The 106,184-nt window shown below is 38.1% G+C and overlaps 1 protein-coding gene and 1 long non-coding RNA gene across 4 annotated transcripts; both read right to left on the bottom strand.

Annotated features, from left to right (window-relative positions):
• Nucleotides 1-16,224: 16,224 nt before the first annotated feature.
• plekhg4 (pleckstrin homology domain containing, family G (with RhoGef domain) member 4) lies at nt 16,225-105,396 on the bottom strand. Of its 3 annotated transcripts, none has more exons than XM_056461752.1 (24): nt 105,231-105,396; nt 83,060-83,257; nt 73,545-77,217; nt 70,137-70,313; nt 69,935-70,058; nt 68,004-68,097; nt 62,675-62,761; nt 61,970-62,086; nt 61,070-61,168; nt 58,621-58,769; nt 49,652-49,790; nt 47,481-47,603; nt 47,034-47,225; nt 28,453-29,366; nt 25,183-25,432; nt 24,309-24,398; nt 23,641-23,865; nt 23,377-23,547; nt 21,914-22,094; nt 20,621-20,737; nt 20,038-20,286; nt 19,769-19,965; nt 17,300-17,347; nt 16,225-17,131 (listed from the first exon to the last, which is right to left on the bottom strand). In XM_056461752.1, exons 1-23 carry the CDS (start codon nt 105,231-105,233, stop codon nt 17,309-17,311), a joined length of 7,608 nt encoding a protein of 2,535 aa, XP_056317727.1. In that variant the 5' UTR covers nt 105,234-105,396; the 3' UTR covers nt 16,225-17,131; nt 17,300-17,308. The 3 variants fall into 3 exon arrangements, with proteins under 3 accessions (XP_056317727.1, XP_056317729.1, XP_056317728.1); XM_056461754.1 differs by having other exon boundaries at nt 76,275-77,217; XM_056461753.1 differs by lacking the exon at nt 17,300-17,347.
• Nucleotides 51,438-53,169, bottom strand: LOC130232074 (uncharacterized). The gene is made up of 4 exons (XR_008838086.1): nt 52,935-53,169; nt 52,387-52,479; nt 52,198-52,292; nt 51,438-51,817 (listed from the first exon to the last, which is right to left on the bottom strand). It is a non-coding gene; the product is annotated as an uncharacterized LOC130232074 (long non-coding RNA).
• Nucleotides 105,397-106,184: the final 788 nt, after the last annotated feature.

Raw genomic sequence — 106,184 nt, 5'->3', positions numbered from 1 at the left:
CACACACACACACACACAAACGCATATATGCAACCCAATCCAATAAATACGACTACTATAAATAAAACAGGTTTAAACAAAACCTTTATTTATGTTTATGCACAACTCAAAAATAAACAAATATGAAGCATCACATGTTGAGCAAGTCAATGAATAAAGAAAGAACATTTATTTAAATTCTGGTAAATAAACTTTTTTTTTCTAAAAAGCAACACAATTTTAAATAAACAAATATTTTACTATTATACAAAATTACATAGTTGCTTGAAATTTTTCAAAATAAAGTATGCGGTAGTAACTTTTGCTAGTTTTAAAGAAAAAAAAAAAGGGCAAAACAACGTATATTTATGGTAACCACGCTTGTAATTGCAAAAAAATGTTTAATTGCATTTTCAACAGAAAACTGATTTCTAGTGATGGTTATAATTTTTTAAACACTAAAATATTATTGAAGAGAGACAGCTGGAGAGCCACGTATTTTGGGTCGAAGAGCCACAGGTTCCCTACCACTGCCCTAAATACTCAGTCGGTTTCCATTTTACATATTGAGTTTCTCCCTCTTCATCAGGATAATCAGATTTGGCTGTAATAGCATTAAGGATTGATGCAGTTGGCATGTGCCCCAGTAAATGCAGTTTTTCTTTATATAGAAGTGTATTAATTAAGAGTGGTCATCCCAGAATAAAGACATTATTCTCTATGCTTGAACAGATGAAGTTATGGAGTTAGTTTCCAAAGAAATGTATTGAGATTAACTAAAGACTTGATATCTTTCATGAAGCATGTGGAGAAACAGGGAAAAACACCTCAGATAAGTACATTGTAAATAAGCTAGGATGTAAAAATGACATCGTGTGTAAGCAAATGATTAATACGCCATTCCAATACATCTTATTTTTCAGAAGTGAAGTCACTGTGTATGCTTTATTCCTACTGTACTGGGTGAAGATTATTTATGCATTGGTTATTAAGTGAGGATTATTTATGCATTGTAAATCCCTTATAAATGACACCTTAAGGTTGTTATATTCTTTACAGAAATGAAAGGAAAAACAGTGATTCAGCACAAAAAATAATAATTTCAAGATACAAAAATGAAGTGGTACAATTGATTGAGATGAAATAATAAATCTTTGCAATCTTATCTAATAATAAAATGAATGTGCAGTTTACACAGTCTAAATACTAAATAAGTGTCTAAATAAGTGTCAAAATACATGTTTTGTACATACAACCAATTTGAAAGAAAAACAGCAATAGCCTATCATTAAAAATGTAACAAGATAAACTGAACTATATTTACTCTATGATGATTACTAATTTACTATATGCCTGAAAAATAAGACGTATAAATTCATGCAAAATGGAATATGAACATACAAAAGTTAGTCAAATTGAGAATCAAAGTTGCTGTTTTATATACTCAAAAGATAGCGTTACATGGACCCAAACCTTTTACAGAATTATTATTATTATTGTTCTAGTCTTCAGTGCTTCACGGAAATCGCGCACTGTACCTTTAAGATGAATGAATATGGCGCCGGCGGTGGCGTTGCTGTGGTTACCATAGTCCGTGGCATTCTAAAAAAGAATGTGTTCGATAAGCGTCCGATGACAAAGAGAAACCGCATTAAGTGTTTGGCCATCGCTGACATTGGAGGTATGAAAAGATTTGTCTAAAAGTATAATTTTAGGTTATTATATATGGTTGTTTTGGCGAGATTTTGCTGAAGGAGATTTGAGTATTTCTCTGTCATGTCGTTTCAGACTATTATATTAGTTTTTCCACGTATTTTTTTGGTTAGACTGTATGTAGATTGTACTGAATGTTGGTTGGAATTGGAGATTGCTAATATGTATATGTATGTATATATGTATGTATGTATATATATCAAGTTTGTGTAATGTCATCTTCTTTAGTAGCCTACTACTGCCATTTGAGAATGCCATTTCTTATGTTGTCAGGTTTGTAGACCAATAGAGGCAATATTTTTGTTTGTTTGTGTGCTTCATTTGTATATTGCTATCTTGTTTAACATTTGCAGATTGTGATTTGCTATATCGTGATATAAATTGATCTGTTATAATGTATTTGTATGCTGTCAGTTTTAATACATACCGCATATTACTGTAAGTGTATTGGCGGATAGGCTGTCTGGCTGTTGTATTATTTGTTTGTAATTTATGCTGTCGGCCTGTTTAACATTTGTAGCTCTTTATTGTTATTTACCGTTTACAGTTTTACTGATTATTGTAACACGTTTATCTATTCTAAGTTTGTAGATTGTCATCTTGTAGAGTATTTATTTATACCTGCAAATTATTTTTGTTAGTGTTAGAACAGAACCAGACTGGAGACAATGGTAGATGAAACTTTCAAAGAATGGTATTAAGATTAATTAATGACTTGATATCTTTCTATTGTGTTTTCAAGATTGGAACGGACCACATGGAAAAATAAGGGAATCGCACACCTTAAAAATAACAGGAAATTGATGGTCAGGAATTTATTTATTTTTTAAATCTTTCCAAGATGAAGCGAGTGGTGGTACAGAGAGTTAGATAGGCCTTGTCTATGTCAGGTTTGTCTTTTTTCAGGTAATAGAGAGAGGGCACGCAGAAGGGTGAGACTCACAAGAGCATCCATGGACATTTATCTAAAACAGGACAGGGGGGGGCTCTGTTGGTGCTGTATTTGTTGTTTACAGGTTGGTGTAGAGCAGAAGAAGGAGACTCCCAAGAGGAACGGTGGAGATATACTTGAAAACCTGGAGCTCAGCACACAGGTACGACTGCTTGAACAGACTAAACAATGGAGTTAGTTTCCAAAGAAATGTTTTGAGATTAATTAAAGACTTGATATCTTTCTCTTTGGCAGATTGGCATGAAGCATGCGATGAAACAGGGAAACACACCTCAGTAATGACAAGTACTGCACATCGTAACTTTAATCTTTACACCACTAAGTGATGGTTGGGTATTTTCCTCAGGTAGACAGATTCCTTTCAAGAGGAAGGGGTGGAGGTGGGCTTGAATGGATGGATGGATGGATGTTTTGTCTGTGGCAGGTGGTTCTTTTTCAGGTAATGGACAACCAACATGCAAAATAAGGAAACTCTTATTAAGGAAATTGCTGAAGATCGGTCAGCAAATGTCAGCTCTGTTAGTCTTGTTTTTGCCGATTAGGCTGGGGCATGGAAGTAGCAGTGACTGGAAATTGATGGTCTGGTTAGGTATTTCCTGGATTGATGGATGGACAGATAAACAGATGCCTTGCCAAGAGTAAGGGGGTGGAGGTGGGCTTAGATTGTTAGCTAGATGTGTTGTTTGCAGCAGGTGTTTCTTTTTCTTTTCTTTTTTCTTTAAGCTGGAGCATGGGAATCACACCTCAGCAGTGGCTGGAAACTTAAGCTCAGGTTAGGCATTTCCTGAATGGATGGATAAAAAGATGTCCTTCCAAGAGGAAGGGGGTGGAGGTGGGCTTAGATAGATGGATGTTTTGTCTGTGGCAGGTGTTTCTTTTTTAACTAATGGACACACAACATGCAAATGAAGGATACTCAAGAGAGCATCAGTGGAGATTTATCTGAAGAACACTTGAGAACACTTTGTTTATTGCTGAAGATCGGTCAGCAAATAGAGCTCTGTTAGTCTTGTTTTTGTCTTTTGCAGATTAGGCTGGGGCATGTGGACAAATGGGAATCACACTTCAGCGATAACTGAAAACGGATGGTCAGATTAGTTATTACATGGACAGATGGATGATTGGATGGATGGATTGATGGATAGATAAATACTGTAGATGTCCTTCCAAGAGGAAGGGGGTGGTGGTGGGCTTAGATATTTAGATAGATGTCTTGTCTATGGTAGGTCCCTTACAAAAAATAACTGCAGTAAACTGAAGTAAAACTGCAGTATAACTGCTGTACAACAGCAGTATATAGAAGTATAACTGCAGTAAAATACAATAGTAAAATTGCCATACAATGAAATATAAACAATTCAAATACAGTACAGTAAAATTCAACAGCGGTATAAGTTGCAGTAAACTGGAGTAAAAACAAGTAAACTCCGTCTTTACTGCACATGTGCTGCTGTAGTCTTTCAATGCCAATGATGTGGTAAGAACTGTACTGCACTTGTGTTACAAGGGTTTTTTCTTCAACATCTTCCAAGAATATTTAGTACTGTTTTCAGGGATGATTTTTGGATTCAAGTAATTTTCGAATTAGATTTTTAAGAGTTTATTTGCAAAAACTAATAATAAAAAATACAATACAACTGAAGCACTTCTACAATACAGCTGCAGTGCAACTATTACTTTTCCTGCTCGGTGAACAATGGTTTCCAAATGAGGTTTAAGCACTTAAGTTGTATGCTGAAGTACTTCCACAATATATTGTATTGCACTACAGTATTGTATAACTACAGAAATGCATATACAATACATAACAAAACTAAAATGCACTTTTAAAACTTGTGTATCTAGTGCAATAAATTGTTTAATATGTATTGCAGTAGCAGTACTGCATTATAGTAGTTGTACTATAGTAGTTGTACTGCAATATAGTAGTTGTAGTTATAGTAGTAGTTATAGTAGCCTCCTAAGCCTGATAAAGGTTTTATAATAGAGTTTTCTGAATTTGTTTCTCATATTATCACATCTTATGATCGTTTATTAACTTTAGGGAATTTTAATATTCACATTTGCTGTCCTGGAAAGCCTTTGGTAGCTGAGTTTATCCATGTTTTGGATTCTTTTGGATTTACTCAGCATATTGTCGGTGCTACACATGCACAAGGCCACACTTTGGACCTTATAATGTTCTATGGGTTATCCATAAAAAATATAGTCATTGAAGATGCTTCCTTCTCCTAAAGGAGACTTTCAACATAATAGGTTCTAGTATTCAAGCAATTATTAATTCCTGCTTATAGTTTCAGGCACTGTCCCTGCCTTTTTAAAGCATACAGTTGTCCAGCCATTGCTTAAAAAACCCAATGCCGATATTAATAGCTTACATAACTTCCGCCCTATCTCTAAACTTCCATTTCTGTCGAAAGTTCTAGAAAGAGCTGTCTTATCACAGCTACAACCTTTTTTAAAATCTTCCCATAAACTTGAACCTTTACAGTCAGGTTTTACTATGCATCACAGTACTGAAACAGCTGTTGAATGACTTACTACTGTCTGTAGATTCTGGCAATAATGTAGTTTTGGTTTTACTGGATCTGAGCTCTGCTTTTGATACAGTTGATCTTCTGTCACGTCTGGAACATTGGGTGGGCATAAAGGCTTCAGTGCTTCATTGGTTTCAATCATATCTGATATCCAGGTCTTTTTGAGTGTCTGTTGGTCAATTTATGTCAACATCTGTCCCTCTTCTGTCTGGTGTCCCCCAGGGTTCTATTCTGGGTCCATTGCTCTTTAATTTATATATGCTTCCTCCTGGTAATATTATAAGTAAACATAACATCTCTTTTCATTTTTATGCAGATGACTCTCATCTAAGTAAAAAGGAGTCTAGGAGTTATCTTTGATTCTGAGCTTTGTCTAGAAAAACAAATTAGCTTAGTGGTTAGGAATGGTTACTATCTGCTGAGGATCATCTCCAGACTCAAATCCATTCTTTCCTTTCAAGATCTGGAAAAAGTTATACATGCTTTTATCACATCTCGCCAAGCCTATTGTAATTCCTTATATATTGGTCTTCCTCAATCTTCATTGGCACGGTTGCAGTTGGTTCAAAATGCGGCAGCTAGACTTTTAACAGGCACCAAAAAACATGCTCATATTTCACCAGTTTAGCATCCCTTCATTGGCTTCCTATTAATTTTAGAATGCAGTTAATAGGACTGTAGGTAATAGTCAACTCCTTGGTACCTTAGGTCGTGAAATAAAATTTTACTGCAAATTCCTCGGTCACGATTTAAACTGAAAGGAGATAGAGCCTTTGCAGTCACTGCTCCACGTTTGTTTAACCAGCTGCCACCAGACATTACGAGTGCTTCTTCTCTCTCTATTTTTAAATCCAGACTTAAGACACATATTTATTAATGTAACACGAGGAGTGACACAGACAACTGAAGTTTAGGATCCACTTGCAGGTTTATTCGAAGTCAGGGAATCAATGGTCAACACAGGTGCAAACAGATGTATAAAGGCAATCCAGAATCGTGGTCAAATGTAACAGGCGAGAGGTCAGAAGGCAGGCGGCAGACAATGAGAAAAGTAAACAAAGCAAAGATCAAAACACGGAGAAACAAGACTTGGAGAAACGTGTTGTAATGTCACTTTACAGATAACAAGACTCGGCCATGTGAATGAGTGTGTGTGCTGCTTAAATGGTGTTTGTAATCAGTCCTTGACAATCCTCAGGTGGTGCAAGTGTAATCAGTAGAGACTTGGAGCAGGTGTGAGTATGTGTGTGGCATGACTGAATATGTAGTCCATTAATGGCGGAATTGTAGTTCATGTGTGTGAGATCCAGCGATCTGGGAGTTATGATCACTGGTGACTGTGACAGAGCCCCCCCTCTAAGGAGTGGCTTCCAGACACTCCTAATACTGTTCAGGCGGGAGGTGGAGCGGAGGTGGAACAGGGGGAGGGATGGAGGGCCAGGACCATGCAGCGGAGGCGTACCTGAAGCGAGGGGCTGCAGAGGGCCTGGAGGGCGGAGCTGTGGAGGGCCTGGAGCGTGGAGCTTCGGAGGGCCTGGGGCATGGAGCTGTGGAGGGCCTGGAGCATGGAGCTGTGGAGGGCCTGGAGCCTTACTTTCAGCAGACATCGGCGGGTCATATGAACCTGGTGGATCACACGGCTTTGGCAGCTCTGTGAAGTCCTGCGGTCTTGGCAGCCATTCGTGGAACTCAGTATGCGGTTTTGGCCATTCGTGGGACTCAAGGGGATCTGGCGCCCGCCATTCGGGAAGCTCAGGTGGCAGCGGCCATTCAGGAAGCGCAGGCGGCAGTGGCCATTCAGGAAGCGCAGGCGGCGATAGCCATTCAGGAAGCGCTGGCGGCGGCCAGTCAGGAAGCGCAGGCGGCGGCCAGTCAGGAAGCGCAGGCGGCGGCCATTCAGGAAGCGCAGGCGGCGGCCATTCAGGACGCGCAGGTGGCGGCAGCCATTCAGAAAGCGCAGGTGGCGGCGGCCATTCAGAAAGCTCAGGCGGCGGCGGCAATTCAGAAAGCTCAGGCGGCGGCGTCAGTGGCCATTCAGGAAACTCAGGCGTCAGCAGCAATTCAGGAAGCTCAGGCGGCCATTCAGGAAGCGCAGGCGGCGGCGGCCATTCAGGAAGCGCAGGCGGCGGTGGCCATTCAGGAAGCGCAGGCGGCGGCCATTCAGGAAGCGCAGGTGGCGGCAGCCATTCAGAAAGCGCAGGTGGCGGCGGCCATTCAGAAAGCGCAGGTGCCATTCGGCCATTCAGAAAGCCCAGGCGGCGGCCATTCAGAAAGCTCAGGCGGTGGCGGGCATTCAGAAAGCTCAGGCGGCGGCGTCAGCGGCCATTCAGGAAACTCAGGCGTCGGCGGCCATTCAGGAAGGGCAGGCGGCAGCGGCCATTCAGGAAGGGCAGGCGGCAGCGGCCATTCAGGAAGCGCAGGCGGCAGCGGCCATTCAGGAAGCGCAGGCGGCAGCGGCCATTCAGGAAGCGCAGGCGGCAGCGGCCATTCAGGAAGCGCAGGTGGCAGCGGCCATTCAGGAAGCGCAGGCGGCGGCCATTCAAGAAGCGCAGACGGCGGCGGCCATTCAGGAAGCGCAGTCGGCGGCGGCCATTCAGGAAGCGCAGGCAGCGGCGGCCATTCAGGAAGCGCAGGCGGCAGCGGCCATTCAGGAAGCGCAGGCGGCAGCGGCCATTCAGGAAGCTCAGGCGGCGGCGTCAGCGGCCATTCAGGAAACTCAGGCGTCAGCGGCCATTCAGGAAACTCAGGCGTCGGTGGCCATTCAGGAAGCTCAGGCGGCGGCAGCCATTCAGGAAGCTCAGGCGGCGGTGGCGGCCATTCAGGAAGCTCAGGCGGCGGCAGCCATTCAGGAAGCTCAGGCGGCGGCAGCCATTCAGAAAACTCAGGCGGCGGCGGCAGCAGCTCTGGCAGCAGTGGCGGCTGTAGCTCTGGCAGTTCTGGCAGCACTGGCGGCAGTGGCTCTGGCAGCTCTGTCGGCAGTGGCTCTGACTGCTCTGGCAGTACTGGCGGCAGTGGCTCTGGCAGTGGTTCTGGCAGCTCTGGCAGTACTGGCGGCAGTGGCTCTGGCAGCTCTGGTGGCAGCAGTGGCTCTGGCAGCTCTGGCGGTGACTGAGGATCTGGCAGCTCTGGAGGTGACTGAGGATCTGGCAGCTCTGGAGGATTTGGCAGCTCTGGCAGTGACTGAAGATCTGGCAGCTTTGGAGGATCTGGCAGCTCTGGCAGTGACTGAAGATCTGGCAGCTCTGGCAGTGACTGAGGATCTGGCAGCTTTGGAGGATCTGGCAGCTTTGGAGGATCTGGCAGCTCTGGAAATGACTGAGGATCTGGCAGCTCTGGCAGTACTGGCAGCAGTGGCTCTGGTAGCAGTGGCTCTGGCAGCGGTTTGGCAGCTCTGACGGCAGTGGCTCAGGCAGTGGCACTGGCAGTAGTGGCTCTGGCGATGGTCTTTCAGGAACTTGGACTGGAACTATGGCAGGAACAGACTCGGAACAGGAAGCCATTTTGTGAGCCGGAGAACTGGAAGCGGCCATCTTGTGAGCTGGAGGACTGGAAGCGGCCATCTTGTGAGCTAGAGGACTGGAAGTGGCCATCTTGTGAGCTGGGGAATGTACTGTAGACTGCAGAGATGGTGAGGCCAGCATTAATGTTTCAGTGGGGTGTACAGCGAGTCCTGTTGTCCTCTGGTCTTGCTGTACACTGCCAGAGGTCAGAAGGCAGGCGGCAGACAATGAGAAGAGTAAACAAAGCAAAGATCAAAACACGGAGAAACAAGACTTGGAGAAACGCGTTGTAATGTCACTTTACAGATAACAAGACTCGGCCATGTGAATGAGTGTGTGTGCTGCTTAAATGGTGTTTGTAATCAGTCCTTGACGATCCTCAGGTGGTGCAAGTGTAATCAGTAGAGACTTGGAGCAGGTGTGAGTATGTGTGTGGCATGACTGAATATGTAGTCCATTAATGGCGGAGTTGTAGTCCATGTGTGTTTGTGTGTGAGATCCAGCGATCTGGGAGTCATAATCGCTGGTGATCATGAGAATTATATTGCCTTCCCAGGCTTTTAATCTTTAGTGTGCATTGTTGCTGTTACACTATTATTCTTCTTATTGTTATTTTACGGTTTTAGAATGTGTGCTATGGTTTTGTTCAGCACTTTACTCAGTGTCAAACTGAAGTTAAATGTGCTTTATAAATAAACTTTACTTACTTACTTGTATCACTTCAGTACTATTGCAGTAGTTGTACTGCATAGTAGTATCACTTCAGTACTATTGCAGTAGTTGTACTGTAGTAGAAATTCAGTTGAATAGCAATAGTTGTACTGCATTTGTACTGTAGTAGTACTTCAGTTGTATTGCAGTAGATGCAATGCAGTTAGTTGTATTGTAGTGCTTCAGTTGTATTGCAGTAATACTGCAATATATTTAAATAACACAGTTTTTTCATGTCCAAAAAACTGCACTTTCCAGAAGTTAACTAAAACTGCAGTATTCCTTTAAAAACTGCAGTATTCTTTAAAAAAAACTGCTGTAATTTTTTGTAAGGGGTGTGTCTTTTGCAAGTTATTTACACACAAAAGGCAGAAGAAGGAAACTCATAAGAGCATCGGTGGAGATTTATCTGAAGAACACTGGAAAAAGGCTTATGCATTGCTGAAGCTCAGCAAGCATGTAGAACTTTGTTAGTCCGGCCTTTGTCTTTTACAGACTGGAGTGAAGTATGTGGATAAAAAAAGGAATCACATGCCTTAGCAATGACTGGAAACAGATGATCAATAATTTCCTTCAAAGGCAGAAGGATGCATAGATTGATGTGGAGGTGGGCTCAGATTGTTATCTCTTGTTTGCAGCAGGTGTGTCGTTTTCAAGTAATTGACAACAGACAAAAGAAGGAGACTCACAAAAGCATCGGTGGAGATTTATTGAAAAAGCACTGGAAAACACTTTGTTTATTGCTGGAGATCAGCCAGCAAGTAGACCTTTGCTTGTTTGTTTTTGATTAAGCTGGGGCATGTGCAGACATGAGAATCACACCTTAGCAGTGGCTGGAAACATATGCTCAAGTTAGGTATGGATTGTTAGATATATTGTTAGAGGCCCTTTCCTGGATGGATGGATGGATGTTCTTCCAAAAGAAAGAGGGTGGAGGTGGGCTTAGATAGATGTCTGATAAGATAGCACCTGCTTTCCAAGGGGAAACTAGGTGACAATATGAACATATGGGCTAGTCCTATCCAGGGGGAGTGCTACATATGACAAGATGGCTAGCGGGTAGGGAAGACACGGGTCCGCCTGAGAAGGGGGAGATCTCTGTGGCTGAATGACGCATATGGGATCGTCAATGAAGATCACGCATATCTTACGCACCAATTCCCAGTAAACAGGTAGACCTAGTGGGCATACCAGACATTGTACTGGGCCAGGCACCCTGCCGAGTCGGGTGCTTGGGGCCTCAGAGGAACTTTCTGCGGTTCACCAGATGGGAAACTCACTAAACAATAAGCGCACAGAGCTCCGTGTTTGGTAGCATGGCACAGCTAGTGTATTTGACACTAAGCTCAGTTTCCTCCTGATTGGCCAGGGTTTAACCAGCAATTGGGAGAAAACGGGCTCCACACAAAGATTACAAAATCTCATGAATGTGTTACGTGTGGCCCAGCCAGCAGCTCTACAAATATCTGTAGGATAGGCGCCGCGTGCTAATGCCCAAAAGAAGGCAACACTTCTTGTTTAGTGCGCTCTCACTACCAGGGGACATGGCTCGCCCTTGCACTGACTTGGCATCAATTATCCAATGGACCAACCTCTGTTTTAATTTGGTACTTTCCTTCTGCTGACCACCATAGCAGATAAAGGGTTGCTCAGAATAACATGTAATAAGAGTAGGCTGGCCCGTATTCCAGGCACGATTTGCTGACCAAAAATTCCTCCAGATCCCTGACCCTCTTAATCAATGTCAACGAAACCAGCAGAGCTGTCTTTATGGACAGAATTTGAGTCAAGTGGCTCAAATGGATCTCTCTGCAGACCCGCTAGGACTACAGAGAGATCCCAAGAGGGCATGAGAGAGGGCAGGATGGATTTATTTGCCTCTGAGGAATCGGATGATAGGCGATGATAGGTTATGCTCCACGAGCTTGCTGCCATCCACCACATCATGGTGAGTGGAGATTGCTGCACCATAGACCTTTAGTGTGGAGGGTGACAGCTAACACTCCAGCTTATCCTGAAAGAAGGATAACACAACACTAATCTGGCAAATTCATGGATCTTCTCAGTGAGAAGTACACCACTCAGTCTATAGAATCCACTTCAGGGCGTAGGCATGCCTCGTAGAGAGTGATGGTGTTGACTACTGATGCTCAAGATCTGAGCGCGGGTCCCAGAGGTTGACCTGGGCTTCTCCAAAGTGCTCCCATATCAGCTGGACCATGCCAGGGTGGAGTCTCCATCTCCTCGAGATGTCAGCTATTGTGAGAGTGCATTGGCTGAATGGCTGAGCTCACCCAGGATGTAAATGGCATGCAGTGATTTCAACCACGTATGACTCCAGAAGACCAGATGGCGAGCGAGCTGAAACATTCTCCAGGAGCGTATACCGTCCATACGGTTGATATACGTCATCATTGCCATGCTGTCCTAGTTTTCATTGGTGGTCCCCTAGCCAGATGTTAAACGCCATACTAATAAAAATACAAATTCAAAGTAAAATAATACCTCAAATGAACAACAATAAAAATACAACCACCACTACAACAATATCAAAAGCCTAGTGTTCACAATGTTGATTATTAAGAAGCCATTCCTTAAAATTATATTTGAATGAAAAGATACACATTCTCTAACAGATTGTGGTATAAAATCCACTGATGTGATGGTTTAAAAGAAAAACATGCTTGACCAAAATAAGTTTTTCTAAGTGGAATAATGCAATAAGCCCTAGCTGCACTCATGAACACATTTTGTGTTAAACCCAAGACAGGACTCCAGATAAACCCCTAGGTATTTAAACTCTGAGACAACTTAAACTTCCTCTCCTGGGATAACAACATCCTGAAATGTATCAACACCATGTCCTATAGAGAAGTACATGCAAGCTGTTTTATTTTTAGGTTACACTGATTCAGCCACGCTATTATTTTCGTTAAACCATCATTCAACTTCTTTATAACTTCTTCAACATTTTTACCATGCATAAAAATTACTGTATTGTCAGCATACATAACAATGTTAAACTGTTGACACACCGTAGGTAAATCACTTATGTACATGCTGAAGAGTATTGACCTTTTACTATGACCTTTTATGTGAAGCTGCTTTGACACAATCTACATTGTATAAGCGCTATACAAATAAAGGTGAATTGAATATTGGCCCCAATATTGACCCTTGTAAAAATCCTTAGTCTTTGAAGAATTAAGAAATATTATTACTTTTTTGACATCTACTTTATTTACTAGATTTAAAACCAAAGCTGTAACGCAAGCATTGTTTATTTATAAATAAGATTGTTGAGCTGAAAAATCGCAGAGGGGAGGACCTTGTACTGCCATGCTTGACCTTCGAACACAAACCGGAGAAATGGTCGGTGGTGTGGAAGAATAGAGACATGAAAGTTTGTGTCCTTCAAGTCCATAGCTGCAAACCAATCCTAAGGACTGATGCACTGGAGTATACATTTCTGCGTAAGCATCTTGAACAGCATTTTGTGTCGATAGCGGTTCAAGATACACAGATCTAGGATCAGTCTTAACTCACCACTTTTATGGACATGATGAAGTACGGGCTGTAAAACTTCATCTTGGTTGGAGGGACCAGCTTGATTGCATCCTTCACCAAGAGGACAGCAATCTCCTCTTGCAAGACAGGGGCAGACACGGGGCTGACTTTCGTGAAATGCATGCCTGTGAACTTGGTAGGCCATTTGGTGAACTGAATCACATAACAGAGTCTGATTGTTCGTGTGAGCCACCACGACGAGCTGTGCAGCGCTAACCTGGAAAGAGCTGAAAATTAGTGTTTGTCACTTACTTCTTGATCCCATTTTTTTCTGGTTGGCTTGTCTCAGGGACAGTTCATGATCCTCTAACAAGAATTAACAACTCCCTGAGGCGGGGGTGTCTCCAGCCTGCGGGGGGCTTGGTGTTGTTGCTGAGCCAGTGGAGCTGGCTGCGGAGGCAGAGCAGGTCTTGATGCCACAGGTGGGCGCCCTCGTCAGTAGGCATTAAGTCTGGAGAGGAGCCACCCTTGTGCAGCTCAGCCAGCTTCTGCAACTGGTAGCAATGATAGGTGGGCCACAGCATGCAAGGCAGAGCCTGGCCCACAGCAGTATAGTCTTTGGCCATGAGAGACTCAGATAACCTAATGGGCTTGGACTAGAGTCTAGGCTGACCTCTCCAGGTGGTGGCATCTTGCAGGCAAAGATTGACCAAATTGGCGTGCTCCACCTAGGGAATCACTTCGTACCCCTGGCTGCTCCGCCTTCAAGGGTGGTGAGGGTGGGAGTGCAGGACCGGGCAGAAAAAGGTGCCTGATGGGGATGGGGACTTGGAGGGTTTGACCCTCTTCTTGGCCCCCATGTAATACCCGTCTAGACTGTCTGGCAGTGGAACTGGGAACAAGCCATTCCCAGTCCCACCACGAAGCAGCTAGGATAGTGCGGCCAACATGTCCGATTCCAGGTCCAACACCTCACTCACAACCCCCCGAACACAGAAGCGGGGTCGAATTGTCACCAATGGACATCTAGTCCTCAGTGTCACGGGGGAAGGAGTGCACTGTGGAGGAGTGAAGGATCCGCAAGCCCGAAGGTAATGGATGAGCCCCCACTGTGACCCTCAGGCCTGACCAAGAGCTGTGCAACAGTCATGCCCTTACAGTTCAATTCAATTCAATTCAATTCACCTTTATTTGTATAGCGCTTATACAATGTAGATTGTGTCAAAGCAGCTTCACATAAAAGGTCACAGTAAATAGGAACAGTGTAGTTCAGTTTGTAGTTTAAGGGCAGTAAGGGCATGAACTGTCTGCGAGCACCACCTCAACATGCTGAACCCCAGACATGTGACACAATACTTGTGCCCGTAATCCAGGGAGAGGAAACCACCTCACATCGAAACTCACGGTCGGAATGAAATCTTTAAAAAGATGCATTGTTTGACCCTGTTGCTCTCTTAGGGGAATCTGCTTATTTATTTGAAACTTCTATTTTAGCCACCATTGAAATGCCTAGGGAAACGGAAGTAGACCCAGATCAGTCGCACACAGACTGGATGGAATTCTTGTGGGGCTCTGAAGCAAAAAAATCGAATGGCTTGCTTCATGTGTGCTGGTTTTATACTTTACTAATAATTAAACACCAGCACCTGCAGAGCTGAGCTCTGCAAACTCAGGCATTCATTGGCCTGTTTTCTTACTCTTCAGAATGATTGGTCATCTAGCAAACTCCCAAAGTGTCGGTAGACACATGTCATAGTTCCCACAGAAGGGGAACATTGCTTGAACTCAGCAAGTATATAGAGCTCTGTTAGTCCTGTCTTGTCTTTTACAGATTGGAGTGCAGCAAAATAGTAATCACACTCCTTAGCAATCACTGAAAACCGATGATCAGGAATATCCTTCAAAGGCAGATTGATGTCCTTCCAAGAGGAAGGGGGTGGAGGTGGGCATAGACTGTTAGATGTCTTCTCTGTGGCAGCCATTTAAATTGTAGGTAATGAAACCACAACAGGCAGGTAGAGTTCTGTTGGTGCTGTCCTTGTCTTTTGCAGATTGGAGTGGAGCAGAAGAAGGAGACTCACTAGGGGCATCACTAGACCCTATTTATTTACATGCCCCAGTAAATTTGTTTACTTACACTTACATACTAAAGTAAACTGTATTAATTAAGAGTGGTCATCCCAGAATCAGGGATGTGATTCTTCTGTATAAATACAGATTTCCATATTTTCCGAGCTCAATGGGGCGACCCCAGTTTTTTTTTTTCCATCTGTCTATCACCAGACAAGATCTGGATAAGTACATGGTGATTTAACAAGCTACATGTTCGGATGAATCTGTGGAATTTAAGAGGCAAAAATCTATCCCTGATATGTTAAGGCTTAGGTTATGTACTTTAAACCCTGACTAAAACTACAAGTGTCCAGCAGTTGGTGCTACAAACCAAGCTTGTGCAGCACTGACAGAACATATGCTGTCAGTGCATATATACTTGTACTTGTTGCATGTTTGAAAGTGTAACATTCTGTTGTGCATTTAGTTATTGTTTAGGGCCATTTGGCAAGTTTGAGAAATGGCAGGAAAATAGGCTGTTTTTAAAAGTTCTTACAATACAGTACTAGCAAGATGTACATAATAATGTAGCCACTGAGTGTGGATTCAGTATTAACTGCAGACTCCTTATCTCATGTGTAACTATAGAAAGCATACCCAGCAAACATTTGGGTTTTTAAAAGATGTCTAGTAGACATCTAAACATAGTCGTCTTGGCTAAAACAAGGCAAAATTTGGGCTTTCAGTAAAAATTTAATAGACATCTAAGAATAGGCCAAAATTAGACTAGTCATCAAATAAACAGAAATGAATGACTACACATATAAAGTCTGTCTAATCTGTCTATTTGACGAGTAGTCTACTTTTGGCCTATTCTTAGATGTCTATTAGATTTTCACACACAACCCAAGTTTAGCTTTGTTTTAGTCAAGCTGTCTATATCTAGACGTCTATTAAACACAAAATTGTTTGGTGGCTAGCCATTCTCAAAGTGTTTTGTGAAAAACCCATTGATGACAATGTCCTCAAGCTAAAACGGTTTGGTAATCTTAATTGAGAATTTCCCACACTGCTTGCGTTTACACTTTTATCAATGCGCATGTAAACCACATACTGCTCAACCCTAAGGCAAAGTAACATCAATAAGAACAATGAATCTGTTTGTTAGCTCTGTTGTTGTGCAGAAATTGAATGCTAGCCCACAGGGTTTGTGAGATCTCCACTTCATGCCAATCATAAAAGATTAAAGACAATAATGGAAACACACATCAGATACAGGTACAAAGCAAACGATCTTTATTACTTCTGTGTGAACTTGTTAAGATTGAAAAATAAAACACTCGAGTAGATACTCGTAACGCCAACTAGAAGTGGAACTTGCAATGTTTTTATTATCTTTTGTTTGTGCACTTCCAATTTGGTTTGGCAACAAAGAATGGCACTTAAGTGATTCTTGTGTTGACTGGTTAACACATGTATAAACATTACTTCCTAAACGCTGTGTCCTCAACGCACCACTGGTGCAACTATTTACAATTTACATGTTGTTTTGTTATACTTATTAATGTAAATAACAGAACTGAAATGAAAAACTCCCATCTCCAAACAGCCAGCAGAAGCAGCAGTGCTGGGCAGAGCTGTCCTGAGGTCAGTCATAAAATCTGAATTAATACCATACTGAATGGACTGACCACAGGTCCACAGATTATGAAAAGATCAGAAAGAACAGAAACTCTACAACACTGCTTAACGTCTTTAGTGTACTGATGCTCAGTAATCCAGACATGCCTAAAACATTGGCCATTTGTTCTAAATCAAACCAGCTGAAGTCTGCAGCAAAGTGGGCAATAATAACACAAAACAAGTGTGAACTGAATACTTGCAACAGTTCAGAAGAGTACTGTACACTACTACAGTATTTACAGTTAATAATACAGCAGAAAACACTACTATATCTTAACACTTGAAGATAAATACAAGAATATTGGTTCAGTTTTATTCTTAAATTGATATAAAAGCTACTGAAGCTAAAAGTGGCTTAAAAAGAGAAAGAGAAACAGTGCTATTCGGAGTGCTCTGTATGACATTTACTGGCACTCTGGAGAAATAATAAATACTAGCTCTGAACTCCTCTTCAGTGTGGCAACGTCTTCTCAATCTGAAGCAGATGGCTCTTAAACCTGCAGGGCAAAGCGGGAGAGAATAACACACATTACGTACAGGTATGTGTGTAAAAGCTCACGGATGAAGCATCTGTTATTATACAACATTTTCAAAATGCTGAGATGAGTGTATCATTGCACATGCACAGAGCTGTGATCGTGTGATGGAGCGAAAGCCAAACTTACTGCAGCAGCTCAGACTATAGTAGAGGGTCCGATCACCTGAGCGTCCCCCTGTGATGAGAAGGACATGAGCGATGGGGTTATCAAGGGTTAAAGGGGAGGCTCTGATTGGATCATCAGGTGATTATTCCTGAGCGAGTGCATTAGTGCCAGCATAAGCATAGGTGTTATGACATGTCTTTGCATCAGTAGCACTGATGAGTCGTTTGAGGTAGCCATGAAAATGTGCTAGGGCTGCACCACATATTGAACGATGATCAATATTGCCATATGGCTCAGAGCAGTTGAGTTATGTGCTCATGGTAGAGTGTTATATCTTTTCGCATTTTACTTTTGACATTTTTATTTCTTTATTTTATTTTTTTGTTTGTCATTATTGTGTTAAAGTTGTGTAAGCACCCTATATGTACACTTGCTGTGCATTTGTGTGACGCTTGAGGACTTGATGTTTGATGTTTGACGCTTGATGTTTGCAGACTGTTTAGCTACAGCATGTGTCTCTTCTGTTTAAGGCACAAAAGGGAAATCTGTGTTGGGATGTTTGTTTGTATATTTGTTTATGTTGTTGTTGACTTTGTTTTTTTTTTGTTTTGTGCAAAAAATTCCTATAAATAAAATAATTTCCAAAAAAGTGTAAAGTGTGTTATTTACATGTGCAGTGTATCCGAGTGTTCATGTACTGCAAATCAAGCTGTTCTGAGAAGCTACGAGCTGTATTTGTGCAAATGAACATACAGCATTCAACCTGAAAGCAGTGCACGCTCTTATTTTAGTGGCAACCTGTTAAAAAAACGTTTTTGTACACCGGTTTGTACATGGCTTGTATATTCAAGTTTTGTTTTTGAATTGTTTGTTTGAATTGGTTGATCTTGCTATGTTGGTTCAAGTCAACCCCAGTATACTGGCCATATCTTAACATCTTTTACCCAAATAAAAGTTATAGGTGACACCATAAACAAATGTTCTTTTTGAATTGTAAACGATTTATTATAAAGCAGTATTCAGGGTTTTATTATTCTATCTTAAATGAGCATATTTGTGACATTTTCCCTTATACAGTCAATACTGTTCAAATATTTCCCAAGTATGCATTAACACATTAACACATTAAAAATTACTTTAATAACTAATTTCTAGGGTGGCATGATAGCTCAGTGGTCAGCACTTTTGTCTCACAGCAAGAAGGTCGCTGCTTAGAGTCCCGACTGGGCCAGTTGACATTTGTGTGTGGAGTTTGCATGTTCTCCATGTATTGGCATGGGTTTCCTCTGAGTGCTCCGGTTTCCCCCACAGTTGAAAGACATGCGGTATAGATGAATTGAATAAACTAAATTGGCCGTAGTGTATGAGTGCGTGTGTGAATGAGTAGTTGGCAGTTGGCGACCTCTGAAATAGAGATTAAGCTGAAGGAAAATGAATGAATGAACTAATTTCTTATAACTATTTTTTTCTTTGCATAATGATAGTTCAAAACATTTTTCTTGCTATTCCACCAGATACTAGAATTCAACCTAATGTGTTATTTAAATGCTTACCTAGGTTAATTAGATTAACTAGGCAAGTCATTAGACGACAGTGCTTTGTTCTGCAGAAAAAACAATACTTAAGGGGACTGCTTTATTCCAGTTTTCAACTGAAAAGAAAAGACTTTAGACTTTCTTCAGAAGAAAAACATATTATAGCAAATATTGTGAAGCTGTTCTTGCTCTGTTAAACATTCATTGAAAAATATTAGTAAAAAAAAAATGTGTATATATCTATATATATATTTCACAGGAGGACTAATAATTTTGCTTTCAACTGTATTTGATGATTTCCAGGTCATTGCTCTATTACGTCACTATATGTTTTAGCACAACATGTTTCACTTGACCCATCAAAGTGACTTTTATTAAATACAGTATACAGTGCTCAGCATATATGAGTACAGCCCTCACAAATCTATATTTTTAATTCATATTTTAATAGGAAGGTATACAATATTATATTTGTGCATATACATTAGATTAGTCAGTACTGAAGCCAAATCTGGAACTTATCTAACAAAATAACTAACAATAACGGTCCAAATACTAGTACACCCAAATTTATATGTTATAGAGATATAATAAATAAAAAAAGAAAAAAAAAAGAGGAAAAATCAAGAGAAGCAAAATTTAAAAAAAAAATTTAGGTTGAATTTCTTTTTTGCAATAATTTGCTTGAATTTATTTGTATTATCTTTCAATTTCTAAATATATTTGGTGACTAAAATATTATTTTAATAAATATATCTGTTCAATAAATTTGTTTTGTTTTAAATGCAGCATAATACATTGCCTATATTCACTGAGAAATGGACCAAAATAGAGTGTACCTAATTATGCTAAGCACTATATATTTCAGAAAAACAAAATATCACAATGTCAGCATTTTCCAATATCGTGCAGCCCTGAACACATGTAAAACCAAATGAACACATGTAATACTAACCGCTGAGATATACTGGCTGTTGAAGCAGGGCTTCTCCTGGGTGGGAGAGGTGATGGAGGAGTAACACGAGGAGTCACACGGTGAGCTGGGCTCCTCAGACAAAGCCTCTGGAAGGTGACTGGACACACAGCCGCTGTCTGATCCACTCGAGCCACTGCCAGACAGACAGTGAGAAGACGAACCCGAACTCTCTGTAGCTACAAACACAAATCAAATTTCAGTGTCCCATCTGAGAAAACGCATGTCCTGATCCACGTTACGACACGTACTCATAGAGGGCTGACTGCTGGTCTCATGCTCCAGCTCGTCCTCCTCGATGCAGGGCCCAATCAGAGGTCTCTCCCCCGCCAACAGGCTTTGGCTGCTGTACATGTGCAGATTCAAGGGCCCCAGCAGGGTGGACGAGGAAGGGCCGCCGGACGCTGGGGTCCCGCTGACGGGGGTGTTTACTGCAGCTCTTTTGAATGGGTTTGAGTGGTCAAACAGAGAAACGGCAATGGAGGCTCTTGTTCTGGCCCCTGTAACAGAAGAAAGAGAACACATACACTTCATTGAACATGTACACAATGACATCACCAATATGCTATCTAACTGCAGGTTAACTATATGTATATATAATAACTTTAACTGTTAAAAGCTATTAGTTATTAGGTGATTAGTTAAAGTAAATAGCAACTAATAAAGGTATGCTAACTAATATCTTCTTTCTTAAGATTTTGATAGTAATACAATAACGTGCTCCTTTAATAAAGCTTATTTGTCTGATTATCTTGAATCAAAAATAGTATTCTGGTAACGAATAGACATGAAGTTTAATCAAAATGATATGGTTGTCATGTTAAACGGACTCACCTCTGCCCTTCATAATGTAGTCGATGGCTCTGTCGTTGATTGCAGCGTCACTGGGCTTAATGTCCAGAAAGGGTTTATTGCCCACACCCATAGAGACCATCTCCTGCATTCGAATTTCTGCAGAAAGATATGTTACAAAATATTTAAGATTGCATATAAACAGGCACCAAAGAGTCCCATTATAGCAGGTGGTGGAATTGCACCTTAAGGGTGGTTTCCATCTGTCAAACAACAAGAAAAGAAAACAATCCAGTTTGTAGTGACTACTGGTGCACAAAAATCATATTGTCGAAGATGACAGATGAAGGCAAGACACTACCTGCATGCGGAAAAAAATTTGCTCAGTAGTGTGAAGGTTTTTTGGCTTCTGTAAAAGGACGGAATGGCGATGCAGTGGTGCAGTAGGTAGTGCTGTCGCCTCACAGCAAGAAGGTCGCTGGTTCGAGCCTCGGCTGGGTCAGTTGGCGTTTCTGTGTGGAGTTTGCATGTTCTCCCTGCGTCCGTTTCCCCCACAGTCCAAAGACATGTGGTATTGGTGAATTGGGTAAGCTAAATTGTCCGTAGTGTATGAATGTGAATGAGTGTGTGTGGATGTTTCCCGGAGATGGGTTGCCGGTGGAAGGGCATCCGCAGCGCGTAAAAACGTGCTGGATAATTTGGGGGTTCATTTCGCTGTGACGACCCCGGATTAAGAAAGGGACTAAGCCGACAAGAAAATGAATGAATGAATGAAAAGAGGAAATGTTAAACATTTCCGTCTGTTTAAACTGTTTAAAGTTATTTTATCAAAGTTCATCCTCCTAAACTCTGTGCATTTATATTTGAGTGTGATTCATTGTCCAAATAATAACTCTGACTAATAGTAATACTGATTTCAAAATGATCATAGAAAATGTTAAGACTCTCATTCTCATAAATTATTTTTGACATGATAATTGTGTGGTAAAAATCATTACAATCCAAAATTCAGAATAAACACAGAAAGATCATAATTAAGATGTGAAACAAGAATTACAAGATTAAAAGATTAATTATGTCGAAATACAGGTTGAAAGCTGCCTCAGAATTGCCTCTATTTTCTCACACTGAAAATATCAAACTGTAGAAACCCAATACTTATAGAACTCAAATCTGCCCGAGGTCTTCACAGACGTCTTCATATATGCTAAGATGTTATGTGACAGGACATATTATCTGCAATTATCCTTTCATTCTGATTTGTTCCTTCCAGCTGAACAAAGGAAATTCAATGAATTTCTTCAAGCTCAAGCGCTTCTTTTCTTTCTTTCTCACCTTTATTCCGCGTGGCCTGCTGCCACAGTATTCGTGCGATGTCGCAAGTCCAGGCATGTTTGATGTCAGCAGTGCTGGACTGGAGAATGTAGGTCTGGTTTTTTGAAGTTCTCCTCCGAAACCAAATCTCAAACCTCAGACTGTTCTCACCTGACGTCTCTGTCATACCCACATCAGCCGTCTAAACAGACAATCAATGCTATTATATTCGCATATACACCAAACTTTGAGAAAATAAGTTGTGACTATAATGCTGAGTTCATACTGCATGATTTTCAAAGTAGTCGTGTCACAGATGTTTTCATGCTGCATGACTATTTGGGCAAGCATTCTGTCGGTGCTGTGTTCACACTGTAGGATGAATCGTGACAGGGGGTTTTACACTGCATGACTTTACAATAGGAGAATCGCCGACAACTTTGTCTTGATCCACAAACTATGATTCACAATGAAACACTCGCGAGAATTGACATAGAGACAACATGATGTCACGTAGTATATCTTTTGTTATTAACTACATAATGAGAAAGAAGTCTTTAGTGGGGAAGAAAATTTACTTATTTTGCTACAATTTCTCTTCAACATTTTTCTTTTTTGACCCGGTTGTAATATTGCTCAGATGACACGTCAAACAGACACAGGTGCTCCTGCCAGATTTCACTAGTTATTCCTCCAATTCATGGGTCAAAATAAACCAAAAATAGACCAAAAAGAAGCCCTTTTAACTTCTCCCCCAACCTCCTGCTGGCCTGCAGATACCCACACTAGTGGATGCTGCTCTCTCATTGGCTGTAGGTAAGCGTCAATGTTATTTTCAATCAGAACACTGCATTTATTGAATCGCTAACAGCTACAGATATCTAACATGCAAATATCTCAAGGGCATTGGCAACTCATCAGCAATTCACTCAGGTCGCGTCTATGATAGTTCACATTGTGTGATTGTTATCCACGTGAATAAGCACCGATTTGCCTGTGATTTCAGGTATTTGTCTGCGAAATCTGTCGGCGAGTCAAAATCGGGGCTAAAATCATGCAGTCTGAACTCAGCATTGGTTGCAGCATGTCAACTTACATGAAGTCAAAATAGTGTTGAGAAGAAGAAGAAGCATACGTTGGTGTGCTATATTTGTGGCATTTTATATGACATTTCAAACTGAAATTATGTAAAATATGCTAAGGGTAGCCCTAAATATTTACCTCAAACCCTTCTCAAGTATTTAGGAAAGAAAAAGCTATGAATATGGCACTGTAAAAATACTGACATTTACTGAAAATAATAAATCTAAACAAATTATTTTAAAGCAAAACATCTTGAAAGCACAAGACATCTCATTGTTATAGCTTGCAGGCAATCAAAATAATGCTTAAAACAAAACTCCTAAAAATAATGCAACTCAACATGCATGCAACCAAGAGCACTTATTGTTTCTGTGAATACATGATGTCCTTTAGGTGCTTACCTTAAAAGAATGCTTGTATATGTAAACATCTAGTCCACCCTCGATGCGCTTGGGTTTGCTGAAGAGCACTAGATCCTCAAACAGGAACACGTGTCTCTGGCACTTCTTTCTGCCATACGAAATCGTGAACTCATCTTGACGAACCAACTGTCCTTGCTCTTTCAGGTTCACCTGGAAGTGTTTGAGAAAGACAATATGAAACAGTCAAAGTAGAAGAAATTTTAGTCAGGTGGAGAGTGAATCTGCATCTGAAGACAAACTTACATCACAATCTCTGATGGCGTCCATGGCGAGTAGATCATTGCCATGGCGGAGCTGAAATTTGACCATCTCTGCTGCGGCCCGCAAGTATGTAAGCTCCTGCTCCTGGACCTCGCTCACTTCTTTAATCAGGTCTTTCAGCAGAAGGGCATATTTACTCATGCGCTGGATGGGCTTCAGCAGGTATGATGCCAGGTCCATCTTATCCCCCAGCTCCATCTGCTTATGCTGGAATGAGAGAGTTTCTGATGATCTTGCAATTTGCTCATGAGGTGACATGAATGTGCTTTGAGCAGGTGAGAGTATAAACTTTAAACCAGGAATAAAGACCTCAATATATTTGCTTAGATTAATCTGTTTCTCGCTCATGGGTAAGAAAAGTTTAAAAGACCTAAAGAATTGTGTACTATTAACGAATATCCTCATACACACGTTGCATAATTGCCATTGACCAATGCTATCTAGAAGGTTTTACAAGATTAAGTTTTCCAGAAAGCTGTTTCGAGCTTTCGATCCAAAAAGTAATGTTTTTTTAGCATGCTTTCATTAAATATTCCACCATATCTTCAACGTACTGTAGCTTGAAGTGTAAGTGACGTGAAGTTTAGATCTAAAAGATCTAAGAGCCTCTGGTAGGCGGTCTACTGTGAGGTATGGATCTAGTTACTCACCTTAAAGAAGTTATTTCCATGGCTGGCCAGGAGTGTGTCTGATTTTGGCTTGTTCTTGCTGTATAATGCGTAGAGGCTAAACTGGTCTTGCTGTATGTTTATATGAGGAAAAAGAACAAGAAAAAGCAATATTTTAAATGTTATCTTCCACATTTCCGATTTCATGTTTTGAAGAATCACTTTTTTTGTTGTAGCGGAAATTAAGGGAGGGAACATTTTCTCCCAAATCATTTCCAGGTTGAGTTTTGTTTGGAAAGGCTTTTTTTGTGATCGGGTAAATGGTTTTATAATGACTTTCAGGTTCATGGAGTGTGCCATAATTTTAGTGCAGATTTTGCCGCACAAAAAACATGTCAAAAGTGATTTCAGCTAAGTTCACACGCTGCTGTAGACCGAATGGTCTGCCTGTCTTCTACCTCTCTCTTCTCTGTGAATCCCTGCCCTCATTAAGCTGAGCTCTTAAGGTGAGCCAGCACTATGAGTTGACCACAACTGTTAAGAAAATAGTCTGGTGGCCTTTCACTCATTTAAAGAGCCCTGAATCAGCTTATTTCTCAGTTTCATAGAGGACAAAAATGGAGAGAAAGGGATTTCAAAGAGAGCACATTTCTGGATTATATTTGACTTGTGCTAGGTCAAAAATGAGTCAGTCAAGTACTCGAAACAGACAAACACTGACAAATTAAGCTTCTTTGTTTCATTTCTGAAAAAATGTGATTCAATCTTGGACATTTAATTCAGGACTAATGCTTATTACAACTGAAAATAGTAAAAAGATCAAGAAGACATCAGAATTATTATGAAACTAAACTGACTAAACTGAACTCATATAGTATAACAACAAGTTATGGTGAGAATGAAGGGAGTCTCTTACATGTCGTAGGAAACAGTGGCTGACGCGTAGAGGATGATTACAGCAGCTCTCCAGCTCTTTTAGGAAATACTGACTATGAAAGTCCACCAGTTTCTCCAGATTTCCAAATATGACGCTCCGCTTTCCCCGCAGGTCCTGCGGCAGGTCAGCGCGCTCCATCTCAGGGAAATAGTTATCAATGATATACCGCAGGGAACGCACATATTCCCGCTCCGTTGTCACCATCTCATCTACAATGTGTCGTAATTTGCTAAAAGACAAATTAGAGAGAGGACAGTTAACATACTTTGAAATTAACCATTTTAAAAGAGATAAAACCTTTGTAAATCTGCTGCGCATCGATGGATTTGATCTTCAGTGTTTGGACTTTCAGCAGTAAAAATAAACCACACTGAACTAAACTGAACTTTAACTTCGAAACTGGACTGACATGGTTTCAATTACTAGAACTTCTATTTTAGGCTGCGTTGACAAAATCTACGTTGTGAAAGAGCTATAGAAATAAAGATGAATTGAATTAAAGAAATACTTTTTCTGTAATATTTACACTTACTTGGATTGCTGTGATTAAATATGCAGAAGCTGAATTTTAAACTCTTAATGTATTTTCAGAGATCCTGGGCTTGTGTGGTCATGTAAACAAGTGTATTTTAACTTGCATAGTACTTGTATATGTGTACACTGCTGTTCTTTTTTTAAATAAATGTTGTTCTTTTGAACGATACATTCATCAAAAAACTCAGAAACAAAGCATCAGATTAATGTTTTAACACTGACAATGAAATAGTTCACTCAGAACAAAATCAGCATATTAAAATAATTTATTTTGACACTAAAGCCTGAAGTATTTGTTATTGGCGATATTAAATCTCACTGCTTTGACTGCAGCCTTGCTTAGCTTGCTTGCTTGCTTTTTCTTTCAAAAACACCCTAGAACATTTGTAAGAAAGTGTAAGATCAGTGTGTGACAAATGATTGTTTGGCTTAACAGCTTTTCCAGTTTTTGTAACAATAAAAAACAGGTGTTTTCTCACGGTTTTAAAACAAGTTTATCTCTTGATTTACAATGGCCAGATCGTTATGACCAGAAGGCCTCTCTCTACCTCCAATCGTCACAACCTGATGACAGCAAACCTGAATGGTCACTGTTTTTCTGCTTGCTTACAGCCCCTTTATCTGATCACAACTCGGCTGAACTTGCTGTGTGTATCCAAAAAAACAAGGCGATGGTTTAGTGTTTACATTAATCTCAAACTAGATTGTTATCAGAATGCATTAAATGTTTGTAATAGCTGGACCACACAGAGCTGAACAGATTGTTTTGAGTTATTTCACTCTAACAAACTGTATCAACATCACCTCTGTACTGCAATGTTGGAGAACCTGGGGAATGTGTTTTGACAGGAAGATGCACAGATGTAAAGACCTCTTTCAGATGTCTATATAATCGGCTAACTCCATCCATCTCTTCTGTGTGGAGGAGCAGAACACAAACACGTTCCCCACCACTTCAAAGCCCAAAGGACCAGCGCCCACCTGGGAAAGTGATCTGTATTTCAGGCTCTTTCCCAAAGGGGGTTAAGGGGCGAGCAGAGGGACCCACAGCTGGAAAAGACATCCACGGAGATTCAGAAGATTATGGGGCTCTGACAGTCTAATATGAGACATACTGAGTTTCTTCATGCACACATGATGCAAGATTCATGAATGTGTTTTTAGATGGAGAAAGATATTTTTTCAGTCAAGGATGTCTGTGTATGTTACATTTTTAACAGAAACTCAGGAATATACAGGGGGTTTAATGCCATGGGCGAACCAAAACATAAAGTGCCCTGTTTCCAAAGAAATCAATGAAGATATTTTGAGAATCAATTTCCAGTACATTTTTGTATATATCTAGACAATGGAAGTCAATGCAAGCTAAAACTGCTGTTCTTCAAAATATCTTCTACTGTTTAAATCAAGAGAAATGGGTTCAGGTTGGAAACAACAAATGAAGACTGAACAATCGTTTATGGATTGACCTGTGTTCGAGTGTCAAGAGCCATATGTTCTATGTGCTATGTGAAAAAAATCAGATTTTATGTTTCAAAGTCAATAATAATAATATGGGGGTCACGTTGGCGCAGTGGGTAGCACGATCGCCTCACAACAAGAAGGTCACTGGTTCGAGCCTAAGCTCGGCTCCAAAGACATACGCTATAGGTGAATTGGGTAAGCTAAATTGTCCGTAGTGTATGTGTGTAAAAGAGTGTGTATGGATGTTTCCCAGTGATGGGTCCGCTGTGTAAAGCATATGCTGGTTAAGTTGGCGGTTCATTCCGCTGTGGTGACCCCAGATTAATAAAGGGACTAAGCCGAAAAGAAAATGAATGAATGAATGAATAATAATATTATAAAACGCAGTATTTGATTTTTAAATCTGAAAGCAAATATTTACAAACGAATTGAAAAAAACATACAGTATAAATGGAACTGTTTTTAGAATTAGTTTTATATATAATAAAAATAGGCGGCACAGTGGCTCAGTGGTTAGCACTGTCGCCTCACAGCAAGAAGGTCGCTGGTTTGAGTCCCAGCTGGACCATTTCTGTGTGGAGTTTGCATGTTCTCTCTGTGTTTTTGCGTGGGTTTCCTCCGGGTGCTCCGGTTTCCCCCACAGTCCAAAGACATGCAGTACAGGTGAATTGGGTAAAAAAACTGGCTGTAGTGTATAAGTGTGTGTGTGAATATGAGAATGTATGGGTGTTTCCCAGTGCTGGGTTGCAGCTGGAAGAGCGTCCGCAGTGTAAAACATATGCTGTAATAGTTTTCGGCTCATTCCGCTGTGAAGACTGCTGATAAATAAGGGACTAAGCCAAAAGAAAAATAAATGAAATGAATAATAATCCTATTATATATAACTACATAGTATTTGCATAATTCCTCATTATGTTATTATATGTAATTATTTATTTACAGTTAGTTGGAAACTAACTGCAACTAACCCTAACCCTTGAATGTCTTCTTGAGTTAAAATATTACTCCATGCGTTTCTGGCAGCATAGTTACTCAGATTCAGCATCAACAGACTGGTAATGCATTCCTGCCCATGTGCGAGTGTGTGTGTGTGTGTGTGTGTGTGTGTGTGCTTTGTGACAGCTTCACAGAGTGGTGGATATATAGTAAGGGTCTGAGATGATGGCCAGCGGACCTCCCTGGTTGATTGTGTTTAGTTTACAGCTAGTGAGTGTGGGTTAGTACTTGTATGTGTGCACTGAGTGTACCCACCTGCCCTTGCTGCGTGTTTCTGGAGCAGGACTCCCACTGCGGTGTGCATCAATTGAAGACCATCCATGGATGGGTGGCAGCCGTGGACTGTATGGCCTATCAATCACTTCAGTGCTGCTCACCTCCAGACCCTTAATGAACACCCCTGTGTTTCCTCTGCGTGCAGGCTCACTTAAAGTCCTCTGACAGGTCCCGTACCTTGACACAGGCTCGCTGCCAGCGGTATCGAAGCTCTGAGTCTTCCGCAAAACCCTGCGGTTTGGTTGAACAGAAGTACTGCTTGGGCTTGTGCACGCTAGCCCCTCTACATGTGGGCTCTGAGGAGACTCATCTGTGGAGATGCTGCGTGTTAGTCTGTGGGATCTGACTGGGGTGCTGTGGGGGATTCTGTGCTCAATGCTGTATGGACTTCCTGTCGGAGTTCGAACAGTGTCACGTGCATCCAGACGAATGCCTGAAGGGCTGCTGGGAGTTGACGATGTGCTGGACTGTGAGGAAAGTCTATCTCGGCCCCAGGCTCCGCCGAATGCTTTCCGGCATGAAAAGGAGATGCTACTGCTACGCTCTTGATGTTTAGTGCTAACATCCGAGTTACGACGAGAAGAGTCACCCCTTACTGACTTTGAATCGCTGTCACGGCGGGAACGCAGGGCCATCTCCAGCTTCTTCTCAAACATCTGCTTGGTCTCCTGACACTTGGACCAGGCAAACTTCCACTGCTTGAGGCCCTGCTCACTCTTCAGCTCCCCAGCGAGGTCCTTCATCTCCTGGAAGTGTGCATCAGGGATCGGGGGGTGCTGACTGCGATAAGTCTCCAAACATGTGATCACGCTCTGACACTTTTCAGACATGCCACAATCCTCCATACTGACACACGCCAAATGACGCATGCCCTCTAGTGCCCATTCATATGCCTGGCAAACAGAGGAAAAAATTGTTAAGAGAAAAAGAACATTAAAAGCTAAATTTCAATGTTTTATACTATTGTAGCATTGTTTATTTTTTGTTTCATTTTTGTTCTTATTTTTTTATTTTAGCAACTTTACAGTTGCAGTGGCTCTTTTGCAAAAAAATAAAATTGAGACTTTTGATTTTAAATATACTTTTGTCCAGTGTGTTTTAATAAACGTAACATTTGTAAAAATAAATGTATGAAACATCCATAATTTGAATAACCCCAAAAACGTATTTTCATTCATTTATTCTGAATGAAAACTGCTGTATTTAAAGGAAGAAATAGGACATGGAAATACTTCACAATAATATGTTTTATTTTAATTCACATACTCATAAATGACAAGAGTATAAAAGAGACTTCTTTCATGGAAAACAACTACAAATGCAGTGTGAATGAGAATGAGGGAAGGATAGAGTGAGAATCCTTCCAGCACCTCATTCATTTGAAATAAATAGGTTTTTAGCCAAGGATCTGGGAGGTCTGGGTAATCAGGCTTTAACATGCAGCTCAGCCGCAGGAGGGCCTATAGTTTCAACTATGTGTGACAGCACTGTCCCACAAAGACACATGCCAACGGCTTTACTAGCTGTCTCTCCATTTAAAAGAAAATCTGAAGGCCTCTTCTCACACTCCAAGATGCTGTTATAGTAGATCAACTGAACAGCAATTTAATTTTTAGCACTTTTTCATCAGCATCCTGGTGGGCAGGTTTCTATAGCGAGCACTCCTGCGGATACAAGAGCTTTAGGTGCTGGGAAATGAGGGGTTAAACTTCTGAAGGGATTAATACTGATCATACACAACCCCCTTCTACCTCAAACACACACACACACACACACACACGCACACACACTCTTCAGTACTGGCTGCAAACACAGGCTTGTGTTTAGACATTCCTGAGAAAGGAGCAAAACTCCCCCTCTTCTCTCTCTTTCTGCGCACACACAACATCTCTAAGTTCTACTTTAGCTGCGATGTGACATGGTGACACTGCTGGCTCCTCAAGTCTCTCTCTCTCTCAGGTTAGGGTGACACAAAGGCCACATGCCAGCATTTTGGGCCTTCAGCACCCAGATACTAAAGTCTCTCACAAGAGCAAGGGTCAGAGGTTAGTTGCCCACGCTAACAATACACACGGTTAAGAAGTCACAGAACTGATAGAGGAAAGAGGCACAAACACAGAAGACACAAAAAGAAGCAAATGTGGCATAATTGATGAGTGAGAACCAAATGAATTTGAAGACCCCTGTTAATAGAGATGCAAACATGTGCAAATATTTCGCATGGTTTAGTTTGTTTAAAGTGATACTAAAATAAAGTGTGTGCAACAGAAAAATACTTAAATTGCAACATAATAGAAGTAAAATTGCAACTGTTTTGAATTTATATTTTTACATACTACTGTGTCTCAGTTTATTAATTGTTAATCAGATGGAGGCAGATCTGAATGCAGGCCTAAAAGACTAAAGCTGCGTCCAAATGGCACACTATACACTATGCACTTATGCAGGATGTACTTATGCACTTAACAGCATAGTACATGTATGTAGTGTTGTCCCAAATGGAATACTAATGGTTTTATTTACTAAGTGGAAATTCAAATCGTTTCCCTGATGACGTTTGACAGTTGCCAAATTAGCGATATAAATGACCAAACTACCAAATTATTCCTGTCTGAGTATAACTGCATTCACTATCAGGAGGTGGTATAATCACTGTCATAGGAGAATTTTGCTTTCACAAGCCAAAATAAATAAAGCAATCAATGTGCGCCTGATAGCTCCGCCCCTTACATCACTTCACACTTAATTTTAATAGTTGAATGAGTCATTATGCTTGTAATTAAAGTGCACTTAATATTTTTTGAGTTTTCAGTGTGAAAGCACTACTTACACTATTTATACAACAAAATGGCGTAGAATTGTGCATATAAGCATGCGATTTGGGATGCACCTTAAATGACTGGAGAAGTCCAGCATTGTTCTCCAGATAGAACTATGTTGTTCCACCAAAACATTATTTTCATTACAAATTAGGAAAGGGGGAAGGGGGAGGGGGGGTATGAATCAATCAATCATGATAAGATCAGTAACGTGCATTTAGAAAATAAGCATGGTGAATTTCCATTTCATGCTAACTTTATTAAAAAACACTTTGAAATTTTGTTATGCTACAACACTGTTGAAATAAAAAAGCTATGCAGAAATATATATTATATATGCAGAAACTATTTAGATTTTTTAGATTGGATTCAACTTTATTGTCATTATACAAGTACAAGGCAACGACATGCAGTTTAGGTCTAACCAGGAGTGCAATAGTAGCAAGTGCAGGATATAGGTATATAAGTCATAAAGTGCAACTATGGTGATATTTACAGATGAATGTACTATGAACATGTTTTCATAGTTTTACAAGTTTATAGCTATTATATATAGGTATATGTACAGGTTGCTATTAATAATCAGAAGCGTGAAGATAGATACATATTATAAATGTATATGTACAGTGGGTATGTACAGTTCAAATGAATAAATCAGTGCAATGTAGTGCAATGAATATGTGAAATTTTTACATTTTTAAATGTGCAAATGTTAAATGGTGCTGTGATTATGAGAAGTATAAGCTATGAGGAGAGTGTGGGGGTGTATTAGGGGGCACCTTTACCACCTTTCTATTGTGTCAAAATAAAGATAGAATAATTTAAATTAATTTTATGAATGTTACAAACTGATTGAGTTACAAACTATATTATACTCTGTGACAAACCACACACACAAAAAAGCTTAATTTCCATTTAACCAGAGTAAATTTATAATAGTTTGGCTTAAGTTACAGTCACTGACTCCAGAAATCTTCCAGAAGTCCTGTTAATTCTCTATTACTACCCTGTTCTGCTAAACTCCTGATGTGTGAAACAGGCACGGGAAACACAAACAGATATAAAGCGCTCTGTTCCTGCAGTAAAACAGCAGCAACAGTTTGCAGTGATAAAATCCACCACAGGTTCTGCTGAGGACCTGGGGTCAAATCAGCTCACAAAACTGCCCCCCTTGGTGGAAAAACAAAATAGAAGAAAAAAAAGCCCTGTGCTTTCCCTTTACTGAAATAAAGCAGACACTTTGATCTACAGCCCAATATGGTTCCTCACTCAATCTGATGATGCCCATAATATGTGGGCAGGGGATGACATCATCGTTTGGTTGGTTAGCGTTCATGGCTCTTTGAAGTGTGAATTGTGTGTGTGTGTGTGTGTGTGTGTGTGTGTGGTGGGGCTCTGGTTGGTGAGAGGAGAATTAGTTTGCCTGAGGGAGGCACCTCTAAAGGCCCCACTATTCAACCATGCACAAAGAGCGAGAGAGAAACACAGAGAAATGGAGAGAGAGTGTTAGATGTGCTAAAACAGAGCAGTGGGAGTTAGACAGATCCAGTGTTGGATTGGGCTTTTGTACACTCCCATAAATGAATCTCTCAGCAGTCTAAGTGGGTCAAGAGGAGCGTTTTAAACTTGAAAGAAATAACCTTTTATTATTTCCTCTCAAAGAAAAACCATGAAAGGAGGAAAGGTTTTCATGACATCAGCCAGTCTCTGATCTCATGTCTAAGCCACGCCAGGAATGTGGATTTCTCCTGACAGGATAGCATGTGTCAAAATTTGGTTGTAGCAATATGCATACACACTTTTTAGGAGGTACAGACCTACATTCTACAGAAAGTTATTGTTCTTTTACTCACCAAGCCACAGGCAAGGCCATTTTGTCCTCAACACAAGACCCTGGCATACTTCCCTGTCATTTCATTAGAGCTGAAATGACCCGTTCTCTTTGAGCAAATGAAAAAAAGGAGGAATGGTAAAATGATGAAAAATGTAAGAAGAATGGGCTGTGAGACTAAAAAGCAGGATTTGGATGAGTGAGTCCGGAAAAAGAGGATGAACAGGAAAAGAGGGGAACAAATATAGAGAAAAAGAAAATCAAGAAAAGGCTGATTTGCTATAGACAGCAAAGAAAGAGAGAGCAAAGACTTTTTTAATGAAGACACCCTGCAGGGTGTAGGAAGAAGGGCTTCACATTAACTTATTTGCACACCAGACACTGGCTAGTAGTTTCAATCCATTGAGTTTTCTCTCTGGCTACACGTTTATTGTTGTAAAATTACACATTATAATTAATTTCACTGATTATTAAAGTGAATGATATTCTGTCTCACTTTGAGAGCTAATGCATGGGTGCAATATGCTGATACACATGCTTTATATTTCTCAACTCTTTCTTAAGGTTTGTTTTGTGTTCCTTGCACATCAGTGGTTAAAAATCAATTGCAAAGATGCAAAGAATACACAGGTACTTACATATGGACCAGCTATGATTGACTACACCTCTAAACAAACCCATAAAAGAGGTTAATGGGAGCTGACAAAAAAAGTAACTGCACCATTACCACAAAATTGAAGTCATATTAGCAACACAGTATGATATAATATAATATAATATAATATAATATAATATAATATAATATAATATAATATAATATAATATAATATAATATAATATAATATAATATAATATAATATAATATAATATAGGGGTGACACAGGGGTGATGCACTAGGTATTGCTGTCGCCTCACAGCAAAAAGGTCGCTGGTTCGAGCCTCAGCTGGGTCAGTTGGCGTTTCTGTGTGGAGTTTACATGTTCTCCCTGTGTTCGTGTGGATTTCCTCCGGGTGCTCCGATTTCCCCCACAGTCCAAAGACACCAGTACAGGTGAATAGGGTAGGCTAAATTGTGCGTAGTGTATGAGTGTGTATGGATGTTTCCCAGAGATGGGTTGCAGCTGGAAGGGCATCCGCTGCGTAAAAAACATGTGCTGGATAAGTTGGTGGATCATTCCGCTGTGGCGACCCCAGATTAATAAAGGGACTAAGCCGAAAAGAAAATTAATGAATGAATCATATAATATAATGGGGGTCATGGTGGCACAGTGGGTAGCATGATCGCCTTACAGCAAGAAGGTTGCTGTTCGAGCCTCGGCTGTGTCGGTTGGCATTTCTGTGTAGAGTTTGCATGTTCTACCGTGTTCGCGTGGGTTTCCTCTGGGTGCTCTGGTTTCCCCCACAAGTCCAAAGACATGTGGTATAGGTGAATTGGGTTGGCTGAATTGTCCGTAGTGTATGAGTGTGAATGAGTGTGTATGGATGTTTCCCAGTAATGGGTTGCAGCAGGAAGGGCGTCTGCTGCTTAAAACATGTGCTGGATCAGTTGGCGATTCATTCTGCTGTGGCGACCCCAGATTATTAAAGGGACTAAGCCAAAAATAAAATGAATAATATAATATAATATAATATAATATAATATAATATAATATAATATAATATAATAAAAATCAATAAAAGCTAAATTAAACTACGTAAAAGTGATTAAATATTTAATTTTTTCAATGAAAACTATAAACAGCTGTCATTTGTAATGACTATTTTTCCTTTCAATGATTGCCATATGCCATCTAAAGGAATGCAAATAATAGGAAAAGAATAGTTAAGGACTATGAAGAGGGATGGAGAGCACAAGAGAGACAGCACCTGTATGATAACTAGCCCCTTGTGATGTTGACTAATTCAATCTAATCGTGGATTACAACACACAATACCGGTGCGTTAAATTCACCAAACCTAAAACTCAAAGGTCATTAATCTTCAACTGATCAATTAATGTGTGATGCTGCTGTATGATTGATGAGGAAAGCTTCGGCAGTGTGCGAGATTCGGTTCGGTTTTGTTCTTTTGTTATGCGTATCAGTAGTGACGCATGCAAGTATGCACGTGTCCACTGCTGGGGGGAATGTCTCTGTGCTTCCTATAAAGCTTCATGAATGTCAAAGCCCAAGGAATCGGGCTCAAGAAAGAAGAGTTCAGCGATGGCATGCACACACACAGAGAAAGAGGAGGGAACACGCAGCCTGTGACAGATGCGATTGCGGTCGCTCTCTCGGGTTTAATATGTAGAACGCGTTGAGAGACAAACGTGTTGCATATGTAGAGTTATGTGGAGCACACACACCAGCTGCTCCAAAACAAAAAACAAAACTCTTCCTGCCCATGTAGAATCAGTGGGTCTTCATTTCCTACATCCTCTATGATTCAACTGCAGTGGGCTATATGGTCCGCTAGTGTTTTTCAGCCAATGATAAACAGTATATGTGACTATTTTCAAATTCATAAGGTTCCTTTTACAGCATCAATGTTGTAATGTAATTAAAATACAATCAATTGAATAGATTTAAGTATTGATTAAGTTGTTCAAGTGTCAGATAAGATGAAAGTGTGTTAAAACTAGCACCATTTGTAGCAGCAGGCTAGTGCAGAAAATTCATTGAAAACACTGGGGTAAAATAATTTTTCAGATTTTGAAGACATGACTGGGAAAAATGGAATTTAATGCAGTGCTTCGTATCTGGTCTGAGACCCACCTTATATCAGGCAGTAAAGATCACTGATTTATAAAGAAATTTAGGATCTTAAACATGGTGATTTTGTAATGGCATGCTTAGGTTGGCTGACTGAAAATTAAAAGTCTGTGTGCATATTGCCTATTCAGATGCAGGAAAAAGAATCCTAATGATGCAGATGCTGTTGTAGTGCCACATAAGCTTTGATACTTCACAAAGGCATGAGAAGTGTGTCAATATAAAACAGATGTAAAACTTTTTTTTTTCTCTATGAAGCGCAGAGTCTGTTTCTGATATAGTATGGTTGGCTGGTTTTATTGGGGGTAATGACTGTTTGTGAAGGGGAGCTGAGAGGACTGAGGGACTATTTTTTTGTTTGCCCTCCCTGGCCTGGTTGGCAGCATGTGCACGTGAAGACTATAAAGTTGCCACTGTCTGCCCATTAGTCCAATTTTATGAGTCAAACAGGAAATAATTCTGCTTTGCAGGAGAGCAAGTCTAGCCTGGGCTTTCTGAACACATATGTGTGGCCTTTCTTGGCTTAACAAGACGCTAGTTTCCAAATGTCATCTATATTTATATTTGAAAATTATCTAAACAAAAGCAGAAATACTACAAAACGCCAGTTGCCAGTTGTTTCATAGCAGTGGAGAAAGGTTTTCCTATTCAGCTTGTCCTTTCTATCAAAATTTTAGTTCAGGTTTTAGTAAAAAATAATTGTGTTTAACACTTTTGTATATTTATCAAGTTTTTAATAAAAGGTTTTTATTATTTCAAGTAAAACTACACAAACATGATAAATATGTGTTTAACTAAGTAACATAAAATACAATTAAGTCATTTATATACACTTTATATCAGTTAATTCTTATTTTAAGCAGCCAAAACTGAATTTGGTCTTTTGATTTTATTTAACAGCAATAGCCCCCGTTTTTAAGGTTTTTTATAGGTAATTAATGATATTTCATCCCCATGAATACCCAAAACATGTAATTAGGTGCAGCAGTATTGGTACATACATAACCTATAGTACGTTAGCCTTCTTGATATTAAACTGAAACAAACTGGCATTCCTTGAATTAGCATGTATTGTTAAAAGGATAGTCACGGGTTGGCATTCTATTTTTAAAAAAAGTGTTTCGCATTGTTCTGTTCTATCAAATCGAGTGTAATTTGATTGAACTGTGCCTAGGAGGGGGCTGGGAAAGGACTTCTGCAGAGCGAGCCAATCATACTGCTCTGAACTATCAAAGTGGCATTAATAAGTCTTGATCACAACACTGATCAGACTGAGTGGCTACTTAAACCCCCCCTGCACACATGCGCACAGCCCTCAAAAAAAATCTTATTAGGTCACGCAAACACTTACATGCCTTATGGGAATACATATTAGTCAATCCAAAAAGAAAAATGACAAATGAAGACTTAATGAAAATCTAAGACCAACGGGATTGCAGTTTCTTTTTTTTTTTTTCTTTTTTTATTATACTAAGCTGATGAATCAAATTCAAAAATCTAATTTTTCCAGAAATCAAAAGTGGCTTATTTTAGGTCTACTGACTATTATAAATAAATACCATAAAAATATCATAAATGCTAAATATAAATATTTAATTTGTTTAACACATTGAAGAAACCAAAATAAATATGCACTAAAAACTGAATTAAAACTTTAATTTGAGTTTTTATTTCAAGTTTCAGTATTAACGTTGTATGAAATTGTCTACTTTGTGACCGGGAGTTCTCAGCTCCTTTGAAAATGTTTTTGTATGTTCAGCACATGCTATCCAGGTGGCTAATGAGAGCAAGGTGCAAACTCACCAGAGATTAGTCAACATGTCATTAACAAGCTGTGAACAGAAAACTGACAGCCCTTTTACTTTGCACTTTCCACCTCCTGTTCTTTACAGAGCTCGAAAAGGACAACATGGGAGGTCAACCATTGCCTACATTTTGTTTATCATCTTTCAGTTGTTGTCAGTGAATGCGTCGGGAGGTCAGTGTTTTGTATCCACAGGTGCTAACCCCAGGTTCTGCCACAACAAGAGCAGGACACAAGGACCGGGAGACAGGAGGCCACAGTCAGACCGCCACAAAAGACAGACACACCTAATTAATAGTGCATGGGGCTTGCTTTGTCCCTCAGAGTGCTGTCTCCTGTTGTCCGTTGGGGGTTTTTAGGGGCAATGAGGTATAGAGAGGCATCTAATGTTTTGGGGGGGAACTGTCCAGAAAGGGTGGTCTGCTTTGGGCGCACATGCCTCATGCCCAGTCAAGCTGCACAATGAGAAAACAGATCCACTAGTCGATAAATGTTGTCGAAGACATGTGGATGATTAGGAGAAAAGAGAGAAGGAGATGCTTTTCACTAAGTAGGGTCATAAATGCACACACACGCTCATTGGGATTGGTGCATGCTAGAGGTGACTGGATAATGAGTTTTCCATCCAGGGGTCTGATTACTTCAAAGCGGTCACCTGCATTTTCTTAACTAATTAAACAGGATCACCCTGAGTCTTGCACTGTGTTTTACAGACCCCCTGCCAAATCCAAGAGACCAAAATCAACTCATTTTGACATATTCTCTGGAGACACAAACAAAGGCTGTTTCTCAATTTCAAGAACGCAGAGAATGGACTTGCATTCTTGTGGTGACTGTTATTGCCAAGTTACCTTGGAAGAACAAACTCAGAAGACCCGAGAACAGAGAACGTGTCCTGTGAGAATTGGGATGCTGCGTGCTTCCTGACGGTCACATGAACTTCAATGACTTCTGGGACTTCTAAAATGAGTTTGGTGCTCGAGTCTGCATCGGTGCATCCTGGATATCAAGAACACATCTAGGAACTTTCATGTATCCTCCGTTCTTGCGGTCTTGAGTTTTGGAGCTGAACTTTGGCAGCTGATGATGGCGTTACACAAGAACACGAGGACACAAGATCGCTGAAGAACGCATTTTAAGAAACAGCGAAAGTGTTCACCTGTAGGATATCTGTGTTAACTATAAAAAAAATGCAGCACTACCTGAAACAAAAAGGAGACAAATTTATTAGAAATGTTGCTAATGTGTTTTGGCTTAAAGGCTTTCCTTTGTCATTTTAAAGCTGAAATGTGTTGGCAACATTTTCAAATAAAATTGTCTCCTTTGTCTTCTTGTTACAAGTAGTGCTGGAATCTCCTTTTTTCCCTAGTTTGCATTTTCTTCCATGTGCCTTGTATAGTGGTTTAGTTGCTCCAGATCCATGGCTCCCATCATGCATTTTTTGTTTTTAAAAGATGTCTAATAGACGTCTAAACATAGTCGTCTTGGCTAAAACAAGGCTAAATTTGCGCTGTCAGTGAAAATTTAATAGACATCTAAGAATAGGCCAAAATTAGACAAGTCATTAAATAAACAGAAATGAATGACTACACATAAAAAGTCTGTCTAATTTGTTTATTTGACAACTAGTCTACTTTTGGGCTATTCTTAGATGTCTATTAGATTTTCACTGACAGCCCAAGTTTAGCTTTGTTTTAGCCAAGTTGTCTATATTTAGATATGAGACGTCGATTAAACACAAAATTGTTTGCTGGGCTCTCTCACAATGGTGGATGGTGCATTTTAAATGAGAAGAGAAACCTGTGGAATGTCTGCATCCTCAGCATAATACAAGAGTACTGTATGTGTACAGTCAGATTCCTCTAACCACATTTTTGGGTTAACAGACATCCACAATTTTAGTATAAAGTACAAAGCCATTTTATAGACCAGTATCTCTGTAAGACCACAGATGCTGATCAAAAATAATTGTTTCTAGTGTGCAGATAGTACATGTGTTTGTGCATGCCACCACAAAGCATACTTTAAAAGCTAAGCATACTGGTGTACTAACAAACTAAGCGTTCAGATTAAAACTGAAAGATAGTGTGTGCCTAAGTGATGAGCTATTAAACTATTACTCAACACAAATTAACAAAAAAAAAAACACTTAATATTTTGAATGAGTGCAGGTACAGCTAGCTGTTTAAGATTTAATGAAAGGTTAATGGGTGCCACGAAGAATGCTTGAACCTTTTTAATCAGCATGATTATATCCACACTTGACAGAATAACAGCCAAGTTTAATTTAATGGCTATTTGAGCATCAATGTTACAGATGCAAGACTTAGCCAAAGCTCTCTCAATAATCGAACACACAAATAGGCTTCTGGTCAGGACAAAAGTACAGTAATGGAGCCATGTATCTTACAAACAGTCAAATAAATATTCCCCATAAAAACACACTTTTGCACATCTGATAGACAGGGTTTCTATAGGTTTCATAAAGTCAAATTTAAGACTTTTTAAGACACTTTTAAGACCATAAAGAATGAAATTTGAGACTTATACAGGGTTACAATTTTTTCTAATGGCCCAGTATTATCATTAGGAATCAAGTAATTGTTTTTATTTTTTTTTCCCCTGATTAGGACATTTAATTTGGGGAATTTGCTGTAAAAATGTCTAACAGCTGTTGTGAACTGTATCTCTTTGCAATAAAAAACTTAAATATAAAAAATAAGGTTTTATTGAGATGTGTTGTTGGTCATTAGATGGATATCAGCTCAAATTGAGTAGCTTTACTTGGACAAAGCAAAATTAAGACCCGTTTAAAACAATTTAAGACCTACAACACAATATGTCAGTAAATTTAAGAATTTTTAAGGCCAGAAATTTAGGTTTTGAAATTTAAGACATTTTAAGACCCCACAGAAACCCTGGATAGACTTCCAATGACCAATTGCAGTAGAGTGTGCAGATACTAACAGGGTTTCATGTGATGACACTTTAATAGATATTTCATTTGCAGATTACTGATTTACAAGTGTTAACCAAATGACCAGTGTGAGATTTATTATAGTACAATAAAGTAACTACTGAATGTCACAAGTTCCTTCAGAAGTCATTATAATATGCGGAACATATTCAGCATATTCCGGTTGACCTTAAATTGTTTGGTCTTAAAGCAAGCACATCTTCCATATCACTTTCACAGTTTTATATTACATCACTCTACAGGATACTTTAAGAAGCCAACACACCAACACACACAAAGGTTGAAACGTCCTGTGGGCTGGAAAATGAGTAAAGATACACTGATGTCATTCTTGTCACCCACTGAACTAAGAAGAACTGAATGGCAGAATACTATGAGTCTGCATGCAGATCATCCATCCTCAAAACATGCTCTGGGGGCAAAGCCGAAGTAATCCACTTCCATAATGATCTGACTAACAAGGTGTAGAGTTAGACCGAGATAATGGATGGCATAAACCCCCTGATGTGGCCATTTGCCCGGGGCACCAAACTCCAATCTGTGTGAGAAATGTTGGTCAATACCACACGCTGAGAGGAAACTCTATTAAAAACACTGCAGTTCACACACTTACAGCCCGAGTTTCCTCTCGCATACACACTTTACCAGCGCATGAATGAACAAGATTGAAGAGAGACAGAAAAAAGGGGGTGGAGATTGAGTGAAGTGTACGCAACTCTCCAAAGATACCCAAAGTGCTCCATTCAAAAGTGTTTTGAGTTGGTCCTTCAATTCTGTTGCAGCAGAAATGCAAGCCTTGACAAGTTCTTCAAGACTAAAACAAACTTCCTGTGCACTGCTAAAAGTACCAGACATCAGTCTTTGTACCACAAATCACTGCAGATTTAAGCACTCCTACCTCTCCATGGCTATATCCATTTTCCTGCTCGGCTAAGACGCCGGTGGTCCCATGACCGGAGCACGGAGCAGCGGCGGTCATCCTTTTCTCTCCCTCTCACTGAGAATGACAAAGTAACTAGGAGAGGGAGCCAGTGGCGCCCACTCTCCTCCTCTCCCCACCTCCCTGCTATTCACAGGCAAATGCAAGTCTAAATACCAGATGGGTCTGCCCCAGCAACTTCACTAAAGGGGGGGAGACAGCAAAGAGGGAAGGGGGATGGGACAGGAGGGTGTCTGTCAACAATACTATAAAGCCCCTCACCAGAAAGGGCAAAGCAAAGACGGCGAAGCGATGCCTGAAACTTGGCACGGTGGTGTTAACTGGACCTTGTGAACCCACATGCAGACAGAATGAAAAATCCGGAGAGGTGATGAGAAGGGTAAAGTGAGGCACAGCTGATGATTTAGAAGCACACACATTTTCACTAATGCTGTGACAAGAGGAAATGACGTATTACAGTATGAGCATAGCTTATAGTTCTGGTAATTTATGAACAATGGGGTCAAAAGTATATGTTTAACTGGTTCCGAATACGTAGCACTTTTGTAAATTGTACTGTAATCCTGCCTAAATTCAAGCTAGAGTTGGATTAGAGGAAAGACAGCAGCAGAAGGCGTGTGGGGAAAGAGCTCATTCCTTGGAGACACAGTATCAATAACTTAATCAATACCCAACCGCTCTCAGTATGCTTCACAGATATATTATTCCAGAATAACAACTGCTGCATGCGTCACTGCTGGATTTGCTCAAATGATAAATTATACTCTCTTTTATCTAACTGATGCAATTCTAAACATTTAATTGCTGGTGTTTTCAGAGTTATTACTGTTAATAAACTATGAATTTGAATATGAAGCAAAAATAAAATATAAAAATTGCAGGAAAAACAAAACTTTTTTGTTATTAAATTGTTGCCTTTGTACACTGCACTGTAAGAAATGCAGTGACAAAAATTCAAGACAACAAATATGTTATGCTGCTTTAACTTAATCAGGTTTCAACTACATTTTTAAGTTATAAAATGTTTAACTTGATATTTTTAGTCAGTTTGATTGATGAAAGTTGAGATGACTAGAAAAGTTAATTTGAGTCAACGTAAAATTTAAGGCAGACAGATTCTTTTTACATTACATAAAGATTCTTACAAAATTGTAAAACATCAAGAAAACTAAAACTAAAACCTGATATAAAATTTTAATAAATACTACAATATCACACAGACAATGCTAAAATGACATGATGAGAATACAACAAGTTGGAGAGAAAGACCTTAATTGTCAAAGTAATTTAACAAATGAAAAACCCATTTATTACACATTTACATTCACTGTGAGAGGGCATAAATATGTCAATCCTCTCCTCTCAGCAGAAACCAGCTGTGTGTTAATTCAGTTCTTTACTGAAAATGCTGTGTTGTTGTATATTAATTATAATGACAACATGGAGATGCCATTTCCTTCTGACTTACAATGTCTTAGGCTTAAACCTCTTTAGTACAAAAGAGGAAATGAGCTTCTTAATAGACACCTTACACACTAATAAGAGTGCCTGAATGGATTTACAAAATATTGCATGGTGTAACTCATAAAAATCTATGCTGACAATTAACTAGCCCCAAACTGGCTTAAAAAGCATTACAGTCAATAGATCCAGTCAGAACATCACTTTGTCCTCATCCTGCCATCAAACCCCATCTCAGTGATTCCTCAGTCTCTGTGCTCTTCCACACACACAGACCATCTGGAGGAGAAAGGACTGGGTCTCACACACTGGAGTCCAGTGTCTCTGTGCCTCAGGCAGTATCACAGGGCTGATGCTCACAGCTTCACTGTCACTTTCTGCACTGATGGCTGCTGTGATTGCCTGCAGGGCTCTGATGCAGACAATAGATTGTCAATATTATGTTTGTCACCCAATGTGTGTCAGTGAGCTTACACAGTGCCCGGTAAGGTCAGACCAAATTAATTCATTCCCTGACTCATTTCAGATGTTTATTTTGAAGTGAAAGCTTTCAGGTCACACGAAAGTGAAATGGAGCAATAATTTGGGTTGAACTTTATATGTTTAGAAATGTATTTTATTTAGAAAGGCTGCATAAAACTACAGTTAAGACATGTAAAATGTTATATAAAACATAAAAAAAGATTGTTTTTTTATTTAAACTTAGCATTTATTAACTTGGTTGCCAAAACATATTAAGCAACACCATACTGATAATAAAAATTAAAGTTTGAGCAAATTTTATACTTACTTCTGAAGGATCATGTGATACTAAATAGAAGACTACTAAAAATTCAGCTTAGACTGTAATACAAATATTGTGACTGTACACTAATAAAACAAACGCAGCTTTGTTGAGCATTTCAAAATCTTACCGACACCTAATTTTTGGATAATAGTATATGCACGTCATGATTTTACCAAGTACAATGTGATCCTGGATTAACATCTATGTAATCCATACCTATTCCCTACCCCAAAAGCCAACCATAATTGCACATTACTCCCAAAATCAGAGGGGAATAATAGTTGGATAACATAATGTAGAAATGCATAAATCTAACAGTAAGCCTAAATGTAACATAAACGGTAAACGTATCCCTTACTTCTGATTGGCTGATTAGAATGTTGTTCCAGAATCAACATAGATGTTAATCCAGAAACATGTCCTACTTTGTGAAATCAGGTTGGCAGACAGTGTACATTTCCAAGCAAAACTTCAATTCACATTAACTACAGAAAACCTGCTAGAGATTCTGCAATGTCTCTAGCAGTCATTACTGCAATTCCACTTTTCCATGTATTTAGAACCTCTGATTCATTTGTTAGTCCTTCAGGTTCGTTCAGCCTCAGCTGTCATACCACACATTGTGTTTGATGACCACAATCCACACTGGCCACTTCATCAGCTGTGCTTGGAGCGGTTGCTGAGCAGCACACTTAAACAGTCACTTTCTAAATCTGGGATGAGCCAGTCTGTCATCGAAGACAAATCAAGCTTAGGAATCAAACGTATGAAAATGAATTCACGGGAACGGGTGTGAAAGAACAGGTGGTGTGAACAAGCATTCGTGCAAAACCAGTTCGATGCAGCCACCAGTGAGCTCCACAAGTGTCATCATGCATCTTAACACAACGCCACAAAGACCCTCCAGTCCTAAAGGCCGAAGAGGATAAACATGTGAGCTGTGAGAAGCATCTAGGAATAGGAAGTTGTATGTAAACGAATCCAGCTTTGATTCATTCACAAATACATTGACAACATTTGTCAATATGCCAACATACAGCAGGGGATGAAGTCGCCATGCCAACAGATCAAGGGGTCTGTGTGTGGATGGCCTAATGAGTCAGGAAGAGCACTATGATTATGCTAATGCTAAAATCTGATAGCGGTCAGCCAACATAACCATCTGTCCCTGCTGAGGCTCTTGGGGGAAACACTGAAGACAGACCGAAGCCTTCAAGACTCTCCCAGTGCCACTATAGAGGAAAAACACAATGGTCTGATCACAAAGACAATCGTGCGTGTGTGTTTGTTTGTTTGCCTGACATCACTGACAGTGAGTGACTTCCATGATAGATTCTGCTTTAGAAACACTGTACTCTTTCCAGAGGAACTCATGGACAAATTACATGAACCTGTCCTGCATATCTATCACTCAGAGCTACTCAAAATGGTTTTGAATTCAGTATATCTGCTATTTGTAAAAGGTTTTATCATTATTTAATAAAACTAAAAAAATTGTGGGTATAGGATATAAGTTAATTACTTAAAATTCTCTCTGACAAGGTATTATCACACTACTCTTTTTTGTTAAAGACATTTTATTCAGATTGTAGGTTGTTTTAAAACACTAAACACTAGAGGACAGATCGTGTCAGTTTAACATTATGTCTAAAGCTGGGGGTCATGACCCCCACCAGGGGTCGCCAATGCTACTTAGAAGGTCACTAAGCCTACTTAATTATGATGAAACCAAATTTAGGCTAAACTTAATAAAAATGTAATTTTATCAGTTTTTGACAACTGAAAAATGTTTACAATATAAAAACCCAAGAAGCATATAGAAAGGATAAGAAAAAGTAGTACTGAGAGAATAAAAAATAAAAGCTCTACTGCAAAAAAAGGAAGAAAACGTAACAAAGACACGTATAAGTGAAATAACAAATGCATGGAAAACAGCTAATGCATGTTTAATCCCAAGTGATGAAACTTCACTGGTGATTAAATTAATCACAAATTAATGGATTTATTCATTAAGATAACAACTGTGAACAATTAACACACCTTATAATTATAAATCAGTACTGGTGTGTCGAGTAATCTCCCATTATTCACCAAACCAGTTCAAATTTTTCTAGTATCGAGAATATATCAAGTAGAGCCTCAAAAACTTCTCATAATTTACCTGCAAACATGTAGAAATCATATACGGTATGACTTCCTTTCTTATTTGAAACTAAACTAAATGGGGTACAAACATCTTGTGTTTTATGAAGAGAGAAAAAAATAGCTATGTACATTAAATGACAACTCATTTTTGGATAAATTATTCCTATAATAACTCATTCAGAAGTTTGATAACCAACAACTAATTACTAATAATCAAAAAAATTGTCTAAAACATATCTTTATAAAAATATCTCTCTTTAAAAACATCTGTTAAAAAACACACTGCAGCATAATTATAAATATAATACAGCTTTAGGCCACTTAAGCTCAATACCTGGAGTCAAATGATTTCTGATGTTGGATGTCAACAAAAAAAAAGAAAATAATAACAATACAAAAAAGTACAAAGTAAATGTAGTTGCAGAAAGAAAAAGAAAGAAAGAAAGAAAGAAAAAAGAAAGAAAGAAAAAAAGAAAAAAGAAAGAAAAAAAGAAAAAAGAAAGAAAAAAGAGAAAAAAAAGAAGAAAGAAAGAAAAAAGGAAATAAAGAAATAAAGAAGAAAAAAGAAAAAAGAAAGAAAAAAAGAAAGAAAAAGGAAAAAAAAAAGAAAAAAGAAATAAAGAAAGAAAAAAAGAAAAAAGAAAGAAAGAAAAAAGGAAATAAAGAAATAAAGAAGAAAAAAGAAAAAAGAAAGAAAAAAAAGAAAGAAAAAAGGAAAAAGAAAGAAAAAGAAATAAAGAAAGAAAAAAAGAAAAAAGAAAGAAAGAAAGAAAGAAAAAAAGAAAAAGAAAGAAAAAGAAATAAAGAAAGAAAAGAAGAAAGAAAAGAAAGAAAGAAAGAAAGAAAGAAAAAAGAAAAAAAAGAAAGAAAAAAGAAAGAAAAAGAAAGAAAGAAAGAAAGAAAGAAAAAGAAAGAAAGAAAAAGAAGAAAGAAAAAAAGAAAAAAGAAAAAGAAAGAAAGAAAGAAAGAAAGAAAGAAAGAAAGAAAGAAAGAGAAAGAACAGAGAAGAGTCATGTATATGATTATGATCAATACTGAGCCCATACCTTGTCAAAGAACTCATAGAGTTGAACAGTCTTGTCGATTTTATCCCTGGTGTCCTCCACCCGCTGGGAGAAATCCCGCAGATGCACCCAGAATGAACGTACTTTCACCTCGTACACTTGCAGCTCTGCAGAGGAGACGTCTTCCCACTTCTCTAAACGCTTGAGGAGAGCTTCACCACTCTTGCAGTGCTCCTGAACACACACACACACCTCGAATTACACACTGAACTGGTATGAAAGCAGAGGGAGCGACTGAGGTGACTACATTTAAACAGCGACAACCGCTCTTGAAGCTCATGTTGACACAATTAATGAATGTTTGACTCCCGCAGTAAAATATCACCTCTCAGTCCAAATAAAACTATTATGGGCCATTTGTTAAGAAAATCTGATGATGCAAATGCTGATAAAAGCCGTCTGCAAAAAGTGTAATAAGAGTTTACGTACATATGCAGCTGTGTAAAATTCTCTGAAGACGCTCTGCTTATGATGCAACTGCTCCAAGGAATCCTCCAGCTCGCTCAGCGTCTGCAGACGAGACTCTCCCACCTCTTCTATCCACTGACTGACCTACATACACACACAATCAACATATTACATACAATCAGTTGTATAGACAACATATACGTCAGTTATTCCTGCAACAGCCCATCATTATTCTGAGCAAATGACTCATGACGTATTTATGCGTTTTGTTCTCATGACAGTTGGATTTGGCAGTAGACTGAAACGTGAGCACACAAACACATCAATCACATGGATGTCATATCATACAGATGCTGTGGTGCTAAATTACACTTTCTCATGATAAGTGTATGTGTGTGTGTGTGTGTGTGTGTGTGTGTGTGTGTGTGTGTGTGTGTGTGTGTGGCTAATCAGTTTCTCAGCAACTTCCATTATATCCACACCAACAGGATTTTTTTTCCTGTCGTTCTGCCTGCTGGGCACTTATGTCCATTAAAACAATTAGATGAATAAATCACCAGGACAGTGTTCAGATAAGTGAGGCTGTTTGTGAGTCCATGTGCACGCACACAGCAGTTCAGTACAGTATTCACTATTTTTCAAGTTTTAAACAAAAAAAAGGCTTAAAAGGCTTAAAAAAACACAAACTCATAGATATGCAGCATAATCTACAGTTCAGAGAATACTTTGCAAATACAAATCAATGCAAATCCTTTTTTTCGGCTTGTCTAATACATTTATTAAAGTTACATTTATTTAAACAAACCATGGATAGTTTATTTAGAATTTATACTACATTTTTTTCTTACTTTTTTGTTTTTCTTCTATATACAGTATGTGATTTTTGTTTTGTGTTGTAATATGTTCTGGCCAAGTCATTATTGTCCAAGACAATTTTCTAAGAAATGGGACAATTATACATTATACAAACAAACAAAAGTATTTTCATATTCATTTTTTTTTTATTTTGTCACCAATTAATTTATAGGTAAAAAGTAAAATCTTATATTCAAAAGGGTTCATTAAAATAATCAGATTAATTACATTTGATGGTGTGATGATGTATTTTACTTAATTATTGAATTATTATACATCTTTGAAGATAAATAAATTTTTATATATTGTTCTTTGATATTCAATTAAATTATTATTTATTAAATTGTTTATTTTTTTCCCCCAATTTCTGTATAACGGAGAGAAGATTATTTCAGCACATTTCTAATCATAATAGTTTTAATAACTCATCTCTAATAACTGATTTATTTTATCTTTGCCATGATGACAGTAAATAATATTTGACTAAATATTTTTCATGACACTTCTATACAGCTTTAAGTGACATTTAAAGGCTTAACTAGGTTAATTAGGTTAACTAGGCAGGTTAGGGTAATTAGGCAAGTTATTGTATAATAATGGTTTGTTCTGTAGACTATCGAAAAAAACTGCTTAAAGGGGCTAATAATTTTGACCCTAAAATGAATTTTATAAATTATAAACTGCTTTCGTTCTAGCCGAAATAAAACAAATAAGACTTTCTCCAGAAGAAAAAATATTATCAGACATACTCTGAACATTTCCTTGCTCTGTTAGACATAATTTGGAAATATTTAAAAATCAAAGGGGGGCTAATAATTCTGACCTCAACTGCATATATATTAAATAAAAAAAAACTGTTTAAAAGTCCACATTAAACCTGCAATTGATCTATTTTTAAAGGAAGTATGAGACATGAAGTTACTTAAAAACAGACCATGAAACATTAATTATAGACAATAATATTATAGTATGAGTTTCAGATGCAGCTCATAAAGTTACAGTCAACAGTGGTAACGCTTTAACTAATCTTAACTAATGGACCATTATTCTAATGTATATACTAATATTGATTAAGTATGACTAATCTAGCAAAGCTATTAACATCCACGGTTGTGCTTATTAGTGGTCAACGCACTTTGAGCGAGCATGAAGTAACATTATTTAACTTAAATAACATTAACCAACATTAACAAAGATGAATAAATATCACAATAAATGTATTACTAATTGTTTGTTCATGTTAGTAAATACACTAACTAACATTAACTAATGGACCATTATTTTAAAGTGTTACCTCATTGGTCAACAGAGTTCTAGATTTAAACGTTGGTCCTCACCTCTTTGAATCCCTCCTCCAGGCTCTTAAACTCCATGATGAATTCCAGTTCCTGTGTGCATTTATTGGACAGCATCACCAGCCTGTGAACCAGCTCGTCCACTTGGTTATACAAACGGCCAGCACTTTCAATGGCATCTCTAAAACACACACCAACATGGTTGGCTTAGAATATTAAATTCAATCTACAAATTGTCTTGTCCCTGAGAGAAACTCCAAGCAACTGAGCGGTGAAGAAGAAAAAACACTGACTGCAGGACTCGAATCTCATTGGCTAAGACGTTTTGTTACAACAGTCATCTCATTGGCTAAAACAGAATGTATTGATTGGACGAGGCATTTTGAGATTGAATGTAACTGGATGTGCAAGTTTGTTCGAGTCATCAGTCATTTGGCAAAGGAAGACAGTATGGATCAGTGTTTGTGTGTGTGTATGTGTGTTGATGAGAAAGAAAAACACTATAAATGAGTGAAAACTATATGAGAAGTCATTGACTGTATGTTCTGATGTTTGCGCATGTAGAATATCATGAAAAGATGTATTGTTTCACCACATAATTGTGAGTTTACATGAATAAAGATGCATTTTTCTGTGCATCTTTATACGTTTATGAATGGGCAGTGGTGTGATGCACACTGTGCACAGCAGCAGAGCTTGATGTCTACTGGATGACTTCACCACTGCTGTAGTTCACTTACACAATACTGTATTGTGTTCTAGTCAAACATTTCCACATTTCCCCTCAACGATATGCCAACTTATTTACTCAAAAAGTCACCACTCTCTGACACACACACAACACCAGTGTCAATATTAACATGCAGAACTATTTTTTGAGGAGTGCCACATTCCCATTTCAACTAACAAAAGACTTATCAATGCAAGAAAGACTTATTACAGCAGGCAGACATGTGGCACATGCATAACAACACAGCTATACTTAACTGTGCCCCCTGCTGTTACATACTTGTATATGCAAAATTAAAATCACATGGCTCCATGATACATTTTGTATGCACTAGTTTTCTATTGGCTTTCAATGTGTGGAAAAGAGTGAGTTACTTGATTCAAAAAGTCATTGAAAACTGAATTTAAATTTAGGTGAACTGTCCCTTTAAGGTATCAGTTGATGTAAGTGTGGTGTTGGAAAGAATTTGAGTGTTACACACAATGAGAGGCATGTGGGGCAAATCGGTGACCTCAAAGTCAGTCCAAAACCCACCAATTATTCACAGCACACACCCAGAGCAAACACAGGTTATCACAGCAGGCAGGAGATATCAAAGACATTCTGGGAAGAGTGACCGAGAGAGATAAAAGTCGAAGATAGATTATAAACAATTAAAAGCCTTTACTACACTGTAAAAAATCTTATGTGCTATTTACAAAAAAAAATTGTGGTAACACTATTGCACGTATTATTTTTAAGTAAATTTCAAGACTTGATTTTTTTAGCAAAAACCACTTGAATGAATCATGTGAAAATTACTAAATGTTTTGAGTGATAAATGAAGATTTTAATATTATTAGCGGAATGTGCTTTTATAATTTAAGCAAATCCACCACCATTTACTCATATTCATTTTTTTTAACGAAAACCACTTGAAAGAATCATGTGAAAATTACTAGTTTTTTTAAGTGATAGATGATGATTTTAATATTATTAGTGGAATGTGCTTTTATAATATATGCAAATAAATCACCATTTACTCAAATTTATTACTGAAAATTACTCATTCATAAAATGTAAAATATATAATGTATAATGAAAAACATACACAATACATTTAGGCCAAATATCATTTTATTACATGTTACACTGATAACAAAATGGTACAATATGTTAAACAAATCTATATAAAATTTACAGCAATGCTAATCTCTGATAAAAATTCCTTTATCCATGTCATGGAAAAAACTGACCTGTCAACTTTCCTTTGTAGGAATAGTCACATTTTAGACAATATTTGACAGAATTTGTGTATTGCAAACTTATTATTCGTTTCTTTGTAAGTGATTTTAATTTGTGGAATATTTGTATAAATCCAGTTCAGCGATTCTAGATTTTCCAGGCTAGCCATGACTCACTTATCCTCCAAGACAATGCAGAAGTCCTCATGGTTGGTCATCCCTCTGACAGACAGCAATTCTCTGTGCATTCCCACACTGTAAAATAAACATTACGTTTATTATATTGAAATTATGCAGTTGTACATTTCAAATGTTTAAGGTTTACTAAAACACATTAAGGAAATATATTAATGAAATAAACCATTTCTTTTTATATCTGTGAACAGTAATTCTTCATAATGTTTGAGTAGATGTTGCTGACTGACACAAATACACAAGTATTTTGACTTATAATGGACAGGGTGTTTAAATGTATACTAGTGTACAGACATTTATAAAAACATACCATGTTTATACAAGGAATAGTGCATTCAACAGTGTAATGCTTGAGCTATATATTTTTTTGTAAGCATGCAAAAATATAAAATGCAGTTTTCGGAAGATCATAAATATCTGAAACAGTTTGAGACACTTACATTGCACTCCTGGATGAGCTCTTCCTCTTATTCATACAGATAGACCAGCAACAGAGGACGACATCTCTCGTTTCATCCCTGATTTAATGTGAGGTCTGATGCAAAAAAGTGTAGAAATTAGTAATAATAATAATAATAATAATAATAATAATAATAATAATAATACACAAATAACATTATTAAAAATACCTGATGTATGGCAGCCATTCTCTTTATCAAAATCTGCCTCAATAAACTGCTCCTCTTTAGTGGGAAAACACTGCGAAAGTTTTCTTCATTAAACTGAAAAATGAAGCAAACAAATATTAGTATTAATGTACAGTATTATATATATAAACAGTTCATTACATTACATCAGCAATGCTGTAAAAGGAACCTTATGAAATGGAAAAGCACTAGCTGTACATAAACCCCATTGAATAGCTAGCTAACTTAGCTTAGCTTAGCTTAGATTTACCACTTAACAAGCTCACTGTTGTTCGTCTGCTTAACTGTTGCCTGATCATTGCTGTTAAATATTACAATGCAAATAATTTGTTCAACTTCATTATATAATTCAGAATGAACATTGAAGCAAATCAATTTCAAATAGGAATGGGTGGTTAAAACTACCCGTGTATCCCTATATACATCATATGGCAAAAACTAAGCTCCTGAACAAGTTTGAACAGCATGTGTCTTTCCTGAAAGAGCTTAGGTTATTTAAGACAATAAAATGATAAACTGTTAATGCTTACCTCTTAACATGCTCGCTGTTGATCTGCTCCTTCAAAATGTCGTCTGATCACTGCCGTTGTTGAGATTCAAATGCAAACATCTCAATCAAATCCACATAATTGAGTGAATTTTCTTAAAATAAACGTGAAGCCATCTTTCCTCAATTTTATTAGCTTAACTGGTTTCTCAAATTAAGCTTAGTAATTGCACTAGTTTGCTTAAAAAAATAAGTAAAATTTAAATCTTAGTTATATTAGCGAAATCTCCTTAATATTTTATAATAAATCCAGAATATCAATTTTTTAAAGAAAATATGCTCATTATTTTTAATGACCTCATTAATTTTTTTAATGAAAATTACAAGCCTCAAGATTCATTTTTTACAGTGTACCAGCTCAGTGAAGCATTCAGTCATAGTAATGTGGATTACAGGTCCATGAAATTAAAATAAAGTTTTTTTAAAGTAGTTTCAGTCTGTTAAGATATCTATTAGCTAGTGTGCTCCAAAACAGTGACAAAATTCACATTTAGAAAATATAAAACTGATATAAACATCCAAAGCTTGCAGCTTGTCCCTTGAGTCTAAATGGATGAACGATTTTATCCACGTGACCTCAAACTTCAGTTTCTCATTAAATCTTGACCAATCAAATGCTCTCTAGTATCTGACATGACCCGCCCCCTTCAAGATGTTTCTCATTTGTTTTTCATTTAATGAGCTTGAGCTCAACAGCTCTCACTGGCAGAGCTGTGATAAAAACGAAACGCCATTGGCTGTTTTTTTTAAAGGGGAGGAGCTACCCACTTTATGTGACCTTTAATCAAATTTGGTAGAAAAAAGTAAGAACAAACTTGATAAAAAAAAAACAATGTGATTGAGTTCTGAGTCTCTATTTTCCAAATGTAATAATAATGATAGACAAAAATAATCACTAATAAATAAAGCAATTAACAATAATCATTATTAAATGTTAAATAATAATTAATTTCTAATTATTATTAATAATTAATCTGTCTATCTATTACTATATATTATTACTTTATATTATACTGTTGGACAAGGACTAGTGAGAAGAGAGAGAAAAAGCAGTAACAAGATTAAAACTTCTTACTGATATCCATTAGGGAAAAACACAGACAAACCAGCCACCTATAGGACCACCGGTGATCTTTAAAAAAGTCAGTAAAAGACCAAGAGGTCAAAGTTCGTTTTTGGGATCAAAAGAAAGTGTTAAAAAGACAACGTCTAGACTGAAAAGGATTATGTGTGAGGGAAGAAGTCAGTGCCACTAACACAGAAAAGGGCACAAAAAGGCCGGATTTGTTGACTTATTGTTGAGCACTTTAGACTCAGTCACACCTGTGAGATTCAGTCCTTTGTGTGTCTGTCAGCATTCAGGAGATGAGTTTCTGTGTGAGCAACCCCAGACAGCTAAGGTCTCATTCTGTCCTTTGTTAGAGACCAACTGAGCTACTTCAAGATCATGCGTAGACTTTAAATAATAACTTCACCAGATATGAAAGATTTAAGGAGATGACAAGACTAGAAATTTGGTAACAGGTTTAGATAAGCTGATTCAAATATCAGATTTACTCTTTAGTGATACCTAAATCCAAACTTCAAGCTAAAATAAATCACCTTAAACTTCAAACTAAACAAGTTGTGTTCATCAAATTTACACACTTTTGTCCATCATAATTGAGTTTTATTTAAGTCAAAATTTTCTGCATTTTCTGCATTTATAGCAAGCATTTTGAGAGTGGTGAATTCACAAGTCAGCCCAATTTTGGTGTGTGTGTCCATGTCCATAATTTAGAGACACTGGTTCACAGAAATTTCTCCTCTTAACATGTAGCTCAATAATAACAAGCAAAACATCAAACCTTAAAAATCTTAATAAGGATATTAATAATATTTAACCTCTATGCAATCTCAGGTCTGAGAACCCAACATTTCCATTTGATAAAAAGAGAGGGCAACAAAATTTTCCTCACTGCTTAAAGATTTATTTATTTATTAAATTTAGCATTTTTTACTTAATGTATTTACTCACACATTTTGGACTTACTGAGCAACGTTTCTGTGCATGACACATTTTAGTATGAAGAAAACAAACAAAAAAAAACTGACTCAGTGTGCAAGGACCTTAAGAGTAACCCAGCGGGTCTTTATCAGCGGAGACCCTCACAAACACCAACTGGAGTGTTTGTGTCTGAGCAGGAGGCTTTGAAAGTGCCCTCGAGTAAGCCAGCGCAGACATGCCTGTGTGTTTTAAACAAAGTCAAACAGGAAGCAGCACCAGAGCCCTGCAGCATCCAAACTATAGCACCTTATCAGAGACAGACACATGTGCATATTGGTGTCTGTTTAGCTCTGAGATTATGTGTGCATGTTTGAGGATGAAATGATTGTGTGCCGATAAAGACATTTCTCTTGGCTCAGCGATGGGAAATAACATTCACACTCCCTCAACCTCCAGCTGAACCCAGCCTGATCATCAGAGGGCTGAACATGCTCTCCCACACTCTCAACACTGTTCTCCCTCTCGCTTTCATTATCCCTCTTGTTTGTCATTGTCAAACTGCCTTTATACTTCATGTAATTATATAATTAAGGTCAAAAACCTAGTTAGCTACCTCGTTGACTACCGCCTATGTTGGCCTCATCTTTGCTGAAATAAGACTTGAGCAGTGGCTCATTTGTTATGGTAAAAATAGGCAGAAACTCACATAAAACACACAGGCTCAACTCATGAATGATTACAATACATGAGACTTTCATGAGCATTACTATATACAAATGAAGCAAAATAATTATTTATTTATTCATTCATTTTCCTTTGGCTTAATCCCATTACTCATCAGGGGTCGCCACAGCGGAATAAACAGCCAGCATATGTTTTACACAGCAGATGCCCTTCCAGCTGCAACCCAGTACTGGGAAACACTCATGCACACTTATTCACACACATACACTATGACCAATTTAGTTTATTCAATTCACCTATACTGCATGTCTTTGGACTGTGGGGAAAACCAGAACACCTGGAGGAAAACCACGCCAACACAGAGAGAACATGCAAACTCCACACAGAAATGCCAACTGACCCAGTCGGGACTTGAACCAGCAACCTTCTCTGCTGTGAGGCCACAGTGCTAACCACTGAGCCATTTAAAGTATAGCCTCCTAGGGCTTGAGTGTCCACATAAGTAGACAGCACATTTTAGCTCTTAAGTGGCTATTTAAAATACTTTGAATGTTTTATATTTTGTTACAGACCTACAGTGTCATCCTGCAACTGTTTTGCAGCATATGAAATGTCCCAAACACTATTTTTACTGTCCAAAATGGGGAAAAAATAGTTTTTACTCTCTGATAGTCAAAGCTAGTTACATTTTTTTTAATGTTAAATATGCTTTAATAATTCAGGGAAAAGTGTTTTATGTCAGTGTTTCCTCCAGGATTTTTTCCAGCTGTGGCGGCAGGCCTTTTTTACACAGATCTACCAACTACCTGTGGCGTTATTTCAATGACAAATGTCGTAAACACAGTATTTAGAAGTCAAGATCGCATTTATGTAATAGCCTACGAGCATGCGGATCTCTTTGCTTGCGCGCTGATTTCCTCTGCTCGTGCACAAAACGTCTTGCACGCCCCCTCAAATATAAGCCACTTTAAGAGCGCGCAGATCTTGTGAGCTCTTAAATAAATGCTGCTGAAGTGCGATTTAGTGTGTTTATGTAACGCGTATGTCTCCAACATTTATTAGATTTGCTAAGAATATTTATGAATGTCACTAATAGACCTACAGAGCGCCATTAATGCGTCCTGAAGTAAAGTGAAACGGCTATACGTTGTGTTTGCTGGCCTCACGCATCACGCACCTGTCAAGTCAGCCAGTCAGCACGTAACCTTAAAGGGTTAAACAAATTACGCACAGCACTACTACGGTTACAGAAAAGTTTGCGCTGTTATAATTCACTTACCCTTTAATACATTTTGGTGCAATTATTATATAGTTACTATAATATTTACACAATATGGCTATAATGATATTTATACATGACCAAACTAGTGTGCAACTTAAGCAAAACTAATACTTTTTTTTACATTTAGTTTTGTAGTTTGGGTCCAAACAAATATTTGTTGCAATTTTTAATTGTTTAAGTTCATTTGATTGACTATGTTCAATCTTTAAGCTATGTTTAATAATTCATTGTTGAGTTAAACATTTTTAAGGGTCTCTGATACACTGCTTTTATTATTTAACTTCATTTTGTTAATCAACATTATTTGTGCACATCAGCAGGCAGTTTTTGTTCATTATTTAATATAGGCTCCCTCAAAACACACAGCACACACAAGATGGACTTCCAGTGAGAATTAAATTTTATTATAATAATAAATTAATTTTGTAAGCTTTTAATTTGTCAATTCTCATCATTTCCTATATATGGCTTTTGTGCTTTTATAGAATGGGAGTTGGTAAACATATTCAAGGGCTTTCACCGATGGGGAGCATTCTGATTGAACATAGTGGGCCGCTCTGTCCCAAAATGCCAGGGCTGATTTTTTGTCCCAGTCCAGCCCTGACCACAAGTCCACATTTGGATGATACTTATGTTTTTATTATAATTAGATTCTAATAAGCCCAAATAGCAAAGAGAATTAAAAATGCATGTAAAAAAACACTTTGGGCCTTAAGAGGATAATATAGTTTTGAATCCTTTAGTACTCGAAGGATTACATGAACATTAATGTTTTAAAATTTAAGGTTAATTAAAGCACACATTAAATGCATTACAAATGATAGTGAACATTTTTACTTTGTTAATCAGCTTCCTATTCATCAAAGAATAAAAAAAAACCTGAATAATTTTGTGAAAAAAGGCAGCAACTGTTTTCAACAGCAGCAAATCCAACTAAATCAATTTACAGTAGGTGCAGCAAATCAGCTTATTAGAATGACTTATGAAGAATCGTACGAGTATTGATGCTGAAAATTCAGCTTTGGCAACACAGGAAAAAATAACATTTAAAAATTAAGTAAAATAGAAAACATTTTTTTAAAAACTTTTTTAACTGTCTATTTTAATTTAGATACTTATTTCACTATACTGATCATATTTTTGACAAAATAAATGCATCTTTAATTATTTTAATTGATACAAATCATCTTGTGATCAACATTTCTTTTGTATTTTCCATCATGTAGGATTCATCTTTTCAACTGTGGTTGTTGACGTGCATTCTGGGATTGTAAAGGACACTGTGGGGGTGCAAGGTATACATCATGCTGCCTTGTAATGTAAATGTTTACTTAGAAGCAGGCATAATTAAAGAGAGTTCACACAAAACTAAAAAAAAACCATTACTTGTTCCAAACCTGTTTAACACAAAAGAAAATATTTTGAAAGCTGGAAACCTGTAACTATTGACTTTCATGGTATTTCTTTTTCCTACTATGGAAGTCAACAGTTAAAATGTTTTCATCTTTCTTTAATATATCTTCTTTAGTGTTCAACAGAATAAAGAAACTCACAAAGGTTTGGAACCACTATAGCGTGAGTTAATAGTGAGTAAATTAAATAATTTTGGGTGAACTATGCCCCTTTTTGAAACAGCTTTATCTTATTAGCTTTTCTCTTAGGTACATGTAATTTGCACAGTCAGTTAAAGGTGTTGTCTGAACAGTTTTGCCTCACCTGTAATCCTCTGTGAGACTGACACTGGTCTCTTCTTTTCGTAAGCGGGACAGAGCTGCTCCTCCCTCCAACTGTAGCCGCACCAGCCTACTGTCCTCCAGAACTGTCCTCATCAGCTCTCTGTACTTACACAGTAAGAGTTGTGCCTCCTGCAACACACACGCACACACACACACATTCCCACACACCTATTATTACACATACACATCTTATCTAGTGTTCTCACTGAGTAAAATCTGTCCATTCTTCAGCATAAACACACATACACACACCCCATCATTATATTGCCTTTGACACATACAGTACAGTTATAGCTGTGGCTCCTGCAGCAAATACATTACCTGTACACACTCTCATGCGCCAAATCATTCATTATTATTCATTAAGTGACATCTACACCCTATTCAACTCATGTTTGTACTCATTAAATGATAAAATGAGCTTAAGCCACAGAATGCTGTGTAATACACAAAACTGCCACACCTTCAGGTGTGTGCGCTTGTGTGGCTGAACTTATAGCTGGCTATTATTTATCTTCCTTACAATACAACACAAGTCTTACATTCTATATACTGACCCCTATGGTGTGAATGCAGAATAATGACAAAGCGCTCAAAATAGAGAGAAATACACACGATCTTTAGATTATTCAGCATTCATAAGTATAATTTCAACACAAATTACTCTTGACACAACAATACAGTATCATCCCATGTGGCAAAAACAACAACTTAAAATAACTGCTTGTGATTTTAATATTTTGAAATGCAATTTATTTCAGTGATGAGAAGTGAATTTAAGACTTACTTATATTTTAAAAACTTAATTACTTAAATACTTATATATTTGAACAATGGTGTGCAAGTGATTCAAACATCACAAGCACTGCTACTAAGTTTCCTCTATTCAAGAGTAAAACATTTTAACTAGTTTAAATGACTTGATGCATGTTTACATTTCTCTAAAAACGCCTGAACCTACTTCTGAGAATGATTCTCGCTAATAAACAAGATTATTACATTTACAAACACATCTTAATTAAAATCTAAAGACATAATAGTGACTATAAGGGGTTAATTCGAGTTGACGGTCTCTTTGTATGCGTACCACCAATAAAAGCATCAATAATAACTAACTAATGAAGCAGATGGTGGTCTTACCACACTATGTGAAGGAGCCTATAAGGAGCTAACAAAAAAAGTTATATTAATGCCAAATAACATCAGGAACCTCAACAAAAGCAATGAAAAAGTGTTGAAAAAGTAAGCCAAGTGATGAAAATCTCATAATTACAGTCATGGCTCTACACCCTAATTAGTGTGTGTGAAGTGGGATAAAACCAGAGAGCAATTACACGAATTACAAATGTCACTGGATGATTGTGTGTTTGTAAAAATCTATTTGCAGTTTTATTTACTCAACAGCATTAACTATCTTCATAGATGCTTTGTATTTAACTATTAAACCAAGTCAATAAAGTAGATAAGCGAGGTTTGTTGGAAAGTATAGAGTGGAAAATAAATAAAGAATTGTGGTGAAAAGGAATGAAGAAGCGGGGACACAAGATTAATGACAAAGACGACAGACAAAGAAGAAACGGCAAAAAGATGAGAAGACAGGCTGGGACTTGTTCTGGTTTTCCATTCATTTAACATCTAAGCATCACTTTATCCATAGGAGGGGCTGTTTTAGCATTCAGCACAAGCAGAAATCCATACCCTCATCCACCGAACCCATTCTGCTCTTCAAATAAACCCTTGGTAAGTGATTTTAAAGATGGCTGCAGATAAACACTCCTCTGGGAGATCATTATTTCTCCTGAGGCCCTGCTTTTTCCCTAGAAGCCTGTGGATAAAAAGGTCCTTCGTGACCTCAGCTGACAGCCAGAGGTCAACTCAGTCAAAACCTTGACACACTAACCTCAACCACACACAAACTCAAGTCTATTTTGTCCAAACGTGACATCTCTTCTAAATAGAAAAGTCTTTAAATGACTGTAACTGGACCCCAGTGCCACTGCTGTACTACAGGGATACAGAACAGGAGTCCATTAGGCTCAGAATAGAAGACTTTAGTGCCATGGTGATGCCCTCCTGAGGCAGAACTCAGTGTCACACTGACGGCTGCAGGTGCTCATAGAAAGACTCTGCAAGACATAACTACAACCAAGAGGTCCTACTGATTCACAGAGGAAAATTCCTGCACTATATACATTCCTGTTGCTCAAACAGAACTAGATCAGCACCAAGGTCATGACTTTGATTCTCAGAAAATGAAAGAAGTGAAAATATATACCTTGAATGCAATGTGAGTTGCTTTAGATAAAAATACTGTATATAAATATAAATAGCTCTCTTATTTTTGATGGATTTGTGACAATCCTTCATTCTCTTTGAATACTTTCAGTAGAGCTGTTTTAAGAGAAGTGGTTTGTTGATTGTTGCAGTACCTCTGCTGTAGGGGGCAGCACTGTAGACTGCAGTTTGCTGATGGTGTTCTGAAGCAGGCTCACAGCATCTTCACAATGACTGGTCAGCTGCTCCAACCTCTGAGATATAGCAAAACGTTATATTTTATGGTATATACAACAAAGAATTAGAAAAAAAAAAAAAGTCAGATTTTTTTAAAAATATATGCATATACTGTATATTTCTGCACAGTAAATTTATTACATCCTAATTTGTCTCAAGTACAATTTTAATGTATAGAAACCACTGAACACGTGTTTTTTATTATAATGTGGATGAACATTTCATGAATTACTGGTATATTAATTTAATTTAAGGCTAGAATACACCCCTGAAAAGATTAAAAAACATTAGGTCATCCTATATGTCAACTATTGACCATTTCAATATGGTCATGTCATTGGCCCATGAACATTTCCTGCTTATTATCAAACTATTTCATATCTGTAACAACAGGCAATTTAATTATAACTTCATGTTAAAACAGCTATCATAACATTATCAATATGTGGCCCCTTTTGAATTCTCGGAAGCTATAGAAATTAAAAATGTAAAGCAGGAAATTCATTGGGACCACTGTTTTTGTTTTACATGCCACAAAATGGCCTTTAAAAGATTACAGAAAAGGTGGGCATCATTCATCAAATCAGCGATTTTTAAACTGGGTCTGGGGTCTGCCCCAGGGATGTGTTAGGGGGTTTATGTAAACATTTGAAGTAAAAACATTACAAATTAAAAATCAATTACATTAAAAATAATGAATATGTAATTAACATTCTTTCTTTGAAATCTAAACTCTAGACCGCAAATCAGGGTACAAAATCAGTGCAAAAACACTGTATTCCAGCCTTCTGTACCATTTAAGATCATGATTTTCTCACCATTCTAAAGCAGACCCAGCTGCTGTGCGCATAAGGGAAAGTGCCTTCAAACTCAGTGGGAAGTTGAGAAACGTCCACGTGTTTATAGAGAGACTTGAGTGATGTCAGCAGCTCCACCTGACAGATACCAAGAGAAAACAACATTCTTCAGGTCTCAATGGGACAAACATGTAGAACAGTACTATCATAAACACTTTACATGCCACAATGGCTGTTCTAATAGCCTAGATAGACGTCTAGGGTAAATTATCTGTCCAGTTGTTGTGACATTCTCAACTGTCTCTTACACACTCTATCTCTATTTGTCAGGCATAAGAGGCATCTAAGTCCAGACACTTGTATAAAAATAGCCTTGTCTGTGTTGTTGGATGCTGTTGGTTTCTGTAAGGATGTCACTATATTCTGAAACAATCCCATTCAACTACATTTTATTAGAGGATGTTACTTGTTTACTTTGACACTAACTAGAAACAGTAAACTGACATTGTTTTCTAGGACCTAAAGGTCAAAGCTGACAGCTGTCATTTCCTCTACTATAAAGTAAACCACAGATTTACATTTCAGCTGTCCATCCTTACTGCACTCATTAAATACAAGTAAAACAACACTACAGTGCAGATATTGTCATTTTTGCAGCTGCTGGAGTGTTACCATAACTGTAAAGCAATGCTAAGTTATAGGTAATGGGTAATAATTGTGCATTACCTGTATAGAAGAGGATTTCTCCATGCGTAGAGCCAGATCTCTGTCAGCCAGCAGTAGTACAGTATGAATGCATCCCGGCATGGCTTCCTATAGAGATTGAATAGACTGTAAATCACAGACCTTCCCATGAAGTACACACATTTCCCAGCTAAACCTGAATTCACTGGTCCTGCTGATGAACAAAATTCATCTACACTCATTTATGTTCACCGAATAAGGTTTTTAAAACATAATTTGGTAGACATTTTTTATAGACGTTAACAGGGCTTGACATTAACTTGTTTGATCACCAGCCATTGTGGCTAGTAGCTTTCCAACGTTACTAGCCACCTGTCATTTTCATTAGCCACAATTTAGTTGTAAGGAAAATATACTTTCTATGCATGAATTTGACTTTGGCATCCCAAAATGTCTTGATTTAAATTATGTGTTATGTCCACATGCCTCCTCATTCATTTAACTTTTTTATGTGTTGTGTATGACCTTGCTCAATGAGGATGAGCAAATGTGTTGTTGTTTCATAGTGTCGCACTGCAACTAGTTTTATTTCACATGACATTTTGGGGCTCAACACTAACGATTTACCAATTTTCTCTCTAGCCACACCAAACTAATTATTTCCTAGCCAAAAAATTCAAATAATGTGTAAAAACAAGCAAAATATAGCAGCATACATACACTTTTTATTCAACAAATATGTTCTTAAAAAAAACAATTGACATTTAAAAAAATTATTTCCATGTATCTAAAACTATACACAGTAGTCTATACTGGCTAAAGATCACAGATCACCAGTTAACTATATATAAATGGAGAGGTCATATCATTAACGATAATTAAACTATATTAATAAAAATAACTGTAAGCAAATAAAAAACATGTGAAAAACATTCTGTGTGCGATAATGAAAGGATGATCAGGCGCACACGGTTAACATTAGGCATATTATCGGTTCAAAAAATGGTTAAAGGGAAAGCAGCAACTGCTGTTGCTTACAAAAAAAATCCCAAGAACTGCAAGAAAAATCTTAAAAACACAAGACTGTGGGTGCATGAGTAACACTTTTTTCCAGTATATTTAAAAGAGAACCGATCGCACCCGCACCGTTGCTTCGCGCAAGGAAACAAGATACAGGAGCTTTTAAGCACTCACGTGCATTACATCAGCTATGCGTGCGACACTAAAGCACTCGTCAGTGTGTCAGGACCGCTTGTGTCTCACTGAGCGCCTGATCAGCGCTCTCAATCGGTATTCACCTGCTTTCTTTGGCTCGCCCGAACAGTTATCAGTCATGCTGCTTCTTGAATCTAAGATCACATTTGACAAATGGTCAAAACTCTAATCTTTTGTAAACAGTGTCGATTTAAAAATTATTTTCAACCAGCCAAAGTGGTAAGTGGGATTGGCTGTCTAACCCACCAGAGCTGAAATCTATCCGCATTTGGGCTGGCGGGTGTTAATGTCAAGCCCTGGATGTTAATATAGATTGTATTCACATTATTAGAATATTTATTTAAAGTTGTGATTAAGCAACATATCTTTTCTTTTTAATTATAGAATGTAAATCCTTGTGTAACACTCTAAAAAAGAAAGAAATGTAGAACAGAGACTTGGATTTATCCATTGGTCATTGAATGGGCGGATGTAGATTGCAGTCAGTTTTAAACGGGCAGGTTTAAGTGGATTAAATGTCTGTTAAACTTCAGCATATCTCAACAGAGAGAACGTTGTTAGACTAGAAGATCCAGTTATAACATTATAATTAAGAATTACAAGGTAACACAAAGAAAATGTAACATGCATGGATGAATCAGTTACACGCATGTCATTCAATCCTTAACATTTAGAAAACAGAAACTTCATTTAATGCTGACTTTAAACTATGCATTTACGTCATTTAGCAAACTTTTACATAACCTAGCAGACACATTTCTGTCATGTGCCTCATAAACCACAATAAAAGGCTTCAGTCAGTGTTAATGAAAGAAGTTGTATGGCCCATAACAAAAGAGCAGAAAAACAACACTGTAAAAGCAGACCAGAAGCTTATTATGCCGATTTGAAGACTGTTTTTCCTTGCATGTCATCATGCATACTGATCATGCACACATTATCGTGCCATCACAGCCACATCAGAACAGAAGGAAAAGAAAGCTCCGCTGGAATGAAATAATAGCATATTTACAGAGGAATGTTCCAGAAACATCAACAAACACTTCACGGATGAGACATATTTACTACAGATATTTAATGCCTACTTACTGAGACACTGCAGTTTTATTTTTCACTTTGCATTGTAAGTGTATTAAATTCAAGAATATATGAGAAGGTCGGGTCAGGTTTTTCCATGTCATGTGGGGGTGAAAACTGAGAATGATTAATGTGTGGATTTTTCCAACAAATCTAAATATTTTGGGATTATACCTCTTTATTAGACTCATAAACTAAATCCAAACCTTACATCACAAGCCCAACAATAAATCTGTCAATCTTGTATTTAAAAGTGTGATTTATTTAATACTTCTTTTTAGAAAAAGCACATAAATTGACCATAGAAAATGAGTATTGTAACATATTGTATATCTTTCAAATAAATGCTTTTTAAATTCATCCAAAAATCCTTGAAAAAACAGAACTGTTTATTAAGTAACTCTGTTTTCATCATCAATTATAAGACATTTCTTGAGCCTCACATCAGATTATCAGTATGATTCCTGAAGGATCATGTGATACTAATGCCGAGTTCATGATTTTTAAAAGTAGTCGTGTCACAGATGTTTTCACACTGCCTGACTATCTGTGCGAGCATTTAGTTGCTGCTCTGTTTAAACAGTAGGATGGATCGACGACAGAGGGTTTCACACTGCATTACAATACAATAGGAGATTCGCCGACTTTTTGTCAGTTCCCAAACTATGTCTCACAACCAAACTCACGTAAGAAATGACTTGGAAACAACGCGAGGTTACATAGTGTATATTTTGTTACTAACTACATAATGACAAAGAAGCCTTTAATGGGCTAGAAAATGTACTTATTTTGCTCACCTGGGTTTTGAGAAGAATTTGCAATTTCTCTTAAACTTTTTCTCTTTGCCGGTTGTGGTATTGCTCAGATGACACGTCAAACAGACACAGGTGCTTCTGCCAAATTTACACTAGTTTTCCTTCAATTCTTGGGTCCAAATAGATTGAAAAGAAAATCCCCCCAAAATCCTGCTAGCCTGCAGATACCCATACTAGTGAATGCTGCTCTCTCACTGGCTGTAGGTGATCGCCGATGTTATTTTCAATAAGAACACATTTCACACGGCATGAATTAATTTGCCGACAGCACCAGATATTTAGCATGCCAAATATCTTACGGGTGTTAACGACTCATCTGTGATTCTCTCAGATTGCATCTTTGATAGTTCACACTGTGTGATGGTTACTCATGTAAACGAGCACCGATTTGCCTGTAAAGTTCAGGCATTAGTGGGCGATTCTCAAAACCTGCCACGAGTCAAAATCGGGGCTAAAATCATGCAGCCTGAACTCAACATAAGAAGTGAAGGTGTTTTAAAATATTTTAAATAATAAAAAAAAATTATATTATCATAATATTATTCATAATATTTCAGTTCAATTTCATGTTTAGAGTACAAAATATTAAATAATTTTACTAAATACTTTCTCCATACTTTGATCAAATAAATGTCTTCTTGGTGAGAATAAAAACTTTTTTTTAAAAAACAAAATAATCAGACTGACCCTTAAATATGTGAATGGTAGTGTAAACCAAGCAAAATGAGATGACATATATTTTCTAGCAAAGTACCCACTGAGAAACTGTGACTCAAAACTGTCTCCTAAAGGAGGCATTATTATACTATTGAAAAATCAGTTTAAGAGGCAAAAGAAATCAATCAGTTCCTTCATTGGCCATGCTTCAAACTTATCTATTTAAATACAGTGGAATAAGGGGAAAGTGCAATTGCCAGCTCAAAAGTACATCTAGAATAAGATGATAGTGTCAGTGGAGGGAGAAAAGCTGAGGCCATTCCCTAAGGACAGGTCACTAAAAGCCACCACATCTCATCTGTCAGTGTTAGCACTGACCCTCAATACACGAAAGGGTGTTCAAACACTTGACATTCACATAGTTGAGCAGTACATCATGAGGAATCCCTAACACTCTGAGCAAAGCCACCTTTTCCACAAGACAGCACTTGTATGCTGTCCATCATGGATTACAGATATGGATGAAAGATCAAAGAAAAGAATAAATAAAGGAGAGAATGGTGGGGGTGGGGGTTCTGCAGCTGCTCCACAGCTCAAATGAGAATGAAAACATCTCCAGAAGCCCTGTGATACTCAAACCAACACTGTCATTAAAAACATTCCTCAATTTGACTTGTATATTGCTCATTTTTTATCTCTCTCTATCTCCTTCGGGACGTTTAAATGGTGAAGTCAGCATTGGCACGCATCCCCAGTCTTTCAGAGCAGGGTAGGTTTTTTGGCAGGAGAAGAAAGCAGCATTAATCTGCATTAAGGTCCATGGCGCAGACTCTAGAGTCACTTCCATTAAATGTGCTCAGGGATCATGTTCTTTGAGTATCTCTGAGGGATTATTTATTGCCTCCTTACATCACTCATTTAAATGACAGTGAGATAATTCAATCAGTACACTTGAGTACCATCTACAGTAGATGGCCACGCTAACAAGATCTCTATAAACACTCCTTAAATGCGTAATGAAATCTAACAGGTTATGATGTTTACTGCCACTGTTGTAAAAAAAAAATCTTTATTTAATCATTGATATTAAATAACTACTGACTAAAAATCCTTTTATATCAGAAGCTTTCTGCAAAATAATCAATCACAGATGAGAAAAGGAAAACCCAAGTCATGTGCTCTCTCTCTCTATGACTCTTGCGTGTGTATCTCCTGTTGTATAACTGCGTGGAATGCAGCTTATTTATTTCCACAGCTGGTACATCATGGTTCATATTTATGATGTGTTATTTTTATTTGTCCTGTTTAGCCATTAACGATTGATTTTGATGATGTAAACTCTTCTCAAAGGTTTGATTTAGTTTGCAAAGTTGTCTTGTGAACTGCCTAGTAGCAGATGTCTGGTTGGAAGTTTGAGTTAAAGATCAGGATTTATTGCATGCTTGCATTCCATTCAGTTTTGAAGCAAGTATGAGAGAGGAAACGCCTTGAGCATGTGAACATTGTGTGACAGCGTCTATTCGTGTGAGATTCTCTGAAGGACATTAATGAATGGTACACTGCATGTGTGTTTATTATTACAAATCATACTGTCAGGGTGTTCTTACCTGGAGGATGTTGAAGGCTTTGAAAAGGGCGGGAACAGGTGAACACCTGCGGGCATCGACCAGGACAGTCAATCCCAAAGCACTGACTTCCTTCCTGTGTGTCAAATGCAGGTCACATTTTTAGTGAAGTACAGGTAAACAAATCTCATACACACTTGCTTGCTGTCCCTTAGCAACAGGTTGATAAATACACAGTTGGAAAAATATGTTGTCTAATAAATCACAGAAAAACACATCCCATTCGAATATCTGGCAAATGAAATATTGTAATTATTCATAGGTTGAACTGAACCAATCAAGCCTGACTCTACAGACACCAGTAATGTTAGATTAAATAAAATGTATATTCTGAATAATGTTTAATTTAAAAAAATCCTGAAAAAAGTATCAGTTTCCACAAAACTATCAGGTAATTTTTTCAGCATTGGAAATGATGAGGAATAATACTGGAATGATTTGTGAGGGATTATTCTATTCTATTTTAAATAACCTCACAATAACGGTTTAGTGCATTTTTGATTGTTAATTGCGGCCTCGATTATCAAAAATGTCTTATTTTAAATACATTAAAAAAGTCTTAGTGCTTCATTTACCCTTTAATGGGGTCTCTAAGTCAAGTTTACATTATTTTGTACATTGGATTCCACTTTGATGAATATATATTAAACAAACCTGAATAAATTTAACCATTTAGAAGAAAAGGGCAAGTTTTACTATAGCTTTTAGACCTAGGGCACCGCCATCTTGGAATGTCGCTGTGTCTGACGTCACAGGGTTGGTTCCATTTCCGCAGCTGGAGTAATGGACTGAACACGGAGACTGCAAAGCCTAATTTAACCATGCAAATACAAGATATATAAGATATATATAAATAAAAATATTTATATTTATTCTATTATTCTTTTTTCACTTTTAATTACCGATCATTTGATGTGCTTTGGTCCACTCTCTGTATTATGCTACCTGACTGCCTGTCTGGGATTCACCCATAGTAGTAACGGACTGAACACAGAGACTGGACAGCCTAATTTAACCCAATGCATTAATGTGCATCGCAGAGCTGGTACAAATACAAGTATTTAAGTTGTGTCCTAAGTCGTGTATTTTTCTTTTGTTAATACCTTTCATTTGATGTGCTTTAGTCCACTCTCTCACACCGCTCCAGCGCTGCCTGACGAGGGGATTTACATTCAGACGAATGCAACAATTAAAATGACACATGACTTCACGCTTTACTAAGTCACATCTTTGTGGATTATGTCAAGACATATTCCCTCTTCAAGTCAATCAACTCATCTCTCAACATGTATGAAGGATGTAAAAACCTGCCATTTGAAAAAACGTGCCAATCTTAGTTTGGTTTGAACACAAAAAGAGGCGAGGGGCTGTAGTAGTGAAAAGTGAAAGTTCCTGCCCCATTTCATTAACACCGGACCTTGTTGAAACCATAGTTGAAACCAGACAGGCAGTCAGGCAGCATAACACAGAGAGTGGACCAAAGCACATCAAATGATTGGTAATTAAACAGGAAAAAAAAGAAAAATAGAATAAATATAATTATTTGTATATTAGACACAAATCTGATGTTTGTATTTGCACCAGCTCAATGTCCACAACTTCACGCATTGGGTTAAATTAGGCTTTGCAGTCTCCGTGTACAGTCCTTTACTTTCACTGTATCTGTTGAGCTGAGGAAACCGAACCAACCCCATGACGTGAGACACAGCAGCATTCCAAGATGGCGGCCCCTAGGGCTAAAAGCTATAGTAAAACATGTTGTTTTCTGCTAAATGGTTACATTAATCGAATTTGGTATGTATATTTCCATTATAGTGGAAACCAATTTACTAAATTATGTAAACTTGACTGAGTGCTTCATTTCCCCTTTGAACTTGAAATAAAGTGCATCTTGATTGGCAAACGTATTTTACCTGAGTGTACTGCAGAAATACACTATGATCCGCACCAGCTCTCCACTGTTGCAGTTTGGATTCAGCCAGACAGTGTTTCTCATTGTCACAGTGACTAGGGCATGGCCTGATTTATCTCTTGTTCCTGAAATTAATATTAAAAGATGAGCATTTTGGTGATAATGATGGAACGACCATGTTATTGGTGTCAGAAGCTCCTTACCAGTCAGGCAGAGCACGCCTGAGCTCAGGACATCAGGATTAATGTCATGGGCCTCGCTCTTGACTGGTTGTGCTCTATGGTAGACTGGTGGCTGTGGTGAAGGAACTGCTGATGGGTCTTCACCCTCAGTTTTAGCAGATAGGTGGCAAATAGTGCTGTCTACTTTCTGACTGCATGCTGGAATATGAACATTGGTTGGAGTCATTACAACAAATGACACTGATGCACACAAAAACACTTTAATTTAAACCCACTGGACTGACAACTGTGTAATCAGTTAAAACAATAATACACTGTTTAGTAACTTTTTGATATGATCAGTGTTTACTTCAATTTTTGCCATGCACTTGCTCACTTACTCTTACTCACTGAAGAGACACAGGCTTAAAGATGGCTGACTGATAACTACAGTATATATGGTCCTAAACCTCAAGAAAGCCCACTCTCTGGGTCATGAAGCACAAAGCTACTCAGGCTCTGAAAACAAAGAGGTCTTTTTACATGACAGACCTCTTTAAGCCACTCTCTGAATCCCCTACCGGCAACCAGCAATGTAAAGATGGCTGAAAGCAGCTTGACCCTAAATCACATAAACAGAGTTCCTCCAGCTAGTTTACAGCATTCCATGTATCATCCTGTGCATCGATCCATAGGGCGGCTTGGATCTGTGCCCCATATACCTGACGGCACGATAGGGCTCAGAGATAACTGGAGATCAGCTTCCGACAGTCATAAAATGAATGTTTTGCTTCACTGCACTGCCACGCACTGCTGCTGCTGTGTAGAAAATAGATACTGAGATCAAAAACAGATGAGATGAAGTCCTGGGAATTCCAGGAGTCGTAAAACAGCTTGCACAAAGACAAGGAAAACAAGTATAAATTGCTCTGAAGCTTAATCTGACTGAGATTTGAGGAGGGATTTGAGCTGGAACAGTAGAAGTGTGCTTCTGAGGAAAGAAACCTAAACATAACGGAATGGTCTCCGGTTAGGTAAAAACTACAATAAATTGGACAAATAGGGCAAAAAATAGGCTTTTTACCATTCTTTGTCTTTGCTTTTTCTCTGTTTCCTTGTCTACCCAACATCCTCCTCGCCAGAAAATGCTCACATTGAGGAAACCGACCATTTGAGCCCCCCTTAAGGAGCTGAGTGCTGCCCCAGACAGGGCTGAGCAGAGAGGGCCTTGGCTTCACACTCTTTCACCACAGTCTGGAGTTCATTCTGGCCATGGGCCATCTCCTCAGGCTTTATTTTTCATGCATTTCTTCTCTTTTTATCTGATTTTCTTGTCTTTCTGATGTGGCCGTAGACACTGAACACTGAGACCATTAGGGAAATCTCTAAAACATGCTATTTATACTGAATATATTTCCATTCAGAAGACACGTTTATTATTTTTTCTGCATTAGACTGACTATGATTACATGCTGAATGTGCACACATATTGTATGCGTGTCAGTTGTAAAGATTTTAAAGTAATAAATTACATGATCTGACCAAGCAGTCAAAAATAAAATATTGCTCACTTGCACAAAGTAGTAGAGTGTTGAGCTTCTCAACAGTATACACTCTAGATCATTAGTGAGTTTGTAAATATATGCGTTACTGTGTCTGTCTATGCGTCTGTGTGCATGTGTGTGTGTGCGTGTGTCTTCCATCTGGGCAGCTCATCAGCTTTTACTTTCACAGGCTGAATTCTCATCAAAGTCCACACTGCTTTCAAAAAGATTTTATAGATCTTAGAAAAGCTTTGTCCAAAGGTAATTTTCCGTTCGAGACTAAAAATACCCAAGTTAAACTCTCAGAAAATTGCTGACACCGGAGATATAGGGTATTACTTTCTTAACCAAACAAAAGAGTAGACCGAAACTTTTACTTGAAACAATGGATTAAGAGTAGATCCTGAAATCCACTGAAAAATGAATATATATGAAAAGAATAATGCACAAAAATGAAAAAAATCAAAACAGGCAGATAAGCTTACAATTTATCCATATAAAGATAACACAGTCTAGTACTGAAAAAAAATGTTTAGGGTTTGTGAACCACCCACTAGGACAGAAAGAATCAGATCCATCATAGTCAATCTACCACAACAAACACACCATCATTTCTTCTTTCTGCTGTTCCCGTCTTCAAAGAAACGCAACCCCCAGCCATTCTCCACTACTTAAACACTCCATCTATAACCCCGGACACACACACATAAACATCCACCTCTGCTTACCCCCTGCAATTTCAGAGGTCTTACAGCAGGAATTGTGCTCAGGGCCCACCCACCTCACCTCACCTCATATATCTTTCTTCACACCTGTAGCACACCTGAGCCAGGTGAACACATCCAAGGCAACCAAATCCTCTGGAAAAAGAGATGACACACTGGCATAAACATCTGCTTAACTCACCATGTGGCACCATAATTAAAAATATGACAGATCATAGTTCAACTATTTGGAAGAAAATAATTATAAATATGATCCTAAACTGTATTGTGTACAGACGAGCAACTCCTGACATAGAAAAACACTTCTCATCTGATATCACTGCAACAAATGTCCCAAAATAGTTGAATCTAAATGAAAGTAGGATTGAGTTACTAAAGTACACAAAGCAGAAATCCAGCACATGACCCAGGCTTCTCTTTAGCTGTTTCCTTTCGCAGTTCAGATGTGAAACAGCGTCTGTCTTGGACGGTGTTCAGTGGATTTAATGTGTGCCTAAATTTGAAAACAAACCGTCTAGAGGCCGGAATATGACCTGCTACGAACCTGGTCCTTGTAAAGAACCCAGTCTAAGTAAAACCAGAGCCTCCCACGCTTCCCTTTCAGACCGAATAGAAAAACTGCTTTATCAGGCCGTAGCACGGACCATTTAAGAGGCATTTGTAACCTGTCAAGAGGCCTTAATGTCGAAACACCGGAGCTAGTCAACTAATCTAGAGTAAATATACTAGGTGGACATGGCAATGAATGAAAGATGATAAAAATGACTCACTATAGTGAACAACTGCTGCAAACCACAAAGGCGGTTTGTTAAGTAGAACACAACTCATGCATGAAACACCATTTTAAAGGTTAAACAAGGGGATTATAATGAACAGAAATGGAGTATAGTGATTTGGGTAATAAAAATATGAGGAAGATCATAGAAACTGTGGAAAGTGGGTTATGAACGGAGAGAATAAAGTAGAGGAATACATTAGAAGGAAGGGAAGCAGGTCTTATCTTCATCAGCTGAGAAAATGGAAAAAAATCTTTGGATGCATCTGAAGCAGTTCAGAACTTAGATGCATCTATTAAGGTGAAGAAACTGGATGGAGAACGGAAAATGGAAGGGAAAAGTAGGAGGAGTTTAAAGGAATAAAGTAAAGGTAAGCGGGATGGACTTTGGCAAAGATGACTCTACCTTGCTCTTCCTGCTGATGGAAGCTGGAGTCCATGTCTGCTTGCTGCTGATGCTCTATTTGAGAGCCATTGACAGAAGAAGCAATCTCGTCCTCTTGCCTTTTCTCCTCTGCCCCTTTTCTGTCTTCCTCCTTTGTTATTTGCCCTTTTAGTTCAGTGGTAGGAGTGTCCTGAGCATGCATGTGTCCATTTGTGTTCAGGACATCAGAGGCTGGATCAAGGACTTCAGAGCATGCTGCCTGGACTCTATTTTCAGAATTGCTGGTCACTATGGCCTCTTGCTCCCTCACAGTTTTGGCCTTGACCTCCTCTTCCTCCACCCCTTTTTCTTTAACACTGGTTTGTTTCTTCTCATCTGTTTCTACAGAGGAGCTGACCTCCTCCTGAACTCGCACGTCAAACTTGGGCGTAGCATCTACTAGACCTGTTTGTGAAGTCTCAACTTCCTCTTGCCTACACACTGCTACTACATCATTCTCATCAGTCTTGATTTTTACCTTTCTACTGCTTTTCTTTTCGACCATTTCAGCCTCCTTACAAGGTGGAATTCCAGCTACGTTCTGTACTGCATGTTCTTGCTTTGCCTGGAGTTCCACCTCTGTCTGGTTGATTCGGTCCACGGGAGACTCTGTCCCCACCTGACCCTGTGAAATGAGCGTAACTGGATTCTCCCCAGGCACTGTGGTGACAGAAGCTAAGGCTACCTGCTCACTATACAGAGCAGCTGTAACAGATCCACCTTCTTCTTCTGCAATGGGACTTAACTCACCAACAGATTCGTTCGTGTTATGTGTACTGCTACTAAATGTCTGATGGTCTTTTTTTATGGTAGGAAGATCATGCATTTGCTCAGGTGGTGTATGGATGGGCTTGTGTATCTGATACAGGCTGTTGTCTGTTTGATCAATCTGATTTTGCAAAAACACACTCTCAGCTAGTGTTTCGGCAACTGACGCTCTGTTGTTCTGTGAACCACAACTGCCCTCAAGATCACAATCAACTCTCAGCTCTTTAGATTCGCATCTGACTTCTACAGAAGGATCAGACACAATAAGTTCAATATAAGCTGGAGAAACCTGTTTTGAGTTCTCGCTTTCTAAAACACTAGATAACATTTCAGTCTCTTGTTGTGATGTATTAATTACATTTATGTCTGCTTGCTCCACATGAACTGTTTTGCTGTTTGATTGTGAGGTACTTAGTTGCAGGTTGTACATATGTGATGTGTCATTGGGGTTGCCCTCTGGTAAGGTTATGTTAACTGTTGTACATTCTGCTTGTGATGCGTCAACTGGCTGGTTATCTAGTTGTGATGTGCTCACTAGTCCATTGTCTAGCTCAGTGGTTATTGGTTTAACATCTGGTTGTCTATCTGGTTTAACATCTTCACTGTGTAGTTGAGCTATGCCAACTGGTCTTAAGTCTTGCTGTGAGGTCTGGATGTGCTCACTGACTAGTTGTGACACGCTGACTTGTTTACTGTTTGGCTGTGACGTGCTTTCTAGTTTGCAAACTGGTTCAGTGTCTGGTTGTGATGTCTTGACTGGCCCATTGTCTAGTGATAGGCTGACTGGTTTGCTGTCTGTTTGAGAGAAGCTTTCTTGTTTGCTGTCTAATTGTGATGTACTAACTATGTTGCTGTCTAGTTGAGATATGCTTATAGATTTATGATCTGGTTGTGATGTACTGACTGGCTCATTGACTAGTTGTGAAATGCTGACTTGTTTGCTGTCTAGTTGTGAGTTGCAGTCTAGTTTGCTGTCAAACTGAGATATTCTTAGCAGTTCAGTGTCTGGTTGTGATGTCTTGACTGGCTCATTGTCTACTGATGTGTTGACAGATTTGCTTTCTTGTTTGTTGCCTTGTGATGCGCTAACAAGTTTGCTGTCTAGTTGAGTCGTGCTTACTGATTTATTGTCTAGTTGTGGTGTACTAAATATCTCATTGACTAGTGAAACGCTCACTTGTTTGCTGTCTAGTTGAGAGTTGCAGACTGGTTTGCTGTCAACCTGAGATATTCTTAGCGGTTCGGTGTCTGGCTGTGATGCCTTGACTGGCTCATTGTCTACTGACAGTTGACATTGTCTGTTGACAGATTTGCTTTCTTGTTTGTTGTCTGGTGATGTGCTAACTAGCTTACTGTCTAGTTGAGTTGTCTTTACTGTTTTATTGTCTGGTTGTGGTGTCCTAAATGGCTCATTGAGTAGTTCTGATGTGAAGATTGGTTGGCTGTCTGGTTGTGATGTGCTGACTGGTTTGTGGTCTGCATGAGATGTGCTTAATGGTTCTACATCTTGTGATGTCTTGACTGGCTCACTGACAAACTGTGATGTGCTGTCTGGTTGTGATGTGCTGGTTAGCTTGCTGTCAAGCTGAGATACGCTTAGTAGTTCATGTTCTAGTTGAGATATACTTGATGGATTCTGGTTAGCATCTGGATGTGATGTGCTGTCCAAATTGTGGTCTAATTGGGACATGCTCAATAATTCAGCATCTGTTTGTGATGCGTTCACTGGATCCTTGTCTATTTGTGATCTACTGGTTGGTTCGCTGTCTTGTGATATGCTGACTACACTGTAGTCTAGTTGTGATGTGTTGATTGGTTTACTGTCTGTCTGCGATATGTTAAGTGTTGACATATCAGATAGTGAAGCATCCTCACAGTCAGAGTGTTGAGACAATTGCTCTCTCTCAGACTCATGCTCAGACACACTGTCAAAGGAAGCTGTACCTGCTGCACAGGTGGGTTCAGACATGTCCACCTGCTGGAGCGGACGCTCTCCCTCTGCAGGAGCAGTGGGAGTAAGGATCACTGGTTGGTAGGTATCACTCAGGCTTTCCTCAATCATCATGGCACACACCATGCTTTGAGAGCATGCACCATTCTTCAAATGACTCTCTTCTGGTTTGGTTTTAAGCTGAGTGGAAACAGGAGTCTGAGGTTTATGTAGATTTCTATAGTTCATGCTAATGGCTTGAGTAAGAGAGCCCTTTTGTGGGGAAAAGCGAGGTAAGGAGATATCAGCTAGCTCCACATACTCTCCTTCTGAATCGTCTGCTGTGCTGCTAGAGCTCCTACCGCTGATATCTTTATTTATCTCACTAAGAACAGGGAGGAGCTTAACTTCCTTGCTCTGACAATCCATATCGCCTGATCGGTCCGTGGAAGTGTCATAAAAAATTCTACATTGTATGTCCTCAGGGTTGTCTTCTTGTTCTACATCAGAGTCTCGCCCTTCTCCATCTGCAAGTTCTTTTGCAACCCTTCTACTTCCATTTTGTTCTGCAACTTTGGAGGGTCTGCTGATAAATTCCGGGTGAACAATATCCTCCCATGGTACCCTAAAAATATCATTATCCGCTGATAAAAGACAATGTTCCAGGGCAGCTCTTCTGACAACACTCCTCTCCTGGTTGATGGAGTCCAGCCAGTCCATGGTGAATAGAGAGGTATATGCTAGCTCTGGCACATCCAGCTCCTCCACATGCTGCCCGGTAACAGCCAGACACTTCACTTTGATGCGCGGGGGGCTTTTGGCAGATGGTGTCACCTGCAAGTAGAAGTCGCTGGGCCGTAATACACGCCAGTCCAAAGAGGAGAGCTGGATTATGACCTTCTCATGGACACACAGTGGCCACCCTTCATGACGAAACAGGAAACCACAGTATGGGAACTGTAGAGAGAAAACAGAGACGCAGTCAGTCAGGCAATCAATCACTGTTGGTCTGTTATATAGAAAGCCTTGTTGGATATATAAATCTCAAAAAAATATTTATACACTGCTAAATAAATAAAGCAAAACATTAAAAGATAGCATTCTATTAATGGGTCATCCAACTGCATTATTTTATTTGGCAGTTTCCTTTCCGTTCTAAGTGCTTAACATGGTATGTGCCTTGTCTAACATGGGAAGCAATTATCAACAACTAATCACACCATAACATGTTTAGTCCTTAAACTAATTAAACTGGTGCCTCCTAAACTTCAGGGAAATTCAGAATTATCATATTATTAAAGTTTAAATAAAGCAGGGTATATGCAGGAACGCTAAAGGTAATTTCAATGCCTTTTTAAGACTTTTTAAAGACCTTCTCAGAATTCACAAAAAAAAAACAAAGCTTGAAATAATAAAGTATGCGGTTGCTTTCAGCGACAGGCTTCAGCCACTGTTTAAACTCATCTTTCTACAACCAGGAGCACACAAACTTACATTTTCCCATTTTGCCTTCCCTTTCGCTCTATGGTTTTGCTACATGTGGAGAATGTCACATCACCTTCCCACTTTGTCGCAAATTACGTGACATCACCTGGACGGAAGAGTTTGGCCAGACACCCCCCGACCCGAACCCATCGCGTGGATCGAGCACGTCATTGTTAATATTAGGAGGAAAATAAATATATTTATTCTTTTTTGGAGTCAAACACTTTGGACAACGCTTGAACAAAATATAAGACCCCGTAAAAACGCAATTAAAGCTTTTTAATAACTTTTAAGGGCCTTAGTTTTTTTCTCATACTTGATTTAATACTTTTAAGACCCCACGGACACACTTTTAAAGGCATATTTTTTAAAACTTGCCTTTACTTGTTGATTTTTATATAATTTTATTGTACTGTTGACAGTGTTTAGCACTTTAAGAAGCTGCTTTTAAATGCATTATATAAAATTAAGTTTATTATAGTTATTACTAAGCTGTTTTCAGCACAACTGCACAAGCACACACACACACACACATACAGTTACCTTTGTGGGTAACTGCCTTATTACTGCCCTATGACTTCTATTAGTTGTGAATATGAATATAATGTGAAAATGTGAATATATACATAGGCTACTTTTCCCTTCTTTTTTAAGTTTTACAAAAAAAGAATAATATTTAGAAGACTGATTGCCAGTAAAGTCACTTAAGTTACCCAAACTGCTTTCTGCTGTTCCTACACTATTGGGACAATACAATTGGTTGGGACAGAATAATAATTATTATACATATTATTTGTAGTATTTTCATAGCAACTACCCCTTCAATATGTACAAGAAGAAACAAAAAGCTGGAGTTTTGGCTGAATATACTCTGTGGAAGAATGACTGAGTGTGTGTCTAATGCTCGGCCATACACTTAACAACCACAGATATATTTCACAGTTGATGTGTGACACAATAAACGTGTTGGTTTGCATTGTCACTGGTGACAGGTAATGCTTAAAATAAACATCAGGTCTGTTGTATTTTTTTTTCTTGTGCTTGAATGTTAAAAAGGCACTCCAATGAATTGTCAGTCACTGAAATGGCCCCCCGCCAATTAAGCTTGAAAGCCCTGCCCTAGAGTTTCACAGAAATAGAAAAATAACAATATAAGTAATACATTTTATTTAACGATTCAACAACAGGGCAAATTGCTGCCACAATTGCCTTACTTTAAAATGCAATTTAAATAATGCAATTCAGTGAATAATACAGATAATAAGATCAAGTGAACAGGGATTATGAAAGACTTCTTTTTCATTGAATCCGGATGCTTCATTGAGACAGTTTGGACATAAGCTCCATTATTGCAACCCTACTTTAGAAAGAGAGAGAGAGCCCTGCAGTCACTCTGTACCCTAAATGAATTCTGCTTGTAGAGTTTACTACAGCACACGCGTACTAAGAATGAGAAAAGAAGGAGCCTTGGAGTCCCGAAACAACCCCACAGTTCAGCAGATTGCTTCCTATTCATATTGCTTCCTATTCCTATTCAATCATATTAAAGACTTTATTGCTGACCAAGTCTTTGTAACTTGATGCAAACGTGCTTTCAGATATACCAGTGATGAAATGAATATTCTGCTCAAGTTAACTTCAGTCGGCTGAAAATGACCCGTTTCCTTTGAAAGGCAGAGCAGGGCAAGGGAGGAAGGAGGGTTGGATGTCCTTGTGCTGAGGGTAAGGAGGGGTGAAAGGACTTTTTATACACAGACCTCTCAGTTCAAGCTTCTGTTTCCCATTATTATACCCTCATTCACCTTCAAGCTGTGGCCCCCACCGATGCGGAGGAAGAGACAGACCTGGAGATACTCCACTGACCCCAGGTGCAGCAGGCAGCCGCTTTTCCCACAGTGTTCACGAGAGCAGAAATGCCCATACTCATACACACGAACTACAAAAACAGAGACACTAAAACGGGGTATAAATAAACTAGTAGGGGTCCTGTGAAAGGGTCTTTTGCCAGGTGCACACTGAAACCATTCCCGCTCTCCCCTGGCGCTGGCTTTCAGTGCATGAAACATCACTGATTTTCCTTTGTGCAAAAGCGCAGAGCAAAGATGATGGGTGCTTGTGTGGCCTCATTGTAGGGCTATGCGATTTGGCCTAAAATCAAAATCTTGATTAATTGAACATTTTAACTCGATTTCAATTAATGAACGATTATTTATTTTATTTTTTGCCCTCATAGCTCACTGACAAGTTTTGTACAGTAAATATGCTCAAATATTACAAGTGAGAGATTTTTGAAGGAAGGGTACAGTATATGATTTTAAAATAACTGAAGGAAACACACACCATCTACTATCTATGATTATTTATTGAACATCAACATTGAACAACTGAAATTAAAACACACATTGCCTAAATCCGACAGTCACTTTTTTTCTTATAAGTGAAAAGAAATAACTTACACTTTTGGAAACCAAATGAATTATTTTCAGTTTTTCATATTAAAAGTATAAAATAAGCAGTATCTCTTCTACATAAAATAACTCTAGTGTATGCTTTAAAAATATTTTAAACGGTGCAGTTCTTGCATCGTCTGTAAACAATATTTAAATGTAAATAATAATTTTATTGTTATGTAAAATATGCCGTCTCAAAGCATCTCTGGTGCAGCTTTCAATTATCGTCAATGTAGTGCAAATGTGGGACGTGTAGTTACATTTTAACGAAGGCTGTGCCAGACCATATCCGTGCGTTCGATGCAGAAGTATAAATCAACCTTGACAGAGTGGGGTCATGTGACTTCACAGTAGAGAAGTAGGAAAAAAAATTGACCCTGGAAAAATTAAATCGATTATATATAATTACTTTTTGATTAATCGCCCAGCCCTACCTCATTGTTATCAGACGCATCAAGAGTCAAAACTTTATTTACAAGTTAAATGTTTAATTTCAGTCTGATTAAAGAAATAATTCATCTTCATAAAATGACAAAGCTTAAATTGAACCAGTCTATTTTTTTGTGAAGCCACAAACTGAAATTAAAATGGCAAACATGATCAAGCAAAGCTACGGCTGTCATGCACATGGCATGGCATGATCAGCAGTAAATCTCCAAAGGCAAAAGGGCTCTCTTGTGCAGAAACACCATTGATTGATTGATTGATTGATTGATTCATTTTCCTTCTGCTTACTTACTCCCAGGGTCGTTTATATCAAAGTTGATATATATCCGCACCATGTTGGTGTTTCGTAACATCCAATTTTCACGAGATGGGTTGTTAGCCCAACGCTCAACCCCCAACCTGGAGGACTAGAACATACACACATACACCACGGACAATTTAGCTTACCTAAATCACCTATACCACGGCCCACACGGAATCTGTGCGTGCAGAATTCTGCAGATTTCCACAGATTTTTAGCCCATCATTAATTCGGTTTATTTACTAGAGTAAATGTGTGTAAATCTATATTTATTCAGTTTTTAAATTAATTACAGTAATATTATTGAGTAATATAAAAAATGTTCATCTAATTTATGTACAATACAGTTTGTACAGTAATATGTTCTGTCTTTTAGTAGAGATATTATATGAGAGACTTGCTTTCTTTACCAAATAAAGTGAATCTAATTGGATTTGCATTTTAAACAAGTTAAAAAGATATAATTTTTTTATTTCACATATTAAGGTTTTAGTTATGATACTCCCAAAATAATTCCGCACATTTTTACCAAAAATCTCCGCAGAATTAGCAAAATACATCCGCAGATTTGGTCTGGCCCAACCTATACTGCATGTGTTTGGACTGTGGGGGAAACCAGAGCACCCAGAGGAAACCCATGAGAACATGCAAACTCCACACAGAAATGTCAACTGTTCCAGCTGGGACTCGAACCAGCGACCTTCTTGCTGTCAGTTGCTGAATCAACAGAAGATTTAACTGCATTCATTGACTCAGCATGTCTAATAGATACACGACTGAATTACTACTGAATCAACTCACGTTAGAATTTATTTCAAACACTCGACTGAAGTTATGATTTGAAATGAGCTTGTAGTAAAAACATAATGCGTGGTAATTTCACATGCAGCATTTACTACACAAGTCATATCTCATTGAGAACCAACGTAAACATCTGTCATTATCACAGAACAATCATCTCAATGTCATCATCAACCAACTGAACTGAATTCCATATTTAAACCAATTTTTGCACAGCTTATCAGTGGCTATGTGTAGTACTAATGCTCCATCTACATGCACATGCTAGAGGTTTACTAGAACAGGCTTTACTGGCAAAATGGGCGTAAAAATCACCTTCAATTAACCTCCCCACCCTAAATGTGTTTTGTATAGTATATTTTAGACAAAAATTTTTCCTCTAAATTGTGTGCTCGCATACATGCAATACTTTCATTTCAATTTTGTATTGTATAATGTATAGCTGCTGCACAGTCAGCGATGAAGACTACACGAAAGCCCACTGTAGCTCGATTATAATGGGATATCTTTTCTGCAGTGTGAGTCTGTGTCCAACTCGGTCCAATTTCCTGTCCTGTTTGTCAAGTACTCTATGCTGTGCGCGTAGCATATGGGGCGTCACAAAGAAAACTGTAACCAAGGAACCAGCAGCTGAAGTTGAGTATAAAGAACATGTGTGTTGACAGCTGTGTTGAGGATGTGAGTGTGTGTGTGTGTATCTGTGTTGTGTGTGAGGGCCATAGCAAAGACCTTTCTGGGAAAGATTTTAGAGCTCTACAGCACTAATAGGACTTCTGGGGGCTTCTTCTCAAATAACCAAAACAAGAAGCACTAACAAAAACAATCAGGCCCACTGGCTTGCTGTGCCTTTTGTTTCAGTGTTTGTGTATGAGTGTGAATGTGTGTGTGTTCCAGGTACACACCCTCATGATGACTAATGATGAGTGGGGGCTCAGCTATCAAAATATGATATATTGAAAAGGACATGACAAAACACATCCAGAGACTGGCAGAGTAAGCATGAACACATACGGTCATAACTTTTATAGTAAAACAAACGGACTAAATGACTGAAGCTGTGAGTAAGACAGAAGAAAAGAATGAAAGGGAAATGTGTCACTCACATCCTGTGGAATGCCTGTAAATGCATGTCTATGAATTTTATAAGCCTAGATTTAGGGTTTTCGTTGTAGCTGTATTACTTTGTTTATTTCAACGTTTTTTTATTATGATATATTAAAATTGAGCACATTTGATTTACTTTTTAATTAAAAAAGTAACAAATAAAAATAAAATATAATAGATAATAATATATTTAATAATAAAGAACACTCACGCATGCATCCTGCTGAATGCTCTGTAGGATGTGTTTGGCGGGCACCAGAAAGTCGATGATGTATCGCAGTCCGTCTCCACGGTATGTTGTCTCGACCACATCTAACACCTGGCACAGTACAGTGGCCGCAGTGGCTTCAAATGGAGGGTAGAGAGCGGACAGCGTGCTCTGGATACAGCTGTCCAGAGATTCAGAGTCCTGCAGAGAAACAACAAACCCTCAGGAGGAAGAACTAGCTTAGCAACAGTACTGACATAAATACAACAGGATTTTTACTACTAATACACTTAATGAGGAAGCCAGATGACCTCAGTTAGGCTACAGATAATCCCAGCTGAATTAAAAGCAATATGCTGCCCATCAGACCAATGAATGAACCTATATTCTTTTATATTTTCATCTTCCTTTTGGTCATAATATTGCAGTTTAAGAAAAAGATTTACAAAAGCACAAAAGTCCAAAGGGAGTTTTTTTCTATACCATTAAACACTGTCAAATGCCTTGATTGTACTGCTAAATTTTCAAAGAGCGTACACTGCACAGTATCCTGAAATCAAATTAAATGCCCAATGGTACAATGCATTGTTGGGATGTATTAGTAGTGTATGGTCAAGAGAAGCAGCCTCACGAATCTAATAAACTAGTACACATGCAATTTATTATTGTTTGTTTTTGACATTATGCTGTGTGTATTTGGCAGTGGACATTAAAGAGAATTGAATTATTCACATGACAAACCATCTGACATTCATCAATCTTTGTGTCCGCTTTGTTTCTGTGAGTTTGAACACACATATATCAGGAATTAAAATGCATCCAAATGTTTTGATTGTTGCTGGAGAAACTGAGAAACATGCTGTAAAGCCACTGCCCTTGTTTAGAAAGGGATCGGGAACAGATCTGTTAATTTCGACAATGAAAATAAGGGCAGAAAATGTTTTTTTTTTTTTGCCTACAACTGAACACAAACAGAAACTTTACAGGTCAGCTGTACTAGTAACATGACTGAAAACTGTGAATGTACATTTTCCAATCCAACTATGTAAGGAAAGAACTCAATATTGTTGTTTGTGAGGCTAGACTAAAATGAAGCAAAAAAAACAAACAAACTAAAACTAAACATTAATTTTAGTTATAATTCCTTGTTCGTTCATTAGATCAGTGTATAGGAGTGCACACAATCATTCATATTACTGGTGCAATCAACAAGGTTTGTTAACAACAACCCTTTTTGACATAAAAAAAAACCCCAAAGAAAACAAATTTATGCGTACACTCAAAAAAGGGGCATTTACAGTATGGTAAAAAATGATCCATGAGGTATTTTATGCTAAAAAACTATAGACATTTTATTTGGCGACTTCATTACATTTTATAACAAGTTCTACAGAGACACAATGAAAGATACACTTTAAAAAAAAATAATCACTCAGCCGTCAATAAACACACCAAGCTTTTTTTCTGCTGCATCCACACTTGTCCTGTAAGCAGCTGATCAATTTCCCTGGTGGTTTCCATCAAGAGGCTTTCTCTCAGAGAAGTTCAGAGAAGAACAGTAACTGCTGGTGAAACCTGACTCTTGTACCAGTGCAGGGAGCGACCAAAGCTCTGCTAAAAATAACAGCTGCTCCTGTCACACTTTAAGAAATAGGCCTCTAGTCTAACTTGTGTCTGTTTGCGCTTCATAAGCATGATCTGTTCTACTGCCAGTCACAACTTGGTGGTTGACCTTGTTCACAGTTGGTGATTAAGCAAGAAATTAAGTACATCTAATAGTTTTTTCTCGCAGAATAAATCCCCACAATCATTGAACCAAGCTGTTATATGCAATTCTTTAACTAAAGATTACAGAAACAAAAACAGCTGAATGCAGCCAACATTAATCTACTAATTATTATAGTCACAAAATGGCACCAGTCAAGAAAAATGGCGGGTACAGATCAAGGTTATTTCAGAAAATGAACGAAAAAACAAAAACTAAAATTTAAAATAATTTACGTTAACTGAAATAAAAATGAGTTTTTTAAAATTACTAGAACTAACTCAAACTGTATTGTGTACATACAAAACTAACTGAAACGAACTAAAATTATAGCAGAAACGTCCTTCATTTTCGTCTTCGTAAATGTATTTAATACATAAGCCTACTGTAAGCCTTTCAGAGCTCTGAGAGAAATCTATTTACTTTGTGCTGCCAGGTGTTTGACCCGTACGGCACCTCAAAGTCTGTAATCCTGATGCCATTGGCTAGATCAAGCCGGTCCTTCTCCAGTCAGTCCTGGCTGTTGCTCCCGCAACAAAAACAATGACTGGACATGACAGCAACACGGTGGCAGCATTAAATACGACCCGAGCCATAAAAGTATTAATGTAAAACATTTGTGCCCAATAATTCGTTTTATTTCTGTATTAGTGATCCTGATCGTGAACGAATCGTTCATTTTAACTGGATCTTCTAGGTGAACCGGTTGAACTAGTTCACCAAATCGAACTGAATAATTTATTAAATGTGCAAGAGCTCGTAAATACGCTCGCATAGTTAAAAAAGTACACATTTGCTATTTGTGAAGTAGATATTTTTACATTCACCTCATTATTACATGTTCTTCTTGTAAATGTTTTCTCATTTGTTTCTATTATACAGTTTTATTGATTCTTGTCCATCCTTGAGTAAAGTGCAGACAATTGCTTTTTTACTAGGCAAACAGTTAAGAAAGTAGGCTATATGTACCTTGGTTAACAATTACTAATTATGCCTATATGTGTTTAAAACAATGATGTTTAATCAGTCGTTAAACATTTAGGACATTCCTATAGGTTGGCATGATTTGTGCGTCTGTCTTGTTCACGGACGTCACACATTCTCCAGAAAGACACACAACACATACTCTGACTTTAACAGGTCTCACCATGTGGTTCAATTTTAATGTCATTTCCTATTTTTTGTAAATCACGTAAGAGGTACTGAATTTATCTATTATTTTTAATCCAAATGCTGAAAAATGCCATTAATAAACTACAAAACTGCCCTAAATACAGCTGTACCCTACCAGATTTCTCTTTATGTACTACTTACAGTACCACTTACTGTATAGCTAAAGAAATCTATCTAGCATATCAGGTGGCTGAGGCATGTCACCCAAAAGATATGCATGAGACATTCACAGACTGCCTCAGAGAATCGTCTGTGTGTAATTACCTGTGCATGTATGTTTGTGTGCGTACACAAGAGCAGATTCGAATCTGAGGTAAGATGGTACAGATATGGAAACCAACGCAATGGTTGAAGTGAATATGTTTATGTTGAGAGAAAGAAAGATAAAGAGCATGGGAAAGAATGAACTGAAAAACAACACAGTACAGCTGAGAGCTAAGCAGACGCACAGGTGCACTTTGGGTAAATATTGTAATTCCACCAGCATTAAACAGAGGATGAGCGATTAGAGGTGTAGGAGGACTGAGAAAAACCTTCATGCACACAAAACATTACAACAAAGTACCAGAAAGCTTTCCAACATGGGGATGAGGACCGACAGTCACAAGAGATTATAAGGACATGGTCAAAGGCAACAAAAATTCTGTTACATTTTTGGAGGGGTTTTGGGAATAAAATGGCATTCTAATGGACAAAAAGATTTTTTTGTTGAATGTCAAAAGTCAGGCTACATAAAACAAAAACTGTAAACACCCAGCCCTCATATTTAATGGTTGATAGAGTCCAGCAAAGATAAACACATAATCATTTTCTCATTATAATCAACAGACTAAATTGGAGAAGCATGTTAACTGGGGCATTGCATCTTCCAAACTAACTATGAAAAGGGTTTGTTTGTACATATTTTAAATGCAAAACTGTAATGTGACCAGGCATTTAATCTGTAATCAAAACTGTAGTCTGAACAAACATCTATTTGGGTGTACTTTTTGAAATGCTGTCTCTGAAAGTAAATACAAGTATTTATTAATTATAAACATTTCCTTAGTCTACTCTATGCATAATTAGTTTTATATAAAATAAAAAGTTGTCAATGTCAACTTGTGGGTCTTGTCTGACTTCCAGAGACTTCAAGGACAACACATACTCCTGTAGATTTTAGCTCCAACTAGCCCTAACACACCTGTAAGGATGTTTCTAAAAAGCCTAGAATAGTTTGATTAGCTAGCCTAGGTGTATCTGATTGGGGTTGGAACTAAACTTTGCAGGACACCGGCCTTCCAGGACTGAGTTTGGGCACCCCTGTCTTAATAGTTCACCCAAAACTGAAAATGTTGTCATCATTTACTCTCCATTCACAAACCTGTTTTTGTTTCTTTCTTCTGTTAAAAGCAAAAGAAGTTATTTTGAAAAACGTTGGAAACCTGTAACTATTGACTTCCATAATATAACTTTTTCTTACCATAGAAGTCAATGCTTACCGGTTTCTAACATTCTTCGAAATATTTTCAAAATATGTTCAACAGAAAAAAGAAACTCATAAAAGGTATGGAATGTGGTATGAGGGTGCGTACATTTTTAGTTTTGAATGAACTATTCCATTACTCATGCTCTTAATGATTGTAATGATAAGATCACTTCACTGAAATATTATATTCATAGATATCACCTTTTCGAAAGTACAATAGCTTCATAGCTGTAGTTTCCACCCTATACACCAGGGGTACCCAAACTTTTCAGCCTGCGACCCCCAAAATAACAAAGCCAGTGACTCGCGAACCAATATCATTTGAGGTGATTATATAAATATACAAACCTTGCATGCAACAGCGCACACACATCAATACTGTAGGCTCATGTCTTTTGTTCATTTAATTTTGGAGAACGTCACTCTAAAATATCCTCCATATTCAGTCGTGGCCTTTATTTTTAATATACGTGAGTGCCGTAAAGGTCTCAGAAGGTTTAATCTGCTGCCATAAAATCAACCTGCTGCATCTGACTCTATTGCTGTGTCTTTGATATAAGTAATCAGCCCAGGGGTTGCAATCCAATGGAAAAAATAATTGAAAGGTTGATGGTATTTTTTTTTTTACAAGTTGTTTTTTTAAACTATTAACTACTATTTTTTAACTTCTGTAGGTTATCGTTAAAATATGGTAATTCTATTAGTTTAATAAAAATAAATTAGATTTTTTGGAAATCACCAAGCGACCCGACTCATTGTCTTGTGAACCCTCGGATAGTCCCGACCCACACTTTAGGTACCACTGCTATACACAGCACCTTAACTTTTTTGAAAAAAAAAAGTATTGGGAAAAGTGCTAAACAAAAAACACATTTAACTGTACAAAATTATATATAATGTTTTTCAAAAAATAAATAAAAAATACTTGTAAGGTACTTATGAGCTAAATCAATGGAGCGTTTCAATATTTTCTCAGACAAAGAGAATTACTGGTATGTTCACGTACATGTACAAGTAAATGTGTGTTTGTGTGTCTTCACTTAGGATGTGCCATACTGGTGCCTATCAGTGCTGTAACTCAGTCAGTCTGGGAACTCATTCAAATACACTCATATCTCAACCATCTGAAATAACAGGATGAAAGTGTCCTCGTTCCTCAGCTCATCTTCTAGCTATGATAATTTTGATCTGTATCTGGAATTAAAAGAAAACAAACCTATTTTTTCTGTCTCCAGGTTTCTTCTCCACAAAAAAACACTCACACACTGTGACATTCAAATGATGTTTATCAGATCTAAACAGCATCTGCATGCTTGAGTGTTCTTCATCAACATCAGCCATATATCAGATATAAGAGCTACTTCTTGTACAGAAAACATTTTTACGGCCCTTTTCAAGAGTAAATGAATTCCAGGTTTTGGTATCTTTATGGGCTTGTGATGTGAATGTTCAGATTCAACAAAAGTCCAAATAAAAAAAGCAGTGCCTAGCCTAGAGAACCTAGGAGTGCCAAACCAATATGTCCATTGTTATTTCAGATCGGTGAAGGTATTTTTCAAAATCTGGCAGCAGGAGAGCCTTCAAAAGCAGAGAAACTGAGGGGTTTTCCTCCTAAACATCTTCAACAGAGGTGCCATGAAGGCATCACTCATAAAGCAGGCTCTGATGCTTGGGAAAAAGCTCTCTCGAGGCCCGCAAAAATCCTGCCGACTCCTTGAACTGAATAATGTATAACAACATTGAGCTGGCCATTTAAACCCGCACAGTAACACACACCACCCATCAACGTCAGGAAAAGCAATATCACTTTTCTAAGAGCTGTCACTCCAGCTAAACTCCACCAAACAGTGGCACAGCATGAGAGAAAGATGTTGATTGGAGGAGGCTGTGGCTTCAAATACTAGTCATGACTAATGCTCAGTCACGAGTCTCACTGTGTTTATAGTGTGTTGAACCAGGAAAAAATCAAATGCACCCATCCTGTCTCAAATAGCGAAAAAAAGGCAAATACTTCCAAAATAAAGTCAGATGTTCTACATTCTTTCTTCACTTTTACCTTTTAAAGGTAAGAAACTACAGCTCAAGCTTTTTCTTCTGTGTCTGTGAGCTGAATGGGAGACCCTAGAAGGGCCCAGTCTTTGAAAGAAGAAGGATTTACTGTTAGTCTGAAGCAGACAGCTTAATTTCCTCCTGATCTGAATGGCCACACAAGCCGCTCACCCCTTTTTATCACTCTTCTTGGTCTTTTCTCTCAGGCATTAGTAAGACAAGTTTGAGAGATTTGGACCTACAATGGTATCATTCTACAAAGCTCCGTTGTCATGTCTACAGGATAAACAGTGTGCCTTATGAGCTTGTGTAAGTGCGCTTACCACACTTTGTCAGAGGGATATTCTGTGGTTTTCTGAGTGTTTGGGGTTAGACTTGTTTTTCATTACATGAGCTCTCATAAGCAGGCCCACACAGAATCCATTTTTTAGCATCTTCTTAAGTTACTTTTGGTACAATTCAAAGAATATGATTCAAAATACATTCAAAAGTTGGCAATATCATAATATAATGTAATGAGTAATTACTGCTGCAAATTCAACTTTGCCATTACAGGGATAAAACATCTTAAAAGGTAAATCACTAACTAAAATCTGGAATAAGATTCTCTCTCTTCTTTCTCTCTTAAAGATTTATTTCAGGCTGTACCAACTGTTAAAACTACATGTTTGCTCCATCAATGATGGATGAAGCACTTGAAACATATTCTAGAAAGGGCGTGATTTCACTGTCTGATCTTTATATTGATGGAAACTTTGCTTCTTTTCAACAGTGGGTACAGAAATATGATATTCCCAAATTACACCTTTATAGGTACTCGCGACTTCGGAACTTTGTAGCTTCGAATTCCAGCAACTTTCCACTGTGTCCCTCCATTTCTTTAATACACTCAATTGTTGAATCATTCAAAAATTCAGATTTACGAATTACTCAACATACATGATTTAGCATCCTTAGACTTACTCAAAAAGAGCATATGAACCATTCTCAGATGAAATTTGGCACAAAATAATACAGTGAATTTTCTCATTATTCATATGCCTCAGACACACTGTAATACAATTCAAAATTGTTCATCGTTTGCACTGGTCAAAAGTCAGACTCTCTAAGACTAACGCTGACATGGATCCCATATGCTACTCTGCTGAACATGTCCTAGACCAAAACCATTTCCAGACCATCTCCAAAGCTTTACATGTACTGAATTCGTTTTTTAGAGATCTTTTCTGAGGCATTTGGGGTGGTAGTCGAGCAATCACCATTTCTTGCATTGTTCAGGGTGGCCCATGAGAACGCTCCTTTCAACATAAGACAAATTAACATGTTAGCCTTTGGTTCTGTTCTGACTAGAAGACTAATGGAAAGACCCTTTTCCACCAACACAATCACTGGATAAGAGAAGTCATGTCTCATCTTAAGTTGGAGAAAATACTGCCTATCAGAGGGTCTGTTGAGACATTTTATAAGGTCTGGCAACCTTTTTGAACTCTTGTGATGGAAATGGACACACACAACATGACAATATGAGAAAAAAAGGAACTAGTGTCATATTTTCATGTCACATTTTCATCTTATATTTTCTCTATGGACATTTGATTATATATTGTTCCTAAATCTAGTGTTCTGGGAAAGGGTCTTTTGTTTTTGTTTTGCTCTGTGTACAAACAAAACAAACAAAACAAAAAAAAAACCTTGAACAAAAAAAAAAAATGTAAATTTTATTTTAAAATGTAACACAATTTTGTAAACGGGACTGTAGCTCAGCTTCATCCAGTCATTGTTAATCAGGCTATTGCGTGCTCGGTGTGCTTTAGTCTTTCAGATTACTCTGAATACATTGTGTCTTAGAAAGACAGAGGAAGACTGTGGTTCACATGTGAAATGCTCACAAAGATCCTTTGTATTGTCTTTTTGAAAACAATATCAAATCTTGGCTTACATGCTGAATTGAACCATTTCCCAGAATGTGACAAACGGTCTAATGGTAGCTTGTCTTCATTGTTAGGAGGAGTGTTATTTATGGCATGGGCTCTTTTCGCTAATGGTAATCATGGCATGAGAGTGCACCACATACGGCTTTGTTAAATCAAGCCTGTCTACTTTTAAGATGGCAGCTTGGCCTTTGGCTGGACAATATTAGATTACTTAAAGCATCTCGTTGGGTCACACTCTTACTGATGAATAATCAAATCAATTCCATCTGTCCCCAGGGAAGAGTGTATACCTCGGTTGACTGTTTAACCCTTTGGGAACAACATTTTAAGAAAAAAGCATTGTAATGGAATAGGTTTACATTGCAAACAATGTTTACATCACACTATCAAGGAACAGCTGTTTTATTTTTGTTTTGCATAGTTGAGTTATGCAGTGGTGCGGTACGGTTCGGTCCGCTTTTATGGCCGTTTCCACTGTCAAAAAGCGTACCAAACCGAACCGTACCATACCGTACCACTTTTCGGCACCCTTCGGTACCAAACACGAGAAAGGCTAGCAAAGGCGGAGCTAGACGCGCAGCCGAACGCTATTGGTTTACAGAGATACGTCATTCGCTCACGCAACAAGCCAGAAGGAAAACAAAGGAACCGCCATGTTTTAAATACACAGCCGAGAGATTACAGCGTAATTATATATACATATAATAATGAGCCATGGTCGACCCGGGCATAAACGAGCCTTGTCGTCTTGATGCACAGCCACAAAGCCAAGAAGAAGAGCAGATTTTACCCTGTGCCCCGTAGTTTTTTACGAGCCAGTCTGAAGCGTGAGCGGTTTCGCTTTCTTGCTTGCGCTCGCGTGTCGCGTCTATATTTGAAATAACAAACTTCTTGAGTTGATGATAATAACGTGCTCTTGATTATTGACGTGCTTTTGAAACCCGATCCTCTCAGCAATTGACAAAGGTGAGAGTGAAGCACGAAAAAACAAAGCAAAAGCCGGGAAAAAGGAGCACATTATTTTTTCAGCAAACATGAACAAACTGCCATGTTTAACTATTATCATCACCTTTTGGACTATCATGAACTCGGAATGATGGAATTATTCTCTAACAAGAGGTTAGAAATGTTGGTGAAAATTAAAGATACAGATGAGAGGTCTGCTCTGACTGTGGGCTATATTTCCTGATAAAAGTGACCCGTACTGTACCATACTGTACCAGTTAGTAGAAACAAGCCATTATATAGTCTTCGTCTGCTTTCAAAGTAGAGGTGATACAATGTGTAACTGAAAATCATTCACTCATTCATTTTCCTTCGGCTTAGTCCCTTTATTTATCAAGGGTCGCCACAGTGGAATGAACCACCAACTTATCCAGCATATGTTTTACGCAGCGGATGCCTTTCCAACTGCAACCCAGTACTGGGAAATACCCATACACACTCACATGCACACACATACACTATGGCTAATTTAGTTTATTCATTCCACCTATAGCGCATGTGTTTGGACTGTGGGGGAAACCGGAGCACCCGCAGGAAACTCACATGAACATGCAAAATCCACACAGAAATGCCAACTGACCCAGCCAGGACTCGAATCAGCGACCTTCTTGCTGTGAGGCGTCAGTGATAACCACTCAGCCACGGTGCTGCTCATAAATGAAAATCTGAACGATTAAAAATGTCATGTCACTTCCATCTTTCAAAGTCAGTGCACAACTAGCTGTAGTTATTATAGCCGAGCAATGTCTGTTAGTCCAATTTTGACATTTTTGGTATATTTTGCAATATTAAATTTTTAAACGATGAATTATCGTTTTAGTTTTAAAGTATTTAAACAAAAATATTATCCTTGCATACAGTATAAAGAAACTAGCATAGTGGTTTGAGAGATGACAGGAATGTAATATGTCCAGACTTGCATCTGACAAAGAAGTCAAACATAGAATATCATAACTAGAGAGATAAGATAATCTATTAGAAATGTGGCTCAATTTAAGTCAGAAGAATAAAGGAGACTTTGTTCTTTGAAATGCATTTTTTTGTAAATTGTGGCTGAGCTTTAACAGATGTGTAAAGCAATAAGAGGTGCAGTCCAATATGTGCACATGCTCTTAAACACACACACACACACTCTGACTTCAAGAGACGACGTATGGTAGGGCAGACTTGACCTTTCACCCAGCACAAGTGACAGAATCAACCAGCTGTCTATTAGACAGTAAAAGAGAAAAGAGTGACAGAACGAGAGAGGTAAGCTACCCAAAAGAGTGGGCAAATATTTCCATTTCCAGTGTTTATCCTGTCCCAGCTGATCAGGTGACCAGGCTATTGTGTATGAGGGTGGCACAGAGGGTTAGAGTGTGGAAACTTTGGCAGCATACAATGTGGTGGTGGTACGTCAATGGGGAATTATGAACACAAAAGAGGCATATAACCCTCTTTCTTTCTCTCCACCCCAACCCCCAAAATAGACATTTTTCTACTTCGTTATCAGCAGACTGATAAGAATAAGGTTCCGGACATTTGGACATCTAGCATCTACCAACTTCCTGAGGAGGTGAAGCAGCTGTTGAACCATGACACTTTTCAGTCAGCACATCAAATGATTGTCCACTGCTGCTGAACTCACTCACAGATCACTAGGTCAGATCTACCTGGAATCCAGTGCTCGTATAGCTCACCAGTAGAAAAACACATTCAGGAAATATTTATCCAACGGCTGGCTAAAATAATGGTACATAGATAGACAATTTTCCAATGAAATGGATCCCTGGAGAGACCATTTTTACTTGAGAGAACAGGAAAAGACTTCATAGATCCGAGCAGGCCTAAATATGGAACAAGTACGGCTGTCAGCAATGTTTCTTTTACAAATGTGTTGACAGGATTGGTATTTTGGCAAGATACTTTATTAAAGAGTTACATTAAAGGGACAGTTTCTTTTTAAAATATTTAAAAACACAAATGAAGTTTAACAGAGCAAGGAAATGTTCACAGTTTGTCTGATAATATTTTTTCTTCTGGAGAAAATCTTATTTCGGTTAGAATAAAAGCAGTTTCATTTTTTAAAAACCATTTTAAGGTCAAAATTATTAGCCCCTTTAAGCATTTTTTCCCAATAGTCTACAGAACAAACCATCATTATACAATAACTTGCCTAATTACCCTAACCTGCCTAGTTACCCTAATTCACCTAGTTAAGCCTTTAAATGTCACTTTAAGCTGTATAGAAGTGTCTTGAAAAATATCTAGTCAAATATTATTTACTGTCATCATGGCAAAGATAAAATAAATCAGTTATTAGAAATGAGTTATTAAAACTATTATGTTTAGAAATGTGTTGAGAAAATCTTCTCTCCGTTAAACAGAAATTGGGGAAAAAAATAAACAGGGGGGCTAATAATTCAGGGGGGCTAATAATTCTGACTTTAACTGTATATTCCATTACCGTTTACCTGACAGTGTGTCTTCATTTACTGTTTCAAACAGTTACTGTGTTTTATTTTTTTAGACTGCTCTGACTGAATTCATACAGATTTAGAGTGATCATAGTGTGATTAAAGAATGAAAAAACAGCAATTTTGAGTTAAGCATCAATTAAATTATAAATTATAAAAAACACAGACAGCGCAAGTAAAATATGAGGAAAGAAATTGTGCTAAATGCTAAAACAGAGCTCATCACATTCCTGAGGTGAGTGAGGCAGAAAATGAGAGCTGTCTGACATTCCACAGGGAATCAAACCTGATGCTCACACAAGTCATAACTGTTCAAACAGCCCTCAGAAACATCAATAAACCTTCCCCATGTGCATTTTAAAAAATGATTTACAGTAGATGACCTGCGATAAGTTTCTATCTACAAATAATTTAGTCAGCCTAAATGTTAAACGCTATACACCGGTTAGAGAAGATTTGATGTTTATTATGGACAAATATGGACATTAGACCAATGATATTGGAAAATTATACCAGAAAACATACTAGAAAAAAATTATACATTTAATAGATTTGCATTCAGACCTTCACTTCACAAGTCCCAACCTTACCAAAAATAAGTAAATATTCTTACTGATCATGCAATTCAAACTTCTAAAAAGAAGTCCCAGTATAATGAAAATCTAGACAAATGAAGTAATGATGAAGTAATGACAAACAAAGATTTTATTCTGATGCCTGGATTGTGTTTAAACTGTAGCAAGCAAAATCACAACAACAAAAGGGATTTTTGAGCATTCAGTCCAATTTATGTTCACATTTTGCCTAGTTTTTGGTTTGTTTATATACATTTAATTTTGTGCTACATTTATATATCTGACCTGGGTTTTCAACTGGAAGCAGAGCTACCCCCTTCCTTTAGCAGCTTCAATTAACAACATAAAAAGAGAGATCCTCTTAATTTAATCAAAGCCTGTCTAATGTGAACAAACCCGGATTCTTAATTTTGTTGTGTGGCTTTACAGCAGTATTGATGAACGTCCCTCGGATGATGACAGCAGTATAGAGTGTCATATCAGAGTTCTCTGAATGCTTGAAGAGTGGAAGTCTTCAGACAGGCCACATGCTGACCTAGAGGCGTCAGGCCAGCATTCTGATTAACTCTGCCACTGCGCTGGCAGTAAACAGTGAGCCTGAAGCCAAGACCCATAAGAGGCCCTGTCTATCTACAGTTGTCTACTTAAAACAATCAAATGAGCATCATTAGCATCATTTGGGGCCTACAGTCATTCTTGAATGGTTTGTAGAGTGTGACCAATGGATGTTTGCATGTTCCTGTTTGTCTTAACTTTCTAACACCAGAGAATAAAAACAGAAACCGATGTGATGTAGATTCAAGCATCACAGATTTCTGAAAAAGTAAGAATGGGAAAAACTTGAAAACTTTCAAGTATTCACTGAAAGATTAAAGTTATGATTTTTTTGACGACACATTACATTTAAAAAAAGGAACATATGGCACGCAAAATCTGCATTTACAAAAAATATACTGCAAATTTTAATATGAATAATTTTTTTTGCCGAAATTGTGGTCTAGGTGATTCATAAAATCCAAATCAATGCAAACCAGTACTTCGAGAGTCAAAAGAAACTAAATGAAACAAGTGGCTCCTTCAAGGATCATGCTTTCAGTTAAAATCTTCAGATCAGAACAGAACAGAAGAGAAGAATAAAGTCTACTACATCTTGGATTCAAGTTTTTGGGTGAATTCTACATTTTTTTGTAACTAGGGATGCTCATTTCGGGTAATTTTGATAACCGACAACCGCCGCTCGTTAACCGAATATTAACGGTTAACTGGTCAGATTAATATTACATTTTATTTTTTAAATAACTGACGTGTCTATTTTGTGTCTGACACATTAAATATTGTATTTTAAAATACTGATTTATTTTAACATGCGAACATATTAACAACAGAACCACAACAGAATATCTTTACACACCTGTAGTGTTTCCAACAGCATAGAAAAAGAATAAACTAAATAAAAAGAGTAAAATAAATAGGCCTGCCCTAGATATTTTTCACTTAAATGACAAATTTAGATTACAAAATGAAAAGATGGACTGAATCCTTTTTAAGAATTGGCATAAGCAGTTTTTTCCCCCATCATATGTTTTTTTTTCCGCAAGTAAAAATAGCAGGCTACCGCAAATCCATCGCTCCATAAAAAAATAGGCCTAAGCATTTAATTAACGCTCCGCTCTAATTCTTATATCAAAAGCCTCAGTCAACATTTTAATACAAGTCATTAAAGATTATATCTTGAGTATCTGGTTTTACCTTAAAGAGTTTGTGTGCTTTTATTTCCTTTCTCACTAGTGGTTCATGTGCAAGCACTGTATGGGATAAAAGACAAGGCTCATGTTGATTTTTTTTATAAAGTATAGGCTACTATATCCTATAACAATTTTGTTGTTTACATATGATTTTGCATTCATTTGCATACATGTTTTATAAGCTGTAAAATGAAAGTCTCAGTTTTGTGTGACCGATCACACCGAACATGCTTTTCCATTCCAAAAACGTGAGGCGCACCACAGTGCCTTTTGTAGCAGACAAGAAAAAAAGAAGCGCAGTTCTCTTTTTTTTATGTCACTAGTAAACAACTGAATCAGCTGGGTATTGTACGTGAGTGTTGCTGTCGATGTTGTCATAATTATAATATTTAATATCACTGTGATATTCAAGATTTGTAAAGTCATACAGCTCTGGACAACTTGAAACAGCAACCACTAGTCTCTTCTCTATCTTTAAATGTTCTCCATAGTCATCTTGACAACACAAACACTGCTCTCACCAAACGGAAACCCCGCCTCTGCTTTCATTTGATTGGACAATGAAAAAGATGTGACTGTCTGTGCCAATGGCATAGTGGAAAGTGCACAGACACGCGCACTCCGGTGTTCACGGCGACCCGAGTTCGATTCCCGCCTTGAGGTCCTATGCCAATCCTTCCCCTCTCTCTGCTTCCCACACTTTCCTGTCAGTTCTCTCTACTGTCCTGTCAAATAAAGGTGAAAACGCCTAAAAAATAAAAAAATAAAAAGATGTGACTGACGTAACATGGTTTTTCTGCTCAGGGTTGGCTTTTATTTCAACTGCGAGCACACAGCGTGCAACAGCAAAAACGTGAGACACGCAAAACACTTGTGGCTGTTAGTAAAAAGCGAGTTCGCTATAATTGGTCCCTTATGCAGCCAAACTTAAAAATATATACATTTAAAATTTTTTATTGTTTAACTGATACCATTAACCGGTTAAAACGGCACCCTTTCAGGTAATGGTTAATTGGTTATTTTGAGCCCCCCTTTTTGCAACATATTTGTAAAAAAAGTCTGACAAGATGCAAAATTAATATTACATCTCTTTTATATCTTCCATCGTTTACACACAGAAATAATCCATTAGCAACCCAATTAATTCTCAGGCAAAGTCATGTCTCTACTTACTTCTGCTATGAATGAGAGAATATGGATTAGGGCTGAGTGGCAGTTGCCAACCGATACACGTTCATCTGAATCAAACACATACGGAGACCAGACTTACAGGGGCCAGCAGCTCTTAGCCTCAAGTGTCTCCTCAAAATAATCCCATCTAATTTTAATCAGTCTTTCCCTGAAATCCAAACCTGTAGATGGGACTCCATCTAAACCCACTGGCACATAATCAGTCAAATACACAACTCAAAATCCTGGGTCTTTGGGGTTAATCTCCAGAACGGTGTACAACTTCAGAGCGCCTGCACTTAGATCAAAGCCTATTCATGAGCCAAACACAAAAAAACGTTGACTTTTGGCCCTCTGCCACTGATGGATTGAGTCCTCGTCTCTTCTATTGTGAAGTGAGACTCCATTGGCTGAAAGCTGGATTGTGTGGCGACACTGTCTGGGGCTGAAATCAGCAGGATGTGACAGAGTAAGGTCATGTGGAAGGGGTTACATAAATTTGTGTGTGTGGAGGGGTGTTCCCTATGTTTCACTTTGGCACAAGCAGTGGGCACCAACTGTGACGATAAACACAATTCAGAAGATCACGTGATCACAGCCATTCAAGAACCTTCAGTTACCTATCCATTAAATGAAGACTTCAACTGAACCTGAATGAGTGCTTCTGAGGGTGACTATGTTTTCGTGTTAACTAACAGGCCTGTGGTTTGAGTAAGTTTAAGTTTAATGGTAACTATCACAACTTTTTGTCTGAAACAGCCATAAGGACCAGCTTGTGTAATGGGTAATTTTAGACACAGCTCTTTTGGCACAGGATAAAATAGGTCACAATGTCTAAAAGGCAGTGGCTACATAACACTCAGGGTGGCACTGGCCCACTAAGACTGAAGGCTGGTCCACCCAGACAAAAATGTTTTTATTATGGGAAAGCAGAAAAGTTTTGTATAGAAAACATGTAACAAATGTGATAAGGCGAATTATTAATGTATTGTCAATTAACAGCACCCTTTATACAAAATTTGATATTCCCCTCCATTGCACAAACTATTGCTCCGGATTTTACCACTTTAGTTTTTTGCTTGATTTGACTGATGCTCTGAGAATGAAGACAATCGCTCTCCAGATTTTCTGGCAAAAAAAGGGCATTATAAGTAAAATAATGAGAACAGTGAGAGAGGTATGATAATATTATAAAGCTCAGCCATTAATCACATTTAAATTTTCAGTATGAAATAAAATCATACTGATAGGCAGAGCAGGTCAGTGTTTATGAGATTCCTGGTCTATATGGCAAAAAATAAATTAGCTATTTTCAGCCTATTAACTTTTCTCTGCAGGTGTTTATGCAGGATAATTTCAGTTTTTAATTCATATTTCAAAAGTTATACAGTCTACTTTAAACAACCCAGACTGATTCTGATTACGTACCCCTATATACATTTTTGGAGAGAGCCAAATAAGTCCCAGGAGCTACATTTTTTTGCTGTTTTTGTGAATCCACCAGAGGGCGCTGTGTACACTCTTTCAGATCTCAAATTACTCTCGCAAGTACTATTCGTGCCTGATGTTCTCACGTAAATCCACCAGAGGCCGCTGTCGTCTTACTGACTGACCAACCCTTCCATAAACCCAACCAATAGTGTTTTAAAAATGCAAAATAGTGTTTATTGATCAGCGTTGATCTGCATCTCAAGTCCGCCGACATAAGAGGTGAGCTACTGGACAACTGGTAACAGCGGAAAAGCTGTCCATACAGAGGTAAGCAGTCAGCTGGTAAGCGGGAAAAGGAACAACGTCATATCGGTCCGTAGCGTTCCTTTTAAAGATAAAATGCAGCCATACGTAGCTCTGGCTACATAATTTGCGCTCTCCAGAAATGTTTATAGGGCTACGTTTTCAGAATGAGCCTATATTGAGTTTAAATAAACAATTGTTTGAATGTGCTAATACATGTAATTTCTTTTACCACAGCTTGTGATAACATATAGTTCAGGTACACTGTCATACATTTTTGTTCTTGTTTCTATTTTAATAATGAACATACAAATTCAATATCAAAATCAGTTCTGAAAAAAATCAAGACTGAATAAAAAAATCTTAATTTTTGTTTTTATGTCTTAAGGTTTGGTTTTAATAGGCATTAAGTGAATGATTTGGGACACATTTTTGCTCACTTTTAGCATAATGAGTGTTGGAAACTCAAAACAGTCAGCTCACACATCATTAATTAATTACTATATTATAAGATATAAGAATCTAGTTATTATACACTTATACGCGTAGGCACTGAGGTCCACCCTATTCCAAGGTCCACTCACTTGAACATTTCTGGCCTTACCACATGGTAGAAAGGCTGTGGGAATTCACCTAAACAAGAAATCTTGTCACTCAAATGTGTGCGCGTGTTGATATTTATGGTCATTCTTTTAGTCTTTTCCTACACAAATGGATCATTCATTTCCCCCTCAAATAGGCCACACAAAATGCTTTTCTTTCCTGCTTAGTGTTTTGGGATTACTACATAAAGACGAGAGACCCAAAGGGTGTGACAGCATTCTTGAAGCAACAAGAGCCACCCAAACAAAATCCATAGCAGTACACTGATACATTATGCATTCTTATCCAGTTTGAGTATTCATTGTCTACTTTTACAATGCATCATCTAAAGTGCTCTTAAATCCAACAGAGGGTTTCAAGTCTTTTAAAAGTATGATTCTTACATTAAAAAGTTGTTTTCACAGTAAGTTCACCCAAAACATTTAGAAAGTTTCAGGTTTTTTTCCATCAAAAATCATTAACTTAATCTTTCCTTTTTTCATCATGCTTTGCTTTTTGCTGTTATTACTGATCCAAATATGCTGGTGTGTAATCCACAGTTTGTGAGACATTTTTATGTTGTACACAAGCAATAAAAAATAAAAAAGTCATTTGGGTTTAACGATATATTAGCCCTACTGACTTTAGTCTAATTTAGAAAGTACATTAGGGTTTTTCACAGCATAGGTGAGTTCAAAATATATGCTTTATGTAAAATTGTATGTTGTGGAATCATCTACAGTATAGTGAGACAATATCTATCCAGCTACTGACATTACAACTCTCTAAAAGTGAAGTTACAAAAGTGCTTTGACACTACAATTCAAAGCAGTCTGTGTTTCGATTATAACAACAGATTGTGAATGAATGAATGAATGAATGAATAAATGAATGAATGGCATGAAAATGACAGATGATTAGCTTAAAGCTTCAAAGCAAACAAGTCAATGCTTGATCCCATATTCCACAGTTATCAGTGTGGGTACTATAGCGTACACAAAAGAAAAGGTATTGCATAGCTCTTTCTCACAACTCCACATGTCTTGAGTTGCATCTGTATGCAGAGGTTCTTCCAAAGTTGACCAGTGGACAGTGATTTACAAGCCTGTAGGACAAAATTAACCCTGAAGGCCTTTAGTCAATATCTCTGAACACTGCCTTGAATCCTATACATCACTTTGACATTAATAAATGATTCTCTCCTACACTGTTAACATCTGTTAATATTCACACACAAAATTATTCAAAGCAAAGTTGACAATAATGAACTTTCCAGCCATACATGTTAGGCAGGTTTAGCATGGACCTCAATATATCCAAATGTTACTTTCTGAGAGCTTAACTAACATGGCATGTGGTTCACTTCAGTGGTGAGATCTTCTGTGAACCATTCATATCCAGCAGTACAGACAGGAAGAAACAGATGGACATCAAGAGAAAGTGGGAAAGAGTTCTATACTCTGTATTGAACAGCTCTGATCAGGAGAAGAATCATGAGCATTCCACTACCACAACAACATAAAGTGCAGCCAACAATGAGATCTGCACTCCTGTTGTCACACAAACATACACCTTCTGTTTTATAAATTAAGGACAGCCATAGACTTCTACTGTACACTTCTATTTAGTAGTAAAGAAATCTAACTCGGCAACAACACAGGTTATCTTTAATGCATTCTACTCCTTTTTATATAATTATATATGTATTAATAATATATTAAATGATATATCCTTTTTAACGCTTACCAAACAAGCAAAATGTAAAATTTCAGAAGTATCATGTGACACTGTACACTGAAAAAAAATATTTCTGCAAAACTGTTGCAAACAATTGGTAACCCTTTATAATATCTACACCCGATGAACCATTTGTTAAGCATTAGGCAATAGTGAATTCATTACCTGTTAAGCATTAACTCTACATTAATGTTAGTAAGCAGTTTATAACTGCAGCTACAAATGCTCTATTGTTGACTTATAAGAACATGCATTATGTGCTTAATAATTGTGTTTTCATACGTTCTTTAATGATTCATTTTTCATTACTAAATTAAGTCACAAAACTGCATGAAGTTGTATTAATAAAGCATTTATTAACATACATAGTAACTATTACTTTATGCCTGAATACAGGGGCATAGAAACCGGTGAAATCTCAAGAATTGTGTTGTTTCAACTTATTTTAATTAAGTAGTTTGAACAGGTAAAAAAATATCTTTTGAGTGTATAAACGTTGATATCAATAGTTTATTATTCATTTAACTCATTCTGAATGATTCTGAAATCCACTAACTACTCTTAAATATAACTGGTTTGTAATACCAATAAATCAATACTTAATTTAGCAATGAAAAATCAATCAGTCACAAATGATGAAAGTACAATTATTAAGCACATTATACACGTGCTATATGAGTCAAGAATAGAGCATTTGTAACTGCAGTTATAAACTGCTTACACTTATTAATGTAGAGTAAATGCTTAACAGATAATGAATTCACTATATGCTAATGCCTAATAAATGATTCGTAGTTTGTAGTTATTATAAAGTGTTACCAAACAATTTTTACGGGTTGAATTTAAACAAACAAATTTAATTTAGTAATGTTCAACTTAATTTGTTGGTTTAAATTTAGCCCAAATAAATTGTTTACAACCACTTAAAAAGATTTAGTAAATTCAAGGAATCATTTTTAATGATAATGGATTAAGAACTACTAAAACCTTGCAATGCCTTCACATTGCAATGACATTTAAAATTGAACATTTCAGGTTTTGTTTTATTTTATTGATTTAATAAATTACCTGAAGTTAGGTAAACCTCCAGACACACACATATCAGATATATCAGCCCACTAGCAAAATGCAGGCCCACTTCCCTATACCTTAAATACTGCAGACAAGGTGTTTGTTATTACTGCTGAGACTCCCTATTCATCAAAAACCCTGCAGCTGTTTTTCTCATGAAGCTCCTGAAGAAAAGAGCGGTGAAATTCTTTACTCAAGAGTCATGAAATCCGTGAAGCACGCAGCTGAAATCTGAAGGGTTAAAGTTTAACACATCAGAGCAGGCTCAAGAACAGTCATCTATACCTGCAAACAGATACAGACAAACCTCAGACCTCTCTAAGGCATCTGAGTAAACCTGCTCTTCAAACATGGCTTCTAGATAACCCAGTGACCCTTGGGCAAAGTTCCATACAGCGAGGTGTGCCAAATTAATTTGGCCTTACTGCTAAATAGCCTAGAGACACAAAAAACTCAGCGAAGGACACAATAAATGAGCCTGATTTAAGGTTCTGACATCTTGACAAGCAGCGGTGGACTTGAATGGATGAGCGGGAGGCTATTCTGCTTTTAAACGCATTTGTTTCCAGTTAGCTCTACAGCTATTGTAAGCTACAGATCACTGAGCTAGAGCTGCACTGTTTCCTGAAAAACTGAACCATATGCAGTTTGGGGGAGTGGATGTTTAGATTAAATTTGTAAATTGTACCCGACGCACTCAATTATAAGGACAGAGCGATTGCTCACAGGACAAGCCCAGCAGCGCTCTTGGAGAAGACACACGCCAGGTCAGAGGAAGTACCTCGGAAAGAGCTACAACTACGAATGTTTGTGGTTCAGCAAGCAGATGTAGCAGAGCGCAACCTGCTCGGAGCGTAATTGTGGTTTGGATTGATGAATGAGCACATGAGCATACTAATAACAATGTACTTCCACTCTAAACACTTCATTTTGCCACGCTTTCCATTCTTTCCTCCTGGGCCCATTTTCAATATCAACCCGGCAAAAACCAAACACAGAGGATGAGGCTAAATTGAATCCACACATGTCAGTGTGTTTTCAAACCCAACGGAGATGGATTTCAGATAAAACACATCACCTTGAAGGCTAAGAGAATGAAAGGCCAAGAGCATTGTACACACACATACACACTTTCCTTCCTCTCAGCATGTTTGACCTCTTTATAGGCTCGCTGAGATGTAAAGGAGACGAGTGTAACGCACAGAACAGCTGGCGTGACAGGCCTGAGCACACACACACACATATGGAAGACCCCAATAGTCATGGAGAGGTCACACAGCGACACATTCAAACCGCTCTATGAAACCTAGAGAAAACAACAGCACACAGTCAGCTCTCAGTGAAGCGTGTTCGTGCTGAATCCACAGTTTCACTCCTGTCTGCTGCATTACCTGTGTCAAGGACAGTACAGACCGCCAACACACACTCTTACCACCTATTCATTAAGATCACACACTGACTATAAGTCTTGTTCACGTGTAACACTGACAACCAGCAACTTATAACACTATAAACATATTCCCAATTAGCAAAACCCTTGTGGTATACACAGTCCCTCAGTGTTGATATTCATTCAGTCAATCAAGCACTACTGTAAAACTCAGTAAAACAGTCACAGTACCCCCTCTATTCCACCCCTCCCCCAGCTCAACCCCCGTAAGGTAAAGCCATTAGCACCTCTAAAACTCCAACTCTGTCTTTACTTACCATGCTGCGGGCTGATTGTCCTTCCCTTCATTAGATTCATTTTCCAGTGAGTCCGGCGGCGTCCCGTGCCGCTGTTGTGTTTTGCTGTGCATGCATGTGTGCTGAGTGGGCAAGTTTGTGTGTGTGTGTGTGTGTGTGTAACTCACTAACCCTTCCACACTGCAGGTCTCCGACACACTGACACACTCCTCACACGCTGCAGCAGCTCACGAGGTAGAGACCGCCCCTCACTCTCTGCACCTCCCCTCTCACGCTGACTGTCTGCCTGTCACTCAAAAAATTCAGGCCACACCCACATATCCAAGCCCCTCCCTATCACACTCTACATATGCTGCTGGAGTAAAACATACACAGTGGGAAAAGAGAGTAATAAAATGTATGGGAGTGTATTAAAAAGTATGTATGGGATGATTTTATCAAAAAGTAAAGAATAAAACTATAATTAGTTTATAATTATCAGTATAATTAGAAAATAATTATAACTTTGACACATGTCAAGGTGTTTACTTTTAGTCCATGCAAAGAAAGCCAGTCGACAGTTTGATAAGGATCTTTCTTTTGTCTGTGAAACATAAAAGTTATGCAGGTTTGGAAAGACATGAGGGTGAGCATATGATTCATTTTCACTTCTGAGGGAACATCTCTTTAAATTGTGTACTTTTATAAATCCCATTTAAATATAGTAATAATAATAATAAGCTAAAAATCACCATTTTAGTGTTTCTATTAATGCTAATGCACTATTAGAAATTTCATACAGTATAAAAATTAAATCATATAAACTAAAAATAAATATAAAAATAGATTGTCAAAACACCTGAATAAAAAAAACTTTCTAGAAAAACTACTAGAAAAAAATGAGCTTAAGCACTAAACTTATTAAAACTGTAATAAAGAATAAAGGTAAAAATTATTTAGAAAGGGTTTGGAAAATGCTTGATATATAGGAAATAA

This window comes from Danio aesculapii, chromosome 7 (assembly GCF_903798145.1).
Source record: "Danio aesculapii chromosome 7, fDanAes4.1, whole genome shotgun sequence".
NCBI lineage: Eukaryota > Metazoa > Chordata > Actinopteri > Cypriniformes > Danionidae > Danio > Danio aesculapii.
Note: the sequence above shows the minus strand (reverse complement) of the source record. Positions and strands in the feature narration are given on the sequence as shown.

What these genes read in the sequence shown, in the direction of transcription:
- plekhg4 (XM_056461752.1), bottom strand. An exon ending in AATTTTACACAGCTGCATAT is followed by an intron (nt 47,226 to 47,480) that starts GTACGTAAACTC and finishes GTGTGTGTTCAG; the next exon opens with GAGCACTGCAAGAGTGGTGA. An exon ending in ATGGAAATAACTTCTTTAAG is followed by an intron (nt 23,866 to 24,308) that starts GTGAGTAACTAG and finishes CTCTCATTCCAG; the next exon opens with CATAAGCAGATGGAGCTGGG.